General features: G+C 39.5%; 1 protein-coding gene across 2 annotated transcripts; it reads left to right on the top strand.

The window, feature by feature from the left end:
* Positions 1–17,899: 17,899 nt before the first annotated feature.
* Positions 17,900–92,271, top strand: pdgfc (platelet derived growth factor c). 2 transcript variants are annotated; one of them, XM_084719720.1, is made up of 6 exons: positions 17,900–18,725; positions 65,797–65,989; positions 73,620–73,800; positions 88,079–88,286; positions 89,625–89,842; positions 91,110–92,271. In XM_084719720.1, the coding sequence occupies exons 1-6, from the start codon at positions 18,614–18,616 to the stop codon at positions 91,221–91,223; spliced, it is 1,026 nt and encodes a 341-aa protein (XP_084575846.1). In that variant the 5' UTR covers positions 17,900–18,613; the 3' UTR covers positions 91,224–92,271. The 2 variants fall into 2 exon arrangements, with proteins under 2 accessions (XP_084575846.1, XP_084575845.1); XM_084719719.1 differs by having other exon boundaries at positions 89,622–89,842.
* Positions 92,272–110,980: the final 18,709 nt, after the last annotated feature.

Raw genomic sequence — 110,980 nt, 5'->3', positions numbered from 1 at the left:
ATGCAAGAAATGCAAAACACCCTCACAGTCACCGGTGCACTCACAACCTGTGGCTGCACGTCGTCTTGGCTCTGCTTGTAACAAGAGAAAAGTAAGTACCAGAGGCTGACACTTGCCCAGAGCCTGAGCACGAGAGGAGCAGAGGGGCTGGAGTGGGAACAACACAGCACACAGCGACCACCATGACGGGGGGGGGATGCAGGAGGAAGATGCCAATACATATGAACGCGATCATGCGATTTTCACCTCACATGAGCGCACGTTTCCGTCATAAATAACACCAGAGTCGTTCGTCACAAAGCACTCATTCACACTTACCGTTTGTCTTTGGCACCTGTCAAATCCTTAGGAAACAGTAAAGCTGACTGTGCAAGTATCGTTAACAGAGCCTTCCAGACCAGCCGCTGTCTTTCTTTTCCATTCTGCTCTCCGCTCTCCTCTCTGAGGCAAATTGTTGAATGAGGATTCGGGGAAAAAAAAAAAGTTACATCTCGGCAAACTGCCAATTTTTGTTTTTTCTGGGTTTTTTTTTTAATTCCCGCGCTCGGTTTGTTGTTATTTTGGGATCAGTGTGTATATGGCTGCTGCTGCCCTTTCGCCTCAGCTCGGGATGCCCAAGATGGAGGCTTGCGTGTACCTGTCATGCAACATGCGCAGTAGCGGCTGCACGGAGCCGGAGCGCATCATCAGTCCTCCCATCAGCACCACGGACAGCCGCTCCCCGCCTCCACGGCCACATCCACATCCACACGCAGCGGCTGCTGCTAAACGACCAAACGTGACGTGACGGCAGAAGGAAAGAAGTGCTCACATTCACGTGATGGCCGCAAACGCCTCACTATTTATGGCAGTGTCTGTCTGTGTGGTATTTAGCGGCAGATGGACGTGAACAGTGAGGCTGTATTATATAGACCATAAAGCAGAAGCGGCAAATTATGGACGCAATACAGTTCAGGCTCAGGGCTTCCACTGGCTTTTATTGTTGTGAATTCTAGACTCATTGAAATCTGACGGGAAATTGTTTTTATGTCTAAATGTGGAAGTGAATAATGACTAAGGGGAAAAATAAAGAATAAAGGACCAGTCTGTATTTTTTAACAGCAGGGCTATTTGTATGTATGATCATAGGTGATTTTTAAGCCTATTTTACCACACTTTTCCATGCCAAGGCCTCCTGAATAGCATTAGCTAACGGCTGGGCCCTGCTTTTGTAAGATGTATCTAAAAAAACCATGCCAAAAAACAACTTTTTCAGTACTATTTATTATTAATGCAATAGTTATTGCAGTTTAATATTGAAATGTTCTATAAATTCTACATAATATTTTACAATAATACACATCATAAGTCTTCAACAGGGGGTTCAGGACCCCAAGAGGGTCTCTGCAGGGGGTCCCCCAATTTTTTTTCCTCTGAAGATTGAAATATGTCTGTAAGTACACTTAAAAACCGGACATAGCAAAGTTAACTCTATTTGTAAAAAAAAAGAAAAAGAAAAGAAAAAAGAACAAAAGTGCAGTGGGTGAGGCTAACACACCTAACATTAGCCATGCTGCTGACTTAGCAGCTAAGGGTTACCATAAACAAGCGAAGGCCTGAAAATAGTCAGTGCAGTACATGCAGTAGCGGGTCCTTGCTCCGTCAGTTACACTAAAAAACATGTTATGTTAAATTTACTTAAATTTATTATTGTGAGTGGTTGCACAAAATAAATTTATTTAAATCCAGATATGTTTTTAGGTTGAATGTACTTATATTTTAGGTACTTTAATCAATGGCAGAAGTAATTAAAGCAATTAAGTTGGATTGATTAACATTAAAATCTATGAAATACACCAGATTAAAACAGAGTAACATTTACTCAGGGTTAGAGTCAGTTTGTTCAGTGGGGATCCATGTCATGAAAATTTGTAACACTAGCTGGGGACAGATGTGACAATGAAAGGTAATTTGCCGAATTACGAGCCACACTATCCAGTTTATAAAATGACTTAATTGAAGAATAAAGAATAAACAGTTGTGAATTAAGTTAACAATTTGTTCCTTTAGGTTATGTAAGTCAAGCCATTTTATGTAAAAAATAAACTTCACAAAAAAATTACTTTTTGATTTTTTTTTCTACCTGATAATCACAATCCACAATCACAGAGAAATGCCACTGCTCCTGTGAGCTCAAAAAGTAAAAGCAGTGTACAATATTGATGACACTACCACAGCGCTTGATTCTGATTGGTCAGACTGACAGTGTTATAACTAACCCAGAGTTACAACACTTCCCAGTCTCCTGTACTTAACATAAGCTAAAGTAAGTCATAGGTTAATGTGTACTTTTGGTTTTAAATGGAACAAACTGCTTTGTCGTTCTTTAAACTACATCACCTGACATTTTCTCTATGACATTTACACATTGCATGACACGCTGTCTCCACACAACATAAGTTAGTATAAAATAAACGGCAAGCAATGACATGCAAAAAAATCAATGTGATAACACAAAATGCCAAAGACATTGTAATGTTACTCATTCGCCATGTGGGGATTTTTCTTGGTGGTTTTCTCAGCTACTTTTTTTTTCCAAGGTCAACAACTTAGATTTAGTTGTTAGCTCATGTGACTTCGTTAAAATACATTTTCATCTGTGTATGAGTCATCACAGGTTGTGTTTCTCATCTTGGTGGTGAGGCATCCTTTTTGATTACACGTGGTTTGTGAATGAACTGAGGTACAGATAATTGACAGAGTGAGTGATGAATGAATAAAAGCCTCATATTAAAAGCTTGAAAAAATATTTGGCAGAAGACCAAACTGTTACAAGCTCATCAAATATTATCACTTCATATGAAAATGATTTTATATACAGCCTATAAGTTAAAGGACTTTTATGTGACATTTGATTGATGTTCCTCTTAAGTACAAAATATTCTGTATGGAGCTGAGCTTTCTGCTGCTGGTGAACAACGTCACAATTTGTCTTTCTGCTCATCCGCCGGTGTGTGTGTGTCTGTGTGTATGTGTGTGTGTGTGTGTGTGTGTGTGTGTGTGTGTGTGTGTGTGTGTGTGTGTGTTCAGAAATGTGTGTGCATTAGGCTCAGCCAAACTAGGAGCAAAATGTCGAAAAACTGCTAATACAACAACTAAAGGAAATACATTTTTCAAAACAGAAGTGGCTATGAATAAAAAACAGAGGTCGGTATAATGAAATTTAGGGGAATCTAATCATAAAGGAGAGCCACTGAGAGCAATGACTGTAATTTTTGGACAAGAAAAGACAGTTATTAGAATATGACAGCTAGCAGCCACTTGATATTCGGATAATATCACATAATTAAATGAGTTATTAAGTTTTATTATAAAACATTTGCTTTTTCTGCTGATTGCCATTTGTAATATGAACATTGGATTGAACATGCAGCACATTATGGCAGTATTTCATAACATTTTTTCTCTAAATAAGCAATGTCCCCTTTGTCATAGGTTACATGTATCTTTAAGATATGCCCTGATTAAGCAGTGTGCCATTCCATTCAACAGTTTTAGAGTAAAGATCTTCAACATTTCATAAGAAATAAATGTTTAAAAAGTCCCCCCCCAAAATTAGGGTATAGGCAGGGTATTTACTTGAGTTAAGTACTAGAGTTCTTGCTTTTAAAAATACTTACGTATTCAAAAGTACATGTTTTTAAAAATCCTTAAGTATTCAAAAGTACAAATTACAAAGTACATTTTCTAATATCAATACATGCTGTATTGTTTTCATGATGCATTTACAGAAGCTTGTAACTCTCTGAAACCATCTAATGATGCACTGACCTGCTTGTAGAACCACTCTGCTACACAAAGTCTATAGAAACACCTATAAAAACTTCAGCATAGAAATACAACCAAAAACAAAACGGACAGCTGTTGTCAATTTGTTGATGTAAATGTATTAAAATCACTGCATAAAATTAAATTGAAGCCAACTGTAAGGAGTTCTCCAAGTCTGTTAAATAACTGAGATTTCTTTCTGTCTTCAGAGGCAGTGTGTACATTAATTGTGTGGTATTTTTTACCCCAATAAAAACTATACAAAATAGTTGTGACACTGTAAAACATGAATAAAAATAGAATGCAATGATTTGCAAATCCTTTTCAACTTTTGTTCAATTTAATACAGTACAAAGATAAGAGTAAGATAAGTTCATGTAAATATATATATACACTTACTTGACTGACTTACTTGATGCCTGTAACACTTTTCAAAAAGGAAGAGTTCAGGCATGACACTGGCCTGTGTGTCTCCCATTGAAAGTCTGTGGTGCATTACGCAGGACAAAATACGACAACAGAAACAGCAGCAAGAATGGGAAGGTATTTTGCTTTCAAAACGTCAACTATTCAATTATTCAGTTAATGTCCTCAGTTCCCAAAGGTTTACTGAATGTTATTAAAAGAAAATGTGATGTATCACAGTTATAAATATGCCCTTGTCCAAACTTTTTTGGAACATGTTGCAAGCATCAAATTCAGTATGAGTGTACATTTACAAAAATAATAAAGTTAATCAATTTGAACATTAATTATCTTGTCTTGATCCTGTGTTCAATTAAATATAGGTCAAAACATATTTGCAAATCATTGCATTCTGTTTTTATGAATGTTTTACATAATGTCCCAAACTCTTTGGAATTGGTCCTTGTAGTTATGTAAAAAGCCCTAAAACTTTGAATAAGGTAGATAACTGGATAGATAAAATGAATCGTTATATAAAACAATATACATGTATAGGTTATGATCAAAATTCTAAAATGTCCAAAAGGTAAAGGTCTTTTAGATTTTGAGGAGGTGCTATTTTTGTTCCAGGGCTCAGGTGCACTTTCAAGCAGTCTGTCAAAGTTCAGATCTAACTTGTGGAACATGAAATAGAGCCCAGTCAGTCAATGAGCAGGTCTGATAAAGTACATCTGAGTGCTGAACCAATTCTGAAAGGTAACATTGTAATTTTCAAGTGAAGGTTTTATAGATAAAAAAAGGTACCAGTGAGTATCAGGTGTCTACTGGAGCGAAGACCACCCAACCCTGTCATATAAAATCACGTGTGCCAAAAACATCAGCGGCAGAGGACATGTGATAGACAGGGTCCAGAACTTTAATTATGGAAGAGGATGCATGCTTAAACTCACCCATGAATTAATCAAGGCACTTGTGCACAGCTGATAGGCGTATCCTGCTGTGCACTGCTGGCGCAAGGGGCAAGACGGGGCAGGATAGCCTTGCACTTGAATAAATTAAATCCAGTGCACTTCATGCTTTCAACTTGCACTTTAGATGAGCCTGGCTGATAGGACCCAGATACTTATAAAACAACACATGCAAAATAAATAAATGAGGGATGTTAATGTTAATAGAAACACAGACTATCGACAACATTTTGCTACGTTGTTAGAGATAACTAAAAAAACAAACGAAAACACGCAAAGCTGGGCAACAGACACAAAAAGTATGTAGTAAATGAAATACAGTGCCTGTAAAAAGTATTGGATGTTTTCCTCTTTTATTGCTCTTATAAACTGAATCATGGTCAATATAATTTGGCTTTTATGACAAAAAATTACAAAAAAAATCCTTTTTCGTGTCAAAGTGAAACCAGATTTCTACAAAGTAATGTCAGTTAAATAAAAATATATAATATAGAATAAGTGATTGCGTAAATATTCCCTTTCAAGTCAGTATTTTGTAGAAGGACCTTTGGCCACAATCACAGCACTGAGTCTGTGTGGTTAGGTGTCAATCAGGCTTGCACATCTGGAAATTGCAATTTTACTCCATTCTTCCTTGGAAGACTGCTCAAGTTCTGTCAGGTTGTATGGGGCGTGAACAACCCTTTTCAAGTCCAGCCACAAATTCTCTATTGGATCAAGGTCTGAGCTTTGACTTGGCCACGCCAGAACACTCACCTTGTTGTCTTTAAACAATTTCTGTGTAGATTCGCTGTGTGTTTCAGGTCATCGTCTTGCTTGAAATTAAATCTTCTCCCAAGTCGTAGTTCTCTTGCAGACTGAATCAGACTGTCCCCCAGGATTTCCCTATATTTCACTGCATTCATTTTACCCTCTACCTTCAGAAGCCTTCCAGGGCCTGCTGCTGAGAAGCATCCCCACAGCATGAAGCTGCCACCACCAGGCTTCACGGGTGGGATGGTGTGTTCGCTGTGATGGGCAGTGTTTGGTATCCACCACACATAGTGTTTAGTCTGATGGCCAGAAAGCTCCATTTTGGTCTCATCAGACCAAAGAACCTTCTTCCACTTTACCATGGAGTCTCCCACATGCCTTTGGGTGAACTCTACTTGAGATTCAATGAGCTTCCTTGAACAGTGTCTTTCTCTTTGCCACTGTCCCACAAAGCTTTGACTGGTGAAGAACCCGGGCAACAGTTGTTGTATGCAGAGTCTCTCCCACCTCAGCTGCTGAAGCTTTTAACTCCGTCTTGGTGGCCTCCCTCACTAGTCTCCACTAGTCTCGGTCACTGAGTTTGTGACGATGTCCCGCTCTAGGCACATTTACACATGTGCCATATCCCTTCCATTTCTTAATGATGGATTTGACTGAACTCTAAGGGATGTAAAAAGAATTTGTACCATCACCTGACTTAAACTTTTCAAAAAAAATTTCTTGGAGTTGCTTGGAGTGTTTTTTTTGTCTTTACGGTGTATCTGTTAAATTAGGTCACTTTAAAGGGGGTGAATATTTATGCAGCCACTTATTTTACATTATATAATTTTATTTAATTGACATTACTTTGTAGAAATCTGTTTTCACTTTGACATGAAAGAGGGTTTTTTTTATATTTTTGTATCAGAAAAGACAGATTATATTGGGATTATATATGGGAAAACATATGAGGGGTGAATACTTTTTATAGGCACTGTCTGACTGACAGCAACTTGCAGAATATTAAAGAAACGCTGTAAGTCTTCAACCGCTAGATGTACAGAATCAGGTGAACCTCAGCTTTTCAGACTGAGGCCCCAATGGCTCATATATATACATATGTATAAATGCTATTCTGCAATGAAGTCTGAGTCAGTCTTTATAAATTGGTCACAAATAGAATTGATTTTCTCAATAATGATGGAAATGACTTCTAATGTCTTTCATGCTACAAACAGAACCCCCAGAACAGATTTGGCATTCATTTCTATAAAGCGCCACATTTGTCTGGATTTGGTTTTAAGAACCTTTTAAAATTGTCACAACTGTTTGTGTCATTTTTAGTTGAGACATATTAAAAGAACAGGAAGCAGCCCGCTCTTTTCTTCTTTTAGTGAAAATCAAATCCATCGCAACGCGCCACAGAGCTGACTTTTTTTTTTTTTTTTTTGATCCATATCTCATTCATCACTTCATGTCAAACAACTTGGGAGGCCCTTTCCACGTCGATCCCCGTAGTATAATTTTGACTGACAAGGCATTCCATTTGCATACACAAATTAATCAGCACCATATGCATAGAGATTAATGATTTATGTCACAGGGCATAGTTCTGGTGTTACAATCAAGAGGTTTGCAATAGAGCACAAGGATCCTTTTGTGTTGGCTGCAGAAATGTTGACTGGCTATGAGTTATGTGCATGATGGACACTCATGCTCATGTGCCATTCCAGAAATATGTCAGGCAGGAGTGAACTAATGTATTGTGGTTACAGCCGGCGTACAGAGCAGACTCCACTACTATGGCTCAGAAGAGTTATGTGTGTTGTCACATTCATATTTAAATGAATATAAAGGTTTTTACAGACTTACATAAATGTCGATATGAAACATCTTTTTCACAGTGTGCTGCTGAGTAACATGTTTGTTTTCCAGTCAGAAGTGATGGAAAGTTCTTTAATTAAACCCAGAGAACCTTCATGGACGTATTTTAACTCAGTGACAAGATAAATACCTTTGACGGAGAACAAGCAGATGTCATATGAGCTGTCAAAGTGAATAAGACTGTGATAAAAAACCATGATTGATGAAGATAAAACAAAGGGGTGATGGGATTTGAATATCTTCAGCTTTATTTGATGAATGGTAACTTAATACATTCTTGTGGGTAAGAAAAATAAAAATGAAAAACTAAATGGCAAGTGGGGGATGTGTGATTGTTATTTGTGAATTGTACTGTAAGTGCTCTTCATGGGATCTGCTGTGTACACTTTAGACAGTAACTGCTTAACTTTGCCAGCATGTCTATTATAATAATTACAGATGAGTTTTGTTTCTGTAAATCTCTTAATAGGCACCCTTTTTTGTGCATGTCTGAAAATGATATACCCAGAAACAAAATTGTTACTGTACTTTAACTTTATTCCCATTCTGTAAATTCTGTAAACAAAAGCCCACTGCTCTGAAAATACACACTCTGAAGTTAAAGTTTAGTAACTGCCTGCCAGACTCCATTAACATATTGCTTAATTTAACCATTATAAGCATCTACTCTTTCTAAAACATTATTAATGATTTCTTACGACTCATAAACAGACACTTACTCTGCAAACATTCGGCATTAATTTGACCTCTAATTAAAGTGAAACAGGCAAACCAACAGTTACTCCGCCCCAGAATAGGAATTTCAAAGATGCGAGTATTTCAACTTCGTATGTTTCCTTGATATCTGATTATAAATCATGGTCATTTTATAATTTATGGCATTAAATAAATGACAGACTTCTCCTTTAAAATAAGTGATAGTTTCACAGTGCATTTACAGAACCTTGTAACTCTCTGAAACCATCTAATGATGCACTGACTTGCTTGTAGAACCACTCTGCTATACAAAGCCTGTAGAAACACCAAGAAAAACTTCAGCATAGAAATACAATCAAAAACAAAAAGGACAGCTGTTGTCATTTTCTGATGTAACTGTATTAAAATCACTGCATAAAATTAGATTGAAGCCAACTATAAGTAGTTCTCCAAGTCTGATAAATAATTGAGATTTCTTTCTGTCTTCAGGAGCAGTATATACATTAATCATGAGGTATTTTTCACCCTGATAAAAACAATCCAACATTAAAAGCCTACCTGGAATTATTTCTCTTTTTCTAATTATAATAACGTTGTGAGATTTAATTTTGTCTTTCTCCTGCCGTAGCCTTTACAGAGTTTTGTTTGAATGAAAGAGGGAGAGCTTGCTTGCGGTTGTTACAGACTGCGCCTGGATCAGATATTTCTGCTTTTACATCAGTCCCAGTTGAGAGCGGGTACTGTGATTGGTTTCCTTCTGTGAGGAACACAGCGTGTGGCCAACTGCATTCCAGAAAAGAAAGAACAGCAACAGCTGACCTCAAAGCTACGCTTAGCCTAAAAGTAACAAGAAACGACAACCTTCCTAGAAATGTAGTAGAGTCAAAAGTACAATATTTGAAATGAAGTGCAAGTACAGATACTCAAAAAATGTACTTAAGTACAGTACTCAAGTAAATGTACTTCCTTACTGTCCGACACTGGTCACCTACAGGTTTCTAAAGAGTAATTGTGAAGCTGACAGTTTGGTGGCTCCAGCTGTCACAATCTTGGCAGTGCCTGACTCTGTCTATAACTCTCGACTAATGCAAAAAATGGGCAAAGAGTTGGAGTGTGGGGAAAGATGAGGCCGGCCAAAGGAAGCAGTTATAGCTGGCAGGCCATCTGTGATGGTACTCACCAGTCATTCAAAGCAGCCACCTCCTTAATTATTATATAATATAATTAACTTTAAGTGTTAATATATTTTAACAAGCAGGAATAGCTGCCACCAGCTATTGCGGTCTACATATGCGAATGCATCCACATGCATTGCATTCAAATACACTCACACTCCACTTAACTTCTGTGGCTAAAGTCCTTTACTTCTGGCTCAGCGCCCTCATCACAAAAGTAGTGTTAGCATGCAGTTTTACAGAACATTGACATTTGCATGTAGTTGCATCTTCCTTGTTGCTGAGTCCTTACTTTAAGTATTGATCAAGGTTTCTCTTCTCTGCTCTGCGCTTCCTTTATCTGACCTGTAACCAAAACATGTGTAACCAATATTACATGACATTATTCTGGATCTGAAGGACTTTAATGTAAGACAGATTTCCAACATCTTTCAACAACACAAACCAGTACCTTCAATCCCAACTGTACATATTCAGTATGCATACTTTTTAAATTCAATAGGTTAAAGTAAACATATGCAAAGAATTGCAGGCTTGCAGATGTTCAGTCTCATACAATTCATCAGCGCACAATGCTGGGCTGCACAACAATAATATATTGGTGACGTCTGGCATGGCAGTGCAGTCGATTTGACCCCTGGATCATTAATAAGCAGATTGCCGTAATGGAATCTGAGGCTTCCCTGTCAGCAGATGTTTAGCAAGTGAAACACTAATGAAGATTATGATTGAGGCGTCGGGCCAGAAAGCTGTCCAGCTGAAGAACTCCTTCCCAGCATCACTGAACTCAACTCTCTGGAGTCAGGGGGAAGGAGGGAAATTCTCAAGGAGCACGATGCTCTTTCCAAACTGAGATGTCTAACATTTGTTAGAATGGAAATATGACAGGTTTCTGCTGAAATTCATAGTAAACTATGAGTGGTTAGCCTGCAACATAATAGCTCCTCTGTTTACATGGTCACAAGAATTCCTGACAACAGAACACCACTTGAGATCAGGCTTTCAGAGAAAAAGTCATGAATTCAAATTTTTGAATCACACTGCAGACTTTCTCCCGTTACATTTTTGTCCTGCATCCAGGAGCAATAACAAACAGTCAGGCAGTATCAGAAAAGTAACAAGTGAATTGAAATTGAATTCAGTTCAGGTTCTGCTGTGGAATGCTGGCCACAGACAAATGTAATGAATATATGTATCAGACAAGAATATCAGTGTACTGCTGGAATGAATGGGTAGAGCACAGCACTAACATGGTGAACTCAGTCTGTACCAACCCACTGAGGCAACATGTACAAGTACTAGTGTACAGTAAGAACTGCATCACAGTACCCGCACTTTGTGAACAGCAATGAACCACAGTGCTAATGATAACCGATTCTATCACATGACATGTGTTATATCAGGTTTATGAAGGATCTGACGTGAGAATAACCTTGCAGTGACCAATTAAAGACTCAAAGTTGCTATTTATTGAAATTTCCAGAACTGTATGAGGTGCGGACACAAAGTTACCCAAGTATTTCCAATTTTACCATTTATACTTCTGTTCCAATAAATTTCAAAGAACTCTTGTGCTTGAGGAGGCTTGAGGATGTCACGGGTTGGCTGCGGCCAGCCAGGCATCTCTGCAGCCCACTTGGAGGAGGGTCAGGCTCGCTTTGGCCCCCACTCCAGAATAGGTCCATCTTGGCCGTGGCTTGGCGCGCTGAAAGTGATAATGAAAATGCAATTTTGCGCAGTACAGTTTGGCTCAGCAGGGCCAAAAGCACCAGTGGAAAAGGCCCATAGGTATTCAGTGGGCAGGATATTCAACTATTTAGACGTTGTGCTAGACCCTCTGTGACATCATAAAGGGAAGCAAATCTGACATTTCCTGAATGAGATGGTGAGCAAAAAAAGAGAGAAGATGGCAGTTTATCATATTCTGGGGGTCTTTAGAGACACCAGGGACTCATATTTTGTTGAAAAACTAAGAAAAATGTATTTTGCATATGTGACTTTTAAAAGATGTTGGGGAGACTTGTAAAAGTGACAGTATATTCACATCTTAAGTTAGCTAATGTGAGCAAAACACTTGCTAACTAGCCAGCGAATCTACATCAATCATTAGCTAGCTATGTCATCAATCAATCATTAGCTAGCCAACAGCTAGCATTTTTGTTCACTTAAACAAACTTAAGATGTGATCCTATATGTTGCTTTTACAGCAAAGAAGAGAAAGTTGTCCGAGTACCAAGTCTGCTCGACTTGGCACACAGACAAAAAGTGGGTGGGAAGGATGGTTGCTACGTTCCAAATCACATAATTTTTCTTTTACTTCAATTTTTTTGCTCTATTTACTGCAACAGATGGGTCAAAGTTCAAGGCACTATGTCCCACAAAGTCCCCACGCCACAGTTGTGTTTATATAATGCAAGCAACAGTACGTACTATGTAAGGGCAGCTGCTGTACCTACTAAAAAAAACAGAAAAAGTGTGCCATTTCAAATGCAAATGCAAATGCTGTTTCATCACACTAGCTAGCTCAGTGGTGCTAACATTACAGATCAGCCATTAATGATGCATGCTTCCATGTGCATGGTGATACAGTTGTCAGGCTAGTTCCATTATATTCAAGAGAAGGCAACTCACACCAAAACAATCCAGATGGATAAAAGCACTATGGGTAAGAGGAAAAAGAGGGAATATGCATATTGGATATGTTCAATATTTTGCTGATAATGCCTCTGTATTTTTTATTGAGTGACACACTGAATGCATGTATTTTACTTCAAATGTTTCTTAGACCTGCTATATAGTATATTAGTTATTATTCATGGCTGCAACCAAGTTGGATTCTCCTTGAAATCAGAAGAAACGAGCCTGTGTTTACACTTTCCCAGGCAAAGTTTCAGTGAGTAGTACAGTAGCCAGTTAAAAACAAGCAGGAGGATATTATTCTTGTGATTATTATGGTGGAAACACTACAACTTTTGTCTACAGGGGCTCCTACAATCATCAGAATGTGAGAGTTCTTTGTAGTAGTTTTGAAAGTAACAGATGGTCATACCTCTTTCTCTTTGAGACTGTTATTAGTGGAGTTTGATTACATCATATTTTACAGATGACCATGTTACTGCAACCACACCCTAGAGCTGATGATTTGAATACCTATATGATTAAGAGCATGGAACAGCATATGTAATAAATGTCTAGTTTACTTGCAAAATAGAGCAATTCACACTTCAGTACAACAGTGTTTCCAGATTATCAGCAGCTAGTAAGAAACATTTAGAGATTATCTTCTAATGCAAATGGAGCTCTTGGTGTCCAGCTCCATTTGAGAAGCAGCATGTTCTCATCACAATGAGTCTTAAAGTATTTTAACTACAAACCAGGCACTGAATGACAACAGTATAACCTTGTATAGTGTACTAATGATGGGTGTTTTTAGAGGTGGAAATCAGATATGCGTGAAAATGAAGGCTCCAGCCCCTTGCTACCCTGAACGGGATAAGAAGATTAGAGAATGGATGGATGGATGATTCCATTAGAAGACAGCATGTTAATGTCTTTCCAGAGATTTTATTTGAATCATATGATGGCATGCTTTCATTTACTGGGGGTTGGAGTCAAAACGAGGGTTTGTTTTTCCCAGAAATGAGAAGTTATGTCCACAGTACTTGCAGATGCATCAACAAGTGTTCAAAGCCCAGACTGCAGCCCTGAGGGGCACCACCAGGGGGCTCTGGTTTCAAAGCCAAGTGCAGCCAGGGGCAATTGATCAACATGATGCCACACTTTTCACATCTCAAACTTAAGCATAGGACTTTAAAATCAATACAAAAACTTCATATATATAAAAGTGTGTCCACATATTAGGACAGAGCACCCCTAGAGCAAACATTAGTTCAACCTTGTATCTGCATTTTTTAATGATAAGAGCTCATCAGAATGTAAAAGGCTTCAATTTGGGGGGAATTCTGAGAAAAAGTGAGTCATTTCTCTCTAAATTCCTCTGCTGGCAGATTTCTCACTTCCAGTGAAAACCACAGACGATTCCTCACAGGACCACACAGCAGAGCTGCTGCTGCTGCTGCTGCTGCTGTGGCTGCTACAGGACGTTTTAACATATAAATGAAGTCATCTCAAAGGCCTTTTCCCTTCAAGGTGCAATAATGAGCCACGATCTGGATTTAGCAAACATGTCCGCTCCCTTGTGTTTCACTTCATTTCACCTGGAACAAAATGGGTGTTTCACAGACACTGTGACAGATGCGTTGTGTAATACAGACTGATTTGGAGAGGGCATTTGTTTGTTTGACAGTATGTGTCCTGAAAAGGCGAGCAAGTCTAATGGGATTTAGCTGGGAGCCGCCGACTGTGAATTCTCTGTTGTATACATTTCCATCTGCAGTCTGCTCACTGGACACAAAGCCCTCCTGGCTGGCATGTCTCTGTATGTTAGCCGTGACCCAAAAGGTCTGCCTTGTTTCTAATTTCCTCTGTTTATTATATTTCTTTGTATCAAAGCTGCCACGTTTCACAAGACCACCGTGGAAGCAGCAATCAAACGTGGACAACGAGACAAAATACCCAGCTTTTACAGACAAAACCTCAAGGGGAGAATGAGTGTGTGTGTGTGTGTGTGTGTGTGCGTGTGTGTGAAAGAGAGAGGGATTCCACAATGTTGAAGTGCTGACATCTGCTGCAGGCCCTTGCAGGGCTGGAATGTGATACTCTCCTTTACACAAAGGGCCTTGGCCCTTGCAGCAGGCACAAGAAGACCTCTATATGCCCCTCTCCACGGGGGCAACACACGTATGAAATGACTGTATCAATGCCCCATGCCTTCCTTTCCCAGCCATTAACTTTGATTAAAACCACAAAACCTTCCTTCATACCTTGATGCCGGAGAGATGGCTGCTCGGCGCTCTCTTTGAGGTGGTGGTTTCTGAGCTATGTGAGACTGGGGGTAAATTGCTGCAGCATTGCATCATGTGTCTGGCTCAATGGGTTCAATATGTCTCTAGCTCTCCTTTGATTGTTGTGTCTGTGCTGCAGCAGCCTCACCATACAGTGGGGGATACACTGGTGGATTTTGCCAACAATAGAATGGGAGGAACCACATGAAACGCAGTTGATGAGGTACAACAGTGTGCCGGAGAGAAAGGAAATTGGGAACAGGAGGGAGTATTGTTCCAAGCGGTGTCTCTGCTTTGATATGACAAATTGAGAAGCCCTTAAACATTTCCTTCCACAGAAACATTTAGGCAAGATGCACAACAGCGTGTTGAAAAGTCTTGTGTGGGTACACATTTATCTTTCATCTCTCTATGGGGAAAATGAACCGAAGTTTTAAACAATCACTCCATGGACGCAACAAGCTTACTTAGGAATATTTTCTTATGGAAAGTTTCCTTTTGAATAAGGGAACTCCTCGTGTGCATATGCACCCTGGATTTCATTGTTTAACCGTGTATATGTTATGAATTTGATGGACCATGATGCACCAGGCAAAAAATGTAAATGGGTTACAAATGCCACAGTGATGAAGCCCAACAGAAAGAGCAGGAAAACAGATATTTATAAGCACTAACACAGTGGGAGCAAACGGGATACACACAATAGCACAGAAGTAGCACAGCAGCAGGAAGTGAACTTTGTCATATCTGATTTTCTTTCTCCAACTAGGCCAAATAGTCACAAGAGAGAAACTACGGCTGACACATTCAGATGAGTTAGTCGATTGGTTTATCATATGCTCTTATCCAAACAAATTCTCATTGATTGGTCAGTTGCAAGTGTTACTTTCATATGGAGATAATCACTTCTTAATTCCATATTTTCAGGGGAAGGAGGAACATTATTATGCTTGGTGTATTTTATTTTTGAGGGACAGGCTATTTACTGAACATTTACTCGGCACCAAACTACTTGACAACATGTCAAACTACTACCATAAATTGCTACATCAGTCCACAGCGTCAGTGGACAGGAGAGCTGAGTGGACAAAAAAATAACTTTTGATGACGACATGTGTGAATTTTACTTTGCCAGACTACTTTCTCAAAGAGGACCAGCTGCTAACAGTTCAAGCTCAATGAGGGACCGAAACCTCCTGTTTGTGACCAGACTTCAAACTTGAAAGCTGGAAGTTTTGCCACATTTTATGTTGTATGTATGAAATAATGTTTTAATTTTCAGAGGTGGTGATACTATACGCAAATATACTTGATAGACATGCTCTTAAAGTGATGATAAAGCTACGTATGAAAAAGAAATGTAATTTTCTTGTGCAACTTTGGTTAGCATTCATTTAGGTTAGCAAGTTGAATGCACTCAGTGCTCTGTGGCTGATAGAGAAACACAGTCTCTTCCCTTCCAGTGGACCTCCATGGGATCTTACTTCAGAAGAAATATGAACAGTAGTTGATGGAAGTTTCCCCTTGTTACAAAACTGTTGAAATATCAGTCAGTGAAGATACGTAATTAGAATGGCTACACATTGGAGCCCCACATGTGACGACAGGACACAGGCAAAAGCTAACATTAGCCGCTGAACCTGCGATGCCTGTGCATTTTCATACCAGGATGTAAAAAGGAGTTGTAAGGTACAGGTACAAGGGACAGAGATGTTGGTGTTTATGACAGATATTGTGCAGGATGAGAGATGTAGTTCACTGAGTGGTTTCTCTACAAGAAACCAGAAGAATGTCAAACTGCAACTTTCTTGACTAGTAAAATTATATTGATAAATATCATATGTGTAATTCGTGGCACAATTGAAATGGAATCAAAAAATGATTTGTCTCTCACCATAGACTCCTGCTCATATTTTTCCGAACTAAGGTCCTATGGGGAACATGTGAAGGGCAGGGGCTTTACCTACCTATTAATTTAATCAGATAATGTGTTGTTTTTTCCCCCCATCGACTAGTTGAATTGAAGAACAGGTAGAATTTTAGCTGACCAAAACTTTCTTTGGTTGACTACAGCCCTAAAAACTCTTCAATTGTGTAAAATTCACATAATTAATAAAAATCTACTCCTGCTTCTTTTTAACTTGCTACCGTAGGCCTCTCTGTAACTTTGTCTGTGAAAATGTAAACACAGACCTGTTTCACTGAGAATTATAATCACTGATAGAATCCAACCTGGTGGCAGCCATTAAACTGAGACTGTTTCATAACCAGTTAAAAAATGATTTGAATTATATAAAACTGAGGTTCTGCAGAGAACCATTTGCTTCTGAAGCACGCTTTTAGAAAAAAATGGCTTGTCAATGGTTCTTTGTAAGACTAAAGGATCCATTAAGAAACCCTTTTTGAAGAAAGAGATCTTCAGTTATCGTTGAAATCCTTCAAGAACCCCTGTAATATTAAAAGGTTCTCAGCAGAGACTCCTGTCTGGGTTCTAGATAGAACCCTTGGAATGTAAAAGATTTAGGAAAACCCTCTTGGTCGGTTCTAGATGAAAGCCTTGGAGTATAGAAAGGTTCGTGGTAGAACTCTCTGGTTGGGTTTTAGAGGGTGGAAAGGTCCTTGATAGAACCCCCATAGGGGGTTTAAGGTGGAACCATTACACCATAAGGGTTCTGAGTAAAACCTTTCACAAATCTATTTATGTTGGTTTCTAGGAAGAACTCTGAAAAAGGTTCCAAGTTCCTAGAACCATTAGAAAATGTTCTAGTAGGAACTAAAAAGGGTTCTCCTCTATGGAGACAGGCCAAAGAACCCTTAATGGTTGTTGTTAGCATCTTTATTTCTAAAAGTGCATTGTACGCTGAAAAAGAAACATTTACCAAGTTTTTTCCTAGTTTTAAAACTGGATTTTTAACTTTTTTCCCTTTATTTTCTTTCCAATTTGAGTGGTTTCAGAAGTTGAGGAGAGGTTATCTGGGAAAAAGGCTAACAAAATATGACATAACTCCACTAGTCTTAGACTTTTAATGTTCAAGTTTTTTGTATTAAGCTCTAAAAATGTCCATTCATTTATTCTGGTGTTTGGTGATAAACGTTGTTTTGCTACTGTAGAGGAAACCGAATTATTTTAAGAATCCCTTTGTATCAGGAGCCTTTTCTTCCTAACTGACTGTGCTGAGCTGCTTATCTGTGGACTGACACATGCTGCTGATTTCCTGCAAACTACTGGAAACGAAATTGCTGGCGACAAGTGGGACCGTATTTGCCACATTTAAGACTGAAAATGAGTGAAACACCTCATTGGACGAGGCAGCAGCGGAATGGTTAACATGCCGGGGAGTTTCCTCGGCTGGGAAGTTGTACTTTATGCGTAGCACCTGTTGTGCCGTCAGTTGGCAGTCTCCAAAAACCCAACCCTCGCCGCACAGCGATATTTTATCTCAGTCTCCAAGTTATGACTCAAGAGCTCGCCAGACAACAGAACTCGTCTCGGTGTTGCGAATGGTTTCTGGGTACAGACTGTATCAGGTTGCTGGACTCTCTCGCTGTCTCTGTGTGTGAGCTTTTGCTGTAATGCGTAAAGATCTGCGGGGATTTATTCAGACGGAGTCAAGAACGCAGCGTGGACGCGCGCTTTAGTCAAAATGCATCTGTGCCTTTCTAATGATCTCGCACCATAGATGATACGTCTGCAAAAGAGCGCGTTAACAACTAATTCCAGGATTACTTCTACTTAAAACCAAACTTTATCCAACCCAGTATCCAACTTTCCACAGAACCAACAGGTGCGCACTCGCTTTGCGCAGAAGCGGCTCGTTTAGGAAGCTTTACAGGAGGATTTGTGTTGATTGAGGGAGATACAAATTTCACTTTTCCCCCCCCAGAAGGACTGATGGTTAAGATTATGTGGATTCTACTCTGCGTTTATCCTCTCCAAATGTGTCCAAAACAGCACCGCTGTCCTGCAACCGACGCATGTGTGTGGTGATCCAAAACCATCCCGTCAGCAGCGCTTTGTGATCGCCAACCACCACTCATCCAAATGATCCTTCCATTATTATTCCTTCTTGCATCGCTTCTCCAACGATATGGCTCGGGAGCTGAATCAAGTCATGTCAGCAAGTTTCACCCTCCAGGTGTAAAGGAGCAAAACGGTGAGTTTTCACTGCTGTTTGTGACACGTGGAAAAGATTAGAAATTGATCATGAACGTGCGTATTTCTCACAATCACAACGAGATGCTTATTCTTACAAGGCTTGGAGTCATTCTTTTGAAAAAAAAAAAAAAAAAAAAGCACATCTTGCTTGAGTTTAAACAGGAATGAATGAGCGCGTTTCATACAGTTCAAGCAGCTTTATCCAGGATAGGAAGTGCAAAATTACCTTTTACCTTTAAAGTGTACCCGTGTATGTTTAAGGGGGAAAACCCTCTGAAATTCCAGGTCCCCCGGGAGAAGTTTTCCCTGTGATCATAAAAAAGGCTCCATTCATGCAGCGGTGGTGGCTCCGGGCGATGTAATTTGCTTACCCTCTGAACTGCAGAGCTGCGCTCTCATATTCGCAAATCTGCAGTTTTGTCGATGTTTAAATGTTTAATGTGATGCTGAAGTTGATGGTGTATCAACCCTGAGTTGGATTAAGCAAATAATTGCCCTCCAGTGATTTGTTGCCATCTTGGGCAATTTGCCAATCAAGTGTTATTGTAGTGTGCATGTGTGAGCGTGTGTAGTGGGGAGCAGAGGGCGTTCTTTCAAACTTTAATAAAACCAAATGATTGATATTTTCCACGGATGCAGATCAGATTGTTTTCTCATCCTGTCGGAATTCTGTTAATCCAGAGATTCTTTACCTTTACACACAAAACACTGACTCAGATACATTATTCCAATCCATATTATTTGTATAGCCTGCCTGGTACTTTAATAACAACAATTAAACCAAGCCAGGATATACTGGCAGTAGAAATGTAGGCTATAATGACAGTTTTGCCAAAAGTAGTCCATCTTGAATTGGCATTTGACCAAATGTGCATATTGCACAGGAGCAGTAAAATGAAAAGTTTTGATATACATAATTATTCTTAGTCAAAGCACAGAATGGTTAAATTCTACATTATCTTCATTATCGATTAATTTGCAGATACATTTCTTGATTCATCAATTAACAGAGCTTATAAAATTCTTAAACGAGCTGGAACCAGAAAATGTTTGACATATTTTCTTGGAAATACAGATTAATTGATCTGATTTTCTTTTGAATAGCTAACAGATTAATGGGCTAATTGTTTCAGCTCAGCGGTTTCTAATAATAAAACCTTCATAAAGGGTTAAAAAGCTGTGCCTAATGGCTTTACTAATTGTTACTAAATCTTCTATACAATATCAGTTGCTTTATAGATAAGTTGTCCAGTGTGTAGATTTAATGCCATCTAGCTGTGAGCTTGCAGATTTCAAACATGTCACCTCACCCTTCCTTTCCCTTCTAAGCTTGTAGGAGAATCTACGCTGTCTCCAAAACTTGCGAAAGAACACATAAGGCCTTACCTAGAGTCAGGGTTTTGATTGTTCTGGGCTGCTGTAGAAATATAGTGATGTCACATGAAAGAGGACCCCTGCTCTATGAAGATATAAACAGCTCATTCTAACAACTTATTTTTAAGTGACTACATACTAATGAAAACATACTTATTAGTCTATACTCAATTTCTGCCCTATTATCAGATGGCCCACAACTCTCCTCTAAAGGGTAGATCCATCTGATGGGACTTCCTGATTAAATGAAGCACTAATTATATTGGAAATAGAGAAGTTTCTGCTTTTATGCTTATTATCATCATTTATCATTATTATGAGGTGACTGTTGATTGCACAGTGTAATGGCTTTAGACTAATAGCACCATCCACATTCAGATTGGTTCAATATAAGCCTCGTTTTTATCTCTCTGCCACCAGGCACAATTTTTCCCAGGAAAATGGTGTTGACAAAATTAATGAACAAATTCACGCTTTTTCTACCCCGATGCTGACCCCTGCTGTAGTTACTAGTTTATGCACAACAACAAACTAACATTATGCAGACTTTGCTATTAGTATGCAATGCACATCATTGCAATGGCTTTCAACTTACCTCTACATGCTTCCTTCTTCTCTTTACGACAGCGCCATACCACTTGCAAATGTTAGGAGGAGAGTTGAAAAGTTGACTGTTGTCACTTTAAAAGATGAAGCAAGTGTTGTGCAGACGGAGGACTTTTCAACACTTGAAAACAAGTTGTTCTTATTAAAGATGAACATCTGATCTATGAAGCATTAGTAAATAATTTATTAAGTATAAATAAAGCATGTGCAATAAATAGTCAAACATTAGTATTGGGCTAACAGTGACAAGGATTTAGAGCACAGCACAAAGAAATAACAGGACCTCACAGAGAACACTTCAAAGAAACAACATGCCTGCATCCTGCAGATGTTGCACACAACTTCATTCATTGCTCAGTCGTCTATAGCCAGTGGGTTTGACTGGCCTTGTGTGAGGACATGCAGCGCTGACTTCACTACAGTAACAGTCAGGGCTGGGAAATCAGAGCCTCCCGCCGGGATCTCCAGGTTTAATCAGGACGGCTGAGAAAGGAAAACAACAGGGAGGAGAGAGGGGAGGGGAAGGGATGAAGGAGGTGGACGAGGAGGAGGAGGAGGAGGGGGACCTGCTGGGTGGAGAGATGTTAAACTGTCAAAGAACTCTTTAAAACAGCGGTCACACGTTGGCTGAGGGCAAAGCTGGCCCGGCCATCTCTAACCTTTGACTGGAGTGTCTCAGTGCTCACCGTTCTGGCATGCTTGATTGTTGATGCTCTGTGAGACAATTTGATATCGATCTGAGGGAGGGGAGAGAGCCAGACCTGTCTGGCATGTTTAGTAGTAGTTGCCTGGAGAGTTACGGTCCCCAGTCGTATTAAACTTGGCAAGCGGCTGCTGATGACTCCATAAGATATCAGAGGGGGCTGTTTCCCATTGAGGGCCAGTGCTGTGTGGAGCAACCATCTGTCACAATAAATGATTTGGACAAAAGTCTCACAAAGGCAAACAGAATGGGCATGAACTCTGTAATGTAAATTTTGTGTGTTGCGGTCATAAATAATGTGAACATTTCCTTCCTCCGCCGCTGAGGGTTGTATTACAATAACACATATAACAAATGCCATTTTCATGTGTTCGCCACATGGCTATAAGGTTTCATGGTTATTAAGAAAACCCATTGCTAAAAATGACATTTGCAGTTGCACTAACAAAATCATTTGTATGGTTTTAGAGATGAAATGGAGTTGAAAGCAGATGCATAAACCAATCCACTCCATTGCCATCACCACCACAATCTCTAGATGTGTTTACAAGTTGTCCTTTTTTGGGAGAAACAAATCTTTAACAGATCAAATTATTTTCCAGTTTGCATTTTCAGATTGTAGGCTTGATTTCATGATGACTGATAAAAGGTTAATACAGTTTTCAGTTACAGTATACAGCATATTACATATATAGATTCATCTAATTTGCACTGTTTGCAATATATTTTGTAAGAAACATAATGTCATCTAAATTTGATCATCTTAAACAGAAAGAAATGAATGTCAGCGTCTAGAATTTGTTTTATCTATATTTGTTATTGGAAACGAAAGCTTATTAAGAGTTTTATGACTATGTTAAAGGTCCAGTGTGTCAGATTTATTAGCAGAAAATTGAGTATAATATTCATAGGTATGCATTCATTAGTGTTTAATCACCTGAAAATAGGCGTCATTGTGTTCTTGTTACCTTAGAAGGAGCCCTTTATGTTCACAGAGTGAGTCGGTCCTCTTCCACAGAGGTTGCCATGTTGTGCCGCCATGTTCCTACACCAACCCAGAATGGATAAACCAAGCCCTTTTTGAAACCAATTTGACACAGTGGCCAAACAACATGTTATTCTCTGTGGCCCAAAGTGTTTCCATAGACTTATATTGTGAAACAAGCAGTAATTCTTTTGAGCGTCACAACCCCATGACATATTTCAAGATCTGAATTCAATTAATTTAGTCCATTAACATTTAGAAACTCTCACAGTACTAAAGACCCACAATATTTAATGATTTTATCCCATTCAAGTTAGCAGAGGCTATAGGTTTGACACTCAGAAGTCTCTACTGCACTTGCTCTATTGGCCATGCAATGCAGAAGCATGTGCAGAAATTCTGACGTGGAAGTTGGCTTCATGCAACGCTGAGCAGCCCTCATAGGAATGAACAGAGGCCTACCTCCAACACTGTTTCCAGTTCTTAGTACATACATGGGATAAAAAACCCATTGGCTCTAGAAATGGACTTTTGCATTTTGTGCAAGTTTTGCAGCCACTGTGAGTTCTCGTACATGGATAGGTGTAGTGCAGCCAGAATGCACAATGTTCTGACGTTTTTTTTATTTCAAGGGAGGAAATATAATATTTTCAGTTCGCATAATCCATTTTTTAAGCACCTTAAGATCAAATCATCACTAAAGTGCATGGTCCTGATGAGACAGAACACAGCTTTTGCAGTGAGAGGCATCTTTTTCCTCTTTTCTTTCCAGCAGATTTGCAGTTGCAGCAGAGAAAGAGAGAAAGACGCAGCCGCAAAATACTCTCGACATGATGAAACTATTCATTAAGTCAGTCTAATGTTTGATCACAGGCTTCGTTAGTGCACATGCATGCACACGTGCGTCATAGGTGAGCTCCAGTACTTAAAATTGGCATGACAACTCTGCCTGCACAGTTGGAAGGGGAGAGTGAGACGAGGTGTCACCACTAGATGTCATTAAATCTTACAAACTGATCCTCCAGAGCAGTGCTTCCCGAACTGGAGGGTGAACTTTTTACGGCTTCAGAAAGAGGGGCATGCCAAAAAAAAAGTTTGGGAAACACCACTTTAAGGCTACTCAGAGCACTTGGTTTGTTATTTTTTTTTTAACTTAAACAAAACTACAGTCTTTCCTTTAAAGACAGTGTTTGAGTTGCATAAATCTGCAAGTGAGACAGGACATGAACCACAGACAGCATCATGTATCTTCCAAAAGGCATTTATAAAAGGAAATTAGTAGCATATAAATGTATTTCATAGGAGATGGAGTTGTGATTTGCTATAAAACAGCAGGATTTACAGTCTGTGTATTTAATAGAGTGGCGTTTTTAGAGTAAGTTCAATCAGTGTTCTCCTGTTTAGGTGAATAGATTCAGGCATATCACCATAAAGCTATAACTGCACCTTGTCTTCAAGCATGTTATCTAACAGCCTCTTTAAGCTTCTTTCATTACGCTGAGATGGCCTTTGTTCATGCTACAGTGTTTACAGTCCTTTTTCCATTTGGCTGTGATTTGCTGGCAGAGCTTCCAGCTGTATAACACTGCACATCCTGCTGAAGATGCATCTCAGCATCTCAATCACACAGGTCATCTCAGGGGGCGCCTCTTCGTATCGCTTCTCTTAGTTAAGTGGTCTGGCTTCACTTTCCCGTGAAGGGCCATGTTTTCACCCCCTCCTGGCCCACCCATAAGCACAAGCCCAGGTATTATTAGAAAAATCCGGCTGCAAATATTAGTAGGAGATGTGGATTACCTGCAGATATTCCCACATATCCCCCAGAGCGCCGCTGGGGGAAGGTATGCACAACGCGCTAGACCTGCCAACGATCACAGAGGTTGCTGTTCCGCAAAAGATTACGAGATTAGGGGGAGGACTGGGGTTATAAAGGTCACAGGCCCATGTGGAGCATGTGCAATTTTCCATGTATACATACATACATGGAGGGTTGAAGATACAGAGGTGCATTGTGCTTTCATTAGTCTATGATGCAGACAAATAAGCAGTTAAGTGGGGACTTAAAAAACAGGAAAGAGAGTGGGTGGCCTTGTTAGGAGCCATGACTGTTTCAGGTGTAATGTGAAGTGTGCATCACACATTCATTCACAGATGACTAAGAACAGTTAATAGCACACTTCAAACGCAGTGAAGTGGGTGGAGCTATTTTGGTCATTCCAGGTTGAACAAGTGAAAGTCCTGTTACTTTTTTACATGGCAATGTTATTTGACTTACTTCAGTGGCTTGTACAGACACAACACTCTCCTGTTTGAGTGATTAAAACTGGTTCTTTTATAAAATGTCAAAGATACTGCCCTGCGTACTGATAAAAAGTATTAAACTAATAGTGCATTCAGTATTGTGATGGAGCATTCTGAATTTGCTTGTGGCCCAGAGAAAAGGCAGCTGAAACTGTGCAGCATTTCCCAAACTTAGGAAGGCAGGGACCAAAAATTGAATTGCAGACGCATTTTTAATACAAAAAATTTTGATCCACTCATTTTGGACCTATAAAAGTTATTGCATTATGTTGTCAATGCAAACTCCCATACATTTTGGTTTGCTGTGCTCTTAATTGGTTTATAGATGCAGATTTTATGGCAATTTGTTAATTATTTTTGTGCCTTTGGCCCCTGGAGAGACGCCAGATTTCCTCTTCTGGTCTCGAGATGAAAAAGTTTGGGACCGTATCTATAGCCATCCTCCACACCAAACTGAAAGAAGAAGAAAGAAAGTTGAATGAATTAAAAATTCTGATTGCCATAACATAATCCTGTTGCATTACCCAGGAGACTCCCATGTTTCTGGATTGAGGACATTTGGGGATATAATTAAAAAAAAAAGTCAAACAGTAGTTATTTGAAACAAGTATTTTCACACACAGTAACTATGGCAATATTATGTTGCCTGAACCTATGTAGTTAAGAACAATCAAAAGTTTCTTCTCCTTCTCAGCCAGTACTTACCAAATCTGTCCTGACTAGACCAAACAGTGATTTATGTTCTGTAGGTGCAAGCCTCTTCTACTGGCAGCTACAAGTGTGGCCAGCTGGCATTCAAGTTTCCACTATGTTATTTTAAGTGGTTTCCATAGAGCTTAACTCTGTGTTTTAATTTGAAATTACGATACGCCTCTTAAACTAGCGAAACAAAACTAGCCGGTCTTGGAATCTCCATTCATTCTTTTAATACAGGTCAGATGTTTCCTGAGCCTGCTTCCCTGGGAAAGCTTGTTTCCAGTTAGAAGAGGCTGTACTTTGATGGATATGCCTGAATGAATGAATGCAGCACTATGCAGTTAATCATTGTAGTGGGCAGTGTGAGAGCAGCCGGTATGCTTGGCTGAATTAAAACCATCAAAGAAAATGGACGGCTCGAATGTTCAATGAACTCAGTGGGAAGCAAAGAGGGCAACGATTACACTGAGTATATCACTATTGTCAGATGGAAACCACATATATAAAAAGTGGTTTGTCAGAATGGTTAAAAAGATTTCTTATTTTCTCAATGACGCCAGTGTAGTTTTTAATCTGAACAATGGGTTTTTAACTGGTTTCACAGGCCCGTCCATCCTGAAAGTCACTGAACACATCAATTCCCATGTGAACTAAGAAAAAGAAAATCTGCAGTTATGTGATTTTTTTCAACGATAGCAGCAGAAGAAACCCTCGACCACTGAATACAGGCATGTCTATGTCTATACTGCCGGGAGGAGTTTTTCCCCTCAACATCTCACTCCAGAGAGGGGGACCCGGGATAACAGTGTCTATGTTTTCCCTGTCAGCACTTTTTGAACGTGGAGTGCTGTATTTGGCAAGCTAAGCATGCCACCGCCTGCCTGCTGTTTGTCATTTCAGGCAGCGAGAGCGCCGTCTCCTCGAGCTGCCGAGGGAGTTTTCAAGGGATCTGGGTCGCATGTTTAAGATCTAGAAATGTTCTCCGCAGACACCAAGTCTGTCTTTGCCTGGCTTAATCAGTGTCAGTGAAGCTGTCTTTACTCGCAGTCAACGCTTCGGCCAATGATTGTCTAATGATGTCTTGCTGGGATTTTTTGGCCACTTGGGGGCAGTGCAATAAGCTGTAAACACCACAGTGACACATTATTACTTTATAAAGTTGATATGTGGAATATGTTCTCAAACAGTTTACATATCCAGCAGCAACATTTACACCATACGTATGCACTTATTCTGAGTTTGATGCCTTCAGTGCTTTCCAGTTCAGTTGGGACAGAAGCATGTTTACAGCTGTGCTACATCACCCCTTCTTTTAATAACTCTCAGTACATGTTTCAGAACTGAGAGCACTAATTGTTAAAGTTTTCAAGACAACTTTCTTTCCCATTATTTTTTGATATCGTTGATAGTTGCTCAACAGTCCAAGGTCTCTGTCTTATTTTGTGCTTCATGCACCACAAATCAGTGGGAGACAGTTTTGTACATCCATGATTTCAGATAAACAATTTAAACTATGGACTTCTCAGACCACAGCGCACTTTTCCACTATGCATTCTGTTTTTATTTACACTTTACACAGTGCTCCATTTTTTTTGGAATTAGGGTTTGTACAATAATCACTTTAGTAAAGACCAAGATCTTGACCAGAGTAGAGTAACAAGAAAGCTGGATTGAGAAACATATAGACTAGCTGTGAACACAGATTAATCTTCAGTAGATGAAAGACAGTCATCAATATTTGTTTGGTCAGATCTGAAACTATGGTGTCTGCATCTTGGTTTATACAACTTCACCAGTAGGTAGGTTGCTATGACAACAGAGTGCCTAACTGAAGCTAACTGCTGGTGATACAATATAATCATTTCTTTTTTTGGCGTGTGTAACTATTGCTATTGTCAGACATTCCATAGTGACAACACAATGATAGTGATTACAAATCAGAAGATGACATACAGTAATCAAGGGTTAGACTACAGAGTACAGAAACAAGAAGACTGGATTGACAAACGTTTAGACTAGCTATCAAATAAGTCTCATGCCAGAAAAATATCACTTTTAGTTCTGTTTCTTTTGGCCCCACCAACCACCAGAGAAGCAAATAAATGAAACTCAGTAACTAAATAATCTCTCTCCACATGTGTAAACCTACCTAACACAACCAGGCATGACTGTTCAGGCTAAAACACTCTGTCTGTGCGTTCAGTTCTCAGTACTTTGTAGCTTCTAAATGAATCTTTGTGGTTTGAAGTTTAGTTTCTCTCCTGTGTCGCTGTTTGTATTTTCAAGTGTCTGCTTTATTTTACTATTTCGCATGTTCGCTTTCAGCTGATTGGAATCAGTCTGTTCAGTTTCTGCTGATGAAAACAACACATGTGCTGCTTCATAATAAAAGCTTTTACATTACAAAACAATGGGGGACTATTATTGTGAAGAATTTATAGGAAATGGAACATCCAGCATCAGCCGCTTGACTAAAATCAAGCATGTGTCAGCTAAAACACGCACATACCTCGGCAGCACTGAGATGTGAGTCCATGCCGTGCTGAGCTGATGAGTCAAGTCAAACCAAGTCAAGACAAACAGCACAATTGTATGTAAAGAGCCTCTAGTCTCTGCATTGTTCTCCACGCATGAGAGTCAGAGATGAGGAGAGGAGGTTCAGCTGACATGCGAGCAGAGGGAGAGGAGAGCTGCCATGGGCGACAGAGGTGCAGGCAGCTGCAGGCAGAGAGTGGAGCTGGAGCACAGGACAGTTGAAACTACAGTGAAAAGCAAGAAACACAGTAGTAAATAATGTCTGTAGTTGGGACAACAGTGTGTTGAAGCGCTAAACAGCTGTTTCTCGGGGGAAAGGACGTTTTTTCAGAACGTTTACAGGCAGGGACGCTGGGAATAGGACAGCAGCATGAAGTGTCTCACTTATGTAAACTGTCAGTGTGAAACTGATGTAAATTATCCTCCTGACGTAACACAAAATCATGAATATTGTGCACCGTTATTATTATATAGACAGGTCAGTCATTATATAGACTAACCTGAAAAAAGGTGAGGATTTTTTCCCCTCAGAGGATGGTATTTTATTAAAGAAATAAACTATTATTAACAATAATAATACTATAGAGATAATAGATGCATACAGATAGTGGCCTTTTCTTTTCAATTTCTCTTTCTTCAGCTGCATCTCAGTCATCAAAGTTCTCGTAATCTCCAAACACAAGTCACTCATTGTTGTAGATGTTAGCTTGTTAACTGTAAACAGAGGCTTTGACTGCATCCCTGTTGCTATGGTTACCATTTCCAGTGCAGTTATTTCAAACAGTTAGTCAGTTAAACTACTTAGATGTCCATTACTGGGAATTAATGGACACCAACCAATTGAGTATTCACCCAGAGTATGAGGAAGGTTGAAAGGATTTTTTTTTTCTTTTGGAAATGTGAATGAAACACACCCTCATCTTAGCAGTGACTACTGAAGTGCCCTTAAGCAGGACACTTAACCCCAAGGCACCGATTGGCCAGTGTCTGCAGTTCAGTGAGTGCACTTGTAGCTCCCAGGTGTGTCTGAAACCGTGTGAATAGAAATCAGGGTGTTGGTGAGAAAGTGCTCTCATACTCAGCAAACACCGCCTGAATAAATAATGTGTTTCTTTAAAGAATATATTTGATTCAACACTGTGTCTCTCTTCTTTCAGTGCCTTATCGGTTTGGCTTCTGTAGTGGTATTGTTGTCCTGCCTGCCATCGACTGCCCTCCAATAAGAAATCCACTTTCGGACATATTACCAGTTTGCAGATAAGGATTGTCTGTGGGTTTCGCCATCAGCTTGGCAATATCATCGCAAATGTTTGGCTTTGTCAGTTTTTCATTGCAGATGTTTGTCCTGAAAGCCACAATTTCACCGGCGGTTATAAAGATTTTTATATTATCACTCTTCCTCACAAGCAAAATAAATACAGATAACATTTCTATCATGTTTTCCTCCTTATCTACGGAATGAAATTACTTGAATTGAAAAGCAATTTAGCTTCCTTAGCAGAAGGACTTGGTGAATGTTATCAGCTGTTTCTGCACAATGAGTCAAGTAGCTACAGTCTGACCAGCTGGCACTGAGCAAAGCAGCTCCACATGGAGCAGACTGAATAAAACAAAGCAACAAGAAAATGAGCAATTGTGAGTCAAGTGCATGCCTCTGAGAATCCCTGAGCAGAAAAATGTACAGTTTATAAATGTCGACTTCTAAACAGGGTACTGTAAACAGGCTCAGTGCTAACACTGATTCTGACAGGCAGGGGAAGTGTCTGCCTGGTGCAGTCTAAACACGAAGGGTGGGGCATGTCTGCCTAAAGTCAAGACTACTTGTCAGAGCAAATACCTGTCATTCACTGTGAGTTAGCATCGTTTTCTCAGCTCCCTTTGTTTTTTGTTTTTTTTTTTCCTACAGGGCTGATTGTTGTCCTGACCTACTGTTTTACCGCTCTCACTGACATGTTGCTGCTGTGGGTCAACAAAACATCTACAAAGGAAGGTGTGCTTACTTTTGTAGCAGCTCTGAAGGGCTTATGGGTCACACCATAAAGAAAAAAAAGTGGATTTGTGAGCTTTGAATCAAACTCTTTTTTTGTTCTCTCTTTTTGTTGAGATAATTTAGAAAAACTCAAAAAGCTGTATTTCAAAATTGTTCACTCAACTCAAACTCAAGATTCAGGTTTATCTAACGCAGAAAAGTAAATTATCTGAACAAAACATTTCTTTTTCAAAGTTTGAGTAGGACTCAAAACATAGATGTGCCATTCCCATTCAAAAAGTGACAACTTTTGATGTTGCCTTATCTGCTTTAAATTCTGGAACAAATGATTTTCTTGCCAGAATTTCTTGCCCATTTTGAATCAAACTCAAACTCTTAAGTTTTGAAATAACCTGAAAGTTTTGCTGACCTATAATCTTTTGTTGAAATAATTTAATTTTCTTATTTAGACAGTCGCAAATCTTTGAGTTCGAGAAACCCCCCAAAAAATGTATTTCAAAAATTGTTCACAGTGAGCTGTGAAGCCGATTTGTCATTGTGTGGTGCATGAAAATTAATGGTTGCACTGGATAATATGTTAAATTATTAATCATTATTCACTTTCACTTCAATGAGTTTCGTCAACAAAGTTTGAAATACAAATTTTTGTGTGTTTCCAAAATTCAAACATTCAATTTTGTCTAGAAAAAAAAAGGAAATAAATAATTTCATCAAGCCATCTTAGTTGGTAAAGCTTTTTCAAAACTGAGGAGTTTAAGTTGGCCTCAAAACATCATAGAATTATGTTGCATTTTATTCAACTTTTTTGTTTTTACAGTGCACGAAACCCAGTTCAAAACATTACAGATGTGCCAATTCCATTCAAAAAGTGAAAACCAATGCAGTAGAGTCAGCCCAACACAACTAATGTAACCTTCAAATTCATATTCAGAATAACATATCACATTTCCATGGTTTTATGCACTAATAGCCTGATTTACATTAAGGCTTGAGTAACAAAAAATAATAATACATGTGCATTTTGTGTTGAAAACACAACAAGTCAAGGCGAGCCACTGTATTTATCTCCCAAGCTATATGACAGTATGAAAAGAAGTTGTTTGATCTGCTGTAAATGCTGGCAAGAACCATTTTCATTCTTGTTATTACAGAACTGATTCCCTCTTAGAGCATTTGGATCAACTTGTGGCTGTGAGGGTGTGTAACTCTGCCAGAATGACACTGTTTTTACACAGATCTCAGTTGTCCTGGGAGTATTGGTTATCAAACGGCAAGCTGAAATTCCAGCGGTCTAAAAAATCTTGGCAGTGAGATGAGTTGACCTTGGATACCGTCTCTGGAGGGCATGTCTGCAGAAGCTTGGCAGATGTCATCACCTCCTATCAGCGAGGTATTTGAAAGTGTCCTGTAATGACTCCGCTCCTCAGTTCGCTTGGCTTCGCGGGCATCACCTCGCAGTTGACTGACAGGGAGCCTGACCCAGATCAAGTGCTCAGGAATCCCACAGCTGTGTCTTTTATGATATGATTGAATGAGAGTTTCCTGGTAACACTTTGCAATAACAACCGTACAGTGTTTGTGCCAATGAGTTGTCTGTCTATATAAAAATACTGAGGAATTCCTAAGAAACATTTAAAAAATAAGTCACGAAACAAAGTACCTGAATAACTTGGAATCAAACAAGTTAATTGAGAACAGGTTTCTAGATAACACGTCAATAATCTAGGGCTGTGACATTATGGACTACTTTCTTACAAAGGTGACAAAGCAACATATTCCCATTGGATGGTGGTTTACTGTGACTCATTTTATTGGACCTTATTGAAGCATACTGTCACAAGCATAGCATAGCTCCTTTGAGGAATAGCACAATGTGTGATGTGTATGCAGTGTGCGAATGAGGGAGAGTGAGCAATAAGCAGGCTGACAGCGCTGCTAGCGGAGCGCAGCAGAGCAATAAGTTGTCAGTGTGGCAGTAAATGTACAGTGCAGGTTACAGTGTGTCAGATAATTAATGCTGCAGCTTCTCCAGACCACAAAAAGTCTTGTCTGTTGGAGACAAAACAAACAATGATTGTCCAGTTTGCTGAAAACGAAAGTGCAAAGTCCTGCAAGCTGGACAGTCATTGTTTTATTTGCATCTAATTATCCACCCTATCCTTGAGAAACACTTGATTTTTTATTTTTTTTTTTTGCATTACCAACACCACTCCTTTGACCCCTGTCTATTTTTTCTTCATTAGTCTTGTCTGTTATTTCCCAACTGCTATAAAAGTGAGGGGTTAGCCCTGAAATAAGCTGAACACCTTTGTGCCTACAAGATAAGCTCCACTGCAATCATATATGTTTCAGTTTGTTTGTTTTGTTAAATAAATTCATTAGCATGTTGTTAGTCATCCACTGGCAAACCCAAGATACCTCGGGGTGAGGCTGTTGACCAATCAGAGGCAGTGTGTGTGACAGCACTGATCCATCACTGTATTAATATTTCCATGCTCTAATCACAAACGCATTGTGCAATAGAATAATACAAGATTAACCCATCAAAATAAAATTTGCGGTGATGACAGTAATGAGCTCAACCCTGTAGTAAAGCAACACATGACCACAGTAATGCAGTTATCATCACAGCCCTATAATGAACCAGTTTCTAATGACCTACATACTGGCCACTGTCTTAACAAAATCCCTGATTAGCTCTATACCAGATGGCAAATCAAACATAATCAATAAAGTTCTAGTTGTGTGCACATCAGTCACTTTTTTGTGTTCCATCAAAAATAGCCAATATGTCAAAAAATAGCTATGTTATTACACCTCCAGTAATCAAACAACTCAGTACCTATATAAATAAAATCTCTTATGACCCTTTGGCAACACAATGTGCAAAGAAAACATTTTTCTTCATTATTTTGAATATTGTAACCATAAATTGTTGCATTTTGCTAATATATTCATCCAAGAATTCCACAGAAACACTGCAGACAACGTTGCCACATTGCTTGATAGCAAAAAACCCCAGTGTCTCAGAGGTCACAGCATGCAAACCCATCACTTTGGCAGAAACAAACTCTTTCACTCCAGCACTGTACGCCTCCCTTCCTCTTCATTATGATATGAAGGGCTCCGCCTGTGTGAAACTCAACTACTACATTCATCAGATGCTGCAGAGGCATTTCATGGTTATCAAGCGCCGTCATTAATGGTGCTAATTTTAGATGTGAGCAATGAGAGCTACTGATGCGTGAGAAGCACTTTAGAATACACATTGGACACCTTGGTGCAGATATGATATGAATGTCTGGTTGAGCTGCTGAAGGGATAATAAAATTAAGATGCTGCTATAATTACAGCATTTTACTGACTTTAAAATATTACTGTCAAATCAGAACTGTGTGCCATACAGATTTGGGTAGGATGTGCCATGGAATGGGCTCAGTTAAACCCACATAATTAGATGAAACAATAACACAATGAATGCTAAAACAGTGTTAAAACCTCCTCTTGTATTCTGTGTAGTTACGAAATGGACAGGGCACCACTGCTCAGTACTGACTTGTACAGTTTTGTTAAACCTCACAAGTGATTTGATGCTTATTGCACGACAGATTGCTATTTAATAAATTGCTAGTAAATGTCAATAGTAGGAACTTGTAAGCGTACCAGTACACCAGTCTGTCCAGTTGATCAACTTGCTATTACTATATATTTATATAAAGCTCTAACCACTATGGTCTTGAATGTTAAAGGCAGTATCGTAAATGCAGTATTGTTTGTAAATGCACAACTTCTTCCCTGGTCACTGGTGAAAAGATTTTCAGAATTAGTTAAAAAGTATTTAAGACGTTATTGATCATTCATGTGTAGGCCGTATTCCACCAGAACGTGCAAGAGTGACATTTGTCATCCTCCACAAAGCGCAAACAAAAGCCTGTGATCACTTCGAAGCCTAATTTTGAAAGCATACAGCCTATACAGACCAGATTTCACTCACCAGTGAATTATAACTTTGGAGAAATGCCTTCACACTAATCAATATCGTCTCTCTTTCAACCTACAGCTGAATAAAACCTGCACACTGTATTGGCTGAGGGCTGCACACCAGTCCCAAACAGGCTGATGCTCAGAAACATATGAGAAAATAATACAGGCAGAGGGTCTCTGCAGATACAGACACCACCACACAATTCTAGTGTGTTGTAAGTGATGATTAAGAGGTATTATATCTATATGTAGTTATTTTGATGCGACTGTCTTCTTTATACTGGCTACAGCAGCTTATAATTTTATTTTACAGTATTGAGTCTTTCTTTAAGTCACTACTGGTTTGTCATTTATTTTTCATGCTCAAACAAATTGTGCTCCAGCTCTGAAAAGAAAAAAGGTTGATCTAGAGAGGACTGGAATATTCACTTTGACCTACAAATGTAAGGCCTTTTTTTTTCATTTAAACTTTTTTTTTCTTTTGGCGTTGTTAGACCATTAAGTCTTTATTTGGAAAGATCAACAGATCATTGGTTTTCCACCCTGACACCTGTCATGACAAATTCGTCTTTGAAAAGTCTATATGGTATCAAGTGTGATATAACAGCTGGTAAGCTACGCTCTGTGGTCTTTGAAGTGTTTTAGGATGCCACAAGCTGGCAGGGTGGAGAGGAAAAAACACCAGCAAAACATGCGTGTTGTTTGAACATGCAAGCAGCTCATTCCAACAGAAATGTCTGTTTAATATTAGGCGGTGACCCCTAGAGGACATAGTAAATATGACAGGAGAAGTATTAGGAGCGAGGAATGGAGGAGGTGGGCTGGATGAATGGCTCAAATAAACTCACAACCCTCAACCAGGAGACTGGGGTTTAAGTCCTGAGTTTTAAGGCCCTTTTCCATGCACAAAGCCTGACTCGACTTGGTTGGACTTGGCACGGCAGGGGTTTGCATGTCCATAACAACAGGGCTACCCACTCGAAGGTGTGTGTTTAACCTGAAGATGAGCTTGTGGAGGCTCAAGTCAAGTGGCTGTAAAGCGGTGGATAAACCATCCATGTACATCTCTGGGATAAACACACAGTTTCCTTAAATTCTTTACAATAAAAGTCCTATGTTTTATTTTGGGGTTCTCATCAGCAGTGACTTAACATGACTCCGATAAAGCTGAAATATGCAACAATAAAATAAAAGAATAAAAAGTAAGCAAATATGAAACAGTAAAATAATGCAGATATCTGAAAGTTCAAACTGCAACGCAGGAGAGAAACTACATTTCAATACATAAAGCTTATGTTAGAAGCTACAAAAGTATTGAGAGCTGAACAGGAAGAAACTTTCTAAAACATCTTCCTCCCTGCTCTCCTGCACACACGTGAGCTGATCATGACATCACTCGCTTGTCCGAGGGGGAGAAAGGAGGCTTGTCACAGGTTGGCCGTAGCAGGCAAGACATCATTGCAGCCTGCTTGGAGGCGGGTCGGTCTTGCTTTGGCCCCACTGCAAAGTGGGTCCATCTCAGACATGGCTTGGTGCAGCTCGGCGTGGTGAAAGTGGTGATGAAATGCAAGTCAGTGCAGTGCGGTTTGGTTTGGCGCATGTAAAGTTTTCAGTAACTTTCGTTCTGAACATGAATGACATCACTTCTGTCACATGACCTAACAAACCTAACCAAACTGCAACTGTTTGACAACGTAACCACATGTTTAATGTCGCATGACTTAGGTAACGAAGTTAAGGTCCGGTAAGCCTGTCTGGTGATTGGCAATCAACCTATTCTGTTGTGTAGGTACAAGATGTTGGGGAAAAAATATACTGAAAGAATTGCTGATTCTACCTTTCATTTAGTAGTAGTGTAAATGTTCAAAAGTAAATGCCATGTATTTTCTGCAGTGCAGCCTCGTGTACTAGGTTCAAAATACGGGGACATTGGGACACACATTTGACTTCATTTATGCACAGTAAATCTTAACAGAATCACCTTTTCCACCTTGTATTGCTCATGTAGCACTCGATGCATCCCACATCCCACTAAAGTTAATATGGAGACATTTTTCTTGCTTTCAGTTCCCATTACCGAAAATACTTACAATACTAACTCATAAGTCATGCATGCCAATGGAAATCAAACCACCACTGTGTCTTCTTTATGTGCCATCGGAGGAGAGTGAGAAAAGAACCAGAAGCTATTAAATGGAGATGTGAAATATCCCAGCTCTAATGCATTTAGGGGGGGAAATAAAAAACACACCTGTCCCAGTAATCATCGGCACAGCGGCGTCCCATGCTGGCTGGATTATGTCACCTAGCACATGGTGAGATGTGATATACGACACTATGCCAGTGGCATACAGAGACGGTAACCCAATCACACAGACTATTTTGAGAATGTATGGCTTTTCCCAAAGCACAAATAGGTTTTCGGTGCAGACTGGATACGCTCTGCCACGGCATGCTTACACTTGGATCCTCACGGGAGGGTATCCATTTCTACGGCCCAAATGGAATGAAAATGCACATTAGCTATTAGGTCTTATGACTGACTGGAATGATTTTGCCAACTGTGTGTGTGCATGTTTGTGTGTAGCTGTCTGTGCTCTGAACGCGATCTGCAGCCATCTCTATTTAATAAAATAAGAGTGAAATTACCTCTTACTGGAGCCAGCTCCTCTGTAATACAGGATTGTCTGTGGTGCTGGAAAATGTTTTGTCTTGGAGCTACATACCCCGTCACTCTTGGAGCTTCTCCTGCTGGTGATCTGGAATTTTACTCTACTGTAACACTCACTAAAAAGGACAGATGATACCAAGGACATACTTAAATACCCATTAAATAATTTATTTTTTAAGAGCAGGGATGTAGTTAATATCCTGCCAATTGGCTTTGACTTTTCTGTTCAACTCCCAATCGTTCATTGAGGAAACTGATGTGGTGAATATGATACAATACAATGTGCAATCTGTAATTTTGTTGCAGCGTAAGGAGCTGCTGTCCTTGTACAATGTAAGAAATAACTTGGCAATACTGACTGTTTTACTGGAAGAGTACACTTTATTCATTCAGCAGCCCTATCCTGAAACATGCAGACTCTTCCAGTAAGTTAGTCAGAGATTCCCACTTGTTTTTCACATTTGGTTCCCTTGTTACGTGGACATCTCTGACTGCTGAAGTAGCATCACTCGTTCTACAAGTCCTTACACTGTCTGTGCCAGCGCGTACTTTAAGTGGCTGATTTGTCTCTGCACACGTCATGTTAAACGCCTGTGAGTGTATTGTACTTGATGATTAAAACAGAATCAGATTCTTGTTGTGGTTAAGCACTCTGTGCAGAGGTGTGGAGAGGAAAGGGCTCGCTGCCCAGATGTTGCGTGGCTCAGTACCAGTTGAGGCATACAACATATGACAAATTCAGTCAAGTGGTGAAAATGCAGGCAAGTTTAAAAAGGATTTGGAATTACACACAGGGGCTAGATGGTGTAATCAGAGGATGCCAAATAAGCTTAGACCTGGAAGTAATATGATAGATGCCATTATTTTTTTTCCAAAGCTTTTTCCAAAGCAGGATGTATTGTAGAAAGTATTTAGCGTAATGCAATTTACTGCTTGGTAGGATTCATTTCGACTATACTGTTCGGAAACAAATAATAATGAATGGAGAAGCTTAATCGTAGAGGGTTTAGCTGGCTCTTAGGCATTTCTCACAGCAGACATTTTGACTTGTTGTAGCAGGAAAAGCACAGGTGTAACTAATGACCTGAATTATGGCTCCACTCCATTTAGGTGTGCCATTAAGTTGTGCCAATGGTCCAGAATGCAAAATACACTGGTCCTAGAACTGGCAGAACTAAATGTAAGACAGCCTTTATTGATGTGATTGACAGTGAAAACACTGTGAGAAAGATCTGTCCTAGCAGTGTTGGTGATACAGCACAGTGTTACAGCTGGAGACCAGCAAGGAGAAACAAGAGGGTGCCTCAAAATCCTAAAAAGTCCAAAAATGTCAAAAAATTATATGTTATGTTGTAGCCTTTAATCTTGAATGCAGTTAAATGCTGTGATCTTGGTCTGGAGTGATTTTTTGTTTCTGCCCAGGTGATAATTAACGTGACATAAACTGGGCAGTTTGCCACTCAAGTCAGTAAAGAGCACTAGGAAAAGGAAAGCATTATTCATTCATTCAATACCAGCCACAAAAGCATGTGGTTGGTATTGTTTTCACGTTTTGAGTGTGTGTGTGTCTGTGTGTGTCATCATGGCAAAATGTGGTCCAGGAGACACCTGCTGTTGTGGGGATTACCACAGAAGTGGTTTTAAGTGCTCTGCCAGATGTTTATGTCTGTGTAGAGGTTGTGTCAAATCATGACAGCCGTACAATGCAGTCACAAAACTTTCCAAGTGTGTATTTGAGATCACAATGAAGACCGAGTTTGAAGATGGACACCAGAGGAAGGGGGCGGGAAGGGCCCACGTTGTTTTAATTGGTGGATCACTGTAAGGCCGGAGATGTACTTGCTGTTTGACCATGCGCTCACGTAGACAACCGGCTGCATAGTGAAACACCACTAGAGGGCACAACAGAGAACTCAGACCATAAACCACCTGAAAAAATCAAAAGAAAGAAGAAAAGGAGATCTGTTTTTCCATCATCTTCCGCTGTGCACGTACATAGCGGCCTCGTACCTGTTTCCATTTATTTCGACATGTTTCGACGTCAAAAACTGAACTTATCTGTTGCCAGCTGTTGTGGCAGCCATGTTTGTCGCTGTGTAGCAGCATCGATAGATGAGGGTAGTTGCAGACTTGTTCAGTTACTCTGTCCTTTAAACTTTCTGCCTACATTCGGCCCCTATACCACGGTCATGTGTATTGCATCTTGTGGATGCACAGTGTTAATTTGCACACATCCAACACTCCAAATGGATGCAGGATAGGTGAGGCAGACATCATTGCATATGCAAATGCGTAATTAAAAGCAAGTATTTCTCTGCCCTAAGACATGAGGGTAAAATCCCACCTCGAAAGTCTGAAAGTGTGATTCTGTGTGGGTGCAAGTGTGTGCAATCATGGCAAAATGTAGTCACGGGGACATCTACTGTCTGGCTACATCTGTCTTTCTGTAGACTGATTTTGTCAATGATAGTGTCATAACCTGTTCTGATCGTCCACGCTTCCTCTTGGTCTTTTCTTTAGCCATTTTCATATTTCTCATCACTGTTATGCTGATGATACTATTACTTCTACTACTACGACTACTATTTCTCCGCCAAACCCAATAACCTGAATCAGTTGTCCACCCTCCATGATTGCTTAGCTGCCAGAAAACGCTTGATGTCGCAACTTCCTACAACTAAACTCAGAAGAGAACACAGAAATTCTTTTGATTGGACCTGATAAATTCACCACTACAGTTGATCTGTTTACTGGCCCACTTCACTCTAACATTAAACCCACTGCTAAGAATCTTGTTATCTCTATCAGCACATGACCTTTGACCATCATGTAACTAAGCTCATCCAGGCACAAAAATCAGATGTGTCCTGTCCTCCATATTTTAAAATTCTCCTGCCTAGATTATGGCAGCTCCCTCTACACGTCTCAGTCAATCTGCTTTAAATCAACAACTTGTTCACAATGCAGTTGATTAACCAGAGTTAGCCACTCGTCTCACATTATCCAGATTCTGAAAATGTAAGTGACACTTGTCAGGAATAATCTGCTGATCTTTACAAATCATTGGTCTAACACCATCAGTGATAAAAAAAATATGTCAGAATTGAAAAATCAAATTGAATTTTAATTGTGACACACCTAATACTGTAATAATATAGTAATGACTACTGAGTACTGCTCAGTAATGCTCAGCAGAACATCAACATGTTGATAAGCGTCGCAGCTGGTATGATCACTTTGCAAGATTATCTCTAGTTTCATCGTGATTCCAGACTTTTGCTGTCCGTTAACTGTGTTGTTACTCACGGCTGCTGCCTTATCTGTTCTGTCAACAGGTTGATGTCTGGTGTTAAATCTCAGTTATGAAACACAGTGGTGTACACGCAGGCAATGTAATTTTTGCCCTTTTTCACATCTGAAAGTGTTGCTTTTTAACAATGCTCTCCCGGGTGGATAAGTGAAATTGATGGTCTTGCATTGCGGAGTTGTTTTCAGATTTATCTGCCTTAGTTGGGCCTAAATCCCACGCTAAACATTTGGGGCAGCACTAATGCATCAGTGTACACAGTAAACAACTGCTGTTGATTTATCCACTTGTGTGCAGAAACCTTGTTGAGCGGCATCCACAGATAGTTAATCATGAACAATGTATATATATATATATATATATATATATATATATATATATATATATATATGTGTATCAAAGAAAAAGCCCTGATAGTACCATTCACAGTGTTTGCTTATGTGTTGTAAAAAGTGCATCACAAACTTGTAATGACTGCTTGATTAAATCTGTAACATACAGAGACATGTAAGTTCTTCAACAGAGTACCACTTTGTGAAACGGACTGACCAGAATGTTAAATATTTTACTTCCTCTCCTCATATCTCTTCAAGACTTTTCTCACTTCATTTCTTCCTCACAGGGAAGATTGTGTGATAACAGCTTGAAAGGACACCATCTGAATGAGTAATGCTGAGAGAAAGACAAACTCTTCAAGAGGAGTATGACAGGTTACCAACCAGTTAGTGGAAAAGGTGTTGAGCCCACTCTTCCTCCTCCTCCTCCTCCTCCTTCTCCCTTTCCCTCCACATCACATCAACATCTGTTCAGCTGCCTCTAATTAGGGCTTTACAGACGACGGCATTAAAATGGCCCCGGAACCACGACAACTAATGAGACGGCATTGACAAGGCAGATCTTTCATGCACAGCCCCGTTTGTCAAAATCTATCTTTCATTTTCTGCCTTGACGGCCAAAGTTTGTTCAACACTTTGTCTGCCTTCACACCTGTTGACAGGCCTTAACTGAGATTTGGAGCGGGTCACTGAGTTTGCTTGTTTTTGGCGTAGTTTGCAGCATCGGATGCTCGTGGTGATGGATTTTCTCAGGCGGATCATCGACGTGTTTGCGTGCATGCTGTGGACACAAAAGATTTTTCACCACTTTTCTTGCTGCCAGTGTTTCTAGCACGTTGAGCAGAGTGAATTCATCACTCTGCTCTTATGAAGCAGTTTTGTTTACAGAACAGTGTCGTCAGAACCCGCATTAGTTCCATAGCTACATATCATTCATTTGTTTATATGCCATGACATCTGAAGCGCTGAAGCATATTAGGACATTCCAACACACAAGCACTTTGTGACCAACTATATTTTCCAAAAATACAAATTATAATAATGAGAGTGCCACAACTTGAGTTCGCAGTGTCATTAAAACATGGTCATTAAAAATGCAGAAAACGACCATTTTTGAAAATGCCCAAAAATGATTGATAGTGACGAGAATCAAACAAACGATGATGCTTCGAAGACCATTATTTGTTGGACATACAGTTTTGCGTCCTAACTATGACCTAACGAACCGTCCTTTCAGGGTTGTGGCTATTCTACTCCAATATCTCATATATCTCATCACAAATGAGTCATCTGGACTTAATCGAGTGCTTATAATTGGCACTTTTTGCAGCTATTAGATGAAAATTGATCGGTTCTCATCAGGTCTCTTACTGCTTATTGTACTGAGAATCACATCATGAATGATAAAATCAGGAATAATAATTACAGCACTAACTAAGGGTAAATAAAAAAGCATTAATAAAGGGCAAAAATGATGAGCTAATTGCAGTAGTTAATAGACCCACATTTTGGCTTATCATGCAACCAAGGGATGAAATGCCAACAAATTGACTGCAGATTAATTAAAACCTTACATTTCTGCATGTCAAGGGATTATTGTAGCACCCTATGTCTACCGGAGAGGAAAAAGTATGTTGATGAAGTCATTATTGCTTGAAAATTCCAGTGCCTGTTCTTCTTACCTTGCTTTTCCTGAAGAAATGATTCCACCTTTCATAGTTAGCTTCATCCTTGTTTGTCCGGACAAACTGTAATTTAGGCTTAACATTACAGTGTGTCTGGATCGCACAGTTTTCCCATCCATCCTGGTCATGTCTGTTTTTTCTTAAATGCTCAGGTTTTTGGTTCGGCAGCTTACAGTTTCTGGGTTCTTTACCCTGTTGGAGATGCATCCCACTACACAGCAGCTTTTAGACATTTTTCTGTTGTTTGCTAGCAGACAGGAAGCGACAAAAGGTATATTCAAGCAATGCAATGTCAATGAAGACAGATGAATTGTTTTCCCCTCCAGTGAGGCTTAAATGTATTCTGTTTCTATTGACAACTCTCTAGTTTCAGGCTGTAGTTTCAGGGTCCTGGTATCGTTCATGCTGGCTCGCTGTCTTGGCTGAAATTTGTTTCACCTCATGCTTTTCCTGCCATGACAGGTCAAAATGTCCAGAAAACAAAACAGGCAAATTCTTGAGTGTAGGCTTACCGGTGTTTAGCTAGCAGCTTCAGGGACACAACATCGTGCACATAAGACGGATCTGGAGTTACTCTATCTTCTCTCGTCTCAGCCCTCTGTGACAAGCGAACACTTTGCAGACTAGGGACCAGATCCTAGCAAAACAGCAAACAATGTTTGCAAAGTTTTCTTAGTGATGTCTTACTGCCCAACTTGCATCATTAAGTAAGTAGAAGAAGACAAATGGTTCAGCATTTTGTTGTTGACTGTGAGTAGTTAAATATACATTAATTGGCTTTCTTGCCCATTTAGGGACAACGTGTTAGCAAAAATGTGTTTATTTACACATCCAGTAAATACAAAGCAACTCTATCATCTATTTTGAGTCATGTTTCTGCCTACTGTGCAAATGTAAGTCACTCTGCTTTTATCTCTGTTTTGGTCTCCACCAGCTAACTATGTTTGCTGTTTGGTGGCTGGCAGGTGTGTTCATTGTATCAGCGCATGAACAATGCTTATGAGAGTGGTTGAACTGAACAAACAAAACAAAACAAAAAAGATAAAACTGAGGATTGAAACGTGATTTAGGAGAACGTGTCTGAAGTGGTCCAGGATTCGTGTGCAGTCAGTCTGTTGTTATCCAAACTGAAGTTTTTCACTAATTACTGTATATTTCATTATTTTGAAGAAATTTAGACTTTGAAAAGTAATTTGCACTTCATAATTATGTTGAAATTATCCTATTTGACTACATTTCCAATTATAATATAATATTCTAAATTTACACAGAAAGACTGTCATCATTAGTTTAAATTGGCTATTAACTACTGTCAGCTGTATTGGCCACATCTTCACATGCAGGTTTATGAAGTCGCTGTCCAGGGGAACATCCTCCATTGCAATGCCTGACAGTGCATCACTTAACATGGCATGTATTCTGTCCTCTATCTCTGTGGCAGTGACTTCCTATTCACTCCCTCCCTCCTGTTGCAATCATCATCCTCTGGCTGTAGTGTGATGTGTTTTTAAGCCATTCTGGACTATATTGGACCATTTTCCGCCTCTCCCCATGTATTGGCATCAGCAGCTCCCTTAATTCCACTGCTGATGCTGTCAAAATCATAGATTTTCCTTTACCGATCTCTGAAAACAGCACTTCAATCTCAAAACTCGTCAAACTCTTCTTTTTACTCTCTGATGCCATTTTCATGAATGAATGCTTCCTGACATATGGCACAGGAAGCGTAGACTTACAAGGCATGATGCAGATCAATTACACAATTAACTGATGTTATGAGCATTTGTTGAGTCTGATGAGGCACACCTGTCCGAACCCATCGTACAAAAAAAACCCTAAGAAAAAGTTCAGATAAGAACACGAAAATGTTCTTGCATGCGGCCCAATGAGCTGCAACAGAAGAAAGCACTTAATAGTGTTGAGGGGAACAGCAGTTGGGTGATAGTTTGTCACTGCAAGCGACACCTGTCACATTTACATATAATAATTCATCTATTGTTAATATCAAAATACTGATTACAGCATCTTTCAGGTTAATTTGCATTTTACCTTTACTGATCAATTACCCAACAATTCACGAATACATTTGTGATTCATGAGAAACTAACTGTGCGGTTCCTCATATACATGTTAATTACTAGTTGCTACTCAGACCACAGCTTAGTTCAGGAAGTAAACAGTGAAGGTGTTGACAGAGACGCATTTACCCAGTTGTAGCTACGTATCCCCCTTGTACAAGCACCGGAGAGAAAGGCATCTGTTTTGTAACCATTTATCAGGAGGTAATTACACGGCTATTGTTCTTTAAATGCAGAGCTTCATGAATATTCATTATTTCCAAAGATAAAATAAAGCTTTTAGTGGCTGGCTGTGTTCTTCCATTTATGTTTTTCTGATAATAATTGCATCAAACAGCGAGGTTAAGTTTAGAGGCCAATGGACACAGATGATTGAGAGGCTTTTTTATGAGCAGTCAGAGAGGGAGTTAAAGAGGAGTGCCGGGAGGCCTTTTGTCAAACGGTGGACAGTCAGAGGCTTAATGACCTGTGTAGACTATTAAAAAGGCAAACTGGGTGCTAAGTGCTCAGTGTCTCCATTTATTTGTCATTTCTCAAACCGTTCCCCAAATGAGCACTTTAAAATGAGACCCGCTGAGTTTGATGACATCACAGCAGTCCTCGGCAGACGTTAGTCGGGGTGATGGATGGATGTGGTTGATGTAAAGATGACTGAAGGTCAAACAAAAGGTTACTGAAAATAGAATCCCACCTGTGCAAAAAGAGACCAACAGTTTGATTAGATACAATCACATCTGCTGTAGAGAGCAACTGATTAAATAACAGAGCACTGAGTTTACTAGATGTCAGTAAATTACTTTCCTATTTCAATTACAGCTGCAGGTTTTTTAATTTAGTTGCCGGAGGTGTTTATATGGAGCAAATGAGATTCACTATTGTTTCTCTCAATGAGTTGTTGGTCTGAAGTTGTCTGGCTAAGGTGAAGCACAAAAGGTTGTTGGCTATTTTGTTGTTGTTTGTTTGTTTTTCCCCTCACCAATCAGTGAGAAGTGACAAATCCATCCCACTGGTGTAATTTGAGTTTCCACGAAAGATTGCCATGAGCAGATAACTTAATGTTTATCACCTTAATCAAAAAATATGCTGTATGTTCATATGTGAATCTGCAGAAACTTGCACAGTGTGGCCATTTTTCTGTGGATTTTTACAAAAATTTCATGTGGCAAGGTATAGCTACATGCTATGTAGGAAGACGATGTCCCCACTCTTCGTCCCACCTAAGCACTGATTGGTCAATTGTTTCTCTAACTGACTGGTAAGTTGTTTGAAGGAAACAGCCAGCAACACCAGACCAATGTACATCGCAAGAATATTTTACTAAACTAATTTTGGAGGCCCTCTTTGTCCTTTTTCTCTCACTCTTGTCTTTATTTCCACAGCAACATCTTATATATTCTCTGTCAGCTTTGTATTGTCTATAAAACATATAAAGACATAAAGGCCTATATGAAATTAGGGATGTGCACAATTAGTCGACTACATGATTAAATGTCACCACCCTTGCTAGCCGGCACCAGAAACACAGGTTGGTTAAACTATTTATCAATATTTTATTCATGTACAATGCCAGGTAACTGTTGCTTCCAAGATGTAATGCAGCTGCCTGCCACTAGTTGGGGCTGCAGCCCCATCACGTGGCAGCTGTTGTCACCATACGCCATAAGCACGTATGTCCTGATGGTCCAGACAGCCCTGGATGTTTTTATCAGCAAAGTCAGACAGATGGCAGCTCGTAAAACCAGCGCAGTTTGGCAGTGTTTTAGTCTAGAACATGGAAATAACACTGAATGTAGACTGTGACAGAATAACCCAATATGTAATCACTCGACTGGAGCATCATGTGACCACAATAAGGATAGACACAGACATTAACCTGTAAGGAGAGCAGCTGCTGCTAGCCCTGCTAACCTTAGCCACACTGTGTCAGCTAACACCAGCTCCGGGTCCTTTAACCGCAGACTCTGTGATCCTCTTTGGTCTGAAAAGGTGAAGCATTTAGTGAGTTGCTGTCATGTTTTGTAGGTTAATGTGCAATGACTTTATTGCACAGCACAAAGTAGTACATTTAAAATACGATTTTGACTCTAGATTGTGATTAATGGCTTCAAACAGCTCTTAATACACAGTATTTTTCCGGACACTGTTTAACATTAGCAATTAATAAATTGTGCTCAATATTCTGCTGCATTCTTGCAAGTGTTTATTTACTATTAGACTAGTCAACTAGTCTGAATTAAATTTTGTGTTCAATTGACAGGGAGATCAGTCACCAGGAACATCCCTCCACGAAACATAAGTTGACAGCAGCTAAAAGGATGAGCACGCTCATAAAAATATTATCCACTATATTTCAGCTCTTTATTTGATAGTAGATTGATTAAATATTACATCAATCAATAGAATTCTTGAAGGCTGATTAATCATTCATTGATTAATCACCTATGACATCTGCATGCATGCACAAACACGCTTAAACCGTGGCTCGTTTCAGGTTCATTTAGTTTACATACATTAGTCAACTATAACTGACCACATGATGAAATGTTAGACCGAATTTATCAATAGTTTCATCATGCTGAGAACGTTACCCAGCAGTCAGTCCACATGCGCGTGCACTTTCTCTGCTGCAAGTCGGAGTCAAACTTTTCTCTGATCAATATCAGAGATGCTTCTCACTGCAAATCTTGAACTCTGTCTGATCATGTGCTTTAGTGATAATTTGATCTTCAAATGCTTAAAAAAAACTGGATACTGTGAAGTGCAAATATTCAGTTTTGTGAGTTCCATTGTGCATTTTAATGCATCATTCAGGTGCGCTCCAGCAACACTACACCTATGGTATCTCATTTGGAGTTTTAACACATTTTACACATCTGTGGCTTTTATCAAGAATAACTTCAAAGAGTGCAATGACAAGTTTAAGTTCCTGTAGATTTTTATGTGCAGATGCAGTTTGCATTAGATAACACTGTTATGATCAGTATGAGCCAAAGGGGGAGACTGAGATAAGGCATTTCATCAAAATATTCAAAGAAAGAATATTTGAGTTTTGCTGGTCCCAACTTTGCTTTCCAAAATGTGTACACACTCCAGTGTATTTCTTTAAACAGTGGTGCCATAGTGATTGAAATACAAATCCTTTGGAAACCCTTGGATGAATAGATCCACAGAGAGCTGGTCTGTGAGCAGCGTTGCAATTATACAATAATTGTATTCCCCTCTTAAGGGAATTAACCTGCAGACACTAAGTCACTGCCCTCGCCTACAGACGTTTCCCCTCAGAAACATCAATTTTCCCATTTTCTAATCCTCAAATTGCTACTCATGTCAACTCTGAAGATCCAGGTACAAACTTGCTTGGTTTAGTAAAGCCAGCCCTTTGGCAAGTTGTTATGCTGGGATGTATGCACACACATTGTTTCTTGCAGATTGGAGGGCATGCGTTTGTTTTTAGCATTGAAGGCAGGAGGTCATCAGTTTGTACCCTGTGAGAATATTTGGGCAGCGCAATAGACACAACCCTCGCCTCTTTCGGTAACTTCCATCAAAGTGTTTTTGACCAAACCAAGTAACCGTGGCTGTAGTAGGTAGCAACAGGCCTGTATCTGTGTGAGCGGGAGCAGGATGTTTCCGGAAAAAGCGCAGTTGTGCTCAGCGAACCCTCCCTTGGTAAATAGAGGTTGAAAGGAATATACTTTCATTACCCTGGGTTCTGCTCTGCAGCTCCTCTTCTCTAGACAACTGGGCCAAAAGGTTACGAAGGCTTGGTGTGGTGGCAGTAATTAGAGATCCAGGGCAACCCGCTTAAAGAAATCGATCTGTATCTGGAAGCAGAGCCAGAGACCAGAGAATTTTAGTCTTAAACTGCCACAATTAAAATGCTCTTTTACTTGTCTCCTTGTCGGCTGCTTTGGATTAATCATTCAATTTGCCACAGCTGAAAATCTCATCAGACATTTGAGGGCTTTACACAGATTCCCTTGCATTGCTTGTAGCTTCTTAAAAGGTTGTTTAGAGGTTATGTTTGCTATGTAAATTGTGGAATTCTAGACAAATTATTCTGTTTAGATTGAAATTACTTAGTGGCTACAATGTTCAAGAACAAGGACATTGTGTACAGTAAGAATTGGGAGGTCTATGTTGGATTTTCATGATTTAAGATAAGATTAAAATAATGGGACAAGGGGAGGAAGATGTGTCAAGGCAGACTCACTCAGCGTGTGAATCTGGCTGCAACCCAAGCAACAACTTAAGCTTCACTGAGATTCCATCACAGATATGCACAGTCCCAGATCAATTTAGAAACCATTATTTGAAAATATCATTGACCTCTTCCAAGCTGTTCACCGCAGATTCAAGTGCTTCTGTCCAGGGGCCAGGTAGCTGCAAAGTGAATTGTGATCAGCCATCAATCCTCTCGGTTACATTCATTGGAAAATTTGTAATTTTGATCATGCCTAATCGCCACTGTCTGGATCTCGTACGGCAAAAGCTGTCTTCCAATCTGGCTCGCCACAGATCAAACTGTAATTTTCCCCAAACATCCAGCTGTCCAGCTCACAGATGTGACTACAAAGCAGCCCGGAGCTGCCGTCCACAGCTGTGGAAGGAAGTTTAAAAAAGACGTGGTTCATCTGTCAACGCCTGGTTTCCAGCCAGAAGAGGAGGTTAAAACCATCTTCCAGTGTTTGTAAGAAATATTGCACAGCTCTTTTTTTCACTCTTTCTTGTGCTTGACTCTCAGTCCATCCACTTAACAATAATTAACTTTGATATTGATTCTGAGTTTGACAGCTGACAAGGAAATTGAGGTTGGCATGGGGCACCCTGCATTAATGAGGGTGCAGGCATTGATTGTAATTTAAAGAGAGAAACAGGGAGACTTACAGGCCTGTACACTGTTGTAATGTGTCGGACATACATAACATGAAATATATTTGTACCTATAAGATATTTGCTTCCATGTTTTACAGTTACAATTTCTTGGTTATTGCCGTGGTGTTGTTGCAGTCCATCTCCTCGAGATTACTTGTTAATCATCATCAGTAATTTTCCACCATTATTCTGACAGTATTCACAATAGTCACGTAAACAGCATGTTCCACTTAAATCAGGCCTTGTTCTGAATGTTGCATCTTTTGATTAAGACACAAGTTTTAGGCGCATTCTTTGGACATGCATACACTACACTCAGAATATGCGTCTAAATTTGGGGTTTTACCACAAATAGTGATGCACGTCTTCTTGCCTGTTTAATTTCAGCTCTGTGCATTGCAAACAAATCAACATTCAAACACTATGAAGAACTTGGATATCAGCGCAGCGCTGACCTTTTCGAGAATGGGGTTGTGCGAATAAAAGAGGATGGCCGTGCACGGTCGAACGGTCCACCACCAACTATTTTGACACAAAGAAGCAAAATGGCTCATGCAGCTCAAGCATTGCACTTTTTTCTTTTTCAATGTATATACGGCTGCATGTAAACAGGAATATTAATGGAATTAGGGATGAACAAAAAAAGTGTATATATCAATCTATCGGCATATATTAGCCGTTACAGTAAATATAAGCTGTAATAATATCTGATCTGACACATTATGTCAAAGCATTTAATTTGAAATCGGAAGCAAAATGCTCTATAACAGTTGATTATGTTTGCAAAGTTTTTATGTACTTTACTAGATAATATTAATGAACATTTGAAGAGTCAGAGGAAGTTCCTAGTTTTTGTTGTAACAGTGATGTTGGTTAAATTTGGTTCCGTCACTGCTGTGGGATATCAAATCATCCGTTTTTATGTGCTATATCTCAGTCTTTGTTATCATCAGGTGTGCATAAATTACTAGTTAAATGCACTTCTTTTTAAAATATAAAAATGTGAAATTATCAGTTATCTTATTGTTATCAGCTGTGGGAAGCAGGTGATCTTAAAAAAAAACAAAAAACGACGTAATATTTTGTGCATGTAAAAATAGTCATTGTCAGTGGTATTGTGATGTCTTTGTCCCTGAACATCTCTATTGATATCACACTTTTCTTTTTCTGTGGTCTCTTTTCTTTTTAACTCAAAACAAATCAATGTTGATGCTACCAGAAACTTTGCCTTTTGATTCGGGCATTTTAGAGTAATAAAACATGAAGCCTTTTTTTTTTCTTTTTTTTTTTTTAAAGAAAATTATCATTAAAAATATGAGAGCATGAATACTGGATTTGTTTGAAATTGGTGGTGTGTGTTATTTTATGAACATAAAGGACAGATACTGAGATTGGACAGATTAATTCTTCATTTTAAGGCTGATTTTGGTGCTGATATCATGTCTAAATCCAGGCTCAGGGGCTCAGTCACAGAATACCAGAGGGTCAACTAATAGACGGCTGTAGTGAAAAGACTGACACTCAATCTTCCTTTTTCTGGATGCCAAACACAAGTGTGGGCACTAATTAGAGGCTCCGAGAAATCATTGAGGGGCGGGAAACCATCGTAACCTGAGGAGAAGCTGTTGTGTGGTGACGAGTTTCAGTCGCTCGGCTGGACGGGCCAGAGCCTGAGGGGTTGAAAGACTTGAGTTTAGCTTTCGTGTGTCTGCTTTTCACACAGCATCACATGTGCCTGCACACTACTGTGCATTCACTTTCATTAACAGCCTGCAGCTGTGGCTTTAGAAAACCTTATCACAATTTGTAATCATTTCTCAGATAACGCGTTTGTGCATTGCATTAAGGGTACATTTCACAGCAGTTATGGAAGTTTAAATCCTTCGTGGTACTCGAGGGCTTCTTATGTTGTTCAGCTCCGGATATTTTTATTCAAGAATTTAATGCATGTTTGTGTTTTAATTGATTTCTAGCAACTGTGAGGTGAGGCTGTTTTATGATTTTCATAAAACCAAGATTTCCTTTTCATTCGGTGGGATGAGTTTAAACAGGTTTTTACCTGGATTTTAAATTCCTGTAAATCCAGAAGATGATGTGTTTCCTTTGCCCAATGGGATCCCATGTTCCCACTATATCCAATTACCTTTACAATATGTTGTAATCTTCATCATATACTGTGTTAGCAGTTAATATACAAGTAATTCTTTTATTTACCCAACACAGCTTCATACCTGTACAACATAATGGGTTGATTGCTAATGTCAGACCTTAAGTAGGCTTATGTCATGTAAGTCATGTGATGTAGTCCTAATCAGGTGATGTTAAATGTGGTTATAATTGCAAAACAGTTGCTGTTTGGTCAGGTTTAGGCACTAAATCTACTTGGTTAGGTTTAGGAAAAGATCATGGTTTAGTACACTGTGTATGTCGCATGACAGAAGTGACTGTTGTCACGTATGTCATGAAACTTAAGTCATTTAAAACTTTAAATAACTCAGTGAGTTTTTTTGTGTATTTGTTTTAACATTTTGTTCTTTTTTGGAACTTCCTCCCTCCCATTTAAAACTTTAAATAACTCCCATTTAAAACTTTAAATAACTCAGTGAGTTTTTTGTGTATTTGTTGTAACATTTTGTTCTTTTTTGGAACTTCCTCCCTCCCTCTCACCCTGACACACTGATAAACTCTGAGGCATCAGTATAGATAAAATAATAATGATAATGTCAGTTGCTCTTTATTAAGAACTTTACAAACATTTTTGGAAGAAATGATACTACGTTAAGTGAAGTAACATGACAGAAATACCATATTGAACAAAACTTAAGTCACTTAAAACTTTAAATAACTTTTACTTTTGGTTTTACATGAGACATAAAGCCCAGTCTCCTCTGTTAAAGTCCTGTGTATATTTGAACCATCCATCCACCTCACCTCCTTGATATGTGGGTTTTCTCCCTCTTTGTACTACTTTTTTCATAATTATTACAGCCACATAGAGGCCATCTAACAATAAACATAAATTCTGCAACATAAATAATAAGCTGCTGGTACAGACAACCGAGACGCCTATTTTTTTTTCTGACGACTGGCTGGTTTTAGGTGTTAATATACAAGTAGTTAATGTAATTTATCATTTTTAACAACAAAAAATATACTGTATCAGTTATGTGCTGATGGACATCAATCAAACTGTGTACTTTTTGTTTTCATGTTCCAAAATGTCTCTGACGCTGTTTTATAAACTATGAAATAATATGAGTTTGAGATCCTTTAATTGTCCGATAATCCTCATTACTAATCTGTTTTAGGCAAATATAAACATATAAACATATACCGACTGTGGACCTCTGTGGGAAAGTGGTAGATAAACACACACACACACACACACACACACACACACACACATGTTAGTGGTGTCAGGTTAAGCCATCTGATACGAAGTGCAGATGTTTTGCTTTGCCTCTGCAGCAGGTGTCAACAGATGTCCCTCCTGCCCACTTGGCCAGGTTGACCTCTTGCTTAGAGAGAGGGACCACCCTACAGTCAGGCGACCTCTGGGTGCAGCACCCCTGCTGGAAATGTTCGGCCCTGCGAAAGCGTTCCTGAGCAGGTCGTTACCACCCTGCCCGCCCACCGGCCCCCCCCCCCCAGGCTCGCTGCTCCGACCTCTCTGTAGTCAGAGGGGCATGAAAATGGAGCATTTCATAGCAGGGATCAATAAAGCATCGCATTATTTTGTTACGACACAGCAAAACCACGGGGTTCAGTCCTCTCTGTGCTGGGACTGATTACATTTCTTGCGACCTTTGACCCCTTCACTTAAAGGGCTTTCACGGGTCATAATTGTCCAGCTGTGGATGACATGACCTGACGTTTAACAAGTTTAGAAAGTGAAGCAAACAGTGCAAGATTATTATGATGTTTTGTATTTATTTTTCCTCTCTTTGTCAGTGTAAACACATAAACAGGTTGAGTGAGGGCGCTGCTACTGTTTGTCTTAATGCAGCTTTGAATATTTCACAAGCTTTCCCACATGCTCTTATGTCCACCATTACCAGTCATGTAACCTTTGTCATAAGTCCCAGTCAGGAAACTCTGTGTATTTTATTTAACTAAAAAATCTAAATAATTTAATCATTAATAATTAATAAAATGCAAATTGCACTTTTCTGTCATTTGTATTTTTGTATTATATTTTGTTCTCATTTTAAGTTTAATTTTGTCCTTATTCAACAAATGGCTCTGCCATTGCATATTGATTAATTATTCGATGATTATATCTTAAATATATATATATATTATAACCAGTGCTTTATTAACAGGGTTTCTTAGGCAAGTCTAGAAAAAGAAAAGAGAAAAAGAGGACAAATAAATAGATTTTGATTACACTGTTTTGAAATGTTTAAAGAGAAAAAATATTATATTGTATATTTTCAATGATTGATTTTGAAGTAATCCAAAAGTATTCAGATTAGATTACTTTTTTTGTAATCCAATGGATTATGTTACTAAATTTACAAAAAAATCTCATTTATAGTCAGTGACTGAATATATTTTAGAGCAATCAACCCTGATTATGGATAAATACATTTTTAATTGATTAAATACTTAGTGACGATTTATTGATAAATGATTAATCATTAATATCCCCAGTCTCATCACTACAGACACAGACTGTCCCCTCCATCAGACGAACATATTTTCTCTCTTTTGAGATGGAGCAGGTTAAAAAGGTTGTTTTGTGTTTCTCAGCCTTTGAGTGCTGAAAATCCATCTGGAAACCCCCTAATGTAAATTTATTTTGAAAAAGACATTATTTTGGAAAGTAAATTTGATCAAATGGATAGTATTTATACTGTAACTATATGTTTGTGCTGTGGAGTCGTTGTTGCACTTGTGTCTGATAGGACTGTTAGTATTGGTGAGCCCCCTAGAGGTTTATGGCCCAACTGCATTTAGACACTCTGCATGTCTACAGTAAGAGTTGTCTGACTGTAGATTTCTTCACACATTTGGCATCATATCAAACACCAGAATATATACTAATACTGAGTATACTGAATATAGATCATGGATATCTACAGTATGTGGAAACAATAGATGCACTGAAACAATGTCTTGGCTGATGAAAGTGACAGGACCTCTCTTTAAACCAGCCAATCAGAACTGTTGATTAAACACTGTTATCACTGGCATCATCATTTATTCATTAGTGGAGGAAAAAGGTGTCCAATGATCTTTCCTTGTGTGACTTACATTAAATGAGTCAGGTAGAGGTCTGTTGTTTTGCTCCAGGGCTCTTCAGCAGTATTCACTATTGTTGATTGACACAGTGATCAATATTATCTGTGAAATTTCTGTCTCCAGTCCTTGGGCCAGTCATGTGTGGAGATTATCACGATTAGCACTTTTGCTCTTTCTGTCAATCAAGGTGTATTGGATTTTAAACAACAATCTTCCAGGGCTCTACTGAATGTCTTTTTTGCCTCTTTTATCAGCCTTTTTAATTATTCTTTAGTGAACATAACTAAGTTTTGTCAGTGTAAATGTAATTTATGGAACGCTTAGATTTCTGCTACACTACCTCAAGGGCTGCCTGCTGGTTTTCAGCCTTGACCCTTACGTGCAGAGATTTCTCTACATTCTCTGAATCTTTTAATGATGTTCTCAACTGTTGGATTTTTTAGTTTTTCACAAAGTGATGACCCTCACCCAATCGGCACTTGTGAACGACTGAGCCTTTTGAGGATGCCCCTTTAATACCCAATCATGATACTGTGTGTGAAAAGTTCCAAACAGATGATATTTGAGCGTTATATCTCAGTCTTTTGTCACCCGTATCCCAACTTTTTTGAAACATGTTGCAGGCATCAAATTCAGAATGAGTATATATCTATAGAAACAACCATATGTGCCATATTCAATGAAATACAAGTAGATAATGATTTGCAATTCATTGCATTCTGTTTTTATTTACATTTTACACAATATCCAAACTTTTCTGGAACTGAGGTTGCATATTAAACATGTATTAAACAATTTATTGAGAGTACTGTACATCACCAGCTCCTGCTATCTTCTCACCCATATCTCAGGGACCTCTGCAGTCAATTTGGGTGTCAAAGTTGTCAAACCCGCTTCCTCTTCAGCCCAACACACAGGAGCATATGCCTGGCAGATTAAATCACTACACAAAGGTCCCACGCAGCCAAATGATTGTTTAATGGTATGAAAGATTCCCATGGCGTGTTTCAGCCCCCTTTTTTTGCCCGACCGACTGTAAACCCAAAAGCAATAAATATTCTAAGCAGGGTCGGGAATTTACTGCACCTGTAGTAACCACTGCACCGTCTTAACAAGCAACAGATGTGAGTGATTGAATCGAGCCTGAGACGCATGCACTGAAAAAAGGGAATTCTTTGTTGGGTACAGTTTCATCATCTGACCAAAGCTGCTTCAACTCTGCTGCTCCGGGCCTCGCATTCATTTTGATCAGCAGGTAACAGGGCTGAAATTAAAAACAATTTGGATTTAGTGTCACAGTGGCTCGGCTGTCGATTACCGTACAGGAAATAGCTGTCGTGAGTGGTTATCCGTGATGCATGAGTGTGCTGGGAGAACAGTGTAGAACTGGACCGATCTTTAGCCCCTAATGTGTGAAAATAACAATTTAGCCAACTTACAGAGCAAATACAACCCCCAATGGCAGTGTAATCCATAGTAATTTAATTTGGCCCTAGTGAAGAATTTTAACACATTTTTTGTGTGTTTAATTTGAGTCAGGACCGATTGAAATGGTAAATAACGGCTGTCCCCCTTCAAAAGCATCTTGTCTGATCTCATATTTGAGGCATGCAGAAACTGCTTTCTCAGGGCTGAACTGTGGTGTAGCCCAAATGTTCCCAGCTTTCCAAAAGAAAGGCAAAGTTATGTTGACTATATCCTGCAGTATGACCACCTGATAAACTCCAAAGCTAAGGGTCGATGTAGTGAGACACTGTAATAATATCATGTGAGGAGAGATGAATTTAGTGAGTCTAACAGAAGCCAGGGTGAATGGTTTTCATTCCTGCCGCTCCTTTTTTTTTTTCTTAATGAGAAACATGCAGCAGTCTGGACAAAGGGGCCGCTCTCATTAGTTAATCTTTGCTTGAGGGCATCTAACATTTATTAATGCATCTGGGTGTGCATGCACGTACTTTAAGTCTGTGTGTCTGGGTGTGTATGTGTATGCATGGGCTTCATGAGTGTAGAGTGTTTCTATGTGCAGCACTGAATTCACTTTACTGTATGACTGCTGTACAGTCCTCTGTATATATTGATATTTACATTGCTTTTTTAATATTATTAGAGCACGACCAGCATATCAGTTAACTGATATTATCAGCCCGATATTGGCCTATTCCAGCTATACTGGTCTATATGGAAACTATTTTTGTTTTTACAGAACATAATGCAGATTGTTTTTATTTGTCAACTTTATAGGCAGCATTTACTGTATATTTTATCCTTTCTCTTTATGCAGGTAAATATATTTTTGCACTGTTTGTGTTTTTTTCTTTGTCACAAGTGTTAACCATTTTTGATGAATTATTGCAAAAAATGTGTGTAATATACTATGTATATTATATTCTGCAGAAAAAACTATATATTCATATAATTTTTACTGTATAATATCAGTAGGGGCATCCACCCCAAAAATCCTGTCTTGGTCAGGCCCTAAATACTATAATTTATGTGACTGTCATCATGAGTAGTAGTGGTATAGTGGCATAGTTGTTCAATGCTTGTGTGCCTTAAAAGACTCCATCTGCGTTCCTTTCCGTGTTTCTCAAATGGAAACTCCCACTCAATTGTTAGAAAAAAGTAGTGACAGAGGGCAGAGCACTGATGCCCTCAGCTCCCCCTCCCCAAGCTCAGGTCATCATGCAGAAACCTTTGTCAGTTCACATGGGAAAATATTTTTAGAAGGGCTTAAATAGCATTTTGATGCTGAAACATCTACATGCTTCGACCAAATTTTGATTGCTTGCATTTAAATGCGAATAAAATTAGAAAAAAGTGAGAAAATAAAGTTTAAAAAATAGAAAATACAAATAATGGACCCACCCTTTAACTAAAAGTAGAAAGCTATTTCAGAAACTTTTGGTATTGCTACTTTTTAACTATAGTTTAATGCATTAGCAGCAGCAGGCGTTCAGTTTTGTCTGTATGTCGTGGTCTTCACTGACCTGTTTAGCCTTATTGGATAAAAATGATGCAGATGAAAAAGTTTTGATAGAGTGATTCATGATTTTAAAAATAACTAAGTAGATAACACAGGGTATTTAAACTTTTTGTGCCCAAAGCACAAAAGCCAAAATCTCCAGGCTCACCTGTAGTCATATCCATGCAAAACAATATCTATAACCAATTTAACCAATGGAGGCAACGAGTAGCCTGCTAGCCAATCAGAGGCAGAGTTACTGGAGTGGAGGTGAGAAGATTTTTTGTAAGGTATAAAATTTGTGTCTATATTGGGAAATTGGTCCATGCAAAGTGCTGATATATTAAATTAAAATAATATTAATAACTTTTTGTATATTGTAATAATAATTGTGCCTCATAGCACACCAGTTAGGACCCATTGGTGTAATGGATACTTAAGTAATAGTATTAGAGAGTATTACAGGCTTGAAAAAAATAGTAATAAAAGTGCAAGTACCGTCATTTGAGTAGTTGTAATTCATTACTTCCACTCATGTAACAGTGTGCACATGTCCATGGCTCTCTGCATGCCCGCTTCAGTTTTGTTTTGGCAGTGGGAAGGTTAATGTTTAACAGCATGAATGGTTCACCAGCTAACGTGTGAACAAAGCACAATGGCTGCACTGTATAGGCTCCTATTTATTCAGAGTCACTTCCTCCCTTAATAGTCGGCTCTACTTTCCTCACAGAGGGAAAAAGTAGGTCAAGGAAAAGTCATGTTTGAGGTAATTCACTCTGGGGGACCGCTTCTCTGATCATTAGATGACATTGGTTAACCCCAAGAGTGAGGTCATTTTCAAGTCAAAGTTACGCCCAGAATCCGGCCCGACTGGTAGCGTGTGCCTGCATTTCACTGCACACGGAGGGTAAATCAAAGAGGGAGGACATCAGTGAGAAGTTTGAAGAGAGAGGCATGAAAAGACAGTATTGTTTTTTTGTGAAAGACAGATAAAGCAAAGCTTCAGGAAAAAAAATTGGAAGGAGGCTGGTTTGTTACCTTGGATCTTGCCTTTAATCAAATGTTGGTTGTCAGCTGATGCACTGTGAAGGGAGAACGCTCTTGAGGAGTCTCTGCTTTGATGCAAGTGAACAAAAGGTCCAAAGCAAAGAAGCACTTGGATGGTTCATTCTTTTTCTTCATGCACAAAGACCTGAACCGAAGAGGAATGCAAACACATTGTCCCCCCACCTAGTGCAATTACTTCAGATGAGTATGTAAGGATTAGGCAGGATATTTGCAGACTTTTTGGATTAAGTATGATTTCATCCATGCAGATCTCTGGAATACCTTTTCATCAGGACCTAATACTTTCATGTCAAGGCCTTTTCCCCCTTCTTTTTCCCCTGTCTGTGCAACAGCAGGCCTAGATTTTTTTTGTTTCAAATCCTCTCGCTAATTCTAGTCTTCATAACTAGAAGAGCGCGCTCAGTAAAGTGCAGCTCTCCAACGGACACCCCAGAAGAATATTTTTAGGCTGTTACTTCTTTGTAAACACCAACATTTTGATTAGTAACTGTACTTTAATAACATTTTTTTTCAGTAACTGGAGGAAGGATTACAGTCAGATTTATTTTGTAATTTAATTACATGTTACTAGTTAAATGTAAGTAGCAGCACTGTTAGTATCCTGTTGGGCATTTGTGTGAAATTCTGGCATAATCAGTGTACGACTTCTTGAGTTAAAAAAAACATGTTTTGTGACCTTTTACCATCAAAATCTACTGAGTTCATTCTTCTCACCAACCGTTCCTGAGATATTGCATTCACAAGAGTGGGATGGACTTTGACCACCAAAATCTAATCGGTTCATCCTCGAGTCCACGTTGACATTTGTGCTGAATTTGAAGAAATTCCCTCAAAGGTGTTGTTGAGATACCAAGTTCACAAGAGTGAGATGAGCCTGATGTCACAGGGACCATGGCAACGAAACTCTAATCAGTTCACCTTTGAGTCCAATTGGTCATTTGTGCCAAGTTTGAAGAAACTGGTGTATTTGAGAATGGGATATCCGAAAAAGATTGTCCCTCTGGACACAGCGGTCACTGGCACGGAGCCGTTGAATCCTCAGCATGCACTCATGAATGTGCCAAAAATGGGCATTGGTCCAAAAGTATGCAAGATTATCTGCAGACAAGCTTCAAATCTGCTGATCACACACATACAAACGATTACATGATCCCCTCCACTCTTATGCCTGATGGAGATAAAAAATGCGTCCAAACATTTAACAGATTTTTCAGAGGAATTGTGAACAGAAACCTCCATATAAGTAAGATTTTAGCCACTTCTATTAATACCATATGTATACATATACAATAACACATGAGCACTGGACTCGTATATTAAAAAATCACATTTTTTTCACATTATTCATTATGCACTTTATGAGTCTGTATGTTGGAGCGCACAGTAATGGAGACGTAATTAAAAACATGTCATTGTGATGGAGAGCCACGCTTTAATAGCATGAAAGCTATCGGCTTGTTTCCTCCTGAGCCAGCAAATGAATATAAAAACAGTCAATCAAATCCATGGTGTTGCAGCTACTTGCAACAAAGATTAAAAGAGCAATCCGACATTTTTTCAGTATTCTCTGCAAAGAAACCAAAGAAATCTTGACTGGAGGGACAAAATGTTAGGTTGATTTATTTGAATATGATAATGCTGTCATCAACACCAGGAAGACGGTGAAGACCTGAAGCACAGAATATAGCTTTAAGGGCTTTCTTTTTAATCCAGCGCTAAATAAAGCGTCTACTTTCTGTCCAAGTCATCTGTCTCGAGGAGTGCATGTATTATTTTGCAAAAATTGATTTCCCCCAAAGAAGGTTGCCCTTATTTGGTGAGACAGTTTGTACTTGAGGCCAAACTCCTCACAAACTTATGAAAGAGCCTGTTCATTGAGAAGTCATGCCTGGGCTTTGTTTTTCTTTGCATCTGGCACAATGTCATTCAGTCTGTTCCCACCTGGCTCTCCACCAAACCCAAATGAAAACATCAAAGTGATATCTGCAATCTGAAGTAATTGAAGTAATAAGTGTCGTTGTTTTATCTACTTACTCCGTTTGACAGACAGCACCAGTCAGGAGGCCAGGAGAGAAAGTCCGGATGTCATAAAGTTACATCTTGATAGAAAGAAGAAGAAGAAAAAAGAGAAGCTGTCTTTTATTGAATCAGAGAGGGCTTGGATGCCTTTCTACCAGCAACAAAAACAAAACTCAAAAGTAAAAGGAAATCTAAAAAGAAAAAAAATTACTGATGCCATACTATTTTTTGGTTTGGTTATTACTGTATGCTGAAAAAGTAAATTTGAGCGAATATTAAATAAATGATTATTAACTCCTCTGAAAAATTCTGTGCATCCGTTAAACAGTTGACCACTGGCTAAACTCCACTGTACATTGATTGTCCAATCGTTACTTAGCAACCGCAACTAACGTAGTGATGCCTGCGAGCTCCTTCAGACAATCAACTGGAGCTGCACCGCAATCACACGTGACACGCCTCACTCTCTGTAGTACATACCAAACGCACCCTTCCAATCTGCTGGTCTATTTAAACCACTAAAACCTCCCATCTCTCCCTCTCCTGTCCCTCTGCTGTGCATCAGCATCACCGCCTGTTCATTCAGCCGCACCACCATCCCAGCATCCACCTGCAGGCTCCGACAGGGGGGTCCAAGACATTTGTTCATCACTCCTCTATATCTCTATGTAAACATAATCTGCAGGGAGTGATGAGGTCAGAGCCTGGACACCACACTCTGACTACGTTCTGCTGCTGCAATAAACATTCTTAAACATGAGCTGTCTGACTGAAGTAGAGTTCGACCAACACTGGACTTTGAGGGCCAATGCCAATACCAGTATTCACATCAGGACACTGAGACTGTAAAACTTTCACAGGTATCTTTGATAATTAAAACACCAGTATTTGAATGTGGATTAGGAAAAAGGATCAAATACACACAAAAGTCTGCCTATAACACTCACACAAGCAAACAAACAAACAAAAATGATCTGCATTATATTCTGTAGAGTAAAAAATATCAATAAGGACAAATATAGCCATGCTAGACCAATAACGGGCCAATAATACCGATTGACCGATGTATCAGTCTGAGTCTAGTGTGCACAGTAGTCCAGTGACCTCCAGTCTCAACCACGAGTGCATTTTTCTCTCCCACGTTTCAGAACAGCTTATGTCACAATCATGTGCATCATGTTGACTGAAAAATAGATCAGAGATATTCAAGAATATCAAAGGAAAACTGTTACTGCTGACGCTTTCAAATCCACAAACAACACAGAACCAGTATAGATGAACGCGTCAGTGTGGCGTGAGCGCTGTCCTCACACAAGCATGATGCTGATATTTGTGGTCTAGAGAAGTTATGGATTTCTCCGTGTGTATATTTGTCACTTAAGGAGTTTAGAAATTCGTGCTTTTTAAAATCCTAAAACACAACTGTAGCAGCTCTGTCCTGTTCTTCACTGGCTAACATAACCAGCCAGTGGCTACATTATATAATACACTGGCTAGTCCTCAAATGCCTTTTCTCCTGAAAACTTAAACTGTTTGAAAGTATAAAGGATAAAGCAGAAATTCAACCTCTTGCTTGCCTGGCCAACTATGTAAACTGAGCAACCAAACAGGGTCATATTAGAATGAAACATCAGTCTTTCATTTTTGATACTTCTAAGACTACTGTAACTAAATCTATACTAAACCCAGAACAGAGTTTCTTTATTTCCATTTCTTTGTGGATTATCAGCTGGTGAGGATGCTGGATGTTTGCCAGGGATGTTTGCCTGTTGCCATCAACTGCAAATTTGAGACCCCAGGACACATTGTTTCAAAGTTACTAAGAAAGTCAAGCGGTAAATCTGCCTCCGTTATCATTGTAAACCAAATTTGTGCCCTGTGAGACCGGGAAGCTTGTCAGTCGTAGCAACAGGGGGGCGAATTGACAATTCTCTTTGAACTGTTACTGCCTTTAAATTATCAGAAAATGGTGAAAAACAGACAGTACCCTGCAGAAGTTGGTTTCACTTCACTCTGACTTATTTTCAGTGACCACTCCCTCAGACAGAGTTGTTTTGCTTGGAAACATCCTGAGAAACTCAGAGTCGCTGTGGAACTGTTATTTGACATTATACAGGCTGAGCGCATGGCACAAACTTAACCTGTCTGTGTTTTTGTTTCTGTTGCAAGCAAATAACCTCAGAATGAATCACCCTGCTGGGTATGAATCACATCCTTAAATCAAATTTATGACAAAATAAAAAGTAATCAAGCTCAAAATGTGTTTCAAATATAAATTTGTCTATACAAGTTGCATTGGGGAAATGGTTACTCATCCGTTTAACGCACTGACAAACTTCCAGCAGCACACTCCTTCTCCTGAGCACATTAAACCCCTGCTGCTTCCTCTGACGGCTAGATGTATTGGATTGCTTTATGAATACTGATCATGAGTGGTACAAAAATAAATACTACTTAAACAAATTGAGGATTGGCTGGGGATGGGATAAATTTATCACTGTAATCTCTGAGAAAGAAAGCCATCAACATGATACTAATAACGTTATATTGAGCCAATGTTGAAGTATATTGTTGTGACATTTATTTTTCGTGCAAAACAAACTCACTGGGGATGTTGACAAGTGCTGCATGTGGAATTTTAACACCTACTGTAATCATATAAAAAATCAGTGCAGCATTTTGGTACCTTAATTGTTGGTGTCTGTACTACATTTCAGTTCATTTGAAAATGAGTCATCATTTCCAGGAGTACATTCAATAAAGAGATCCATGGTGGAATTAGCCTAGCTAAGCAGAAAGATCAGAGGCAGAGAAAACAGCCTAGCTTTACCAAAAAAGCATTCCACCAACTCAAAAGCTGTCTTATGGCCCATATACCTCATTGGACTCAGACCATTGGTATATATTAGATATGGACAACATGAGAGCTCCCCAAAAGTGAAGCCAGAACATTTTGATCACCCCCTAGTGGTTGGCTGCAGTATAGGTCATAAATCCTACCACCACAATGGTGATAGATTTTACGTGGGCCAAACTGAAACATCAAAACACACATCAATTACATTTTTCCCAAAGATGTCATTTTATCACACTCATGTTTGTTTAAGTGTTTATTACTCTGATTAGTTTGGTTTTTGGGGCCTTTTAATGTAAAGGGCTGCTGAAGATATGGCAGGAAAGGTGGAGAGAGAGTGGGGCAGCGACATGCGTGCATACATGGAGTCAAACTCATGGCCACAGCCTCAGTTCATGGGGCACATCCTCTACCAACTAGCTACCAGGCCACCAGATGCTAATTAGTTAGTTTTTGCTATAAAAAGGGTGTTTCTTGCAGTGATTGACAGCTGAGTTCTGCTTGTGATTGAGTTGGCAGGATCTTGAAAGCGAGGCTCCAATGCTGGTCACTACTGCACAGAGTTTGGCTCCAAATGACATCACCATTCGAAGATGGCGGGGCTTATATCCGGGATGGTTTGTCTTCAGTTTTGTACAGCAGAAGGAAGTCCACCTTTTTTTATTTATATCAATGGTCTAGACCTTCGGATCTGAACCAAAAATAGATATTTTAAAACCTTCCCCCCAGGAGCAGGAGCAGGACCAAACAGCCAGACCAACCGACCAAAAGACGTGATCTCGGTCAGGACCAAATTGAACCGTGGTTTTGTTTGTTTCTAGTGTGAAAACATTGTTTTGGGTGGTTTGGACTTTGGGACCAATTATGGAAATCACCAGCAAGCTATAGTCAGACAAAGGAGAACGACAAAACAAAAGGAGGGGTGGTTGTACATGGGGAGAAGAAAAATGCTGCTTAAGCACCATTTCATCCAACAACTTTGTAAAGAGTGAATTGACAGCATACCAACGTCAGACACACAACTCTCTAAAAACTAGTAAATGGTAAATATACAGAGATGCAACCCATGATGATGACATGAAGTTGTTTTGTCATACATGGTTCTTTAATGCCAGTCTGACACCAAAACTAACCAGATCAAATGTATAAAATGTAACAGAAATCTCAGATGTTCAGGTGTGATGAGGTTCTTAAACACTGTAAATGTATTTTCCATGGAGAAATAGAAAATACCACATTTCACTTTAACAAAATGAGCAGTTAATTTACATTAAATTATTTTTTCACTAACAGTTCTTCACTTACTGTGAATTTTATTATATCGCATACTTTTACAACCCTGAATAAAACCCAGCTGACACTTGGTTACTAGCTTGCTTTCTAACATGATACAAATGTAAAAAAGTTGCAGAATGGTGTAATTTTTCACATATGGCAAAGGCTATCTGTTTCCTTTGACATCTAGTGTTTGTGCTAAGCTAGGCTAAACATTGCATTCTCCATTGTACTTCAGACTGTAAAGACATGAAAATGGAAATTGTAATATGTCTTCTCGTGTACTTCTGTGTAATGTATTATTTTTGACCTGGTGAATTAAAAAAAACAGTCCTGTAATTAGCATGACTTCAGGGTGTTGTCATTGCACTGGTTGTGAGGCTCAGGTGGAAGTATCCTGGCAATTTTTCTCCTGAAGGTGACGGGGCCTGATGAAGCCTCGGGGGACTGAGTGACAAGTTTTGTCACTGTGATTAAATCCTGTAGCCGCTGGTCCCAGTGGCCCTTAATGGCTTTATGAGAGGAGCCTGGTGAAACACATCGGGCAGTGTTCCCTTTTGAGTACTCTGCGCTGAACTAATGTTTTAGATTTGTGGAGCAATGATGACAACACTTAACATAGCATATAAATAATAAGGCAGCGTACAAGTTTATGATGGACTTCAGTTTAGCTTCGTTTCCCATGCTGTCAGCTGATTCTCGCTTTTCAACTTAACTAGTCTGATTTGTCGCTGTCAGACTGTCTTTTCCCACTGTTTTTTAAGTTGTCATTTCTGCCCTGCCCTTACAATCCAAGTATCTTCCCCTCAGACTCTTGTGTTTATCAGTGTATAAAGCCCTGAGTGTGACTCAGCTGCAGGTCCAGGCTTCTTTTCATTGGCTGTGATAAGGTCTGAGACTGTCTGAGATGCCCTGTCAGCGATCCCTATCATGCAATCAGTAAAAATCTAAATGATATCAATAATGACAAATATCCTTAATTTTCCTGAAACTATTCCTTTGCAATTGTATAAAAACTTTATCTGATTAACAGATATAGAGCTGTTGAAAGATATTTGTGATGCATGTGTATTTTCTTGTGTGCATATGTGTGTACAGTATGTTCTTAAATACGTAAAAGTCAGCTAACCCCTGTTAAAGGCGATCCAATCATTTATAATTTAGGTATATGTATTGGAAACATGCTTGAGTGGGAGCCACATACGTCAGAGTTATATCCAGATTGTCTGAGAGTGAATAAAACATTAAGGGAGTGTCAATCTGGTGCTCCGTCTTTTAACTCTCACCTTTTATATGTGACACTTGGTCAATATTTCATACTGCAAGGCACCTCTTTGCCAGGTGCTTGACATGTTTATGTGTCAGATCACAAGCTTGGGGTCTTCTCCGAATCAAGCCTTGTCAGAGAACTGACGCGTACGGTTTTCCCCCGTGTGTCCAACTGATTTAATCTTAACCGAGATTTAATCTGAGTTTGAGTGCCGCATATGCAAATCATAAAACATTCTGTTTTCTGTTTTAGGAGTGCAAGATTCCCATCAGGAGAAGATCATAACAGTGTCTGGAGAGGGAATGGTCCAGAGCCCAGACTTCCCACACACTTATCCCAGGAGTACCGTGTTGGTCTGGAGACTAGTGGCGACCAGTAACATGAGGATCCAGATCACCTTTGATGAGAGATTTGGTCTGGAGGACCCTGAAGATGGCATATGCAAGTAAGAACATACAGCAGCCTAGTGCAGTGGTTCCCAGTATTTTTGAGTCGCCACCACTCAAGGAGTGGTGTTCACAACCCCCTTGTCATCTGATACATTTCCCATCATTTCCCGTCATTCTTGGACTGAGTAGTGTGTTAAATTGGTGATTTTATGTTGAAAATGTAAATTTTAGATTTTGTTAGTGTTTGTGTCTGTTCAGAACATGATGGTTTATGTTAATAATTGTCATTTTTGTGCTGTTATATTTCTTGGGGTCAGTATTTTGCATATTTTTGAATGGTTGGCCCTTATTTGAAATGTTTTTGGGGGCTGATGTTGCTGAGAGCTGCTTCCTGGCTCTCATTCCATGCTGCTTGACACAATTTTTTATCTTGTGACCCCCTTCGGGGATCCCGACCCCCAGGTTGAGAACCACTACCCTAGTGTACTTATACTTGTATCTCAGTGTTAGCGCTCCAACCATTAGTTGATTAATTGATGAGTTGATTAGTCAATTTGGGGGGGGGGGGGGGAGTGCAGTGGCCTGCTGGTCATCTTATCAGTGTTGCTTTATGCTATCAAAGTCTTTCTGAGTATTATGTAGCACATTATTTTGTAAAATGTCCTGTCCTTGTTTTGTTCCTTTCCTCCAACTAGGCTGTCTTTCTGGGCCACAGTGTCAACAAACACCAACAACGGTGGAACACATGTATCATTTTCCCGTCAGTGTCCTTGTTGATTTGATAAATGTGTCAACCTCTGAAACAACAGTGTATTCTGAGTTTCTACATTTCATTTTGAAAAATAAGAAAGTATTGTTTGTATTTATTTTATGAATGAAAATGTTGCTTAAGTGAAATGATATCCACAGGTTTTCATTAAGACTTTCTTGGCTATCAGTTCTCATCAAATGTGGGCTTCCCCAGTTGGCATGCTGGATACATGTTGGGCAGGGGGAAAGACATGTCCTGCCTATGTTGTTGTCCATCTTTAAAGATTTAGAGTCAGAGAGTGTGGCCATTTGTGAAATTGCCTGTGGTCTGCTGTTGCGGCTTGTGAATATTGAAAACCCAGCAGCAGAGTGATTTGTTTCGCCCAGGACCACATGATGACGCGGTGTTTTACTTGATGCAGTCGATATTTTTAGCCTGCTCACGTGATTGTTCGAAAGACACGCGCCTCACCCTCTGACTGGCAACACATGAACACAAACACACACATACATACAGTTCATCCTCTGCTTTATTTAGGAGCCCACATTCAATTACTGCCTGGGTTTGCCTCTGTTGCCATTCAATTTAAACAGGGATCCCGAGCTGCGGCAATCGATTCACCCTCTGTGCATTATGCTCAGTGCCCTGCTGTCAATATATCACAACTGACTGGTTAGCATGGAGGAGCCCAATCAGTGGAAGGTGGAGGAGAGCTGGGGGAGGGTGACCTCGCTAGTCATTCCTGGAGAGCCCCCTAATGGATGACAAAGCGAATGACAGTAGTTATGTTCACTACAGATGGTGAACATAGCAGCAGTGGACGAGGATGCATCTTTTGAGAGATGAGCTCCACACGTAAGAAGATTAAAAGAAGATGTGGCCATGAATCAGTTTGTTTGTTTTTTCCAGTGATAGTTCCTGGGCATTCAGCTTCATTGATAAATGAGGTGTTTGTGGTTCTGACTCAGACTTGCATTCAAGATGGGCTTGCAGCTGATTTAATTGTGTAATGTGCTGCCATCCAAGATTCGTGCCTCTGATCCACATTATACTTCCTGCATCCTGGTGTTTTTGGCTGTTTCCTATCAGAAACTGGAAAAAACAGATTGTGAGTGCAGATAATTCGAGCCCCCCTCCCTTCCCAAGCACACCTCTGAGGTGGGCTGGGTGCACACTGACGAATGAGGTTAGTGTTGCTGTTGAAACCCCCGTGAGGGAAAGTTCCACAGCGAGGCAGGGTGCAGATTGACAACTTTTGTGCCGTCCTGCCTTTAACAAGACTGCACTAGTCAGCGTCCTCGGGGAGAGGGGTGAGAGACAATAACAACATCCTTTTTCAGGGTCATGCAAGTCATCGCCACGTCTCTCGCTCCAGCTCTCACATTTTTCATCCCCCCCGTTCCTCCACCCCACCTCCACTTTTAACTGAGGCCCAACAGGTTTTGATCGGATCCCAAGATACACACTCTTGGCAGGGTTGGCAGACAGATGAGTGCAGCATGCAATCACAAGCAGAAACAGACACACATTCACAAGTCTACTTGTCTTTTCTCTCACATTCTCCCCTTCTTTTTCTCTCGAACACACACATGCACAAACTCTTTGCCCCACACACTTAGAAATCTGCATTCCAAAGGGTTCTACCTGAAGGGTTGAGGTTTTACCCAGAGGGTTCTTTTTAAGACTAAGGATTCCACAAAGAACCATTTTCATCAACAGAGTTCAAATGATTGCTAAAATCTTTGAAGAACTCTTTCTGCAAGGTTTCTTTAGACCGTTACATCAAAAGGTTGTTGGTAGAACCCCCTGCATAGGTTCTTGTCATGCTTTACACAGTGAAATTTCCATGCAACTAGTTGTAGGTTGCAAATAGCATGAAACATAATTTCCATGCAACGTAACAATAACATGAAGCAGTTCAAAAATAATCAAAGTCTCATGCTACACAATTTAACAGCTAATTTCACTGAAATGACTGTATTGTTCTGGAGACTGGATTGGTAATTTTTTAAAATAAAATTATTTACTTGCTGCTTTTTCTTCAGCTAGGCACTGGCTACCTACTTTGTTTCAAAATGACTGTCCCAGAGAGAACTATCAGTGCATTACGCTTATTGATATGATGGAGGAAAAAACTCTACAAAGACAAAATGTCTAAAGGCTAAACAAAATGGATTGAATGAGCCACCAGTGAGTGCATTCAAGGAAAATAAAGAAATACATAGCTGTTTGTTGCTAAATTCTGACATTAGAATGAAATTGTAGCTTGATATATGATTACATTTTAGACAGCAGCTCTGATTCTCATTGAAACTTCATTCTGAATCATAGCTACAAGTAAGCTAGCAGTAACTTTAGTCAGCTGCTAACTGCAGTAGCTCATGTCTCAGATCTATGATGATAATTTCCATCAGAAAACATCCAAAAGATCATCTTGTGATTTATTATTTAGTCATTTTGGTGATGAGTTGCTGTCAAGTTGAATTTTTCAAATGAATATCAGTTGAAATGTTTGAAATGTGGAATTTTAATCCTCACGTCTACATCTGACATGTTATTAGCAATTGGATTAGCTGTCTTATTAAACTAGTTTCAAAAAGTGTATAGTTTTAGAAAAGGTTCTGCCAGTAGCCAAAAAGGGTTCTCTTATGGGGACAAGCCAAAGAACACTTTATGGTTCCAGATAGGGCCTTTATTTGTAAGAGTGCACACACTCACACTCATATTAACATGCCGCTGGCCTCAGCAGCATACCTACTTTATCTTTAACGTGCGTTTACAAATTTGTTCACAAAATCTGCCCTTAGACTTTCATTTCACTGTTATAGCAAAAAAAAAACCATTCATAATGATACGCCGCTCATACCCTTGTGTCACTGCACAATGTGATACATATAAACACAAATGTAATCTCCTGTCCAGTGATTCACAGCAGTGGCAGGGGATAAGACAAACAACAGTGGGAGATGTGTTCGGCTCTGGTAGCGAGCCCGGAGCGAGAAGTCTTCGCTGAGATGAGAGGGAGGCTGTGTAGTCGAGATGCTCATCTGCTATTCTGTTTGTCTGTGGCACGATGAAAAGCATTCTTACCAAATCCACTGGAGGAGAGGCATATTGGAGAGGGATTGGTCTTGCTGCTGGTTGGCATGGCAGCGGAGTCGTGCTTGGCGGCTCACAGACAGGGCTGCTCTCAGGAAGGCATTTGTGCTCTCCGTCTTTAGTCTGAAAGCAGAGGACTAAGAAAAAAACAGTGTCCATGTTGCTAATCTGCATCATGTCAGTGGTAGATATTGTGTCTATTAATAATGTACAAGGGAAAAAAAATATGTAGGAGAAAGCTTTGTGAATTTTAAATGCAGTTTCCTTGCAGTTTGAAGGAAGGTAATCCTTTCTGGTAGCACTATATATAAAATTCCATTGCTGTTCTGATCCTGTTTGCTGTGACTGTACGTACAGTTTGGTATGTATGTCAGTGCATTTGTAAATCTGAGAAACCGCTGTTCGACATGGTGATTCTGAACACATGGCGATGTGTAATGATCAGGGCGCGCTGCATTATTGATGAGCCATCTGTCAAAGCTGAGGAGCTGTCTGAGGGCTGATTTTTAGAGAGGAAGGCTTCTCTCCTCGCTGACCTCCATCGAAAAGGCAGAAAGAAGCTAAGCTGGTATTTTATCCTTTTCCAAAAACATTTAATGCAAGCCTGCTTTGCACTTATACAACCCCAAGTCCAAAATAGTTGGAACACTGTTTATAACATTAATTAAAACAGAATGCAATGATCCTTTTTGACCTATATTCAACTGAATACCGCACAAATGCATAATATTTAATGGTCAAACTAATGAACTGTATTGTTTCTTTGTAAATATACACTAATTCTGAATTTTATGCCTTCAACATGTTCCAGAAAGTTGGGACAGGGGCATGTTTACCTCTGTGATACATCACCTTTTCTTTTAACAACAGTCAGTAAGCATTTAGGGAACTGAGGACACTGGTTGTTGAAGTTTTGAAAGTGAAATTCTTTCCTATTCTTGCTTGACATACAGTCCAGGGTTTCTGTTGTTGAATTGAAAATGTGTGGCACATTATGAAGCGTACTTCATAATGTGCCACACATTTTTAGTGAGAGACAGGTCTGGACTGCAGGTAGGTCAGTCTAGTACCCGAACTCTTTTACTACAAAACCACGCTGTTGTAACATGTGTAGAATGTGTCTTGGCATTTTCTTGCTGGGGTGTTTCTAAAAAAGACATTGTCTAGATGACAACATATGTTGCTCCAAAACCTGTATGGGGCTTTCACAGATGTGACACTTACCCATGATGCCATGGGCATTAACACACCCCCATACCATCACAGATGCTGGCTCTTCAAGGTAACTGGTAACAAACTGGCTGGTCCTTTTCCTCTTTAGCCTGGAGGTCACGACGTTCATGATTTCCAAATGTGGACTCATCAGACCACAGCACACTTTGCATCAGTCCATCTCAGATGAGCTCAGGCCCAGAGAAGTTTGCAGCATGAACTTGTTTTTGTACATGCAGCGAGAAACTGTATTTACCGACAAGGGTTTTCCGAAGATTTCCCCAATCCATGCAGTATCTTATATACAATTATGTGGGGTTTTTAATGTGTTTTTTAAAATTGGGGATGTATAAATCAATGTTTCATAGCTCATGCTGTCTCACATTTAAACTGTGCATGTATGGTTTAGCAGTTTCAGTTTCACCTTTCCCAGTATGTTTGTTTGTACAGATTACAAACTTCCTGTTTAACTTTCCAAATCAAAGGCAGCAGAGTCAGTAAATTTATCGACGCCCCTCCCGTTCAGTTTATTTAACATCACAGAAAATCCATTTTTAGTCATGCTCATGTCGCCCCATGTTGTTTTATTGAAACCAGCTTGAACTGAATCTGTCAAGCCTGTGCAAAATGTAAACAATGTCCTTGAAATCCAAATATCCGAATTGGCAGGACTAAATGAGAGGTTAGCGTGCCTGTTGACGCAAATGGCAAAGTGATTAATCCCAGACTGTGAAGAGTCAGTGAAACAAGGCTGTATTGAATGCAGCGCAGCCACTGGTTACACACACAGGTATAAATAATAAAGACTGAACTCCTGAACTGCGTGTGTTAAGTGCTGAGGTTGGTCAATGTTAGCCTTGGCACACCAGAGGAGTCTGGAGCACGGCCATATGCACTTCATAGTGTTTACTGGTATTATGGGTTGGCAGGGTGACCAGTGGAGGGAGAGACTGTCATGTAATTACAGTCCCAAAGTTTGATCCCCACAACAAGCAAATTGGTGCTTTTATTTATACTTTTCTCAACTGAATTTTACATGATCGTTTTGTTTATTGACATTCATAACACCGAACACCTAAAACCCATTATACCGATTATGATCAAACTAACTATTATTTCAAAAATGTGAGGGATTTCTTCAGAGATGATGTTTGATTTTCAGCCACCCACAGCTTCTGCAGTTTTCAGTGACTATAATGTTCATAGCCAGAAAAATACTGTATAATTTAAACTCTGTTGCAGTCCAGTGACATAGGTTATTTCTCAGGGGAATCAAGGAGGAGTTGTTGACAATGAAAATGAAAGTATGATTCTGTATTCTCGTTATAATAAAAGTTAGAGGTAAAAAGCACCATATTGCAGAGTTATTTTGCAAAATATCTTCACAAACCTCTTCATACTGTAGTTTTGTTAGCACTGGTATTCAAACTTAGAGCAGAAATTTACAAAGTATGTCCAAGTAAAGAGGCCTGCAGCTCTCCCACAGACAACACACACTATAGGACAGTATGAGGGGCCCAAGGTTTAATTAAAAACTATATTTTGATGACAACATGTAGCATCAGTGTAATAGCCATGTCAAAAGGCAGCATCAGCAGCCATATAACTGCTAAATACAGCTGCTTATGCTGCACTGTCAACCAACCAGAGATTTGTCCTTGCAATATGCAGTTCATTTTAATTCAGGCAGCAAATAACAGACATAACTCATCTGTCACTGCTGAGATATTGCAACCTGCTGTTGACATTTATTTACTTTTTCTTTTATAAATCGGGTTAAACCTTTATTTCCCTGGACAGCTTTATTGATATTAACAATCTCAGCTTCGGAAGGGCGAGGCAGAACTGAGGGTACAACATCACTCTGTAAAAAAAAACGTTACTTAGATAGAAATAAAAAAGAATGAGCCAACATTTTCCAAGCACATTAGCAAGTTTAGACAACTTTTTGGCATTTCAAGTTGGAAAAACTAAATAATATACTGTGCATGTAGACTAAAACTTGTGTAGAGCCTGTATAAAAGCCAAGAAAATCAACCAACTTTGTTAAAGTCAGCAAATGTCTCAAATCAAATCTGGGAGAAAGTAAACAGCAGCATCAAGAAAAGTGATGATGATGATATTGTTAACTTCTTCACATAAAAAGTTCAAAATCAACTTTCACTGCTTTTTTCAAGCATCACTGATGTAAACACACAGTCCACCTCCATGCGTGTCTTGCATGTTGCATCCTGTCAGTTTTGAATTCCCACCCATCAAGTGCAACAGCTTGATCCAGAATGTCCTGGTGGAGCAGGTCACAACAATCTTGATTTCCTGCTGCTTGGCCAGCCTAAATCCAATTTTGTCCACTTCATTTTCCTGGCCAGCCATGAACCAGGAACAGCCAGGTCAGCATGGATCTTGTCCCGGTTCTCATCCTGGGGTGTTCTAACAACCCATGGCGGTACTTGGTCTGGCTGATCTGACTGGGTCTGCATGTGCCCCTGTCGCCATGCCTCAAATAAAGCCAGTAGTGGTTGGATGTTTAGGTATAACTTGGACAAAGAAAATTTCATGATATGATGATGATGTCTCAGGGACTAAAATAATCAGTTTCTTCTTTCTCTGTCTCATTCTACCAGGTATGACTTTGTGGAGATAGAGGATCTGACTGAGAAGACCATCCTGGGTCGCTGGTGTGGGTCCCAGTCAGCACCAGCTAGTCACACTTCGCAGGGAAGTCAGATCAGGATCCGCTTCATCTCTGATGAGTACTTCCCCTCTGAGCCGGGATTCAGCATCCGCTACTCTCTTCTTCCTGTGGTACGTACATTATCCATGGTCAGGGGTTTTCCCATAAAAAGTTATTTTTATCTAGTCTTTCTCCCCCTTTGAGAAATTTTGGATCTGTGCATCAAGATGGCTAGAATTAGCATTAAGGACCTTTTACCACCCTGACAGCCACCTATCTGCAAGAGCTTTGCGCCAAAAGTGTTTTTAAAAGCAGCTTTTGACGCTGCTGTCCAAGGCTACGATGACAGAGAGGTGCTTCTGTGAATGCCATAGCATTGGTACACTCAAAAGTCGACAAGACAAGCTATACGAGCTTACAAAACTGTATATAATGTGAAAAGTTAGGAGGGAAAAACATGGCTCCGTCATGTAAATAATTCACCAAGGAAGTAGTCTTCAATCATCGTCTCCACATGCAGAATATATTCTTTTTCCTTGTATGTGGCTAGCTCCATGTTGTACAGCTGTGGGTACTCAGTAGCCAGTATTATCAGTTTCTCCATGTTCACTTTGTTATGACCTGCGGTGCCTCCTGTTTTCGCGATGTTTGCCCCCTTCTATTTGATTGGCCAAAGCCAACCAGCAACCACTAGAAGTTCTACACGGTTAACATTGAATGGCAGAAATCTGCAAAATCTGTGTGTGTTCACATAGATGACAACCACTCACTACTATGGTTGAAACCACTTCCCTTCTGCCACCTTCTCCTTCACTGAAATGGCCATTAGAGAACAGATAAGGGAGATTCAATCGCAAGCTCAGACCCAGATGACTTACATACTCCAACATTCCCCAATGGTAAATATAGTTAGCATCTTGTATTTGTTCCTGTTGCTTGTTAGCTTGTACCTGTCAATGGCCAACACAGCTAATGCTAACTCTTGCTTTCTGTATGACAAATCCACTTTGTGCTGGGTGATTCAGGTTTCTTTGCCTGTGTAAAACATATTAGACAACAATAAGCTTTCAGCTTTGTTAAATGCCAAATCTAGTTTGCCCATTTGAATTTCAGATATAGTGATAAACTTTGCACAGATACAAGTAAGTATACCCAAAGTTTTGGACCACATGAATGTAAGAAAAAGACTATATTTAATGTAGAGGAATGTGCATTGTAAGTAGTTGAGCACTTAGCTGTCAAAGCATTTCTCTGCCTCCATCTCCAACTTCAGGGAGTTCACATGGCAGTGAGCAGTGTCTCTCCATGTAAGCCAAATTAAAGTAATTTACTTGTTACATAACATGGCGTCTTAATTTGCAATCATGCTTATGCTTATGTGTACCCACGGTTTTAAACATCATTGGGGAGAAATTATATTTAAGCACTTTGGAACATCTGGCACCTGTACGATCATTTATTTTAGTTATGCAGACACACACACACACACACACAAGCCAGAGCATCTCATACACTTAAACACAAACAAAACAAAGTCTCTGCAATGACAGTGGTGAGTACAACCAAATTGCCATCCTTCCTTCAATGATTAAAATGGTAATTTTATGTAATGGGCCCTGGAATAGTTCTTAAATGTTAGACAGTGCACAACAAATCAAAATATATCCACTTCAATTGGTTTTAAACGGGTAATTTTCTCATTTTCGGTGGCTGATGTAGTTTCCAATTGCAAGAAATCAAACAGTTCTGTTCTATATTGCTGTTCTATATACCCTCTGAACCTGTGCTGTATCTATAGATCCAGTCAGATGACAAGACGAGGTGTCCTGATGGTGTTGCTCGAGACTGAGATGGAGAAAATAAGTGGTTTCACATTCACAAAGAGGTCCTCTGACCCTTGGGGGGGGGGGGATCCATTCAAGCCCCTAAAATGAAAGTAGGAATTAAGAGATAGAAGTGCTTTTTGTGTAGAAAATGGTCGCGCTGCTGTCTGCCCATTTCATTTTCAGTTCGCATTTTATCATCACATACAGTAGTTCAAACATAATATCCCCTTTTATGTGTTTTTTTTTTTTTTTTTACAGTACCCCACTTCACAAAGAAACCCATGTTATTTTATTCTATACTTAGGACTCAGATATATTTCTGGGAACAAAACACAACCAGTCCTCTTTTCTGCTCTTTCCTGTTATTTCTCCATTTCAGTTGTCTTTGCCTATAACAAGGACTATAATCACTACTTCCATCCCACGCTAATCTTTGTCTCCATTCACCTTTTAGACTTTTGGCAGATGCTTATCCAATAAAATTTAGAGTCTGTGCACAGCAAAAGCTTTAACTCATTCAGTACATCACCAGCTTTGCTTAAGACCAGTGAAGAGACCAAAAGTCAAGCAACAAATGCAGCCCTTAGCTTTGTGTCACAAGCTGGATCAAGTATAACAAAAAAAATATGAGCTAAATATTAAAGCTTTAGCATTTTGGAATTTAAATATCTAAAAATGTTAGACCTATGCTATATATTTTGCTAAGTTGTGTACTTACATTGTTATAGCCTCTCAGAACACACAGAATACGTGGCGTACATCAGTGACAAAGGATGTTGGCAGATGTTAAACAAAAGGAAGACAATGACTTCTTGATCTACAACTAAAACAGTACGCTGAAATATGTTTTAACATTTTAATCAATGTAGAAACAAAGTATTAATCCATACGTGATCAGCACTGCCTACTTTTACAATGGGATCTGAGTTTTGGGAGGCTCCGTTGGAATCCAGAAACATAATGTCGGCTGCCTGGTTGTGTAGAGAGGGGAATCCCTGACCCCTGAGTAATCATTTTAAACCAAACCATGATCTTTCCATAACTATAACCAGGTGTTTTTTTTAATCCCTAAACCTCTTAACCACAGTGTTGTTAAATTATAAAACACAATCTCAGTCTCAGAGTTTCACAAATCTTTGACTCCTTTCTAGACATGACATGGCCACCTGGTTGTGATCTTTATCATTTTACAGCTAAACAGGACACTAAATTACAATTCTACAACCATTCCAAGTGAGAAATAGGCAAAACCATAACATAATCTTAATCATATTTGATCAGTACAGTCTAGTTTGATGAGATTTGGACTGGACGAACTCACTGAGAATGACTTGTCAGTCACACAGTAGCCCTGCCCTAAAGCATGCCCTGCTTTATTGTCTATTTTACTCCAAATAGGAACATCATTTACAAAACGAAACTGAGACATAAATGCATTAAGACACTGTTTACCGAGGCCATAAATCAAGTTAGAAGTAGTATTTTTGTATTAGACTCAATCAGACTTCTTTTTCGCAGCCAGCAGAGTCGCCCCCAGCTGGCTATTAGAAAGAATAGAAGAAGGTTTAAGGCACTTTTGTATTGGATTCATTTTTCAACCCAGAGGCTTGGTCTACTTCTTCTTCTACTCTCTGCAGCAATACATATTAAAGCAAGCTTAAATATTGTGTGGTTAAAGTGTGGAGCTAAAGCACCAATATTCACCAAATTTTAATCAATAAATTGGCTTGTTTTTTTTCTAGTTTGGAGGAAGGGGATATTTTGTTCTATTATTCTCTAACCCAGTGTTTCCCAACCCTGGTCCTCAAGTACCACTGCCCTGCATGTTTTAGATGTTTCCCTGCTCGAACACACCTGATTCAAATGATCAGGTTTTTTTCAGGCTTCTGCAGAGGCTTGATGACAAGCTGATCATTTGAATCAGCTGTGTTGGAGCAGGGAAACATCTAAAACATGCAGGGCAGGGGTACTTGAGGACCAGGGTTGAGAAACACTGTTTTAGATGATTCCCTGCTCCAACACAGCTGATTCAAATGATCAGCTTGTCATCAATCCTCTGCAGAAGCCTGATAATGACCTGATCATTTGAATCATCTGTGTTGGAGCAGAGAAATATCTAAAACATGAAGGGCAGGGGTCCCTGAGGACCAGGAAATCTTGCAGATTTCATTTTCAGTTGACACCAAAGCTACAGTTAGCAGTTAACTTAAAATTAGGGAACCGAAGCTAAAACAAAAGTAGTGTAAAAGCAGGACAGTATGGTAATGAATGTTGATAACCCTCTCCAGAGAACACTTCCCTGACTACAGTAAAAATGTTGCAAAAGCCATATTCGTCTTGATCCATATTCTTCCCTTTCCCCGTTGTTTTTCACTCGCTTTGTTCTGTCCTGATCTTTAGACCACACACACGCACAGAATCCCTTCGCCCCTGCTCCCGTCACTGACAAAAGCCCTGAGATAAACTGAAGAGACAACCGCCATGTTTTAACCTGTCATGTTTTAGTTCTGTTCACTTGCTTTAAGTAAACAGCTCCACTCCTCATTAATCCCTAATGGCCTGCAGCACTGTGAAATCTGAACAGCACACATAGGCATACGAGGTCACTGATGGTGCTTTGTATTCTCTCTGTAACTTTTTTCTCTGCTTCAAACGCTTTCTTGTTCTTTTATTCCTGGTTCACGTTGTTTCTGCATTCTGCCTTTCCCCTCCAAAACCAAACAACACTGTTGATAGCAGCACATATTGACATATGATTCACATGAATGGAGGATTGACATGCTGAAAACATATTACAAGTGTCGTCCTGAGGGTCAAAACGGTATTTCTTAAAATAGCAAAGCGAAACGTCAGTCATTACATGCACTAACTCCCCGTGGTAGAGTCAATCAATATTGTTGAATTATCACAGACCACTCCGTTATTGCAAAGAAGGTTGGTCAGTCAATCTCCAGTAATGATACTTCTTAAATTGTCCTGTATATGAAGAGACTGCAGCAGTTTGTGATGTTGGGGCTACAAGCAACACCTTGCTTTATCTAATGGAGATGGATCAATCCAATAAGACACTCTCACAAGAAGTTACCCGATTCCAAAATCCCTGAAGTGAAGAGAAGTGTCATCCAGTGATCAATTTTTACTTTATTTGAGCGGCGGTTTGTATAGTGAGGACTTCAAAGGGTGCTATGTGTATTTACACATTAATCATTGTATTCACTGCAGGGCTGGGGATCCTTCCAGTACCGCCAAGCCAAGTCAAATCAGACTTTTAGTGCATAAACAAGAACATGCCTGAAAGGGTTTTATAATTTATATAACTTACCACACCCTCTATTCTTAGACCCATGATTTGGATAAGGAAAACTCCCCAGTAGTTCTTTAATATGAAAAATAAAAAAGAAGAAAGAATGAAGAAACCTCAGGAAGACCAACAGAGGGATCTCTTTTCTAGGACTGACAGATGTGTAATATTTCATATTCACAGAACAGAATTAACAATGTTAATGTTAAAAGCACACCTCATAATTTCTTGAAAAAAAATTACATGAAAGTGTTTAGTGTACTTACTTAAATTAAAAGAAAATCTATAATATTTACATATATGATATTTCTGTATTGTATATTAAAATGAAAATGGGTTGCATATTGATGAATAAATTTATCTTAAGATAACTTTTCAGTCTTTAATTAGTGTATTTAACAATGTATTTCTCATTGTGGTAGACAATGCAGATTGTATCATGAAATTCAGTATATTTATAAATTATAAAGGGATTTGCAAATAAGTGATATTTTATACCTTCTTTATCTTATTTGATACACACATTTTCAACACAATTAAAGGTTTTAAAAAAAGATTGTTTAAATACAATAAATATTCATATTGAAATATTAGTAACAAAATATCTGTTATTCTTGCAGTAACTTTTTTTCAAAATTAGGAAAGATTTTCCTGCCGAAAACAGACAAGCTACTACATGCAGGCAGCCATGTTGGATTTTGCACTCAGAGGCTGGCTGCTGCTTGCAGTGCATTTATAATCCACTACAGGGCAGGAGACATGTCTCAGATTACACACCGCAGGTTTTTCAGGAAAGTATTGATTATACTGAGGTCATATTGAGATCTCAGAAACTCATGCATCAAGTATGATACAACAGTGTTATAGGGCTGGACTATGTAGATATTGCAAACACGAATCTGAAAAGACATCAGATACCAAAACAATGCTGAAATTTAAATTTCTGTGTCTATAAAACTAATTTAAGACAAGAAGTCCAAGTTAAATGTTGTCTCAAGACGAGCAGACTGCAGTATTAAGGTAATGCAGTTATCATCACAGCCCTATCAGTACCCAGCTCTGTTAATCGTTTTGCTAGCTAGTTATGTAATGGTATGCTATATCACATTATAGTTTTAAGAAATATTACATTTTCAGAAATATTTTGATGTGAATGTAAAACTCCCTCAAAGCTGTGGATGTTTTGGAATTTAAGAGTCAAACTGAATTATTTTCGCAGTAGAATGAAACTGTTGTGACCACTATGGTGTTCAAATGTCGGCCACTAACTATGTGATGGAACAAGAGACCGAGTTTGTCTTTCATATTCGAACACGAGAAGGTGCGGAAACCATAAGGGGGGGAAAGGAAGCTTTGGCCTCTGCACGTTCAGTCTGGCTTCCCTTTGAACTTTCCTCTGTCAGAGGAGGAGCACGCTAGAACAGCAGCACTCTGTTTCCTCTGTGGTCAACCAGCAGCTACTGGAACCTCATGCCACGCAGGGGCCAGCACTTTAGTTTATATTTAAACAAGCAATAATTCCTCCATGCCACTTCCATGGAATGGAAGGGGAGAAAAAAAAATAAGACCCGGTCTGTAATTCACAGGAAGAGATTTCAGGAAAAGTGAAAGGGCCGAGGCGAAGAGGTTGTTAAAACATAGATGAGAAGGAGTCTGTTGAATGGAGCATTATGGGGTGTTGAGTGGTGGGTTAAAGGAGCAAACAAATCATACATCATTGTCTCTGAGAGGTTCCAATCCTGAATGTAACCCCACTACAAAGATCACTCCACCAGCTTCGTTTATTTTAATAGTTTGAATGGAGTTCCACACACTCAGACTTGAGTAGACAGAGATAGGACAAAAGAAAAAAAAAAGCAGTGAAATCCTACTTAAAGCGCATGATAATGACTGGCAAAGTCATGCAGGAGGCTTACCGTTGGCATGATGAAACTGAGGTCTGTTTTTACACCAACCTCAATTGCAGTGTGTGGCGTGTAGTGAGAGAAAAAAGCACTTCATTCACGCACAGCAGCCCTTGTAGCTTACTCAAAGCTCTCTTGTGCAAGGAAGTGGTTTGCGACTCCATGTAAAAGAGAAGATATTGTTTTCCAGAGCTCTCCCAGGATGCTATTTCAGAAGTTTCATCTCAACATAGTTAGCTGAACCTGTCATTTCAGTTACCAGAAATAAGAGCGTGTGGTTGGGCTGCGTAAGAACAAAGGGTGCTGGAAATGAGGTAATCACAGCTTGGAAACAAGGTTATTTCTTGAGGGGCAGGGGGTTCAGAGGGTTTGCCAGTGATAAGAGGTACAGTATGTTACAAGCTTTCACACTTTGATTCTGTCACTGGAAGAATAAAAGCACATTCAGCTCATTTTAACATTTAAAAAGCAAGCGTTCCTTTTGAAACATAGTTGTGCATTGCAAAACTTGTAAAATACCCTGCTGCTGCCTGTGTGTATTTCTGTTTCTGCTCATATTGTTATGTTCACAGCTGCACAGTGAACAGTTATATGAGGTACTTAGTCAGGGTATTTCAGTGGATGGCAGTCAACATGCCCCTCAGTTTAGGGAGGGAGCAGGAGTGGGAATCTAAGCAATGTACTGTGGTGGACAGGGTATGCAGTAAAATATATTTCAGCCACATAAAAAAGGGCCACCTAAATAAAATCAATATAATTTTAAGGAGACACCATATTTAGAAGATTTTCATCACTTTTTGCTGCCATCAGACAGCCTTTTCATAGGGGAGTCTGTTGTTATATAAGTCAAATATTGCTCTTTCCAAAGCCACCAGACTTCATTGGCAAAATCAGTCATTTTACCTCATAGAACACAGGAGTTGCCAGTCTACCATTCTCTCGACCTGGTAGTTTGTCTGTATTATTGTGTTACTTCTGTGAATCCAAACTAACCTTTTAAAACACCAAAGTCACACAGAACACACAACGCAACACAGACAAACTAACCGATTGAGGCAGTGTTAGACAACAGCCACTCCCATGTTCTGCTGGGTAAAATTACTGATTTTGCCAATGAAGTCTGGTTGAGCAAGATAAAGTGATATTTGGCATGCAGTACTGTGGTTTCCAGTCAGAAAAGGTTCTCTGATGACAAGGAAAATGTTTAAAATATAATCTACATGTAAAGGTGACGCAGAGGGTTTTGTTATTTAATGTAGTTTGAGTCTCTAACAGAATCCTATAATGTTTAAATGTACCTAGCCTTACGCTATTCTGTTATATACCTTCAAGACTTCTTACATACAAAAGGCCTCATTCTAAACTACACACTGTTGCCTAGTAACACTAACACACTGCACTGGCCTTTATGTAGGGGACTATTGGATTCAGGACATTCTTTTCACTGTGTACCTGTCTTGTCAGTGTCAGCTTTTGGGCAACAAGCAGTGTTGCACATGTGTTTGCCTTTGGTAAGTAACTGTCAGACATCCAGACACAAAGAAAACACCTGTAATAGGATCTGGACTGGCCTGGTGTCTCGGGGGCCAAGGTCCATCTGTCATCTCAACTTGTTATGTCAAATCTGCATCCCGTCCATTCCAAGGCTTTGTTAGATTCCACTCATTTTGCTCGATTTATTTCAAATTTATGTTCCTTAAACTGTTTCAATAACACACAAATGGCAACAAAGGGGCAGTTTCTGAGTTATGTTCATTAAAAACAGACTTTTTCTGTTTACTAGCTAAAATTCATGCATCATAGATCTAAATATGTCAAATCAAAGTCACTTATATACTGAGGCTGCCACTGAGCCTAATCCGAAAGTCTTGTTTTTTTTGTCAACTACTGTATGTGTTCATGCATGACATCTTTATTTGTGAAACTTGACACACAGATACTGCTCTGAATTCATGCCAGCTTCAATTCGGTGGTCCATTTAAGTACTTTGTTGGTGAAATTTTTAAATGGGAGCTCTCATCTGCTACTTAAAGCTTTATTCACACCGTCTTGATGTGTCTCTGAAGGATTGCTTGGCTTCTCTATCTGAAGCTGAGCTTGCAGAGCGCCGCTAATTGGGGGAGTGTTGCACCGTCGACATTCACAAGCTGTTAATGGCTTCCAGTCCACGCTGTTGGCCACTGCCAAGGCTCAACTAATAAGAATCACAGCTTTCTTCTGTTGTCTGGAAATACAGCTCAGAGAAACGACTGCTCACTTCACTCTTACTTATACTTCTATGACATGAGCGGTCCTTTCTCCACAAATATTCCTTTCACATTTGCGTCTGTTTATCTCGGTAGGTGCCAAATAAACCAAAGATATGTTCAGTGGTTATGGAGGCAGCCTCATTAGAATGAGTCAAATCTGTGGCATGAGCACAGCTGCGCATCAGCTGTATTTTTGTAGCCTGTGGTGCAGCCATGTCAAACCACTGGCATCTCATTTTAAAGTCAGCACCAAAAGGGACTTGGATTTCGAGTGTGCTGCTCAGACGTATAGTCACTAAATCTTATGGGTATTTCATATGTTACACCCATTATTCAGTGTAAAAATGCCAATAGCTGACCTGTTTTACTAATTAAAGGGAACCTTTTATGCTCTGTTTTCATTCTGGGATTCCATTAGAGTAGCTTTGCTTGATTCACAGTTCCAAAAACATCCTTATTTATCCCATACTGGTCATTTATGCAGCCCCTCAATTCACCCTCTGTTTGAAACAATCCGTTTTAGCTCCTGTCCCTTTAAGGCCTCCCTCCCTAAAAGTCAACTTTCTTCTAATTGGCCAACTTTCCATAAGCCTGCAGAAGGGCATGACCCATTTGAGCACTGCTGCAGGGCATCACTGATTACTGTGCGAAAACACAACTGTGTTCACAGATTGTGGTGAAACTTGATTGTATTTCCCAGAGAAAATTATTGCCTGATGTCCTCCGGCTGCTCTGCCTAAACTTTTGGCAACTTTTGGTACAGAGTTTTCTGACTGCCAAACAGATTACATATCGTTAGCAGATATTTTGGCCTCTAGTTGGCTAGTTAGCACAGAGATCGGTCTGGCTAGGGAAGACTACAGCATCCACTGCTTCCATCTTTGCATGGAAAATAGCAATATAGGGCACTGAATTCGATTAATTTACTCTTTATCACACCACAAATAAGACACTAGGTTGAAAAATGATAGAGGCAGATGGGCTATACCTGTGTCGCAGTGGTGTGCCCTTGTACTCTATCCCAGCATAAAGAAACCTTGAGCCTTGAACCTCGATAATTATATACAAGCAAACTTGTTTTAGCTGACTTTATGGTATTTAATGGAGAAAATATCTTCTGTTTTTTTTCTCTGTCCTCCGGCTGGTCTGCCTCAACTTTCTGTGATTTATGAAGTTACCTGATGGACAAAGCTTTACATGTTGTTAGCAGTTAGCTACTTTACCCACTAATTGTTAGTTAGCTCTTTGCAGTCGACTGTACTCGGACTGGGAGCTCAAACACTGGCAGGCTAACTAATAGTAGCAGTTGGAAACTTTATCAACAAGTAACAGATACCTGTCCATCAGAAACTCTGTAAATCACTGAGAGTTGGTGGCCAGAGGGGAAAACCAGAAAATATGAAACTCACAGTTGAATAACAGCAGAAGGAAAGATAAGGAAATACATGGCATGCAGTTAAAAGTAGAAAAAAATGTTAAAAACGTATTAAAAATGGTCTGAAATCTGTGCATCTTGTTCACAGGGATAACTGCTATATTTCCCTCATTATTTGATGCTTTGCCTTTATTTAATTGGAAAATCCAACATTGTAACTTTACATATATGACAGAAAATAAAGAAAAGCATAATAGTTTACCTGTGCCTTTAGTTGAGCTGAAACATGACTGTATCCATCTTAAATATTTCCGCCTTTTCTGATATCTGATATCTGCACTCTTCTGAAAAAAAAAAAAACACTGAAATAAATTATATAAGCCACTTGAGGGACAACTTTTGTCCAGGTGGTTTTACAGTGCCATGAATACTTGAGTTTTTAGCACAAGTAGTAAATAAGAATCAAGCCACAAATCCTTAAAATGCTAGTGCCACAGCCTCTGACGAAAGGAAAACTTTCCCCTTTCCAATCCCCGTTTCTCACTGGATTCCTTTCTAATTCACTCCTATAAATCATCAAAGGGAAGATACAGATTCCAGGAATCATTTTTTCTTTTCAAACATTTCTGCCTCTCCAAAAGCTTAAAGACCCAGCTGCCAGCAGCCGATGTTTTCAATGCTCTACAAGCTGCATTTTTTTTGTAAGTGTCACAATGTTGCCTTCTACCTGTCAGTCACAGAAGATTAGAGAGACCAGCGAGCTGACATGTTGGACAAACGCAGCGTCACAGGACTGAAAGGTTTAACAGATTAGCCTCTTCTCTCGTGGGAAGACCAACACCCCAGGTATCAATCTTCTCTGTGACTGCATGCTGCAGCCTGGAGGGCTGCGAGCTTGAAACAAATAATACTCCTGCCTACGGGAGCTAAAGGGACAAATGTTGTTATGCAAAGTGGGTGACAGAGATGTGATCACATTTGACAACTTAAAAAATGATGCCTTTCATTCACATTTGCCTCTCAACTTCAGTGCATGGAACAATTTCAGATAGAGTGAATATCATTATGTACCTTGTCGGTGTTCAGATGCCTGGTGATGCTATTTTTTTTCTCGACTAGAGATAAGAGAATTAAGCTGAGGCAGGTACAGACCCAACATTCCCGCAGTGTTGGCCTCAGTTAAAAACTGGGCTGCCTGGTGGAATATTTGATTAAAATATTATTTTGTCTTATATCAAGGATGGAACATTAATGATAAGCCCTCAGCTAAAGACATGAAAGAGAAATGGGAAAAGGAGCTTAATATTAAAATTTCAGATAATGATTGGCCAAACATGGAGAGAATTCACTAAACATCAAATACACCAATTCATTCATTGCCTGACCGGCTAGAAGAAAACAATTTGTTTCTTTATTACCCAAGCAAGAATATGCATCATTTAGCCATTTAATTACTTACATATTTTTTTTTAGAAAAGTCAGAAAATAACAGCTTTTAAGTCCATCCTGAGAAGCTCCAGTTACAAGGATTTTATTACATTATGCTAGACTCATTTGAAGCACATAGGCTCTTCCTCAGACTCCTGTATCAGTCCTTGTAATATGTTTTTGATTCAGCACCTGGTCTAGTGGACTTAAAGATGTGCATGTCTTTTTCATCATTTTGCAGCCTGGCCTCACCAGGAAAATGGGCATATAGGTCATCCATACAAGCAGCTTGTTTTGACCCCATTTACATTTACTGCTAGTCAGCGACCCATAGCAGCTGTAATACTTATGGAGGAAATCAAGTGATGTCGTATAAAAAGGGAGTATAGGGACATACATCACATTATTTTAACCCAAATCACAGTATTTTCCTAAACCTAAGTAGTTTAGCATGCCTAAACCTAATCCAACTATTATTGTTTCACAATGATAAGGATGTTTGATGTCAAGTGATTTCAGTAATGTACTCGAGGTCATAGGTGCCGACTTGAGTTGAACATTGTGGGGTCAAAAAATGTTATTCTAAATTAATGTCAAGTAATTGCGTCATGAGGGGTGGGGATTAATTTTCCCCAAAAATGACACATTTTCTATCCCGGGAACAGAGGCACACTATCCTAATGTTGTGCGTTCCAAACCTGATCGCTTCAGTGTTTCATCTGTTGGCAGAAGAAGTACATAATTTCAACATTTATCAACATTATGATGAACATATTATAAACTGTGTGTGCTAGGTGCAGCTTGACCTCCGCTGCAGCTGCATGTGAGGATGAAACGGCAAGTTCAGCCTGGTATCTGTCACTATGTGACTGAACAGCCTCATAGAAATGATATTTTCTAATTCTGCATATTTTAAACAAACGAAATTTGTTAAATCAAGTCATTTGGTGTTTTCAACATCATGATGTTCAGCTGAAACAGATTACACATTCTGTTCACATTCAGAGGCTGCAGCTGAGCACAGCAGAGGGATCGCACCATGTGCGCTTCAATGTTCAACATAGTTGGCTTAATAAGTTAAAATGCAAAAAAAAAAAGATGCCAGGCACTTAGTGTGAGGCTTCTACTGGAGCCTTTGGGAGATTTTGGCATCTTTCTGCACTGCACCCCCAACCTCAACTTTGGAAGAGCATAAAACTCAATGCCTGCCCCGTAGATGGCGCCTGTGCTTGAGGTCAAATAGGCCTGTTACTGATACTACAGTCACACCATCAGTCATATATTGCTGTGGGAGTCATTGACAATCAATCTATTGTTTGTAAAGTAAAGTGTCAGAACAAATACTTGGATAAAAGGTCACTGCGAGTTGTATGGTAGTTTTCCTCTGAAGAAAGTATTATGTACAGTGACAGATATTTGGTTCAAATACAGTTAATAGCAAATAAAAAAGCTTTTAAGAGGATTTGGGGAAGGGTGTCTGACAAAAAGGATAAGAGCCTAATTATCAGTGAAGAAATCTTATTCACGGAAAAACTGATACAAACCTCACTAAATGAAGCCCAGTTGGATGATAAGTGGGAAAAATGGACATTATACATGATTCAAAATGGTGACATCGGAACAGAGCTGCAAATAAATCCATCAACAGGACTGTGTGAATGACGGAAAACATGTAAATAAATTCCTCTGACAATTCTTTGTTTTTTCTCACTGTGATCATTTAATGTTGTTAATGTCAGGTTGCAGAGAGTTTATCCTTGATGTGGGAACGCTGAGCAAAATACTAGTCTGTCCGTAACCTTCAGGAGCTTCAGTCTCAACTCTTCCACACATTACCAGGTTTAACACATTAACTTTAAATTGGGCCCCAGCTGGTCTGGGTTGTCATGGTTTCTATTTAACTCAACTCAAGTCCAAACCACTGTAGCATTTAATGAGCCTGAACCCAATTTAAACCCAATTTTTTACCATGACATAAAACGTACCATTGCACAGTCAAACTCTCTTTCTTTTTATTCCTTAACAGTGTTTCACATTGTAGAAATAAAACACATCTTGTCACTGCTGACAAAGTTGTTCCCTCTGTGTAGCTTTTCTGTTTTAGAATTCGTAACCTAGAGCAAGCTTACAAGCTCTTAAATGTCACAGAAAGTGGCTTGTCTGCTCTCTGATGGAGAAAAAGAAGGCTTTTTCAGTGTACTGCTCCATCAAAAAAGTCAAAAAATCTAATACATTTTTTTCTGTTTATAGATACATAGTGTATTTACTGAATAAGTGACCTTTCTTTTCCGTCTCTCTCCATCTCATCATATTGGGTTTCCTACAGAGTGTATCAGAACCAGAAGTCCCTGTGGCTCTCTCTCCATCCCTGCAGGCTATTGAGGAGTTGTCAGAGGCTGTGGCAGGGCTTAGCACCGTGGAGGAGGTCATGAAGTACCTGGAGCCAGAGCGATGGCAGGTGGATATGGAAGAGTTGTACAAACCTACATGGCATGTGCTGGGGAAATCCTTCATCCATAATAGGAAAGCCAGAGGTAGGACAACTTTCAGATGCAATTACATTAAACACACAAGTTCAAAATACAAGGCAAGGCAAGTTTATATATGTAGCACCATTTGTATGCAAGAAAATACAAAGATTTTTACATGAAGTTAGAGATAAATTTTAAAAAAGACAGGAAGAAAACATTAAAATTCCATTTAAAAGACCATAGAAACAAAATGTGAAAGAAACAAATACAAAATAATAAATCACAGATTAATTAAACCCTGATCTAAATGAGCCGACAGTTTCAGAAAACCTTAAATTTTCAGTTAGTTCCACAGGTGGAGAGCATAGAAACTAAACTCTAACCCAGTCCCAGATGAGCTGAGGAGTTTGGGTCTGATTGATTTTTTTTTTTACTAAGACCTGTGACTGCAATAATCCAACCAACTGAAAATAAACTCATGAACAGTTTTTTGTTGTTTCTTTTCTGTGACAGGAGCCCTTTGATTCTTGCTGTGGTTTTAATGTGGTCATAGGCTCATTTTGTAGTTTTCTTTTTGTGGCTGTGAGTCCACAACTATACCAAAATTTCAGGTTTGATTTGTAGATTTTAGTTTGATGGATTCAAGGTGACCACTGACTTTTAATCTTTGTTCTTTGGAGCCAACAATTATCTCAATTTTCTGTGTTGAGTTGTAGAAATTTTTGGCACATTCACTTATTAAGCGGATTTTGGGGCCGACAGTAGCTCAGTCTGAAAGGACTTGGCTTGGGAACCGAAGGGTCACCAGTTCAAGTCACACACGGATCCAAGTATGGGAGTGTGGACTGGTAGCTGGGAAGGTGCCAGTTCACCTCCTGAGCACTGCCAAAGTGAGCTTGAGCAAGGCACTGAACCCCTAACTGCTCGGGGCACCTGACTGTATGTATGTGTGCAGCCCCTTTCCTCTGACACCTCTCTCAGATGCATGTCTGTAGGTCCTGTTTGTACATGTGTGTGTTTTTTGGGCCTGTGTATTTATATACAAAAAAACAACAAAGTGAAAAGAATGTAATTTCCCCTCGGGATTAATAAATTATCCCTTCTAATTTGTTCAATGCATTTTTTTCAGCAAATGTAGGAGACTATAGTCATGTGGTGTCACTGAAGAGTTGTTATGTTATGTGTGTAAGCTGTGTAAGTATGGTAGGAGATATTATAATCTTCCATAATCTGAGCAAGGGGGAGCATGTAGATGTAGAACATAAGAGGCCCGAGAATGGACCCCTGAGGAACCCCACAGGTGATTTTTGTTAGCTCAGATTCATGATTACATGTGACAGTTGCAAAGTTTGTTCCGACAGGACATGATTTTGATTGTGTTTTCTCTGTGTTTTTGAGGAGGAGCCGATCTCAATCTCTTAAGGGAGGAAGTTCGACTGTACAGCTGCACGCCACGTAACTTCTCCGTATCCTTGCGTGAGGAGCTGAAGAGGACGGACGCCATTTTCTGGCCAAGTTGCCTCCTGGTGAAGCGCTGTGGTGGAAACTGTTCCTGCTGCTCTCACCGCTGCTACGACTGCCAGTGTGTTCCCGCAAGGGCTACAAAGAAATACCACGAGGTAAACATCGATATGACCATGAAATACGAGAAACATGTAACCTGTTAATAATTTTGAGACATTTACCTACGGTCCATGAATTTTTGAATCAATGCAAGTTTAGAACAATGACAGATATAAAGATGGACAACATGAAAGTTCCCCAACACCTTAATTGCCCCCCTTGATAGTAGATGGGACATGGACCAAACGTACATGTCAAATAATTTTTTCCAGTGAACTTTAACAAGATATCGCAGAAATAAGGAAATGTGAGGTTGTTGCAGCTTACTATGTTCAAATAAATCTAGGCAGTTTTTCCCCCACGAGCAGCAAAGAATGTCCTTTTTCCACCTAATAAGCTCTTGTTCTTGAATTGGTTCCCTTCAACATTCTTGAAACCTCTGTGCTATCTAGAGAACCAGCCTGTATTTCCACCAGTTTCGAGTGGAACCATTGTAATCAAGGATGTCATCAACAGAGGGTGCTGCACAATGCACACAAACCTGTAGCCCACTTGGGTCCCATGGAAAACCTGCTACTTTTGGTTCCAGCTGGGAACCAACTTTTCAGGTTGTGAGGCTACAGGGACACATTAACAGCTAAAAGAAGCAACCAAGACAAAAGAGACAAAAAAAGAGCAATACAAGATGTGTTCAAGCTGTGTTCAAACCTGGTGTGTGTGTGTGTGTGTGTGTGTGTAAAGGTCAACTCAATTGTGACATATACAACCATACAATTATACAGTCAGGTTCAGTCTCTGCATTTAACCGTCCTGGTATCAGGAGCAGGGTTTGGAAACCCTGGAAACCATTTCCAGATTCAATCCAGCACCTTGGTCAGGGACAATGACTTGAGAACTGACCTAGCATACATGTTTTTGCTGGTGGGGAAAACCAGAACATCCAGAGGAAAACCCACACAGAAAGGCCATCCAAAGTGCCTCCCACACAGAGTGGCGACAGGGCAGGCACCCATTCCAACCACTCAGGGAGCAGGCCCTGGGATCCCAGGGATCTCCCACACACTTGGAAGGGGAGGGTAAAGGGAAAAATATCCAGTTGGCTGCTGCAACCTCACTGGTAGATGCCACTAAATCTTATACACTTGACCTTTAAGTTACTGGTATTATCAAAACACATTAGACATATTTATCTTTTGTGTCCATTTTGCAGCCATACCCTACTCTTATTATATTAACCAAACCGACTATCTGTTTTCAGCACTGCATTGGTTTCATTTCTGAATGAACTCCAGCTGTTAACTAAAGCATCCTCCTCTCTCACAGGTTCTACTGTTGAAACACCGAAGCGGTGGCAGAGGTCTGCAAAAGTCCATGACTGATGTGCCCTTGGAGCACCACGAGGAGTGCGCCTGTGTGTGTAAAGATGACTCGGACTGACCCCCGACACATGTAATAGCTGCCACTGGAATCATGCAGGATGTTAGAAATGAACCTGTGCAGCTGTTGTTCTTTGTCTCATCCACTTCCGCTGGAAGCTAACAAGATTCTCCCTTTATCCTGTTGTCCTTTTGCTAATTGGATTAAGCAGAACAGACTGGAATCTAATAAATCTCCTGAATGGATTGGACTGCTGTGGAATACCAATAGTGTGCTCTGAGTGCATTTTAGAGAGACAAAAAGACACTGGAGCAGATCTGGACTGTTACCTATGTGCTCTGAAGACTATATTTTTAAGCTCCTCTGAGATAAGAACATTGAGGCATTTTGCCTCTACGTCTTGAGATCTTTTTTAAAGTTCAGCCAGTGTGGGCTCATACTGTCATGGAAAATGGGAGCTTCTTTGTTCAAGTACTTTTTTTTGTCTCTAAGTGAGCTGGCTCCAGCTCCCTTACTCCCCCTGCCCCTCTATTATTACCATCAAGGCAAAGAAAGGTGCTTTTTCCTGACTGCTTTTCCTTTTCTCCCTTCTTGTTTTGCCACAGATTTAATCTGTGGTAAAACACAGCCGCAGCATCGCTGAAATGCCTTGCTAATGAGACTGTGTTATGTGTAAATATGTCACTTACATTTCATTTCTGTACCATCATGTGTTTTCTACCAAAGATTCTCAAGAAGAGGATAAAAGTTGCACATGTAGAATCATTCTGGTGTTGTTCATTACATTCATTCATTTGACCCATCTCAGCAATGTCAATTCTATTTGTTTCAGGAATGCCAAACATCAAGCAAGTCTTGCTTCATTTGAGATATAAAATATTTATTTGTTTGATGAAAGGGAAATTTAGGTCCAAAATGTCTTCTTTGCTAGATGTGTCACTGTACAGAAGCATTAGCCGCCAGTTTTCATTGTTAGTAATTTTACATTGCCATCGTGTCATCGATGTTTTTCATTGTCTGTATGCCAAAGTTATTTATCTATACTTTTGCAATATTTGTTTGTGTATTTCATTGTACTGAACATCAAAAATAAATTCTTCCATTTCTATGTGGAGGTACAGTGCTTGGGACTAGTGAACAGTGAACAAACTCAACTCTATATGAATGACAAACAATAGCAAAACTGTTTTCAAATGACTGGAATTACCTGGACCCTAAAGCAAAAATACCCAATGTAGTTACCAACAAATCAAAATACACGTTTTTCCTCATAGCTGTAGTGCTGTTTATCCACCTAGAGTGTTTTGTTTTGGCCATAGAGATGTCAGCCTTCTTCTTCACACTAGATGGCACTCTGTTTGTGGTGCTCAAAAACTTGACAGTAATTTCTATATTCTTTCTACAGTACTACACTCGCTAACCTTTCACGAGCACGAGCCTCTCATCCATGAGTAGGTGCATGCATCCTTTCTTCTACATGGTGATATGGTTGGCCTGTGTAGTTAGGTAGGAAGAAAATACCTCCTACATGAAACTTCTCACAACAAGGTTTTTGGATTATCTTGAGTAATTATATCTGGACAGAGACATTCTATTTTTTTTTTTTTTTAATTCCATTATATTCTAAAGAAGCTAGACATCTCCATGGCTGATATCCCAAAACAATCTAGATGGATAAAAAGCACTACAGGCCAGAGGAAAAATGTGCATTTAAAAATCTCACTGGCAGAAATTATGGTACTGGAAAAGATACTGTAGTTACATATTCCTCTGCAGTATCAACAAGTCACACATGAAGGTCTTACATGAAGGTTGTTCGGTTTTAAATGAACAAGCTGTGGTGGGATGATAAAATAGCTTTGTGTATGTGGTAGATTGTGTTAAATTGTTAATCTGATTTTCTTTAAACACAAAACAGGATTTCATAACAGTAAGTAATTTTCTCCTCATAGCGTTCCTCTAAATACACTTTACAGAAAATACACAACAAAGATTTAAAGGCAATTTGGGTTAAATTAACACACATAAAAACGCACAGTAAAAAATTAAGAGGAAACAAGATGAAATGAAAAAAAAAACAACAACTTTATCTAAACTTAGGAAGGACTGTGACTTAAATAACGATATGTTACCCAGGTGTGGAAGTAACATTTAACATGGTATCATCTGCATAGAAATGTACAATACCCCTTTTTTTCCGTTTGTGGCTTTTGTCATGATATCAGCTGCACAGAAATGTGAAAAAAAATGAAAAATGCTCCTAATTTGGCACATCACATTTACTTATCTAGTTTGGTCCTGATGGGACTCTTTAGTGGTACAAAAGTTGTGCTAAATTCAGACCAAAGGAGCCCCTGACTTGTCCAGGTGCCCCTTGCTAGAGAACTTTCCAATTTTAGGTATTGTACAAAGGCTTTGAGCCACTGAGAGGCCCGCATTAATTCTTAACAGACTGTCTTTCTTCTAGAAAGTAGATGCAGCTGTCGTCTCCTTTCAGATAAACAAGGGAACAATTTGATAGTGTTGCTATGGCAACTAAGATGGAGATGTGTTTGTCTTGTCTCTCTGAATGGAGCAGACCCTGTGAAGAATGGGAGGAAAGGATGCTAAACTGTGGTCTCAGACTTTGTGTATAATAATTCCTGTATAATTCCCTTTTTTGGATTTGCAGACCAATATGCTAATTCTATATGCTGTAGACGTGTTGGGTCCGACCTTATTTGGGCATAGGTTCACCATGACCTTATCTGTGAATGTTTAAAGACTATCCAGGAGGATCAAAACTCCAGAAGTGAAGGGAACATCAGGACAAAGCGTGCACTGATTATTTCTTTATTCTCCTTGGCCATGTATTATTAATCCAGTTTCAGCCTTTCAGACTTCCAGACTTTCCCCTTTTGATGTATGAGCATAAGATAAAATTTACAACACCCCTATTTGTGTGGCCCTAAGGCAAATTTAAAAACAAAAAGAAATCACAGTGGGTAATCCTGTAAAAAAGGCTTTAGTGTTTTTTGTTTTGTTTTTTTCATCTTCAGTGGGTTGGTGAAGAAGCTGAAACTTGGATCACAGAATTATTGGTTGGCTTTGTGCACAAATGAGTAAGCCTGTAAATTATAGCAGTGGTCTCCAAGATGTTTATATCACAGCATGAATTTCCTCATGGAATTCTTCTACGTTGTCTTAATGTGGTATTTTGGAGGGATTTTGACCATTTCTGTAACTTCTGGAGTGGTAAGTATGGTGGCCAACAAGGGTGAACACGCGGCATATACAGAAAGGCGCTGCAAATACAGAAGCACGCTGCAAATAAGAAATCAAATGCAAAAAGAAAACTGCATATCCAGTCATACAATGGAAGCGGTCCCCGCCTCTAGGGGCAGTGCTTCCACCCAAGAGACAGACAACGGACATATCAAAAAAAGAAAGCAAGAAAGAAAGAAAGAGAGAAAAAAAGAATATGTACCTTTTTATGTGGCCTCTCCCAACTCCAACCATAACTTTCTTCTTCTCATTCATTCATCCGTCCATCCGTCTGTTGTCTGTCTCTCAGGTGGAGGCTCAGCACTGCCCCTAGAGGCCTGGAGCACTTCCATTGTGTAACTGAATATGCAATGTTTTTCTTTTGCATTTTGTTTCTTTATTTTGAGCGCATTTCTATATTTGCAACGCGTTTGCCCTTGTTGGCCACCACAGGTGAGACATGTTTAAACTGTGCACCAAGTCTGTGAATGTAACTACCAATCCAAAACCTGTTGCAACAACCTATGAGACCTGATAGAGCATTATCAGAATCATCATTAGAAATGTATCATAATGTTCTAAGCCCACATACACTATACAAATGTGTATAGATTCCTGAAGAAGACACAACATTTTATTACAGATTTATGACTACAAAAGAACTTGGCACAGTGCAGGGCTACATCTTATGTTGATATTCAGGTTCCCAGCTTTCAGATGATGTGTACCACTTCTATGTGGCATATACTTCTGTCCCCCTAAAGACCCCTGTCCCTCCATATAAATTACAAAAATAAGTGTATGGTAGTAAGGAGTGGAGTGGAAAAGGTTAAGACAAAATCTAAAACTGGGGTTCTGTGGTCTCATGTGCATCTACAGTACTGCGGGGGTCCTTGACATGAAAAAGCTTGGGAGTCCCTGAGTTTTATTAACTGTGAGAGTTTGCGAGAGGGAGATTAAGTATAGAATAATTTAGAGAAAAGCACTTGCCATATTTATAACCGTGAAGCTTTTAGGATTTTGTATAGAGTTACTCATTTTTCCTCATACCTTAAAACCTAAACATAAGCACGTCTCGCTTAATCCTTTACTGTTTTTTTTTTTTTTATCTCACAAGCTCCTTATCAGACACTGAGCAGTGTTGTTCATTCTCCCCCTCGGCCATCAGGTCACCCAGGAGGAGGTTCTCATTTGTCCATCTCACGCTGCTGTCCTGGCCAATTATTCTGATCTAATGTGCGCCCTGGCAGGCATCTGTGGTGACGCCAGATGCTACTGCATAAACCCGCCGGCTCCCAGTGTGGTTTTTATAATATTAAACAGACTGCTTTCCTCAGTCGGTGCAGTGTTTCTTTGCAGAGGAAACCTCACTGCACTGGCACAAGATGTGACACAGCATGGGCAGTTGGTCTGGCTCTCAGTGTGTTTGTGTATGCATGAGTGTGTGTGTGTGTGTGTGTGTATGTGTGTGAATATGTGCAACTACAATCCAGCACTTGACGCTTCCACCCTTCACCCACATGCCCCCCTGCTCAGTGCCTCCTTCGCTGTGGAACCAAAGCAGCCTCAGTGAGGGTAGACCGCAGCATCATGGTGCAATTTAGGTGTCTCTACTTAACGCAAGATACTAAATTTTAATCCATTTTGTCTCCGAGGAAAAACAAACTCTTAACCTGCTACCAGCGTTCACTTAAAAAAATGAAAACCTGAGCAATTAGCTTGAATGGTAACAGACATTGTGGGCTGAACAGAAAAAGAAAAGAGCTGTGTGAACAGAAACTAACTGTGAAGTGCATTTCACAAGGTAGTGCGCACAATAAATCAGGGTTGCTAAGCATCATAGATGTTACCAAATAACAAAACTAACAGAATCTCACAAACTCACAAGTTTTGTAATGCTTTTGGAGTTTGACATTGGCTCCAACAGAAGGCTGAGGCACAATGATGGTCTCTTTCTGCCTCCCCCTACACATGAATCATCTCAACAACAGGCACAACACTCAGCTCAAACATCTCCTCCTGTAAAGACTCATTTAATGAAATCACAACAATAATTTACAGGTTTGACCTTTCCTCTGCGTATGTTTATGGTTGAAAAGAAAGAGACTCCCACACCTTTCAACACATAGTTTGAGACAATAATAAATCCAAACTCCGCTGCAGGGCTTCTGAGATTTAAGATTTGTCCCTGACATTTCTCTGTCAGTGGAAAGTGTGGAGGTTGCATCGTTTTTTTATCTTATGATTCCCTTCATGCTCATACAAATCAATTGATATCATCAGTCACAATGAAATACACAATTTAGTACCTATTTAAATTGCGCAAGTGCAACAAAAGTCCAAAGCGGTACGTCCTGAGGTCGTGGACTGTGTGGGCGTCTCCAAGTGTGATGATTAATAGATACACTGTAAGCCAGTCTCATCACTGATCACACCAAAACAGCTGCAGCGATCACGTTGAAGAATGACAGTAATAGCTCAGCAAATTGAAAGGTGCTTCTTCAGAAAATCATGTTGTTGTCTGGACGGTGCAGAGCAGCACTAATGAGCCCAGGTAATCCAACATCTGCCACATACAGTAACTGGCAGAATATCAAGTTCTAACAGTTATTATGTAAGGGGTAATGTAGAGCTCTAAATTTTCCCGCTTATTACATGGCTACTTACTAAAGAAATCAAAAGTTTGACATAAAATGTTCATTTAAATATGATTTTATTGATTTAGGAAAGATTTCATTGCTTCCGCTTGAAAAAATACTCCGTTTGTTTCTACTGCTGGAACTGCAATCATAGTAACGATGACTGAGCCTACTTAGCATTATAATTGACATTAAACTGAACGTTTCACAGTCATGGCCCATACCATGTTCCGTTTAGTCTTTACTTCATGTCTGTCTTCTTCGATTTTGTCAATTTCCTTGTCGTCCAGCTTCTTGTGTCTTTTCACCTCTCTTTCTTTCTCTGTGCTTTTTTCCTCTCGTCTTCTTTTCTTTACAGCCAACTGATCAGCCATAAACCATGAATCCAAAGTTTCCTTCTCTCCAAATATATATTGGAAAAATATTCCTTTTCTTTTCTGATGGAGCAACAGCTGCAGGGATTAGATGTCTCTCCGCAGATTCACATGACAGGACGTGATCCGCCAGAGTCGAGCAGAACGGCGTCCATAGCAACGGTCTGCTCTACAAAAATAACAGACCTTAGAATGCTGTAATTGACCAATCAGAATCATGCATTTGACAACGGTGTTTAATAAATTCTTTTATTCTGTAGTAGCCTGGTGCAGAGGTAGGAAGTAAGTAAAAATACTTAATTACTGTACTTAAGGACAGTTTTCATGTATTTGTACTTTACTTTTTATTTTTTCTCCTCACATTTTAATGCAAATATTTGTATTTTCTACTCCTAACCGACTGTTTTCAGCCTAAATGGATGAGACAATGATACACAGAAATAACATTGGTGTATCCATTAGTGCATATCATGCACAACAGATGCAACAAGATGAAAACTATATAAAAGACAGAACAAGACAAGACCACTATAAAGGATGTAACAAGACAAAAATGATGTAAAAGACATAACATGTTGAAGAGGAAATAAATAACCAATTAACACCAACATACCAATGACTCACTTTGAACTGTCCCCCACGTGTTTGCACCTCTCCACCCACCTGTGGGCACCAAAACACTACTAAACAGACGGGCCAAGCGTATATCAAGGTCAGGAAAATACCAAACTGTGTTAGAAATTGTTGTTGTGCTGTTGCAAAAAAAGGGCCCAACATGGTGATGGTTTGTTCAGCCCTCTCAGTCTGTTAAATCCCACAATATAGGCTGATCCTAATGATCCTCGGTTATATTCAGTTAGTTATTTAAATACTTTGTTTAAAGAAATGTTTTGACATTTGGGGAATAAGCTTATTCATTTTCTTGCTGACAGTGAGATTAACAGATTGATATCACGCTCATGTCTGGGAAACAGGTAGCCTGGCTCTGTCCCAAGGTAACAAAATCTGCTTACCAGCACCTCTACATTTCACTAATTAACAACTAATTAACTTCCTCAGGTCTCCGTTGGTTTTCTGGAAACCTCACAGTGATGACAAGGCTCCAGGAAGTCACTGCACAAAGCCAAGAAATAGTCCCAAATAACTCCTAGTAAAAAACAGAAATGATAATGTTAAAGCCAGCCCACTCACTCCCAACAAGGGAAATATGGTAGAATGGTTAGTGTCCTATATGCTTCAAAGTGCAACACTGTAGGTACTCCTTTATCATCATTTCTGGAAGCATCCCTCTAGTGTTGTGCTTTAATGTGCCATCAGACAGGCAACATACTATACATACTAACATACTATGTGTGCCTTTATTTTGAAAGTCTCTGTGGAAATTGCATATTTATCATAGTTGTTAACTTGACTGAAGAGCCCTGCACATACAAAAGTGACACTAGCCATATTTGATGGGTTGTGGGTTGACTTTTTAGAAAAGAATCACTCCGAGTAAGTAATTAATGACTTACAGAAACATTATGTAATCTGTATCTGGTTTACTGTCAAGTGCTGCAGTTTGTGAGTTCAAATTCTATTAACTTTATAATAAATGTACATAAATAAATGAAATTCCTGGTGTACACATGACATTTCCTCTAGATTTTTGTTTGTGAACCTCCAACCTTAAAGTCCAATCTATGGTGTGCATGTGTTATTTTAAACATCAGTTTTTGTACCGATTAAGCAAACAAATATGCCCTTTGGAAGTGCACTACCTTTGAACTCTTGTTTCCAGTCTTTATGCTTAGCTAACTGGCTGTAGCTACATATTCAGCATACAGACAGGAGTGGAATTAATCTTCTCATATAACTCTCAGCAAGAAGACATATTCCCCAAAAGATCGAGCAGCGATTCCTTTCAGCCAGCTGTCTACATTCTGTCTACAATGGAATTATATCACATAATGTTATCATAGGGTCTTCAGCGATTTTTGACAGGGAACTGGACAGAGGAAAAGACTGAAATCCCCTTTTATATTCAAATTTGAATGTTTGCTCACTCGCTTTCTTTCTGCTTGTTTTGCAGAATATTGAGAACAAACTCCATCTGTCACTCTTGTCTGTTCCTAGGGGCTCCAAAACCCTCTGGCCGTGTCTAAGATCTAAAACCACCAGCACTTCAGTCGATGGCAGAAACAACTGTGGTCTTGCAGTTTCCACTGATCTCTGTCGTCTCCCATCGCTGCAAACTATTTCTAGGCTACACTGTTGTGCAGTGCATATGCACTACTTTCAGATTTGTAAATCTCAACTTCCTCATAAAGGAAAAATGACATTTTAGTTCCACTCACCCAACAATCAAGGGATATTGTGACATTTTTATGTTGTTGCATCTTTTCTCCAAGTGGTTTCCCTGAAGTGGCTTGTGAGTTCTGTCAGCATGCCCCTAATAAAAGCATGGGTCACACCTTGCTGCAAGCACATATTAGCTGTGGCTGTCTGTAGAATGCTAATAATGCCAACAAGCCATTTTAGCAGCAATAAAGCACAGACACAGAAGCTTTTCTTTCTCCAAGCATGACAGGTGCCCGGTGAAAAACTGAGCAGCTACATTTGAAAATGTCAGAGTAATCCTGCAAACAAACTCATAAACAAATTCTGCCTGAAACTTCGTCACCTATAGTGCAGAAAAAAAGTAGATGTGTCTCAGAAAAAGGAAGTGTTACACTCCTGTCCTATTTCCCCTCCAGACATATTTTTGTATCTACAAGAGGAGGATTTGCAAGATTCACTACAGCCTTTGCAGTGCTCTCACATTTGCAACCATCCATCTCCTGAAACTGGCAGATGACTATAAATTTCGACATGCAGTCTGGGAATTGATCGCAACTTGAGGTCATTTATAACTGTGCTGGGTCTTTGAGCACTGACTGATGGGGAAAATATGGCAGCCCCATCCAGATGACATCTCCAGCATCCCTAATTGGTTCACGGTATATGGATGGAAAGGCCAAATTGACGGGTGCATGTTATGTTTTGATAATTACAGGGTGCTGCAGTGGCGGTTTTCAGAACCGGCTGTTGTTCCTGGGAATGTAAGGTCCTCGACTTTAGTGTAGTATTAATCATGGGTCAGGAAATCGTTTGCAAAGCAGCACAGCAGAGTAGAGCTCCGCGTTAAATATACTGTAGGTTGAGTCATTTGACAGATGTCTTCCATTTCAGCCTTCATCTCCTCATTACGTCTAAGGTTTAACCACCCCACGTTACCACACCAAGATGAAAGGTTTTTGCATTGACTCTGAACTCTATAATACACTCTGCATTAAACATCCTGCCATAAATCAAATGCATAAGTGTGCAGTATATACAACAGTTTTACCAAACTGAGAAACCACAGGCAATGTAGAGTTCTATACCTGAATGTACTCAAACTACTTGAAAGTTCAACATTTAGATTGTGGAGCAATCATCAAAAACTACAGAAGAACAGCTTCCAACAAATTTTTTAATACCGTTATCTTGAGATGACAAAGTTTGTTTTATTGTGATAATGAGTTAATTTATCTTGTTATCTCAAGAAAATAAACGGATGATTTCTTGAGAGAACGATATAATTTATCACAAGAAAACGATCACTGAAGTGTACTCACCTGTGAAGCTGCAGCCAAGCTAATCTTAAATGACTAAAACGCATCCCTGTCATTAACCTGTCATCCACCTCTCCATCCACTTAGAGTGCAGGAGCAGAGGCGTTATTTTTTTCAATAAATTAGTCTCATTGATCGTTTATCTGACAGGTTTGTGTGAGTTAGAATCTATAAGGTTGATGGTTTTGGCATTAAAGAAATACAGAAACAAAAGGATCATTCATGAGTCATTTTGTGAATCTTAGGTGAACAAAACAAACTGGGTCCATCCCCCGTTCTGTTAAAGATGAACAAATATTGACAAGGGCTGATCTGAATGTTATCTCTGACTACCCCAGCCAGAGGTCTGGCTCCACACATTTTCATTCAACTACAGGAGAAAAAAAACCTTCTGCCTAGTTTGTATTATCTTAAAACAAATCACAGTTATCTTGGGCGGTGCAAAGCCCAGGATGCAGCAAGGTGCCGCTGCAAAATAGTGTGAGGAGAAACTTGTTCTGCGGGAACATTTGCATGTGGGGAGGAGAGCCCTGGCATTAAAATGGCTAAACCCCAGCAAATGAAAAGGTAACAACTGCTAGCTTGATTACATTTTCTAACGTTAGCTAACCAGCTGCAAACTTGCCATTTTTAGCATGTAGGTTACCAGCTCAGGAGTTTTTGTTGTTTCCTATGGCGACAGGAATTTTGAAAGTGCAAACAGCAAATAGCATGTGAAATAGGCAGACAGTGGCAGGCTTACCGTTTGATTCCACCGACCATGGCACATCTGCACCAGGGTTCTGATCCGTCCTCCTCAGGGCTGCAGCATTTCAGAAGTGCAGGAGAGTGTTTCGCCCACCTGATAATGTTTACTTGCTCACATTTTGTTGATTAGGTCCTCTTTCATTGCTCTTTGTGCTTCCTTCTACCATGGATAAGCAGGCTACGTGGATAAATAGTTTCTTTTCGGATCATGAGTCTTTTATTTTGAAAATTAGTCAGATTCTCCCTGCCTTTTCTACGTCTGACTTCCTGCCCATTCGATCTGCTCTGTGCTAATTGACTCAACATCCATTAAAAATAGACTTGGCGCGTATTTGAAGTGAAGTGTAGTGGGGAACCGCTTCTGGGATGTGCTGAGGCGCTGCTGGTGGAATCACAAGCATTGTCTAGAATTGCTGCAGATCGCTCTGGTTGCCACGGTGCAACCATAAAACAATGCAGCCACACCCGGTGGAAATTGCAGATTATACCCACTTTGTACATCTGTTGAGTCAGACTAATTTCTTACAGAAAGACATGTAATAGCTGCCTGTTAGACCTTGATTAAAGCACAGTCTAATGTGCTGATAAATTTATCTTGTCTTACAGCGGTCAAGATGCCATCTATGCATGCAGGTCTGGCACTGCAGCATTAGCCTCCATACAAAACCAATGTTATCAGGTGTATGCTGACAAGTTGTCATCTCCTTTGCCTCCATTGTATCATGTCACTTTCAAATTACTTGGCAAATGCCATCAGACTGAGCGCCTTACTTTATCCTCAAGCACATCTGGGCCAGTGATAGTGTGTGAGCTACACTGATGTCATTGCATATCTCCTACAATACACACACACACACAACATGGTGGCAGTGTTGTAGATATACTGAGAGTCTGGGACTGATGAGTTCTGACAAGCCTCTCACAGTTTTACTCACAAACATCCAACACCGCTGACGGCTATAAAGGAAATGCATCCTTAGTAGAGAGCAAGGTCAGAAGTCACTATGATTCTTGTGTCATCCAGTTAATTGGCAGCGTGTTTTTCTAACCCTGGAGGAACACTTTGTTGGCCTCTAATGATGAATTCAAACTAAGAGGAAGGGATCTCTCTCTTTGGCTATTTTAATATTCTGAGGGGCAAAAATAAAAGTAAAATAAAATTCAAGGGATTGAAAGAAATAGGTTGGGGTTTTTTTCCATTCTCTGAGTAAAACTAAATATGCTTGGGCTGCAAGCCAGAGCAGTCAAACAGAATTTATTAGGGTGAACACAGATTCTCCAGTGAAGGTTAAAGACCAAGGACACAACAGACCTTTTTTAAAGGCAGCCATATTGCTAAGAAATAGTAGAATGAACTCAGGTGATACCAGTGATACTAGTTAAAGAATTAAGGTCCCAACCACCTGTGTTACTTTTTATGTCACCTATTTCATATCAAAATGACTTTATGGTTACACTGAGAATTGTGGTACATGTACCAAATGAGTTCCCACGAGTGGAGGAATGTCAGAAATATTTTTTAATTAATTAAACTGACTTAAAAACATAACACTATACAAGATTTCAAATGAAAATACATACAATATGAAAGGATTGAAATGTATTCTAAAATAAGTTTTCAAAATGTAGAGACTTAAATTGTGAATTGTGATGTTGAAAGTGCTATCAGCTACTTAAGAAGCATTAGCATCAAACAGGGCAAAACAGTAAGGACATATGACTTAAGTTGCCTCCAATTTAGGGAATAAAACTGTTTCCTGTGTGAACTGTCCATTACTGTATTTTAACATCCGTGTCAGTACCAATGGTGGTACTTGGAGAGGTGAATATTCTTTCTGAGGTGGTACATGGTGTACGTTTGAGTAAACTGAGGTTATGGAAAGAGGCTTGGTTTGAATCAATGAAAATAACTCATGCAATTAAGGAGAAACTGTCAGAATGAACTATGCATAAGCCACAGCAGACACTGATATGTCATAACAGAAAAAACACAGGTGTAATTAATAACACGATTATGTTTGTTTTTTATTTAGATGTGCCAGTTCCAGTTTCTAAGTTATGTGCTGACATGGCTTCCTGAGAAGGATGGAGAAATCATTAATGTTATTAGTTACACCTGTGATTTTACTGATAAGTCTTCTGTAAAAACAAAAAGCCTACACAGCTATCCTCATAAATTATCTAAAAGTTATGCAATGAAGTCGTGCTGGTTTTATTAAATGTTAAAATAACACCGTTTTAATCAGCCTGAATTTCACAGGCTGCAAATCACTGTTCCTCACTGATTCCTCCTGTAGCACCTTATCCCTGCAAACTAAACAGACTGTCTATGCCAGAAATGTGAAGTGGAGATGTCATGGCTGGTGACTGATATGTTGTGGGCACATGTGTGACACATGCTTGCTCAATATGACCCTAGGCAGTAAAGGTCACATGATCTCCCTGGGGTCTGTGGATAATCATTTACTTGGAGCTCCACGGGGCTGTCAGGGGACCTGGAGCCCGACACTCCTCTGACACTGACAGATATGCCAGCTGACTCTCCCTGATACTTCAGGATTTAGGCCTGCGTGGTGCTGTTTAGTGTTTCCCTACTTTCAAAAAGACAAAAAAAAAAGTGTTTTATACTTACGGTTCAGTTCCATTCAGGTCAAACACAGTCAGGGTGCCGCTATTTTGTATGTTGGCTCACTGGAAAGGCTCTGCTACTCTAAATGGAATGGGACCTTAATTAGTATCATTGGTAACACCTGTGTTTACTTTACAATTTCATATCAATATGGCTAATGTGAAATAGGTCTCCTGGATTTTGTTAGTGCTGATAATTGCCCCGTTATTAATTAGGTGATTTTATTCAAAACATAGCAAAGGCGATGGACATTTTAGAGGTGAATGAAAGAAGTGTACTGAATTTCATTGTTGATATATAAATGCACTGAGGTTTTACAGGGCAATCAGTAAGCCTTATTGTGTGCCAAAACTTCTCCAAAGTGGCTAAAATGTGCTGTTCAATGATTCAAGAAATGATGTGTGAGTTTTTGTTTGTTTCCAACGTATAATTACTTGGAGCTGATGACAAACAAATTTACCAGTATGACTGAACACAACATGAAGGCATTTCAAAAGGAAGAGGGGATGAGGAGGGCAGGTTTTTATGATCATGGAAATGCAGATTTATTTAGAGTCATTACAATTACTCATAAAATATTGCATTGCATGTTGTTTGTTTTTTTAAGTTAATTCCAGCCAGTTTCTCATGATCAAGGCAGTTCTGTGTAAAATCTGACCTCTCATGTGTAGTGAATAACATGAACATTAGTGCCAGAGGCCTCGTTTTGTGCAAATCAGCTTGATGACAAACAAGACAGTCTATAGTTTTTGTTTTTTTCTGTCCCAATTTTAAGAAAGGATATTCCTTGTAATTTAACCTATAGGTTTCATTAATAGTTTTAGTTCACACAAAATAAAAACATCACATGAATATTGCGGTAGCACCACATTCTGCCTCAACAATGTCACCTGTTTTTTTCACTTGATTTTTCTTTAGGCAGCCACAGTGACTGCCTCTTTTACTCAGCTAGTTCGGGCATGATCCTCAGAGAGAGAGAGCTCACTGCTGCTCCATGTTAGCTTTTACATCAGAGTATTAACTAAACACAAGGGCTCTCTGTCACACACTGGACAGAGATTGATGGTTTCTAATGCCACTTTATGTTTCTTTCTGAGGGTGAAAGGGTGACACAGTACCCTGTGTAAACCAGACTTTTCCAGGTTGTGTTATTTTAGAGAGGCATACAGGTATCTTAAGCTGCACTGCCCATGCATGCAAGCACGGATGGTCTCTGGATTTTTATAGTGCAACCAGAATGAGAAAAAAGGCTGTCCTTTTCAAGAATCAAGAAAAATATTCAGTTTTATAACTTTTATTCAAGCAAGCTTTGCTGTTATCTATAAAATTCTGTTACAAAATGCCCTTAAGTTAAAATGTTGGCATGAAAAATTACTAAACAAAAGGATGATATCCAATGTTAAATTAAGAGGAACTGTTTCTAATTACAGTGTCTCCGTAAATTGCGTTGTCGAAATAAAAGTAGAATTTCTAGCTGAATATGCAATATTCATCTGGTTTCAGAGGAATGGTGTTGTGTGAAAGGTTTTGATTTGAAGTTTGCTTTGTATTGTGAAAGTTGAGAATCAGCAGCAGGCACAGGAGAATTATTTTCTTTTCTGCAAGTCCGGACTTGCCCCATTGCCTCACTTTTAGTCACACGCACAAATGGGCCGAGCCAAATGGTTTACGCATCCTGTTTTCCTTTTTCGACACTGTTTGAAATGAGGGTCACAGACCGCATGTGAGGCGCAACACAGGTCCCAGTCAGCAGTCCTCTAAATGTCCCATTCATGTCCGGGCACTGCTGAGCCAGTTCTTAAAAATCTGCTCGACTGATGTGGTCACCGGGAAAAAAAAAACGAAAACACAACGGACGGGGTCAGTTTACACGCTCGGAGCGAAGGTGTACAAATTTAGGAAACCAGCCTGGCTTGATGACACGGGGCGGCTTCTTCCCTGCAGACTTTCCAGTCATTCAGCTTCTGGAAAATCTCAACACAACATCGCTCTTAATTACCCGAGGTACCGGTGAACACCCAACATCAGTGGGTTGAGGGCTGATAGCATCAGCACGGCACTAATCTGAAGCAAATGTTTGTCTTTACTTAAATCAGTCAAGCACAGAGCATAAAATAGAACCTAAAGGCAGCCCTTAAATATCCTGTTTTAGTTAATGAGACTCACGCCAAAGGAGAGCTCAGAATAAGTCAGCCTTTCTGTGTGTCCTCTCTCTGTTAACAATGTGGACAAGTATTTCAAATTAAGTCCTGAGTGAAGCTAAAATAAACTCTCCCATCACATAACCTTGTAAACATAGACCGGCTGCTCTCCTTTTAAGGAAGAAAGAACAATGTTTGAACATACCATCATTTCTGAAACATAATGGTGGGCAACATGTGCTTTGAAGGGAGACCAAACACAACAGTGGATGCCAAGTGTCTCTGCTGCCAATCTCTCAGTCTTACTCTACTTTATAGTTTCTACGTGTTTACTACACACTCTCAAAAATAAAGGTGCTCGCTAGAACCATGTAGGGTTCTTCAGCTCATCCCCATAAAGAATCCTGGTCCATCTGTTCAGGGGGTTCTACATAGAAACCAACAAAAAGGGTTATACCTAGAACCATCTGTAAAAGGCTCCATCCAGACTCACCCATGAGAGGTTCTACATTGAAACCCTCTATGGTGTAATGGTTCCATACAGAACCATCTCTGGAGGTTATATCCAGAGCCTCTCTACCTTCTGAGGGTGCTAACAAAACTACATCAATAGGGTCTTATTGAGAACCCTCTAATGTTCAAAGGGCTTCATCTAGAACCCACCCAGAGGGTTCTTTTTACATTCCGAGGTATTCATGTGTTAGCCATCCAGGGGGTTCTACCAAGAACCCATTTATATTCCAAGAAGAAGGGAGAAGGGGGATTTGCGGAGAACCTTTTAAGATCCCAATGTTTCATGTAGAATCCACCAAGGGGCGTCTAACAAGAACACTTTTATATTTTAAATATTACATCTAGGATCCATCAAGTGGGTCCTACTGAGAACCCTTTTATATTCCAAGGCGTTCATCTAGAACCCCCCCTCAGGATCTTCAGAGAACTCTTATATATTCCAAGGTTTTCACTTAGAACCAATCAGGGGGTTTCAAACAAGAACCCTTTTATATATTTCAAGGGTTTCATCTAGAACCCACCCAAGATGTTCTACCGAGAACCTTTTTTATATTCCAAGGGTTTCATTTAAAATCAAATCAAGGGGTTCTATCGAGAACCCATTCATATTTGAAGGGTTTCATCTATAACCCACCCATGAGGATCTAAAACTACCCTTTTTCTAAGGGTTTCATTCATAACCCTCTTATCTCCTGAGGGTTCTAAAAAGAACCATATTGTGCCCAAGCCTTCAACAAGTCTTGAGGAAGTCTTTCTTACAAAAAAGGGTTCCTTGGATGAAAACAGTTTTTAATGGAACCCTTACTCTTACAAAGAACCAATGATGAACCCTTCCTTCAAAAAATGGTTCTTCAAAGCAAATGGTTCTGGGTGGAACCTCAACCCTTGAGGAAGAACCACTTTAGAACCCTCATTTCTAAGAGTGAACCCTTGCATATTTTTCTTTCCATTTTTATCTATTCGGCTGATATTCTGTGGTGTCATTTTCATCCACAAATGCCCAGTGTGGTCCTGAGGGGTGTGCTTGACTTTGATCACCAGCTGTGTTCCTCTCGGCAGCCGTCGAGGGAGACGAGCTCACAGACATTACAGGTGTCGGTGCATTTCTTCAGCGGAGATATTTTGAAGGCTGTGAGGAGAAGTGTGGTGTAAACTCATTTACCTTACACTCATTCACGCTCCTATAACGGAAACAGTGAGTCATTTCTGAAGCGTTTTGACTAAAATCCTATCAGATATTTTTTGCAAGAAGTATTTTGTTTTTTACTGGGCTGTCCTTTGCATCTGTCATCAAACCTTAAAATCATTCCAAGAACAGTGTATAGACTCTTTGAAATGACTTAACTGACTTTGAACCAAAACTCGACCAAAGATTAAATGCACAATATGTCATTTCTCTTCGTAGGACAAAACAATAACAGAAGACGTAGTTCGATGGTGTCATCAATTAGTGCGGGATCATGGGAGTTGTTATTTTCATTGTTAAATGACAACCATTGCCAAAGAAAATCTATCTGATGTGACTCAGGCAGAAATCACGTTCATGGGTCAAGTAATGTGTTGAAGTTTTGCTCTTGTTACCCTTAGTCACACTGGCTGACTTCCATCTTCACTCTTTGACGTATCTCTCATCTGTGTTTCTCTGAAAGTTATGGTAACCAAAGATTAGTAGGAAATGCACCGATAGTTTACATAAAGTTATGGATTTCTCTGCATGTAAACATGGTTGGAAACATCTGGGAGAATGTAAGAACACAACTCAACAAAATATAAAACATCATCTAGTTTTTAGACATTTTAATGCAGAAATGTTACATGTTATATACGTTTAAGTGTTTGTCAGGTTGTGAAGTCAATGCTAGACTGGTATCTGTGCAGATACCATGTGTGACCGTCACTCCTGTCCTGGCTTCCCTCCACTGGCTTCCTGTGTGTTTTAGAATTGATTTTAAGATTTTACTGATCACTTTTAAAGCTCGTCTGGGTCTGGCCCTTAGCTACGCAGCTGAAATGTTAACCCCTTATGAGCCAGTATGCAGCCTTGGATCCTCGGGCGGGGCCCTCCTGGCTGTTCCAAAAGTCGAAGCTTAAATCTAAAGGTGGCCGCGCTTTTTCCATCAGGCCCCCTCGACTTCGGAACGACCTGCCCGAGGAGATAAGGCTGCAGAATCTGTGACATCTTTTAAATCACTTTTTGTAACCCATTTTTTATAGACTTGCTTTAATGTGATGTTCTCATTAGTTTTTAATATATTTAATATATTTATTAAATATATATTTATTTAATTTTATTCTTTTATTTGTACTTATTTATGTTGACATACATGATGTTGTCTTATTCCATTTCTTTCATATATATAGATATTCCATTTATATATATTGACTCGGCATAATCATGTTACATCTCTATGATCTCCTTCCTCCATATTTTAATTTATTCTTATTGTCATATTTGTCATGTTTTACTACTGTTTTGTGTTGTTTTATTATGTTTAAGTGTCTTTTGCTTGTGTCTTAGTTTTACTTCAATTTTAGCTTAATTTTGTTTCGCGCCTATTCGGCCTTCTGATGTTATTTTGCCTCTGCAGTATCCTACTCCATTGCTTTGTCAGGTATTAAAGGTGCTACATAAATAAAGTCATTATTATTATTATTATTATTATTATTATTATTATTTATTTGGCAGATTGGGTTTTGATGATGACGCATCAAAAGGCTTATTTATTCAGACTGAGACTTACGTCTATACTCTGCATTCATTTAATCTGTTTGTGCACATTTTCTGAAAGCATATAGCTCCAGATGGCCTGGTGGTCGTGGGGGGCAGCGTATTGAATAATTCAATAACATAGGATGTGAGGAACAAAGGAAAGGTGGATAGACAGTAGGGAAGGATAACATTTTCATAGTCACTTCCTGTTTTGTTTCGGTATGTCTTCCTCTGTGTGTCCTTGTTGGTTTCACTACCTATCTTTGCCTGTTTTCCCGCTCTTATTGATCACTGATTATTTTCACCTGTTCTTGATTGTCCTCACCTGTGTCTTCTTATCCTCCCTCTCCCTAGTGTATTTAATCCTGGGTCTTTCCCTTCTTAGTTGCTAGTTTGTCCTTGTTTCATGGTGAATGGTTTCATTCTTCGTTGTTTTCCCTGCAGACTTTTACCCTGATGTTTGTTCCCCTCTGTGCTTTTTTTTTTTTTTTTTCCGGATTTGGCCACTTTTTGTATTTTTTCCTTCCTCTCATTTTGGATTTATGGTTTGGTTTTTATCTTGCTTTGGTTGAGGACTCTCCCTGCCTTACTTTGGCGTAAGCCTTTTGTATTGTTTTGTTTTTGTTCATTAAATATCACTGAACTGCTCCCATCTGTTTCCAGTGTCTGATGCATTTGGGTCCAAACCTGTAATTCTTGAACTGTGACATTATTACATGTTACAGCCTCCTCCAGCAATGCCACGTCTCTTGTTGTCAGAAACTTTTCTTCTTCTTTGGGGTAACTTTTGACTCTAAGCTATGCCCCTGAGTGGATGTACTGCCATCCATGCCAATGTAAAGGACACACATGAAGTATCTGGGCAGTGATGGTTACATGGTTTGAAACAGATTTATCTATTTTCATACATAAAGGGGGCATAAATACGCCCTTATTCACATTAGTCTGTTTCAGTAGACTGATAGAATAGGCCTGACACTGGCTGACTGATTCACTTGGTATTATCCACCCCCTCCACCATCTGCATGTTACTCATTTCAAAGTCCCATGTCACTATGATCTCTGTGCTAGAAACTTACACGCTGAAAATGGCAAGTTACTCTAACCTTGAGCAGCTGTTACCTTTTGTTTTGTGCATATTTATCCATTTTGATGCCAGGGCTTGCCTCCTCATGCAAATGTTCCA

Source organism: Lutjanus erythropterus, chromosome 5 (assembly GCF_056507025.1).
Source record: "Lutjanus erythropterus isolate fLutEry1 chromosome 5, fLutEry1.hap2, whole genome shotgun sequence".
Lineage (NCBI taxonomy): Eukaryota > Metazoa > Chordata > Actinopteri > Lutjaniformes > Lutjanidae > Lutjanus > Lutjanus erythropterus.
Note: the sequence above shows the minus strand (reverse complement) of the source record. Positions and strands in the feature narration are given on the sequence as shown.

Bases quoted from the DNA above. Each gene is read 5' to 3' on its own strand.
- pdgfc (XM_084719719.1), top strand. From the start codon at position 18,614: ATGATCCTTCCATTATTATTCCTTCTTGCATCGCTTCTCCAACGATAT. The intron at 65,990-73,619 runs GTAAGAACATAC...TCATTCTACCAG, and splicing joins CCTGAAGATGGCATATGCAA to GTATGACTTTGTGGAGATAG. The intron at 73,801-88,078 runs GTACGTACATTA...GGTTTCCTACAG, and splicing joins GCTACTCTCTTCTTCCTGTG to AGTGTATCAGAACCAGAAGT.